This window comes from Macaca nemestrina, chromosome 16 (genome assembly GCF_043159975.1).
Source record: "Macaca nemestrina isolate mMacNem1 chromosome 16, mMacNem.hap1, whole genome shotgun sequence".
NCBI lineage: Eukaryota > Metazoa > Chordata > Mammalia > Primates > Cercopithecidae > Macaca > Macaca nemestrina.
This window is the reverse complement of record NC_092140.1, coordinates 29493613-29637791: the sequence shown is the minus strand read 5'-3', so window position 1 is coordinate 29637791 and position 144179 is coordinate 29493613. Positions and strand designations below refer to the sequence as shown.

Here is a 144179-nt window from a genome sequence, read left to right as displayed (position 1 = left end):
CATACCCAACAGAAAGATAGATGATTTCCATACTGTTATTAGTTTGACTTAATAGCTTATTATTGGTACATGATGTCATTTAGTCTTTTCAAAAACTCCAAAATCCTGCTTTGCACTTGAGGAAATAGATTTAGAAAAGTTAAACACAGTATCAATAACATATTGTTGGAGTTATAAAATATAGACTCAAAATTGGCCTCCCTCACTTGATAATAGGTTAATTTTGGGCCAATGACCTTGGGTCTTTATTCCTCAGCTGCATTATCATTAATCTGGAGATAAGAGAGGTACGTAGGGGTATTTTGTCATTTAAGTAATATGATGCATGTAAAAATCTCATGAAAATAATAATATTGACTATAATAAAATTTTTAAGGTATCTAGGAATAAATATAAAAGAGAAACTTGGACTATATTTAGAATGCTAATTTTTGTTGTAACTCTTAGCAGATTCTTTCAAGAATAGAGTTTTGTTCTGAAAAGAAGTTTTGCTAACAAAGCAAATAATGCATGCAGCCCAGGGTTTCTAACTCTAGTATCATTTTTTTCCTTTTGCCTCTTCCCCTGTAAGTTACAGCTGCTGATATTGGTTTGCAAAGATTTCAGGAAAATCCCTGTTGAATCAAACATTTTTCAGTTCTCAGGGCTGTAAAGAAGCACTGATGCCTTCCTTCTGTTTCATCCCATGCATTTATCGATAAGACACAGGTTTTATAGCTGTTGGGGATTTGTCCTACCTAACAGTATTATGAAATTTATAGAGATTGCTGCTTCACAGTAGGATCTAAGAGGAATGTGCCGGAACTCTAGAGATTCACAGGGATGCTACTTATATACCATATTTGATCCTCATAGTAAAAATGACAACTCCATAAAGACAGAAACAGCTTTTTTGGAGATGATTAATTGATAATCTCTACAGGTTATAAAAATCAAACTAAAAACCAATGTAGGTGCTGGCAGAATTTGAGCACAATATGGAATGTTTGATGGAAAAGCAAAGCAAAATTATCCAATGTAGACTTGTGATGTGTTAACAAAGTGGGAATTGTGATTGATAATTTTGCTTAATTGACACTTTTTCTATGAAAAGTAATAATGACAGATAATAGAACAGTTTTATGCTCACATGGTACATAAAAGAATTGACAAGATGCTACAGCTAAATGGTGATGAGTAGAAATTTGCGTTTGCCCTGTGTCTGGGGTTTGATTTTCTTCATCTAAAAAAATATGAGTAGATGCTGGTTATTATGCATTTACTCCCCACCTGCAACCCACATTTCATTTTCTATGTTCTTCCAACCTGTTCTTTCTCCCCAGGGAGTCTGACCTCCAGTCTGCATTACTAGAGAACCAAGTCTGCTGGTTCAGCACTGCTTCCCATTTCAGTAATTACATCCAGTTTTCCTTGGTTAGTGAAATGCTGCCTTCTGTCCTGTCTCAACACGATTATCCTCACAGATAGTAGGAAGCCCAGTTCTATTGCAGCAGCTCTCAGTGGTAACTTCAAACAACAGGTTTGGTTGCCACTTAGCTTCACAAAAATGTTCTCTTGGTTCTTGAAAGTTATTAATAGCTAAATCTACAATATCTATTGTTGTATATTATTTCCTACAGAGGAGGAACTGTGTTTCACTACTAAAGTTTTTATGAGACCAGTCTCTGCTTATTACCTTGGAGGATATAATCTGTGTGTGTGTGTGGTGGGGTGATGGTGTAGGGAGAATGCATTAGATCTGGAGAATGACCAGTGTTTTCTTGCAAAACATTTGCCCCAGATGAGCTAAAACATTTATCTGCAGTAAAAACATGCATATATGTTGAGTTTATTTTTTTATTTCTTTAGACTACAAGACTGCAGGTGTTAAAATTGTACTAGTGGACAATTGATCAAAACCACATATTATAAACATAATTCTCTATGAATAATTATAAAATATAGCAGCAAGTAAGATATTATAAATGCCTACTTAGATGAGATAAATGGGGCTTTTCCCCAATAATTTTATGTACACATCTGACTATTACATGTTTGAAAATACAGAAGTTAATTTTATACAATTATTAAAATTTATTTTAAAACATTTTTGGTAGAGTAAAACTTGAAAATGTTTTTATTCACATAAGAAAATACTTTAAAAGAAAAGAATTTCATTTTATCGATAAATTTGTAGGACTTCTTTTAAGTTTAATGCCAAAAATCACAACATGGGCATCATTTAATTTTTAAAAATATTAAAAAATATATTTTAAAAATATGATATCTCTTTTAGGTCATCCCATTTCCTGAATAAAAAAATCTGAAGCAACCTGATTTTTAAAAGAATGTATTACCAGCTCTTAGTCTCATTCACTTTCTTTCTTTTGTCTTATAGCTTCGTTTAGTTATACAGACACCAGTAGTTCAAATTGACCTTTTGTTTTGGGCTTGGGAAGTTTTACAATCTCAGGCAGTGTACCAAGAGTAAAATTTGGTTCGTATGTCAATTGGGAGATGGTGAATTTTAATGGAGCGAGCAGGAAAAAAGAATTAACATGAGTTTTCAACTCCAGGCCTAATTTTAGGCAGATTCCTTTTAGAAAATAATATATTTGAAAACTGAGGTCCTGGAAATTGATTTCCTTTGTACATAGGAAAAAAAGTCATGCATCTTGGTTTTCACTCAGCCTAGCATGAAAACTACCCATTGCTCTATTCAATCTTCGTTGGAATTTTAAATAGCCTGTGTTTGAGGAATCTAATTAATTCTCTTTTTCTCTTCAGATGTACACATACATGCCTACACATACTCACACATTAGTATGAGCCATGATTTTTTTTTCCTACATTAGTTAAACTTTTTCTTTAAAACTAGATTATAAACCAATGAAGATAATATTCGGCTATGCATTCTGTGTTATTTGTGGAGTCATGGGACTTATACACCCAGTAAATACCAAATGAATACGAACTAGGAAGAACTACTGGGGTAGAGGCAGAATACCTGGTTTGGTATCCTGGTCCTGATATTTTCATTTTGTTATACCTGGGATTGCAGGATAACTTCTCAGATCATTCCTTATTCTACTCATTTGTAAAATAGGTGTTATATAGCTGCTTTCTCAGATACTCTTTGTGAAGATTAAATAAATTAATATATCCAAAGCTCTTACAACACTGCCAGAAATCAGTGCTTAAAAAAGTTAGTTCTTATAACTATTCTTAATAAATATCATATATACCTCACCTGCAGAAAATCAGCTATAACTCTAGCAGCACAAACATTTCCAATTAGATTTGGAATCAGTTTTTACACAATTCATTATTTTAAGTCTTTCCTACTTTCAACCCAGATAAATACTAACACCTGTAGACTCTCTGAAATTTCATGGCTTTATGCTTTCATATCCAGCCCTTCTAGTAAGTGGATAGTTTGTATTATACACTCCGACTTCAGTTTACTGAAACTCTTCAACACAGTTTTCTGATACACGACCATGGTAAGTAGGACATTTCTGAAATCTCTGTGCTCCCTAAAGTAACCAAATTAAGAAATAGGTTTTTTATTTTGTTTTGTTTGAGACAGAGTTTCACTGTCGTTGCCTATGCTGGAGTGCAATGACATGATCTTGGCTCACTGCGACCTCTGCCTTTCAGGTACAAGTGATTCTCCTGTCTCAGCCTCCCAAGTAGCTCAGATTACAGGCATGCACCACCATGCGGGGCTAATTTTTTTGTATTTAGAAGAGACAGGATTTCACCATGTTAGGCTGGTTGTGAAGTGCTGACCTCAGGTGATCCACCTACCTCGGCCTCCCAAAAGTGCTGGGATTACAGGCATGTGCCACCATGCCCAGCCTAGAAATAGGTTTTTAACTGAATTTTACTATAAATCACAACAAATTTCTCTTTTGAGATAATTAGGAAGGGTTATTTTTAGTACATTTAGAGGAAATTGTTATTGAAGCTTTGATCATATATCATCAAATTAAGCTCAGGACCAAGTATTGCAGATTATATCTGTCATAACATTTGTAAAAGAATTAAATCAAACTATTCAAAATTAAATAAGTATGCATTGCCTTTGATGTGTTATAGAAATAATTATTCAGTTAAATTACTTAAGAATGATTTTGTATAAAAGCCTGTTTTATGGGGCCCTTGTAAATATAGGAATATTGGTGAGATAAAGGGTCAAAACTGATAAAGTCACTTTGAGGAATCATAACAAAACTAAATTTCCATACATATCAAGTAGGTTGTGAGAAGATGTGTATTCCACTACCCATTCCCACCAACTCACTTGATGTCATTCATCCAACCTTACTTGAAAATTTTGTACAAAGATTACATTTTTATCATCATTCCTCTTAATAGAGAAAAAGTTAAGGCAACTATTTTTTAAATAAAATATACTTCCAAGTATTTAAAATGATTCATAACATACATTTATTTTGAAAAGCAAAAATAGCAAGCTAAGCTTAGCTGTTTCCAGTACATAAATCATCATGATAGCAATAACAAGGCAGTGTGATGATGTAGAGTATCTTATGCAGCAAGTCCTGGTGTAACTCAGCATGGTATGCAGAGAGTTTGAATGGATTAATCACACCATTCTATGTCACCTTAAATGATGCATTATATTCAAAATATTATTATTGTCCAGGCCATTTCCCTTTATAAAATCCTACTCTTCTTACGATGCTGCTATAAAATCTTCACTAAATGAAATTTCAGAGGCATGATTATTTGATTAAAAGAGTTTTAAAGAGGAAAAAAAAAAACCTTGCCATTTTTTGTACAAATATAATTGCTTGTCATGCCTTTAAAAAATATAGTATGATGAGCATATTTCATTGTTTATTGGTGACTATGTGTTTTCTGCCCTTGCATCATTAAGAAAATCAATTCTTACTGAATAGCAGACTTTGGTGGAATTAAATAGCCTGTGCCAAGTCTCCCCAAATCCCCTAAAATCAGTGCAAGTTGCTTTATTTGATTGTTTTTCTCCTAAAAGAATATCCCGAAAAATGGAAAGAGTTCACCAGAGCTTTTGATTAGTTCGAATTTCTTATTGAAATCCCTATATAGGTATACACAGATTTTACATTCACATATACACTCACATTACACACATATATTCTTATTTGGTGAAGTTGCTTACAACTTCAAAATATACTTGACAGTTTATCAGTTTTGCTTATTTTTATTTTATATTTTTATCACCATTCATCAATCCTCATCACAGGTCTCCATTTCTTATATAGGTGCTTCAGAAATAAAATAAATAGCCCATGTCTGCTTACAAAAATATGTATCTAAATGGAACATGCTTTATTTTTTAAGAATCCCTCAGTCACCTCAGTAAGGGTAGATAGAAAGAACAGTCTGCCCTCTCCCACCCCAGCCCAGGAATGCCACACATCTAAGAAAGGACCTCAAAATTATGCAATCATCCATGTCTGTGTTTTTCCTCACTCTCAGGAAAATTACTACGAAAATATCTCTGTTGCCTCTTTACTGAGTAAACTTCCAATAGCCCTGTTTCTTTCCAATCAATTGTCCAAAGTGCTGTTAGAGTGGTTAGCTCAAAAGGAAAATCTGTTTATGTAATTTCCCTGCTTAAAATTGTTCTGTAACCTTTCTCTCCACTTCTCCTTCCCAAATGCACACAAAACAAATCAGTTTTATAAATGGCAGTATAGCGTAACGCAGTGTTTCTCAAACTGTGGTTTATGATTTAATATTAGCAGGTCATATTATCAATTTAGTGGGTCATGTGACCTTCAAATTCAATAAAATAAAATTAAATAGAATATGATGGAGTAGAATAGAAAATGACATAGAACACACAATTACTAAACTCATGGCAGATCCAGAGCCTTGGACAACAATACTTGGCCACAAAAAGCCACATATAGACCAAATAAAGAATGTGCTCTATCATCTGGAGATCATGGACTTAACTGGAGGCAATGATTGGATAAGACTTTGTGTCTCTTGGGGAGATGGTGAGTGTGTTCTATATGTGTGAGAAAAAGCGAAATTCATATTTAATGATGTTTCCATTTCCTATTGCTGCAGAGCAAATTGTGGCTTAAAAACAATTATTATTTGCCATAATTCTGTGGGTTGAATGGTCAGTTCTTCTATTCTCTCTGGTGTCAGTTGAAGCCACCAACTAGGTTGCATTCAGTTTGCTTCTAACGTGTTTGGGGCCTTGGTGTTGACCATAGCCTGGGGTTCTGTGTGTTCTCTGACTCTACAGTATATCGTTTTCCATGAGTTCTTTATGTGGCCTCTTTAGAAAACTAGGCTGGGCATCCTTGCAACCTCTTAAAGGATATGCAGCACGTGAATACTTCTCTCAGATTCTATTAGGTTGGTTCACAAGCAATTGTGGTTTTTGCCATTACCTGTGGTCTTGCCATTAAAAGTAATGCTAGAAACTGCAATTACTTTTGCATCAACCTAATATTAGTCAAAATAAACTTCAAGAGCAGTGTGGATGCAGAGACATAGGAGGTAATCTCCATCTCTCAATTGAAGGAGTGGCAAAAAATTATGGCAATCTTCAATCCACACAGATTTTCTATAACAGGACTTATTCTTTCTGAGAAATAAATGAGTCCTCCAAACCCATTACATTTTTACCCTGGGCACCCATGATAGACTATAAATCCATGACCCTTTGTATTTAAGTGGGATAATAACTACTTCTGACCATTGGAATGTGAGTCAGTGTTTGTCACGTGCAAGCTAAGGTAGTTAAGAAACTATGTATGCCCTTACACTATAGTCTTTCTTTGATTCTGCATTGATCAGAGGCATGCATTGAGAGACATGGAGATCCTAGGAGAAGGTTACCTACTAGACAGGAGGATCTCAGGTCAGTAATTGACTTAGAGCAGAATAGTGCATGTGAAAAACTGTTACAGAATCTAGTTGTTACCGTGTCTAGTATTACTTACTTCTTACATAAGAAAAGGTATTCTTGTGTGACACTTTTATTACAGAGACCTGTGTGAGTGGGCCTGTAGCATGTATTAAAACAATTCTAACTTACTGCATTATTAAGTGAAAATAGAACAGTACCAACTTTATAAGATTTTGTGACAATCAACTGATTTAATGCATGTGTATCAGTTAAAGTCTTAGAAAAAATATAAAACCTAACCCAAGTAAAATAATAAAGAAGTTAAAGATAAGACACTTGTTATGAAGGTATTATAAATGTTGAAGTGACAAACTGAATAATCAGGTCACACAGAGCTTGGTATAGAGGAGCCAATGTCTTCCCTAGGGCTGAAAGATGAAGGGTGGTTGTGGTCTCTGGAGCTGGAGTTGGGAAGACAGAAGGAGAAGGTTGTAGGCAGGAAATTGGAATCATGATTCTGGACCTGCTACATCAGAAGGAGATGGGGAGAAAGGCACTGACTTTACTCCACTGTTTTTCTTCAACCTCCCTCTGGAGCCTCCCATGTCAAAACCTAACTAAAAACAAGTTTGCAAAAGAATGGAATAAATTCAATTTTCAGGAGGTATCCTGCTATAATACAGAAGAGTAAGAAAGGATAGGGAACTGATCTAAAAAAAAATATTATGGTCAGCACAACATACAAAGGGTTAAAAATACAAACAAGTATTAACTAAATATGCTATTATATTTCCACACCCTTTGTTTCAACCATGTAGTGTTGATTCTTCTCAGGGTGCTTGAAAATATCACCAGCTGGTAAGGAACTCACATAGAATTCTTTACATAGCACAAAAGTAGCCAATCTCTCCCATTACACTGCAAATTCCTAGTCTTTGTCTCATTCACTGGTGTATCTGCAGGTACTGTCAGGTTACTCAGCAAACAGTCTTTCAATGAATGTTTTGTTATTGAAAACAACATAATGCATTTTGTTCAAATGAATATGAGTAATCTATTCTCTGTAACATTTCTGGCACTGACTATGTTCAGGATATCAGAACTTCCATTTAGGTCAGCCAACTGTTCTTCTCTCATTCTTTCTTGATTCCACCTAATGCAACACTTCCTTTAATTAAAATTTATAAATATGACAAACTGTTTAAATGCTTCTTTTCACTTACAAAATACTCTGACATGACGCCACTATCTGCTTTCAACCTAATTTTCCAGCTTCATGTTTTCCTTCTGTTCAAGTACACTCAGTCTGTTCAAATACATTCAACGTATGTTCAAATACATTCAACTCTTTAATGCACATACTTTCCCCTCTTATGGAATATCTTTCAGTATTGCTCTGCCAGCTAACTAGTAGCAACTACTCCTCACTCAAGGTTCAATTCAACCTTTTGACGAAGACCTTTTCTCTTTCCTCGGGAGAAATTAAGTCATATTTTTTTCATTGTAATTATTTCTGCTAGAGCTCTGTGTTGGTTACATATCTTTACTTATCAGTGGTTTTCATCCTTATCTGCACATTAAAATCACCTGGAGATTAATAATCAGAATAGGTCTATATATATCACAAAATTGAAACAGTAATTTATAACCTTCCAAAATAGAAACCACCATGCCCAGATGGATTTACTAGTAAATTCTATCAAATATTTAAGGAAGAAATTATATCAATTCCCTATAATCAATTACAGAAGACAAAAGCAAAGGGAATACTTCCTAACATTATTCTGTGAAGCCAACATCACCACAACACCAAAACCAGACAAAGACATCACAAGCAAAGAAAAATACGTTTTATGAACGGTGACATAAAAATCTTTAACAAAACACTAAATTCAATAATGTATAAAAAGAACTATATACCATGATCAAGTTTTATAAGTTTGGGTCAACAAGAAAAAAACAATATAACCCATCACATCAATAGAAAGAAAAATCATCTACTTACATCAATAGATGGAGAAAAAGCATTTGACGAAATTTAACACTTATTCCTGACAAAAGGGCTCAGTAATCTAGGAATAGAGGGAACTTCCTCAACTTGATAAAGAATGTTTACATAAAACATACAGCTAATATCACAGTTAATGGTGAGAAACTAGAAACTTTTTCACTAATATCAAGAGCAAGCCAAGGATGTTCCTTTCTTTTTTGAGACAGAGTTTCTCTCTTGTTGCCCAGGTTGGAGTGCAATGGTGCAATCTTGGCTTATTGCAACCTCTGCCTCCCAGGTTTAAGTGATTCTCCTGCCTCAGTCCCCTGCGTTGCTGGGATTACAGGCATGCACATGCCTGGCTAAATTTTTGTATTTAATGGAGACTGGGTTTCAAAATGTTGGTCAGGCTGGTCTCGAACTCCAGACCTCAGGTGATCCACCTGCCTCGGCCTCCTAAAGTGTTGGGATTACAGGCGTGAGCCACTGCATCCAGCCAGATGTTCCCTTTGCTATTCGTTTTCAGGATCACACTAAAAGTTCTAGTTACTATAATAACACAAGAATGTGGAAGAAAATAAAATCATACAGTGATGAGGAATGAACAAATAAAACTGCCTTTGCTTACAGATAATGTGATTGTGTCAAAAATCCAAAATAACAGAATTTTTAAAAAACTTATGGAAATAAGCAATTATAGTAAGGTTGTAGGATAGAAGGTTAATATACAAAAGACTGGCTGGGCAAGGTGGCTCATGCCTGTAATCCCAACTCTTTGGGAGGCCGAAGTGGGTGGATCACTTGGGGTCAGGAGTTCAAGACCAGCCTGGCCAACATGTTGAAACCTCACCTCTACTAAAAATAAAAAATAAAAAAAATTAGCTGGGTGTGGTGGCAAGCACCTGGAATCCCAGTTACTTGGGAGGCTGAGGAAGGAGAATCACTTGAACCTGGGAGGCGGAGGTTGCAGTGAGCCGAGATCGTGCTGCTGCACTGCTAGTCTGTGTCGCATTCAATGGTGTATCTCCAGGTACTGGCAGAGCAAGACTCCATCTAAAAAAAAAAAAAAAGAACAATCATTTTCCTGTAACTCAATAATGAAGAAGTAAATTTTAAAATTAAAAACACAAGAGCATTTATATTAGCATCTCCAAAATGAAACACAAGCAAAATATGTATAAGACATATATGAGAAAAATTACAAAATTCTGATGAAATAAATCAAAGAAGAACAAATAAGTGGAAAGATATTAATGTTCATAGATCATAAGACTCACTATTGTCAAGATGTCAATTTTTCCCAATATGATCAATAGATTCAATGTAATTCCAATTAAAATATCAGCAGTTATTTTGTAGATATTGAAAATCTGACCCTAAAGTTTATAAAGCAAGGCAAAAGACTCACAATAACCAACACAATATTGAAAGACAAAGTTGAGAGAGTGACACTATGTGACTCAAAACTTACTATAATGCTATAGTAATCAAGATCATGTAGTACTGGTGAAAGAATAGACACATACATTAATGGAACAGAATGAAGAACCCAAAACCAAATTCGTGTAGATAGTCAACTGATATTCAGATAGTCAAAGGAGCAATGGCAATGGCAATACAATGGAGAAAAAAATAGTCATTTCAACAAATTCTGCTGGAACAACTGGCCATTCATATACCGAAAAAGAAAAGCTAAACAAAACAAAATAAAGCAAAATAAAGAAGCTAAATACAGACCTTACACATTTCACAAAAATTAACTCAAAAAACAGATCTAAATGTAAAATATAAAACTATAAAATGGCTGGGCGCAGTGGCTCACCCCTGTAATCCCAGCACTTTGGGAGGCCAAGGCGGGCAGATCACTTGAGGTCAGGAGTTCAAGACCAACCTCACCAACATGGTGAAAACCCATCTCTACTAAAAATTTTTTAAAAAGCCGGGCATGGTGACGGGTGCCTGTAATCCCAACTACTGGGAAGGCTGAGGTAGAATTGCTAGAACTTGGGAGGCAGAGGTTGCGGTGAGCTGAGATTGTGACACTGTACTCCAGCCTAGGCAACAGAGACTCATCTCAAAAAGCAAAAGCAAAAATTAAAACAAACAAAAAAAAACTATAAAACTAGAAGGTAACTTCTGAAAAAATTTAGATGACCTTATGTTAGCAGTCACTTTTTAGATTCAATATCACAGACATGATATGTAGATATGCGATATGAAATAATTGATAAGTTGGACTTCATTAAGATTTAAAAATCTGCTCTGCAAAGACACTGTCAAGAGAATGAAAACACAAGCCACAGACGAAGAGAAAATATTTGCAAAAAGCAAGTGGGATATAAAGGACTACTAACTAAAATATTCAAGGAACTCTTTAAATGCAACTGTAAGAAAACAAATAGCTCGATTAATAAATGGACTTTAACAGATACTTCACCAATGCACATGGCAAAAAGATGCTAACATATTATCAGGGATATCCAAATTAAAACAGCAATAAGATACCACTATGCACCTATTATAATAACCAAAATCCAGAACACTGACATCAAATGCCATTGAGAATGTAAAGCAACAGGAACTCTCACTCACTGCTGATGGGAATGAAAATTGGTATTCTTTACAAAACTAAACATACTCTTACCATTTGACTCAGCAATCACAGTTTTTTTTTTAAAGGGGTTGAAAATTCATGCCATGACAAAAAGCTATATAAAGATGTTCATAGCTATTTTATGCATGATGACTAAAACTTGGAAGGAAACAAGATGTCCTTCATTAAATTAGTGGCTACATAAACTGTGGTACATTTAGACAATGGAATGTTATTCGGTGCTAAAAAATAAATGAGTTATCAATCCGTAAGAAAACATGGAGGAAACCTGAATGCATATTATTAAGTGAACGAAGCAAATCAGAAAATGCTACATATTGTATGATTCCAACTATATGACATCCTGGAAAGGGCAACTATGGAGACAGTAAAAATATCAATGTTTGCAAAAGACTAGGAGGCAGAGAAGAATGAATAGATGTAACACAGAAGATATTTAGGGTGGTAAAATACTATGTATAGTATTGCAATGGGGATTCATTTCATTACACGTTTATCCAAACCCATTGAATGTACAACACAAAAGGTGAACTCTAATGTAAACTGGACTTTAGGTGACAATGATATGCCAATGTATTTCATCAATTTTAACAAAGTACCACTGTATTGAAACTGCCTTTATAAGATTTTAAATGGCCTCAAGATTAAAATTACCATAGGAGCCTAAATTTTGGCAAGATATTTTCCTTTCTCTCTTTTTCCTACTCCATGCATGATTACTTGCACATAATCATTTCAATAAATAGTAGTCGCTAATAATAGATTATCTTCCTATTCTAGTCCCCAGGCAGGCTGCCCACAAGATTAATAAACTTGTTTTTTTCTTTTAAAGAACATTGATCCTTAGATCACGCAGCTCCCTTGGATGACTTCCAGGAGTTGAACTGGGCAAATGTGGGGTGATATGCCTGCAGCTGTAACTACGAGGAGATCTTTTCTGCTTAGCTATAGGCATAGTTAAATGATAACCCACCATTGTTTGCCAGCTTGGCTTCTGTAGTAACCAGCAGTCACAAACACTATTGTAAAACCTAACACTTGGTTTTGAGATATTTTTCAGACTTTGCCTGCAAGTGGACAAACTGACACCAACAGGACTTGTGGCCTGTGTCACCAAGCAAAGACTTGACTTGACTAATCTTATAACTCTCTCTCTTCCAGGGAATTGATTCGGCACATTAAGACAGCCTTGTCACCTCTATGATTTCATTCCAGACCAATCAGCAGCATCTATCTCCTAGCCCCATTGCCCAACAAATCATCTTTAAAATCTTAGCCTCTAAAGTCTCTGGGAGGCAGCCTTGAAAAATATCTCCCATCCTCCTTGCTGAGTTGCCTTGCGATAATTAAATTCTATCTTTAATTTAGTACCTGCTGTCTCAATGTTTGGCTTCATCTGGACAGTCAGCATGGCTCTAGTCAGGTGATAATCCTGTGGGGAGGTGTGATTTGATGATGGAGAAAGCTATGCATGTCGTAGAGGAAGGGAGTATACAAGGTGTCTCTGTACCTTTTTCTCAATTTTGCTGTGAACCTTAAACTGCTCTAAACAATTATTTTACAAAACTCACTGGGGGATTCAAAATGGCTTGAAGCATTGATCAGATTTGTACCAATTATATCAGAATCTCTGGGGTGTAATCCAGGCATTAGTAGTTGAACCTAGGCTTCAGTAATTTTAATGCCTTCCAAGTAATGTCAATGTCAAGTTTGCAGAGCACCCTACTAGACTGTGAATTACATTAGGGAAGAGATTGGGCCGCTAAAAACCATGTTATTTGTATGGGCTTCAGTACTTCTTTTTGTTTGTTTGTTTGTTTTTGAGACAAAGCCTCATGCTGTCTCCCAGGTTGGAATGCTGTGGCGCAGTCTCAGCTCACTGCAACCTCCGCCTCCCAGGTTCAAGTGATTCTCCTGCCTCAACCTCCTGAGTAGCTGGGCCTACAGGTGCATGCCACCACACCGGCTAATTTTTGTATTTTTAGTAGAGTTAGGGTTTCATTATGTTGGCCAGCCTGGTCTCAAACTCCTGACCTCATGATCTGCCCGCCTCAGCCTCCCAAAGTGCTGGGATTATGGGCAAGAGCAACTACACTCGGCCTGGGCTTCAGTACTTCTAATAGCAATTTCTAAAACATAGTAGGATATCAGAAATATTGCCTAAATAAAGTAGAGAATATATGCATTTACTCAAGTATACAATTTGTATCCTACTTCTAAAATTGAACTTAAAGACACCATGGTAATATCATTAGCTTAAATGAACTCTCTTTAATCCTGTTTTAGAAGTGGTTAAATGTGGATACACTAAAAAATAATAATCAAACAGTCTGGTTACAGTGATTGCATTCACTGATTAAGCTTAGGAAAATTCTCAATCACTCTCCTAGGAATGTATATCTAGATGAACTGTTACACTATTATAAGGGGATTTAAGTGCACTATACATACTGATATATTAAGAAGTTCATTCAAATGATTTATGAATCGTTTGCTGCCTCAGATTCACTGATTTAATATGATCTATTATGACATATCATATCCATGTTTTGTATTTATTATGTTCAATACAAGTTTTCCAGAAAATTGAAAATAATCTTCACAGACCTTTAAATTTTTTTTCTTAGTCAAATATTTCAATAAACACTTGTTTTAGAAAAATGTCTTGATGAAGCCAAGTTTATGGGTTTTTAACTTTTTCCATCTGAAATTTTGTCTATGGGTTCTTGGCCATCTTAATTGTCATTCAGTGAAAATAGGAGGAAAGAAAAATAAAGTCTTACTGGATTATTTTAAATGACTGCTTGAAACATGCATTTAGAGAAGGGAATGAAAGAAGACTGACCAAAGGAATCTCAGCCTAGGGACTTTATCAATTAAGTAGAAAGATTTTGGGGAAAAAAAACATTTTTCCAAATAGGTACTTTAACCTACAAAGACAGAAATGGTGGGGAAAAAGTTTGAGTTCATGCTTGAAGCCAATATTTCCTCCACTGATTAGATGCCAAAACCAACAAGAAGAAAAAAGTATAGTATATTATAGCAATGCACAGCAGATCTCATTCATCATTCCTCCTTTTTTTTTTTTTTTTTTTTTTTGACTGTGTTACATTCTGTCACCCAACCAGGAGTGCAAGGGCGTGATCTCGGCTCACTGTAACCTCCACTTCCTGGGTTGAAATGATTCTCCTGCCTCAGCCTCCAGAGTAGCTGGGACTACAGATGCACCACCATGCCCGGCAAATTTTTGTACTTTTAGTAGAGAGGGGGTTTCACCACGTTAGCCAGGCTGGTCTTGAACTTCTGACCTCAGGCAATCTGCCTACCTTGGCTTCCCAAAGTGCTGGGATTACAGGCATGAGCCACTGCGCTGGGTGCACCATTCCTTCTTGATCAACTAAAGAAGAGAAAGTATCAAAGGGCAAATATAGTATAAATACAAATGGTGCATTGACCTTTAAAAAAAGAGATAATAAAGGCCAACCAAACTATCATTTAAAGAGAAAGATTTTATTTTATATTTAACAAAAAATGAAAAATGTATTTCTGGAGTGACAACTAATGTTGTGGTCACTGAAAAAGTAGCAGAGCTCCTGAGAAGGCCACCTGGATATATAAGCAGTAAACTTTAAGATATATCAAACAACTTGTATTATTTCTATATTAAACCCAGAGAGAGTAAATAAAAAAATTAATAAATAACATCATTCTCAAGTGTCTAGCTAAGCGAAGCATACAGACAGGCCTATCATCCAAGTCATTGATTAGGGCATTTTCTTTTTCTTTTTAAAGACACATGCAGCATAATGTTACTAGAAAGGGATATAATTAAGAACACTTTTTAAAAGAATAATAAAAATGTTCAAATTCTGATTTTGGCAGGGTTAAGAAACAAAATTATTTGGATTCAAAGAATCATTGAACTATTAACTTGTAACTAGGAGGAATGAAAGGATGATTATTCCTGATATGATGAGGCTCTATTTACAAGGCTTTTGGTTATGAATTGAGATATGCCATTCACTTATTCAGGTCACCTCTTTTTTCAATTGATTTCTCTTGAGTTCTCAGGTAATACCTGCATTTTCCTGTGCCATTTACTTTACTCAAATCAGAAAATATGTTTTGATTAAAGTGCTATATAACTGCCCAGGCTCTGATCCAGTTTCTAGATCATTCACTTTGCTCGGTTTTTCCCTGCCATGAAAATTTAACTTTCCTTTTTTCAATGAGAAATGTCAGTGTTCTTGTTCTTCCCAAGTGTGATGTGTATAATGAGTGCCTGATTGTCCTTTTCTCTCAAGTGCCTTACACGTGATAGTGGTATAATAAACTGAAGATCTCCCTGTTCTTCCTGGAAAAATGATCTCCTTAGAACCTTATTTTATCTGTTGAAGCCAGTTCATTCTTAGTAGCCTTATCTTTGTATCAGCTTCAGCCTTCACAAATAAGAACTAAGATGCAGTAATCTGTTGCCCCATGTTATTCTGTATTTTTTCCAAAGGGCTGTTCATAGAAGACCTTTATTGGTGAGCTCAGAAAAATCAGTTACAGTGATTGATGACTCTCTATAAAATAAAGTAAAAATATCTTCAAGTTCTCTCAGAAGAAAAATACTACCCACATGAAAGATATTTGGATCTGGCCCTTCTGCTGAACCCTTTTTTGGCTCAGAAGGAACTCTCACGTCTCTCATATTCCTCAGCAGTGTCCTTTCAGAGCTTTGAGGTAATGATCTCATCAATCCTTTCTGCCTGCATCTAATCTCCAGTATTTAGAAATCTTGGAACAAACTCCAGATTTCAGTTTGCTTAATTCTCTACGTGTGTGATAATCCAGAAACACCGCTGGCAATTTCATACTTTTTAAAGGTAGGTAGGAAAGATTAAATCTATAATAGCAGCAATCAAAAATGGCATAGAAAGGCAAGATTGTGTGTGTGAACTCTAATTTACTCACAATGTTAAGATATGTGTGTATACACATATGCACATACATAGGTATGTCTGTATATTTTTACATAGTTACATAGAGTAATGAGTCATCATTATCTATTAAATAATATTTATATTTAAAAAATTTGTCGTATCATTGAAGGTACAAACCATATTGTATGAACCCAATGCCTGACTACAATCACCTTACATTCTGGTAGGAATTCTAATAAGTACAAGAAACAACTGTAGAACATGTTTGTACATTTTAACTATTAATGGAATTGCAGAATGATATATACAAAATGTTCACAGAACAAACTGAACAAATTGACATGTTTTTAAAGAGGGATTATGTCATGGAGAAATGTAATAATTTATTAAAAATGGATCAAGACTATTAAATCACAAATAAAGCATAGATTATCAAGTCAATATTCAAATCCTTAGAGTGAAATTGTAATTTATATTAATATAATTATTTTTAATTGAAGCATAAAAATTCTAATTATGTTTTGATTTTAATTTATTTAGTTCTTAGTCAAATCTACATGGTAAAAAATGAATAACCTATGCATGGTATATGTGATATTTTCTAAGTAGCCACAATATTTGAATAACTCAAGTGTCCCATTCTCCTGCAATAATAATGTAATAATAATAGTGGCTGTTCCAGGCACCAGATTTATATGATCTCATGTAATTCTCACTTGACATGTGAGAAAACTGTGATCAGTAAAGAAAACAAAATTTTCAAGTTTGCATATGTAGTAAAAATCAGTTCACACTGTTCTCTGTACAGATAAACTGTCTGCTTCCGGTGGGACACAAAATTACCAGAGAGATTTACATAGAATTAAATAGATTTACAAGGAATGTCTTTTTTGTATGCTTTTTTATTCTTTTTCTGTAAGTGTGTTAATCTTTTAATTTTTCTTATCATAAATATAATAAGCACTTCTGGTTTCATTGGTATTTCTGGTTCATACCAGAGTGAATTAATATGCCAAGTCCTTGTACTTCAATATTATATAAAGGCAACCTGAAGTATAACCAGAAAATTAACTCTGTGATTGTACTTTAAAAAGAAAATGAAAAAAAAAAAAGTAAGTAAGAAAGAATAAAGGAAAGAAAGAAAAAATAAAACAAATGGAAACCCCCAACTATTGAACTGGGTAGAAAAGAAGAAGAAGAAATGCAGAGTAGCAAAAACAAGTTAACTGCTGAGCCCGTGGTAATATCGCAACAGGCAGTTCATTTTGGATACTGGAGTTTTAATACCCTAAGAGAGACAGTGTGTGTGTGTGTGTGTGTGTGTTTGTGTGGGTGGGCTGGGAGGTAGGTGCACATGCACATGAGCACATCTGAGTATGTTTGGAGACCTGGAGTGGTGTTAAAGCTGTGAGCCGTATTCTTGTGGGGGATCTATAAATCCTCGAGAGATAGTATAAAAATGACAATTACCAGACCACAGATAAAATTAAAACTCTCATCCACAACCTCTATAGCAACCACCATAGGAAGCCAAACCATAACCTCTGCAGCAATTCACCCTAAAAGAGTAGGATTTGCCCAATAACTGCCAGCTTTTCTGATTATTGCTCATCTCTTTCCAACTCAGGACTAACCAGAAAAAGTCAAATATCTTTTTCAAACCCATCATATAGGATGCCCAGCATCTAGTTAGCTGGAGTCCAGCTTCTCCACATCAACAAAGTCCATTCAGAGCATATCCAAGCCTTTTGTTCAGTATAAAACTTTCCACTCCCCTCTCCACCTTGGAGGCTCTTCTAAATGTACTGAAAAGTACTTTCTTCCTATAGCAAGCTCTGCGTAAATAGCCTTTGCTTGATCTCATTAGGCTGGCCTTTGTTCATGTCCACACACTAAAGGCCTTGGCAGAGTCAAGTGTGAATTTGCTCTAGGTGCATGGAATTTTAGAACAGCCTGTGTGTGCGGGACTGCAAAAACTAAAAATAAAATAACTCACCTAGAAGATGAATCATTATTGTTATTATTTTAATCCTGACAAGTAGACAAAATGTCCAAAAGGGTTATCAAAGGAAACAAAATAACTAAACAAGAAAATATAGGTAATGGATTACCTTTTCTTACATTACATCAATTGTTTTGTTTCATAGTTGGACCCTGAGTTGTATAGATTTTAAAAAGAAAAATATTTGTTTGTTGTTTTAATTTGTATATTGTTAGTTCTTTAGGCATATTGGTGATCCTTAATTGTCATTTTTATACCCTAAAAAATGATTAGTGTATTTTTCCATTTCCCCTTTGCTATTGTATGGAAAGATCTCCTTTCCATCTAAATCTCTTCTGGGAGTAGGAACTTTGTGCAGGAGTTGTGTGAAGCCAGGCAGGATAGGTCCTGTTAAAACATAGGTTTCCTTTGAGATCTGTGGACACTCCAATACCTAAAAGAAAAGAGTCTTTTTCATACTTTAATATGTATCCAAGCTTTTTGTATTTTGTTGTTGTTGTTGTTTGTATATTGGGTAAGTGGATTTTGTTTGTTTGTTTGTTTATCAGTTTAGAGAAAAGATACCTGTTTTGCCCTATCTTTGCTTATAGTATGTGTTCTGCCTGGAATGGGAGAAGGATGGGAGTACAGAATGATTCCGTTGCCTAGGTTTGTAGTTTTTTTGGCTCTCGCTCTTCAGCCCTGCTTCTCACCTCAATCCTGTAGGGTCATTACCCATCCTAGCACAATGTTGCATCTATGTTCCTTGCTCTGACACATTAACCAGCTTATAGCCCGTGGAGAAACATTATATTCTAGGAGTCTCAGATTTGAAGTTGTTCACATTCTTCTTCTGTCTATGGTCTTCATGAAATTTAATGAATTTTCTAATGAATGGTGCATCAACATCACTCTTCCCATCCAGTCACTATCTTCTCAACATTATTAGAAATTTCTTTCCTTCTGCACTTTTAAATTTCATTTTAGTGCAAGATTCAGTAAATAAGAAATATATATCCTCAAAATGTGCATAATCTTCATCACAGCCAAAAATGCTTTATTATACCTGATTTTAATGCTATCCTTGTATCATAACTTAAAGAGAATTTCCCCCTCCTTTTCTGGTGTTCATGAATAAGTTTTCTCTTAGAAAATGACAAAGCAGCATTTGCACTGAACTTTTGTTTCAGTGAGGTTGAGTTCAGACTCAGTTCTGGACTCTCTCTCCTATTGCAGTAGACTAAGTAACATCTCCTTTGCCTGTTACACAGAGAAATGACAAGTGCTTGATATGACACATATTCCAATTACCCTGATTTAACTATTACCGATTATATTCTTGTGTCACATTATCACATATATATGTACCTGATATATAGGTATGACTAGTATGTATCTATAATAATTAAACATCTTTTTTAAAAAACTTTCTCCTATCTTCATGATAGGAGAAAATTTTACAACCTAGATTAAGGTTTCCTGGGAAGTGAGGCTACTCTCTTCCTACATAAAGTGGGAAATAGGGGTGCCATCTTTATTTTTCTACATTTCAGAGAGATGGCTTCCAGGTCCTTGAGAAATACAGTCCTGGTTTGTAAAACTGGCAAGAGGTTTTCTAAAGGATTTAAAAATCTAGAATCATACAAAGGATTGACAATTACAAGTTTTCTAAAGTAAATGCTTTAAGAAAACGGGGATCAGGAGCCAAGAATCAGGAAGCAACCTGTCTAAAGTTTTGTGAAGTTGAGTGAAATGTTAGGGCTGTCTTGGTCAAGTGCAATAGATTTCCAGCTAGATTTCATTAACTTTCCTCCTAGACTAGGTCAGTATTTAACAATTAAAGAAACCATTTGGTAGAAAATCCTCGAAACAAGACACCTTTCCTAATGCATTGTTTTTCTTATACCCTAGACAGTTATTTCACTTGCACCACTCACGGACTGAAGTTCACAAAACTAAATAGTATTTTCTAAAAATGGCTCATCTTTACAGGGATTCGTTTTTGTTTTGTATCAGAAAAGTGTCCTTGAAATAAACAAGACTACGTAGAGTATTTTAAGGGCTGCCACGATTCATTGCTGTTGAAAAGATCTAGTTAATTACAATGAGATATATGTTAAATATCAATCATAATCTCAAAGGTGGTGAATTACTAAACAAATATACAGGAGGAGATAATTATCACATCAAATTTTAAATATTTAGTGGAATGTTTAAGTTCACATGTGCAATATGAATTAGGTAAAGATTTAATTGGCGCAAGAGATTAATTTGTGTAGGACACAATAGGATATACATTTGACACAAAATTATTTAAGGATTTTAAATTTGAAATAGATGGTACACTTCTATGTTAGGAGATTGTGCTGGAAAGCTCTTGGTACTTTTATTTTTTTATCTGCTTGCCTTTTCACTGCTTCGGTTGATTACATAACAACACATATTTAACTAGAAATTTTAAGAGTTTGGGTGGCTATAATTCAAGGAGATTCTACCTCTGGCTGCTGTGAGTAAATAAGCAATAACTCTCATACAGGTGTGTGACATACAGTGACTGACAAATGTTTACCCTTGAGTGTATTATTGACTTTAATTATTTTAAGTGTTTTTGTAGAGTTATATAACGTAAAGTCATCAAATAAATTAACATTGTCTCAAAATAAACAAAGAAATTTTTTTTAAAATGTAAGAATGTGTTAACATGGTGAAGTAACTGATGTTTGAAGTAACCCACATCTCATCTGAAACCTGCAAGCACCCTACCCCCACTTTCCATTCCCATCTTGATACAAGTTAGAAAAATAAAACTAGAAGGAGAGATCTTCTAGAATTCATTTGCATCATCCTTTTGCCTTTAGGAGGATTTTGCGTAACCTTATCACATATATTTTCTTATCTAGAATGTGTACGTATATATAAATATTCTATTTGATTAACATTTTTACTAAAATACATATACACCAACACGTATAAAATAAAAATCAGAAACAAGTAACTGAAAGATCCAGTTTATGATCACAGCTGCATGCTAAATCTGTCATTGAATAGAGATTACATATTTTTTAATAACAATTTTAGTGGGTTGTAAGAATTATATTAGTTAATATAAAAAACAGTTTCTGAACTAAAGCGCTGTATAACTAGAAAACATAGTTTTAAAATTAAATTTACTAAACATAAATTTCTGAAATTACAATCTTTATACCAATCTCTTATGCTTGCAAATGCTATGATTATCAACTGTATGCAAACTAGGCCCTGGACTACAACAATAACATATCAATTCTTTTCAAGATTACTCTAGATTATCTTGCTAGTTACTTTCAAGTTGATTTACAGTTTATTAAAACTTAGCCACAGGGAATTTCATGATTTGTTTTATCAATGTTAAATCTTATTTTTGGACAGATTTTATATCCATGCATAGATATTCCCATAGTCACGTATAATATTTGTAGCAAATTAAAATGAGAAAATGCTAGTCAAAGAAAAGCCACATTTATGTGACCTCAGGAGGTGACTGTGAAGCACTTGTTTTTATTACTTCATGCTGAATAAATATTTAGCAATTCCTATCAGCAAATAAAATGTTTGAAGAGCAAAGGAATTCCTTAAAAAATTCCATAGATCGTTTTGGCTTCATTGCAAATATTTCACATCACAAAAATTTGTAGCTGATCCTTGTTTTGACATTAGTCTCTTAAATAATCAAATCCATAGTAAAGAAAACATGGTTATGGTTAGCAGAAGAATGACAACCCCATCTCCATGACCTAATCTCCCCGGCATATGAATGTATTATATTACATCTGCAAAGGGACATTGTAGATAAAATTCATGTAACAAATCTTAAAACAGGGAAATTAGCTTAGACTATCCTGGTGAGTCCAAAATAAGCATAAGCAAATAACCTGTGGTTACCAGCAGAAGAAAGAGCAGAAGGAAAAGATTCCAAGCTCTTTTGCTGGTGTTCAGATGAAGGGTTCACATGCAAGAAGAGAAGAAAGACCTCTCAGAGCTGAAAGCAGCCTAAAGCAGAGAGCCAGGTGGGAAACAGAGACAGATTCTGCAACTGCTAGGAACTAAATTCTTCCAACAACTGAGTAAGCTTGGGAGTGGACTCTCCTCCAAAGCCTCTAGTAGTAACTACAGCCTTGCTAACAATGGTTTTAGCCCATGAGACATCTGTTGAACTTCTAACCTCCAGAACTGCAAAATCATAAATCTGTGTTGTTCTAAGCCACTCATAGTGTGTAGGAAGTTGCTAAGGCAGTGATAAAATCTAATAAAATAGGTACATTTCACAAGGAAAGGAGTCATAGTTTTAAAATGTGCATTCTCACTTATTTATACATGTAAAAAGGGCCAGAGTTTTTTGATGAACTCTCACTTATTTATGCAATCAACAAGTTTTAATGAAAACCACTTAAGAGTCAGAGACTGCATAGTACTGTCATAACATTATTGGAATCAAGGGGATTGAAAATATACCAACTTCCTAAAATATACAGAATTAGCATATAGATTAAGTATATCATCAGAAATTTAAAGCAATAGTATTTATCTCTTCAAAACTTCAGCTTACTTTCACAGATCAATAATATAAAGAACAAGGGAGGATGAAGAGGAAAAAAAGAGAAAATTCACAGACTACCACTTTATTTGGATGTAAGAAGCATTAATTTGCTGTGCAACACTTGAGCACGTGAAATCACATTTTGTTTTCATTTAAATCAAAGAATTTGTGACTTAAATAATTGCCTGCATGGGTGGCATCATATATATTATAATTATCATAGGATCCTCTGCATTTCTGTTTTTAAAAAATTACATTTATATTTTTCAAAGAGGATCTAGGTGAACTTTTGTGGATATATTCACAGGACAAATTCCTAGATGCTGGTCTTTCCAGTTTACCATAAAAAATGTACTTGTGGAATTTTTGCAATTTTTAATTTATGGTACTTAATGACATTATTTATAAAGAAGTTTTTGTTTGCATTTATCTAATCTGTTGAAATTTATCTATTTTATCTAACTGAAATCGAATTAAAGGGATTAAATTTTAAAAACCCTACCTTCATCCCAGTTGAATTATGTTCTTCTGTTGTGTTTTGTTGTTATTTCTTTTGCTCTTCCCCCTTCCCTTCCCGCCTCCCTCAGCTTCTCATTTTCAGTACTTGGGCAAAAGTTTTCTGCAATTCAATTATTAAACTATTTACTAGTGTAAAGAGTAATAATTCATAGTTTATTCTCTTTCCAAATGTCCTTCAATTCTTGAACAATAGATGTGTTTAAAGGTAAGTACTCATAGAATGGTTGTATTTATTTTTTCTATATTCTACTCTAAAGATGTTTGCCATCTCATCTCAGTTTTAGGTTCCCTGTGCCAACACTTGTTCTTGAAATTGGGATGAATAACACTGGAATGATAATATCATAATTATTATGTTGGTCTCTGTTTCTCAAGACACCAGTGCTATATAACTTATTTTTCCAAATTTTCTTCTGACACTTTTGAATTTGCATTGTTGACATAAAGAAAAAAATAAAGATAAGCAATTCCTAAATATAGACAGTTGACTATAAATAATAACTTGGCTTTTGAAAACTTAGTCTATGAAACCTATTATCTACACCTTATTTTTTTTCAGAAAGCCAAAAACATGCAAAAAAATTTTACATTATTGGCCTTTTTCTATGGACAAGTTAAAATGAATGTTGTTGATGTTTACTCAAAGAATAGGAGTTAGGGAGTCCAAAGAATTCAGGGAAATATGGTGTCCTTAATTCTAATAAAACATATTTTTTTCTGTTGTCAGCTGTGCCCACTGCCCTTCCAGTCCACTCAGAGATTCTCCCATCCAGGTTATTTGCTGCTCAAAATTAGTTGTTACTGGACAGGGATGGTGGTAATGGTAGTCTTCTGCATAAGGGACAGCTTCTTTTTTGTCCTGAGTTATTAACTTTATATAGATATGTATATATATATTCTCTGTTTATTTAACATTTCTGGCTTTGAGAGGAAAAACATCTTTTTTTACCTTTCGAATGTCTTAAGTCTATGAAGAAAAAACAACTGAATTTATCTAATACCTAACAGGTTAAGATTCTTAAACTTAAAACTGAAGACACATATCTATTTATTCATTATGCCATGCAATCAGTAATATAGCACTTTGAATAAAATAAAAGTTTGCTAAATATAACTCATATCTAAATGCTACCAAGAAGCCTTAAACTGGCATTTGAACATAGATTCAAATAATCTTTACTGAGCATCTGTTATGAACACTACATATTGAAGAAGGTTGTCCTGAAAAACTTTATGATCTATTGGAATTTAATGGTATATAAAGTAGCTTAATAGATGATGATTTTATGATAGACATTTACATTGAGAGCTTTAGGACCATACAGGAAGGAACAAATGCAAATGATATTTATGATAAAATAAGGCTTTCTGAAGCAAATAGAGTGGCCAATAGATAAGATGTGGGGAGAAAATGTCCTAGTTTTGTTTTAGGAGCATAATGTGTGAGCTAAGAGGCAAGAACAAATCTAGGGAATTTAGGAAATTCAAATATCTCAGTACAGCAGAACTTAAGAAAAATAAAGAACCAGTTCTATCCTTTGCATATTTTAAGTGTTTCACAATCATTATGTCAGTGAAGTAGAACATTTGTGATATACTTGTTTAATGGATCACTATACCAGTTCCCTTTTAGTATTGTTGTTGTTGGTTTTTTTTTTTTTTTTTTCCACAAAAATGTTTATGGTGGATTTGGTCAATATCATCCAGACTCTACTCACAGTTCTTCCTAGTATGGCTTCGAGTACTCTGTTGCCACAAAGTGTAAAACAAAATTTGCACTTAAGCCTTGGAAGACAGAAATGAGACAGAGGCAATCCTCTCGTTACTTTAGCTTTTTCTTCTGGAAAGCAAGGATGTGAAGATGGTTTGGTCTGAAATGGTTTTCCAATGCCCCATCTCTATGCTGTGGGGTTACAAGGTGACAGGGTCAGTCAGTAGACCAGAATTTATGTTTCGTGTCCATCACTGGCTGGTGTGTGTCAAGACACACTTGTGGCTATCATAACAGTGGCCTCCTGATCATAGCTTCCCAAAGAGTAAATAGAAGATAAGCTTCTAAATGCAATAAATCCATTGGCAATTTCCTGATAACCTATTTTCTAATTGGACAGTGGTCATAGCTTTAGAAGATATGCTTCTAAATGCAATAAATCCATTGGCAATTTCCTAATAACCTATTTTCTAATTGGACAGTGGTCGTAGCTTTATGACCCTGGAAAGTTGGACATGTTCTGTGTGTCATTCTTGAAAAGCCTATTATTTTATAATTTCCTGCAGCCTTTCCAACTGTCATCTCTCTTATTAAAATATTGTACAGTTGTCTGTGTCTCCTAGACTGAACTTAGCCTAGGACATTTCTATAAACTCAAACTTAGGAAACAAAATCTTGACTAAACTGTTAGCCCACAGAAATTAAAAAAATCTTATTTAATCAAATAAGATTAAACAACAGAGACACACAATATACATTTAAAGTGGTTTTCTCTGTAGGCAATTTTGGTCTAAGCCATGAATCCGGGAGCTGGTTTGCAACAGTCAATAATCTACTTTAGTTGGTTTATTTTTGTGTTTATTTCTTAGAAAGTGGTTACAACAGACGCATACTTCACCAAACAGAAAGTACCTCTATTTTCGTATTAACACAGTATATGACACCTAAGAACCTTAAACCTCCAGAATATAAACTTAGAAATTAAACTAATTCCTTTTTGTCTACATCTGACTTGACATGGCATATTAATAGTAACAGCAAAGATACAGAAAAGGGAGATTCTACTTAAACCAACAAGAAGCTGTCAACATTTTCTTAAAACAATAGTAGATGAACTAGGCCAGTATGTCAACCATTGATACATAAAATGATACAATTTAACTATGTTGTAGCTAATATCTATAACCAAACGTACTCTAGATTATTATATTTTTTCAGACATATTCCAATACAGATATGCAGGGAATTTAAATATAGTATTCAAGTAGGAGAAGGTATGCTGATAAATTCCCTGAAGAAATATGTAGCTGAGATATAGGATAATGTTGACAATTTATGCAGATCTGTAAGAGGAAATTAACCTGCACCATGAAGCATGTAGCATCACTAATAAGGTAGAAAGTAGCCTATTTGTAATGAATGATGATGTCAGATGCCCTGTAGGCACTAAAGTGAAAGGAAGTTTTTCCTTGCAGCAGAGCCTCCCACTTTTAACTCTAAGCAAGTAAAGGCCTCTTTAGCATCAGCAAAAGCACAATATGTCAAGAAGAGAAAAGAAGCTTCCAGTTATAGCTTTCAAGAAGGAACAAGAGTGTAATAACAAGATATGATTATAATCAGTGGAAAAAGGAGCAGTTGAAAGCCTACTGTTTCAAAAATGAAAACACAAAAAAGATAGAAATAATTGACCTCTACTTTGTACTTTTGTGCATGTAAGTACAAATATTACTGTTGTTATAAGACTACCAAAGTTCCATTTACTCATTCATTCAACAAACTGATACATCTTCTGTGTGTAATGCCCTGTGTGATATAATGGAAGTAGAGACAAAGTGACCAGAATGTATAAAGAGAACTCCCTTAAGTGAAATACAGGTAACATTGGTGTCTGACATTGTAGGACCAATGTTAACTCAATAAAAATCACACAAAGATGTTTACAGACCTCAGGCTGTGAAGAAAATGTAAAATGATGCGGTAATATGGGCTAGAACCCAAGATAATTTTAACATTTAGAGTTTGTATAAAAAGAGAGAAAAGACTCAGAGAAGAACAAGGAGACTCTGTTGGTATGGGATTGAAGAGACAAGATACGTTTCCAGTATTGAGAAGTCAATAGCATCAAATAGTGCCCTTCTGTACTGTGTCATGTGTAGGCAGAATGGAAAACACTGGATTTGGCAACTTCAAAGTCACTGATGACCTTGCCAAGATTGATTATGATAGGTAAGAAATAAAAGATTTACCATCTAATGATTTCTCTTTTTACAGTCATATGTGAAGCAAACTCATCTGCTAAGATGGTGGAATAGGGGTGGAGTGACAGATATTTGAAGAAAGAAGAAGATGTAATATATTCTCAGAAGTGAGGAATTGAGTCTACCGCTAGAATAGAAGGGTGAGGGTGATCAGGCAATGTGGTAAGCCTGTTTACCTCCTGAGATAGTGAACATTAGGTAAAACTAAGGGGTTAGTGTGAATATGTAATTCAGCTGCTTGGTTACAGGCATAGAGAAAGCATTCATTATTATTATTATTATTATTATTTTGGAGACTGAGTCTCACTCCATCTCCTAGGCTGCAGTACATGTGGCAGTATCTCGACTCACTGCTTGAACCTCCGGGTTCAAGCTATTCTCCTACCCCAGCCTCCCGAGTAGCTGGAATTAAAGGCGTCCACCACCACACCAGCTAATTTTTAAAATTTTTAATAGAGACGGGGTTTCACCACGTTGGCCAGGCTGGTCTCAAATTCCTGACCTCAGGAGATCCACCCCTCAGCCTCCCAAAGTGCTGGGATTACAGGCATGAGCCACCATGCCCGGCCTAGAAACCCTATTTTTTAGTTCACTCACAGTTGGAATTTTGAAATACAAATATTATGGAGATGGGGGTGATAAGTAATTGGGTGTGGAATGAACTCAAGAATGCTTATGGAGGAGTGACTACATTGATAGACTGTAGACCTTAGGATTCTTAAAAGAAAGTGAAGCAAAGAAATGGATAATAGATGAATTATGAACAAACAGTGAGACTAGCAGACGAGTGGATGTCATGTTTCAGAAGTGGCAAAAAAGTTGTACCATGAGTACTTAAGGAAAACTAAAGGGAAAAAAATAGTTTTGAAAGCTGAGGTTCTTGCATTTTAACTGCTTAAGAGGAGAATGTTTTTGATGATGATAATTGTTCTGAAGGTGGTTATGAAAGAGGGTACGTGAAGAAGTTTTAAGGAAAATGTTATTAGAGATAAGAGAATGAAGAAACGGAAAGACTGAATGTCATCTGAAATACATATCTGTGTGGATATTGAAGTTGCCCAGAATTATAACAGCAACTCTGGTAAAAGACAACTTTGAGTCAAGAGCTGAGTTTTCACTGAATCCATGGAAGTCAGCCAGAGATTGGTTTATGATGGAAAAAAGGAAGATGAGTGAGTGGTTCACCTTGAATGGTTTGACCCTTAAAGAAACAGACTTTTTTTTTTTTTTTTAATCTTTGGAAGATAGAAGGATTTAATCATTTGAAAGTTATATTAAGGTAAAAGACAACAGCTGCTCATATACTATGGAATTCTGGTAGGACAGAAAATAAAATAAAGACCATCAGATTGAGGTGGCTACAGAGATGAATTCAGGGCACAGTCAAGTCTCTTTCAAGGCAAAGAGGTAAAATAAACATTCTGAGGAGAGTTTCAGAATGCCACAGAGTTTGCTTATTGTTGATTTGCAGCTCTCCAGAAAAACAAAGAATAACAGGTTACAATGTATAGATTAAAAACTGGTTCAGATTGGGGAGACAGAGAAAAGTTGGGACATGAGAGTTCAGGTCATAATGCATGCCTTGAGGCCTGAGGGAAACAGAAACATGCCACATCATGGGATTGGTCTTAGTCGGAACTGAAAGCTGGGTGGTCAGCTCTGGTTCTATGGGCAGTAATGATTTGCTCTGTTTTTTGTTTTTTTTGTTTTTTTTTTTTTAAACTCTGTAATGATTTCCTGTATATCCAGGAGAGGTATACACTGAAACTTCAGAGTTGGCAGTATAGAGCTCTATGGCAGAGAAAGATGCTTTTGCTGTCCTGCCACTTATTTCATTCTATCTCTCACTGTGCTTGGGTCACACATTGTCTCATCTTCTCCAGAATTTATAACTCCTTTAGAACAGTAATCAGACTTATTTATGTTTCTGCTTTGCATTTTGCTTGCCCTAGTAGAAGCATGCAAAAAAATAATTTTTCTTCTTAATTAGGTAGGAGACATAGAGATTACATGACACAAATGCTCCCTATTGATACAACTTTTCTCTATTTAAAAGAGTGACATTAATTTTAAAATCAAAGTTATTCATGTGCAGTTGACCCTTGAACAACATGGGTTTGAATAGAACAGATCCACTTATACACGGATAATTTTTAACCAAATAAGATTGAAACTGCAGTATTCGGGGGCTGTGAAATGCACACATACTGAGGACTGACTTTTCTGAACGTGGGTTCTGAAGGGCACACTGTGGGACTTGAGTAAGTGGGGATTTCTGTATCTGCGGAAGTCTTGGAACCAACCCCCCTCAGTCTTGTACAGAAGGACAACTGTAGGACACCTTAAGGAAAAACATACTTTTACAGAGATTTGTAAGATGAAGAGTACTCTCCAAGATGCGCTCTCTTTTTCATTGACTCACATGTCATGTAGCTGATTCTTTTGGCATTTACCTTCATATTCTAAGTTATTCAGTCACCTTCTGACATTCTGCCATTAGACATCATCTATTACGTTGAGATGATTTCGACTTGGAGCTAAATTTTCTAAGTCAAAAATTTAGAAATAATCAAAATGCCTGTTTCTTAGTGAAAAATATTTTTCCAGTTCTGTTTATTTTTTTAAAATATAAGCACACACACATACAGACCCCTCAAAATAACATTGATCCTAGAACACTGCAGGTTTCCATTTGAACTGAAGAATAAACAGCTTTTCATTTGTCTTGATTTAAGATGCATGGTAGTGAGATAATAGTTTGAAGCCACATGTCCATTTCAAAACTGAATTTTTACTAAATGTCATACTGTAGCTCTCCACTGTTTTTCTAGAGAAAGTATATTTGTTCCCTGAAGGAAAATACATTTATGGAAAGCTATATACTATAACTCAAGGGTAATGTTGTATGCCAGCTTTGAACCTGAAAAATCTCCATCCTGCTGCACATAACCCTTTGTAATTTAAATGCAACCGAGTGCATATAAACAGTCAAAGAAACAGATTCTTGTGCAAAAATGGTCTGATTTACTTGGTATCAAGGTTATGCATAAACAGTTACAACATTGTGTGCATGGGTAATAAAAAATACACTTGAGTTCTTAACAATCACATTTGTGGTAAGAAATGTACAACATTATGATTACAAATCAAAGAATACAATTTGTGTGTGTGTGTGTGTGCTTACACACTGATTATTTCTGAGTGATAGTATTTTCAATAACTAATGTTTTCAGTTTTAGCTCATTTAGAAATATTCATGTCTCTAATGAGTATGTAGAACTTTTACTATCGTAAATAGTACATGTGTATATTCAGATTTACTGACTGAGGAAATTTGTAGATAATTTATAGGAAACCATTCAGTAGGTTTTGGATGTTTGGACCTGACTCTCACAGGTGAGGTCAGTTTTGGAAATAAGACTTTGTAATCACTGTTGATTTATAAAGCTATAAATTGTATGAAAAGCTATAGATTGTATGAGGCACCTCAGTGGGGTCAGAATAAAATAAGAAGAAAAGACCAAGAAGATAGGCTTAAGGAATTCTACCATTTCAAAAAATGGAGAGAGAAAAGAAACTATTTAAGACACTGAGAAAAAAACAATCCAAATATAAGGGAAAGTCCAGAAAAAGTACTCCTTTCAAGAATATGGGGAAATATCAAATGCTACATAGAAGCCAATTAAATGTGGACAAAATATGTTGATTTATCATATCCGTAAGACAATTGGAAAACTGTAATAATGGAGTGGTAGAGTCAGATTCAGGATTTTAAGGTGTTGGGGAGGAAATAAGAGTAAAATGCAAAGATAATACATATAGATTATCATCTATTAAGAGGCCTCAATGTAAAGGAAAATGCAAAGATAACTTGACTTAACAGGGTGTATCCCAAGGAGAAAAAGAGCAATTGATAGGCATCTGAGAAAACAGAGATTAGTCACCTGGCATTTCTCCCAAATTAGTTAGGCACAGGAGGCTGTTAATTAAATCAGGCAAAGGATAGTTACATGTTTTAAACTGCAAAGTATGAATGTTAGAAGTTAACTTTCATGCCTTAGCAAAACAGGTACACGTGATAGTGACTGGAAGAGACCACAATTGTGGAAAATGAGAAGATAATATATAGAAATGAAAGTTTCCGTTTATCTAAGGTAGAGGTTCTCTAACTTTACAGTGTATAGGAATCATCTGAAAGACACATTAAACACAGATATTGGGTTCTAACTCAAGAGTTTTTCAATTCATTGAAATGGAGATTGGTATGATAATCTGCATTTTCAACAGGTTCCTAGATGATCATAACTGCTACTAGAGTCCACACACTGAAAACCATTGTTTTCAGGGATCAATATCAAGTACGAGCAGGTTGCTAAATTGTAATCTTATATGGTGTAATAATTCAGTCTTTGCAGGTTAATTCTCAGTTTCTTTAGGCAAAATTTCTAGATCGCTTAAATTTAACTTTTATGTCTCCCTTCAATAATTTTTTTTTTTTCTAAATAATAGCTCTCTGTCTAGAGAAAAGGTATTTAAACAATTTAAGAGGACAAAGGAGTTCCTCATCGTTTACTGGATCTATGTGATGTACTGAGGGATGTTTGTTTGTTTGTGTCTGATGTGGGCTCTTTGGTTAGAAACACTTCCAATGTGCAGCTATTCCAATCCTTGAGTATATTGCTTGCATCTTCTACTGAAATCTGTGAATAACATTACATGTGTTCAACTGTTTTGTGTTCACTATCACTTTTGTTGGGGACTATGGTGCTCTCTGCCTGATGGGCCTTATCAAAACTCACTATGGCTCTGAGACTTTTATGTTGGTTTTGCCTTGTTGTCTATTTGGACCATGGCTTCAGTTTACTAAACTCTTAACATACTTTCAATTTAGATATTTTCTGTATCACCTTCCAGGCCTCATATAACTTACAAATATCTTCCATGAAATACACACAGGAAAAAAGAATAACTTGAGCTAAATTTATGTGACAGTCCACCAAGTTTGGGATTAGGCAGAAGAAACCAAGAGTAGAGAGAGTGGACTCTGTCTGCAAGTATCCATTCCTGCCTCCCTGACCACTCCCATTTCTTCCTTGCACCAGTCTCTAAACCAGAAATGGTAGACTAAGGGATTTATACCTCCTCTCCAAATATACTCCTTGCCTTTTCTGAAAAAATTTGCTTTATATATTTTACAATGTGGTAAAAATTTAGAAAAAACATTTTATGTCAAAAAGTCTCATTTTTAAGCCTGTTGTATTGTTGTATCATTAAGATGTCATTTTTGAATATGAAGAATTTTAATCATTTCTCTCTTCAAGAATGCTAGAGTAATCGCTTCCCCTTACCAATGTTCTCTTTTCACCCCAGGGCTGAAAGATACCGTAAATTGATTAGAAGCAAATCATGTACACACAAATAGAAACATAATAGATTTACAGATATATTAACCTATAACTTCATCAAATAAATAAAGGACATAATAACTGGAAGGTACGAATATATCAGCCTTAATATATGGATATTAAGAAAATAGAATATATTAAGAAAAGTGAAGTATCTTGTTAAAACTATTAAAAACATTCACATCCAGTAGTTTTATATAAAAGAGAGGCAAAATGTAGGTGAGCTATATTACAGTATTTTAAAAAATACTTATTTTGCTACCCAAAATATTAAATTTGTGTCCAGAGCTTTATTCTATTGTATATTGTTAATGTGCCCAGCTTCTAGCAGAATCAGATGTACTCTTAAACTGTGAAATTTAATTGCGGTCCCTCACTTGTATGAAGCATTTTGAGTGTACAAGGCAATGTGTTTCTCTGGTCATCTGTTAATGTCATATTTGCAAAAGTAAGATGTTTTGTATTTTTTTTTAAACAATTGGTATGCTAGATTAAAGATGGCTTCACGTTCTGTGCTAATCTTCCCTTGGAGAGATGGAGATTAATTTTCCTCCCATTAAATCTGGGCTGGTTTAATAAATTGGTTGACCAATACAATGTAGCAGAATTGTGACATTCTGGGGCTTCCAGTGCTAAGTTATAAGAAGCTTTATGTATTTTTCCTAAGGTTTTTCGAATGCTCACTCTGCAGGAAGCCAGACACGTTCTATTATGTCCAACCTTACTGAGACCACCAAGCATGTGAAAGCTAATCTAGCTACTTGGAGAAGCCACAGGGGAAGAACTGTGGGTGATTCTTTAGCTGTCTTGGTCATACGAACCCTGATACCAGACTGTGAGTGAAGATGCCATCTTGAACATTCTAGCCCCAGTATACATCATGTGAAAAAGAACCAAGGTTCTGGTTGCATGTCCAAGCTGAGCTAGTCCAGACATCCCCAGCTATCCAAGACACTCTAGCTGAGGTCTCAAACCTCATAGAATGGAGGTGGTCTCACCCCTCTGTGCCCTACTCAAACTCATAATCCAAAGAATCATACACATTAAAATGGTATTTTATGTTCCTGAATTTAAAATTGGTTATGCATTAATAGATACATATAAATTGGAATTTTAAAAAATCTGCAAATCTAGAATGTTTTAGGTTTGATACCTTCTCCCATATTAATTGTTGAGAAAAGGGCTCAGCTTGAGCTGGATAAAAATTCTTATCACTTTCTAATTGAGAATCCTTATCTTTAAATAATTCATTGATATATTCACATTTTTAAATGGCATCACCAAGAACTTAATGATTTCTGGTCTGGCATATAAGGATTTTAGGAGTCACTACTCCAAGTTAACAAAAGTAAAAAGCTGAACAAACTGAAAAATTAACTCCTCTAAGATCTGTAAAAGAAGTAAGGTCATAGGGCAAAACGTTGTCCCCCAGACTGGGAGACAAAGAAGCAAATACAGAGAATCTCAACTTACTGGAGAAGAAACCCATGAGCAGAAACCGTCACATGAACCAACGATGGGGCTGGAGAACCAGAACTGAAATGAATTGCTGGATGCTCAGTGTGCACAAATGTGGGAGTCACATACTCCAAGGGAAATCAGTTATGATGGTAGGGTTTCCCACACGTTTAAGAAGTTCACCTCCAGGAACGTGGCCAGGTTCTCACAGTGAATATCACAGAAAAATCTTCTCGTGCTTTTGTCAGGTGGAGAGGAAATGTAGCCATTTTGAAAAGCACCAGAATATTCTGTTTCATTAAAAAGTTTGCGTAAGGAGAAACTGTTTAACCAGAGCATAACCTACTAGAGTTTTATCAGAGTCTAAATGACTTGATTAAAGGGAAATACCCAACTCTGTTTCACTCGATCCATCCTGTTTCATTTGGGGTGGGGGAGATGGAGAAGCATGTGCTAAATTGACCGTTAAGAGTTATAGGCTGCTTCCTCTCCCCCTACACCTTACCACCGTAGTACTAAAAGCCTATTTATAGATGTGTCTTTTACCTTATACATCCTGTATGGCAATCATGCAAGAATTACAAGGCACACTGAAAGGCAACAAACACAATTTGAAGAGACAAAGTGAAAATTAGAACCACACATATATATGGCAAAAATAATGTGATTAAAAACCTGGGAACTTAAAATAACTATGATTAATATCCTAAGGGTGCCAATAAATAAAACAAACAGTTTTGCAACAACAAATGGGCAATGCAATCAGAGGTGGAATTTCCTATAAAGAATAAAAAGAAAATGCTACAGATCAAAAACATTGTCACAGAAATGAAGAATACCTTTGATGATCTTACTAGCAGACCAGACACCATGAAGAAAGAATATCTGAAACTGAGGATATCAAGAGAAACCTCCAAAACTGAAAAGCAAAAAGAAAAAAGACTAAAAACACTGCACAAACTCCCGAAGAACTATGGAACAACTACAAAAAAGACACAACATGTGTAATGGAAGAAGAAAGAGAGAAAGGAATACAAGAAATATTTGAAGCAGAAAATCAAAGATTAAAAAAAAATCTCTAAAGAGATCAGATTTTTAAAAAGTACTGTATCTCTAGAGGAGCAAAGATAAAGTCACCTTCTCTTCAGAAACCATTCAAGCAAGAAGAAAGTTAAGTACAATATTTAAAGGACTAAGAGAAAAAAACACCCACTTAGAATTCTGTGTTTTGCAATATTATTCTTCTAAAGTGAAAGAGAAATAAAGACTTTCTCAGACAAACAAAAATGTCAATAGACCAGCATTTCAATAATTGTTTTAAAGTTATTAACAGAGAAGGAAGAAGATACAGGCCAGAAACTCAGATGCACATCAAGAATGAGGCATGAGAGGAGAAATAAGTAAAGATAAAATAAAACTTGTATTTTTTATTATTACTTGAACTCAGGGATAAAAAAGTTTGTTAAAAAATAATGTCAACAATGTATTTTATTATACACACTGTAAATGCACAATGTATTTTATTTACTTAAGCTTATGTATAAGTAAAATCAATGACAGCAATGACACAACGGATATAGGAGGGAGGAATTAGGATTATTTGGTTGGTATAAAGCGCTCACATTTTCTCTAAAGCAGTATAATTTTATTTGAAAGTGAACTTGGATTAATTGTAAATGTACATTGCAAACTCTAGGGCAACCACTAAAAAACAGGTTAAAAAAAGAAGTAACTGATATGCTAACAAAGGAGAGAAAATTGGATCATATAAAGTGTTCAACTATAAACACAAAAGGCAGAATGAGTGAGAGACAGAATAAGAACAAGAACAAAGGCTACAAATAGAAAAAAGAAACAAATATGATTGATATTAATCCAGCAGTGTCAGTTATCACGTTAAATACCTATGGCCTAAAAGCAGCAATAAAAAAAAAAAAAAAAAAAAAACAGAGATCATCAGAGTGGATAAAAAATGCAACTATATTTTGTCTACAAGAAACCAACTATAAAGAGACATATACATTAAAAGAAATTTGAAACATATACCATGCTAACATGAATCAAGAGAAAGTAGGAATAGCCATATTAATTTCAGATAAAGCAGACTTGAGAGCAAGAAAAGTTATGAGGAATTATACAATGCTAAAATGATCAGTTCTCCAAGACTTAACAATCCTCAAAGCTTACATACCTAATAAAAGAGTATCTAAATACATAAGTTAAAAATGGGTGAATTGCTACAAAAATTAGATTAATCCACTACTATTGTTAGAGACTTAAATGACTGTCTCTCAGAAATGGACAAATCCAGCAGGCAGAAAATCAGTAAGGACATAGATGTACTCACCAACACCATCAATCAACTGGATGTAATTGACATCTATCAATTACTTCATCCACAAATAGCAGAATACACATTCTTCTGAAGCTTACATGGGGTATTCACCAAGAGCTACCTCATTTTGGGCCATAAAACATATTAAAATTTTTTTAAAAAATAAAAATCATTATTTTGTGTTCTGCTCTGAGAACACAATGGAATTAAATTAGAAATTAATAACAGAAAGACAGTTGGAAAATCTCAAAATATTTGAAGATTAAACAACACACTTCCAAATAACACATGGGTAAAAAAAGAAATCTAAAGGTTATTTAAAATATTTTGAATTAAAGGAAAATGAAAGTACAGTATATCAAGATTTGTGAAATGCAGGGCTTAGAGAAAGATTTACAACACTGAATGAATATATCAGAAAAGTAAAAGAAACTAAAGTCAGTCATCTAAGCCTCAAACTTAGAAAACTAGAAAAACTAGAGCAAATTAAATGTAAAGAAACTGAAGAAATAATATAAAGCTAAGCAATAATCAATAAAACTGGAACAGAATTGAATGGAGAAACCAATGAAACTAAAAGCTGGCTCTTTGAAAACACCATTAAAATCAATAAGCCTTCCTTCAGGCTAAGAAAAAAAAGAGAGGACCCAAATTACTAATATCAGAAATTAAAAAGGGGAAATTACTACTTATCCCATGGAAAATAAAAGGATATTAATTGAATACTATGAGCAATGCTGTGCCCACAAATATGATGACCTATGTAAAATGAACAAATTCCTTGAAAGACGCTGTCTACCAATACTCACACAAGAAAAAACAGACAATCTGAATAGGACCATGTCTAATAAAAAATTAAATCAGTAATTAATAACATTTCAAAATAGAAAGTACTAAATCTGAATGAGTCCACTTATGAATTCTACCAAATATTTAAAGAATAAATTACATCAACTATCTACAATCTCTTTCAGAATACAGAAGCAGATAAAATACTTTCTATCTCAGTTCTATGAGGCCAGCACCACCCTAATCCCCAAACAATAAAACATAATAAAACTACAAAAAAACTCACATGAACATATATGCAAAAATCTTCAGAAAAAGTAGAAAATCAAATCCTACTCTTTCTATATAAAGAATATATAGCTGGGTGCGGTGGCTTGCACCTGTAATCCCAGTACTTTGGGAGGCTGAGGTGGGCAGATCACCTGAGGTCAGGAGTTCGAGATCAGTCTGGCCAACACGGTGAAACCTTGTCCCTACTAAAATACAAAAATTAGCCGATCGTGGTGGCAGGTGCCTGTAATCCCAGCTACTCGGGAGGCTGAGGCAAGAGAATCACTTGAACCCGGAAAGTGAACTTGCAGTGAGCCAAGACTGTGCCATTGCACTCCAGCCTAGGCAACAGAGCAAGACTGTCTCAAAAAAGAAAGAAAAGAAAAAAAATATAGAGATTTGTGAAATGCAGTACTTAGAAACTTTATAACATTTAATGGACATATAAGAAAAGAATTATATATAAAAATTATATTAAAATTACATATAAAGAATTATATATATCATATAATTATATATAATACATATGTGTGTATATGCATGTATATGTATTATACACCATGACCAAGAGAGATTTATGCCTGTCATGCAAAGCTGATTCAATAAGTAAAAATCAATTAATGTAATCCTAATGGATCAACAGGCTAAAGAAAATAAAATTTACTTGATTATGGTAATAAATGCTGAGAAGGCATTTACAAAATTCAACACCCATTCATGATAAAAAAAATTCCAGATAAAAACAGAATACAGAGGAAATTTCTCAATTTAAAAATGAATATCTACAAAAAACCTTGCAGGTAACTTTGTACTTAATGGTGAGAAACTAGAAGCTTTCCTACTAGGATCAGGAACAAAGCAAAGATGTCTCTTCTTGTATTCCTTATTAAGATTGTACTTGAAGACTTAATGTAGTAAGATAAGGAAAGAGGGAAAAGGTACAGTAATAGGGAAAGAAGAAATGATTGTGTACAAAATAAAACAAAATAGACCAAAAACAAACAAGCAAGCAACCAACCAAACAAACCTGAAACTAGTAAGTAACTATACCAAGGTTCTAGGAAACACATTTAATATACAAAATTCAATTACTTTCTTATAACCTAGTAATGAACAAGTGAATTTTGAAATTAATAGCATAATAACATTTATATTATCACCCCAAAAGGAAATATTTAGATATAAATCTAATCAATGTACATGTTATATGTGAGGAAATCGACAAAAATCTGAGGAAATGAAGGACAAGTACATGGAGAGATAATTAATACTCCTGCATTAGGAGTCTGAATATCGCCAAGATATCAGTTCTTTCCAATTTAGCCCATAGATTCAACTAAATCGGAATAAAAATTCCAGCAAGTTATGTTGTGGATATTGACAAACTGATTCTCAAATATGGAGAGGCAAAAGACCCACAATAGCAAACACAATACTGAAGAAGAACAAAGTTGGAGGACTGACGTTGTTCCACTTCAAGACTTATTTTAAAGCTATAGCAATTAATGCAAGTATGTTATTGGCAAATGAATAGGCAAATATATAAACGGAACAGAATGCAGGAGCCAGAAATAGATCTACAGTCAACTGATTTTTGACAAAGAAGCAAAGACAATGCAATGAAGAAAAGATAGTTTCCAAAGAATAGTAGTGGAACAACTGGACATTCACCTGCAAAAAATTCCAGACTAAGACCACATGCCTTTCACAAAAATTAACTCAAGATAGATCTTAGAACAAAGGTAAAACACAAAACTATGAAACTCCAGAAGAAAAGAAAAAATTCTAAATAACCTTGAGTTTGGTGATGACTTTTTACATATAACACCAAATGCACAATATGTAAAAGAAAGAACTCATAAACTAGACTTTATTTTAAAATTTTGCTCCATGAAAGACACTGTCAAAAGAACAAAAAGACAAGCCAGGGCCTGGGAGGAAACATTTTAGAAAGACATACCTTGCATAGGACTGTTATCTATTATAATGAATTAAAACTTCACAATATAGAAATGAACAACCTGATTGAAAAATGGGACAAAAACCTTAACAGACACTTCACCAAAATAGAAATACAGATAGCAAGTAAGCATGTGAAAAGATGTTCCACATCATATGTCATCAGGGAAATGCACATGAAAACAGAAGTTAGATACTACTATGCACCTATTGGAATAATGAGTATCCGGAACATAGACAACTTCAAATGCTGGAAAGGATGTGGATCTAGAGAAACGGCTATTCATTGTTGATGAGAAGGCTAAATGTTACAGCCACTTTCAAAGACAGTTTGCTATGTCTTATAAAACTTAGCATAAATTTACTATACAATCTAGCCCCTTGGTAGTAACACAAATTAGTAGCAATTTTCTGTTCACACAAAAACCTTCAGATGAATGCTTTTAGTAGCTTTATTTATAATTGCCAAACTTCGAAGCAACCAAAATGCCCTGAAAAGACACGGCAGAAACTTAAATGCATACTGTTAAGTAAAGGAAGCCAGTATAATAATGCTACATACTATATAATTCAAACTGTATGACATTCTGGGAAAAGGCAACACTCTGGAGACAGTAAAAACACCAATCATTGTCAGGGGTTAGGGTGCAGGGAGGGCTGAACAGCTGGAGGAATTTTCAAGGCAGTAACTTTATTCATTATGATACTGAAATGATAAGTACGTATTGGTATACATTTTCCAAACCCACAAGATGCAGAACATCAAAAGTGAACCTAATGTAAGCTATGGAATTTGGATGATCATGTTGTAGCAATGTAGATTAATCAATTGTACTGGTGGGGGATATTGACAATGATGAAAGCTATGCTTGTTAACTTTAGGTTAAGTTTTATAAGACACTACCAAATTGTCTTTGAAAGTGGCTATGACATTTAGCCTTCTCATCAACAAATGAATGGCAGTTTCTCTAGATCCACATCCTTCCCAGAATTTTAAGTTGTCTGTGTTCTGGATACTGATTATTCCAGTAAGTACATAGTGGTATCTAACTTTCGTTTTAATTTGCATTTCCCTGATGACATTTGATGGGGAAGAGGTATGGAAAAGCTCTCTACTTTCCATTCAATTTTGGGATGAACCATAAACCGTTCCAAAAAATTTAACTATTTTTTAAAATATATTTTAAAAATCTTAAGGTATAGGATGAATGTGGGTTGTAAAGTTGAAGAATCAATATCTCGCATTTCTAAGTATAAATACTATCAACTCTAAATAATCTAGCTGTATTAATCAAATTCGATTAAATTAAAGCTTGGCGACTATAAATAAAGCTGAAGAATACTACAGAAATGCTAAATTCCTACAAGTGTCTTATAAGAAAAGTAAATTATATTGTTGAGAAAAAATGTTAACAACTCTATTTTTTTGTTTTGTTTTGGGAGCAATGTTGGTAAAACTTTCTGTTTTAAAATATTAAAATTTTAATCACTTTTAAGATAGTTCATAAAAAATGTTCAATGTTAAATTACTTAAAACCAAATCTGCACTCCTTTCACACCCAGTAACAATGGTTTTAGAATTGTAGCTAAGCATTTAATAATATCAGTTGTGTGTCTTCATGTTACAATGAAAAATAGGCTTATGGAGAACATGAAGGGAACTTCTGGCTAATGATGAGACTGCCAGGTGGGAGAGGGTTCCCGGCAAAACTCAGCTGGCCTGAGCACTGGGGTGGAGCCTTGGAAAGTTTTCGTGGTTTCCGGTGGGCTAGGCCCCTCCTCTTCCTGTGTGGAACCTGGGATTTGAACTGGGAAGGGGGGAAGCAATCTAGCAGGATCCTGTGGGTTTGCGGAGAGTCCCTGTTTTCCCTTTTTTCTTTTTCACTCAATAAAAACTTGCTTTACTCACCCTTCAGACCATCTGTGAGCCCAGACTTTATAGGCCATGGAACAAGGACCCCATCTTTATCTGAACTAAGGAAAAATCCTGCAACATTTTTGGCGTGCAACAGGACCCCATCTTTATCTGAACTAAGGAAAAATCCTGCAACATTTTTGGCGTGCAACGTGGGGGCTCTAGAAGCGGTGAGTGAAATGCAAACGGAGAGATCTTTTTTTCCCCCTCTGGATTTTAAGCTTTTTCATCCTCAAACTTCTGAGGTTATGGGAAACCGCACCCCCACCCCTTGTCGCTTCTGGGAATCAGGCCTTTTCATGGCCTTTTTCTTTCTTCTTTAAGGACAAACCAGCAAGCAGCAGCTCCGCGCCGCCCACCACCCTCACCTCTGTGCCAGGACCTGGACGCATGGCCCAAGGGTCCCACACACAGGAGGCTGGCTGGTTCCCAGCCACATACTTCCGCAGCCTTCCCCTTCCCTGGCCAAGGTGTTTAACTCTATTGGACAGTAATTAAGGGTAAACTTTTCTCCCTGGTGGAGGAACCAGTTGCATAAGAATAAAAGGTTCTTCCCCAGGCATTTTTAAACTGTTTTTTCTTCCCCTTCTCTACCCCATCAGCAGTTAACTTTTTAAAGTTTTTTTTTTTTTTTTTCTTGTTTTGTTTTTCAGAAGACATTTTTCTAAGCCAGGCCCCCCAACTGTCTCTGTTTATATTCTCTGCAAGCTTTGGTTGTGAAAGCAAGCCTCCATCTTGCTTTCCATCCTGGAGGGCATGGTTTGTAACTGTGGTGGCATGGCTTTGTTTAGCAATCCTGCCTTAGGGAATAAGTTCCTTTCTGGTTTGATACCTGCATGTTTTCCTAGCCCTGTATCTTATAGAACCCCACCTGGGAACTGGGTTTTTTCCTGCCTGTCTGTGTCTGTGTATTGTCTGTAAAAATAGCTCTAATTAATTTGGCTTAAAGAAAGACAAGCGCTTGGATTGAATATTTTCTGAAGGGAAGATAAAAGCTGTGGTACCTTTCAGTTAATATGACTTTAATCTTTGAGAAATAAAAAGAGCCTTAAAGACTATTGGTAAAATGCAGGTATCATTACAATGTAAATAGGTGACTAAATTATATGGGCAGATGCAAGGCTTGCTAAATGTTTTCAGGTTATAGACTGCTTTCTGAGTCTTGAGAACTACTTGACTTGCCGGCTTCACAGTTGTCAAGGCCTGGGGATATATGGAACTATCCACACCCTTAATTATGCTGAAAAACGTCAAACCTTGGCTGCACTTAGCACACAATTAAAGCAACTTACCAGGTTTCACCTTAAAGTTAGAAATTGTTAGAAGTTATTATTACGACATGTAATTGAAACTACTGGAAATAAATGATGTTCAATCTTTAGGTTATATTTTTAGGAATAATGTTAATACATATTCCAAAATTGTATGGAATTTCTAAAACTCTAATGTCTAAGTATATGCTATCAATAGTAATTGAGGTTATGTTAAGTTATTGTAAATCATGGAGCTAACCAAACTTCATCAATCATGTTTCTAACTCTAACTACCCTAGATGTTTTGCTATTCATAGACAATTGTTTTTCTTGTTTTAATCCTTTTCAAAAGATGGTTTATAATTTATAGAACTGCAACAGGTGTTCTCATATACAGGCTTCCAGTAACTTTGGAGATTATAATATTGGAATAAAGCAAAACATACAGGACTCATAAAGAGCCGAATGTTCACAAATATTAAGCAAAACAAATGTTAACTAAATGGACTAAACTCAGAAAGCTGAAGCAACCTTTTTGATTTTTGCTTGGAATAATCCTGATCCATGTTTTGTTTTTCAGAGTCAAGGAAACTTATTTTGAACTATTTACAGCCTTACTCCTATGAACAAAATTTGGAGCACGTTTGCTTCTCTTTGCCTGAATCCTCTAGAATTTGGAAACTGTCTGTGAGTATTCTTAACTTATGGCAATATAGTTGTTTGCATCAGTGCAATAAGAATCCATTTTTCTTTTGCAATGGGACACAATTGGAGAAAGTGGTCATTTTACCAAGGGTGGAAGGGTATGCTTCCTTTAAGGACTCAATCTTGACTTGTAGAGCTGATAAAAGCCCCATGGGAGACTGGCCTTATACTGTCGTTTACATAGTCCCTGTATAGGGTTTTTTACCTGTGGTCAGTAAAGAATGTCACTTTCTAACAGATCCAGGAGCTCCAAATTTCTAACATGTCCTGCAGCTCCAAGTTTGTCTTAGGACCTTAAGAGGAAAGGATCACCCAACTCACAGGTACTTGAGGAGACAGATCCTTTAAAGTTCAGCTTTAAAGGCCTTATCTGAGATTTCTTGTGGTACAGACTTTCATCAAAGCCAATCCAAAAGGCCTATGTAGAAACAGTTATTCTTGCTGCACTTTATGCAAATAATCAGGCAAGTATAAAACTAAATTCTGTGTTGCAAATAACTCAGTCCTAACATAATTTGTTTTAAATGAGGACTGGAAGGAGAGAAATTATGTTTTAAAAAATTTTTATTATTATTATTATTTTTTATTATACTTTTAAGTTCTAGGGTACATGTGCATAACGTGCAGGTTTGTTACATATGTATACATGTCCCATGTTGGTGTGCTGCACCCATCAACACCCATCAACTCGTCATTTACATCAGGTATAACTCCTAATGCCATCCCTGCCCCCTCTCCCCTCCCCACAATAGGCCCCGGTGTGTGATATTCCCCTTCCCATGTCCAAGTGATCTCATTGTTCAATTCCCACCTGTGAGTGAGAACATGCGGTGTTTGGTTTTCTGTTCTTGCAATAGTTTGCTGAGAATGATGGTTTCCAGCTGCATCCATGTCCCTACAAAGGACACGAACTCATCCCTTTTTATAGCTGCATAGTATTCCATGGTGTATATGTGCTACATTTTCTTAATCCAGTCTGTCATTGATGGACACTTGGGTTGATTCCAAGTCTTTGCTATTGTGAATAGTGCTGCAATAAACAAACGTGTGCATGTGTCTTTATAGAAGCATGATTTATAATTCTTTGGGTATATACTCAGTAATGGGATGGCTGGGTCATATGGTATGAGAAATTATGTTTTAAAACTTATCATACATTTGTCACTAAATTCTAAACTCATCAGTTGTTTTTAAGTTTTTGCCTACATTTACACTAACCCTGCTTGTTCCGGTGAACCAACCAGTAATCTCTGGCTGCAGCTCAGAAAGAACAAAAGGGATGGATAATGTAGAAACCTGGATCAGTATTCTAGTCCTGAGCAATTATTCTGCAAATCGTGCCAGTTGATGGCAATAAATAGGATGCCCACCACTTGAAGGTTTCCTTTTGGGAAAGTAAGACCAAGGGAACTAACCAAAGCCAATACCATACACCCGTATTTCAGCAAGCATAACTATAGCCGTCAATTTTCTGGGTGTGTCACAAGATGACTTTTTCTCTCCTTTGTTGGAGGAGGACTCAGTTCCAGTTTCACCTTAGCATTCAGCTTATGATAAGGAGTCCATGCAGCACCCCCTGAGACACATTTTTTTCCCAAACTCAATTGCAAATTTTAGGTCAAAGCCCTAGGAAGAAAACTGGATCTCAGGGATCCAGAGGCAAAGTATAAAAGAAGTTAAAAAGCATGGTGCAGGTGAACATGGATGATCCTGCCTATCAAGCCAACTCCAAGCGTCCTGTTTCATGGATAAAGGTCACATTAGTATCCATGGCATAAATGAGGTCTAGGGAATCCCAGGCTACTGACAGCAGGGGAGATAGGGCATACATGGGTAAGAGTGGGTGATTCCAACCCCCTGGATCCCTTTGCTTCATGGGTGCAAGCTGCTTTGGCACTCATGTCAGCACCTACTAAGGTTGCTGAGACCCAGGGATACAAAGACGGAAGAAGGAAAGAGGATGCTCTTCCCTCTCTCCCTCATGTACCCCAGGTATCTGCTAAGAAGAGAAGGGAACCAGTGATGCCTTTTCCCCTCTCCTCTGTCTAGATGGGTAGCCATTCATCTTTAGTCTGTAACCCTTTCAAATGCATCCTGAACCCCTGGGACTCCTTTGAAAAAACACCTTTTTCTCCTTTCTTCTCCTTTCTCTCTTCACAGATAGGTAATTGTGTCTCTACTACAGGACACTCTCCTCAAATGCATTCTCCAAACTGGGAAGAGTTAATTTCCCAAACCTTAAACTGGTCGGCTTACGATTGGGCTCAGGGGAAGGCAACCAGAAGCCCAACATGCCAGCAAAAGGGTAGAGGTTTTTTGTTTTTGTTTCTGGTTTTTGAGATGAAGTTTTGCCCGGGTGGGGTGCAGTGGCGTGATCTTGGCTCACTGCAATCTCCACCTCCCAGGTTTAAGCTATTTTCCTGCCTTAGCCTCCTGAGTAGCTAAGATTACAGGCCTGAGACACCAGGCCTGGTTAATTTTTTGTATTTTTAGTAGAGACAGGGTTTTGCCATGTTGGCCAGATTGGTCTTGAACTCCTGACCTCAGGTGATCCACCCATTTTGGCCTACCAAAGTGCTGGGATTACAGGCATGAGCCACTACGCCCAGCCAAGGGTAAGTATTTTTTACCAGTCAGGCTTTTGGCCTCAGTCTCCCTGTGCAAACTGGTAAAAGGCCTCAACATTTTTGAGCTGTCCTTGCCTCTCCCGTTGTTTTGTTTTGATACATGTTTTCTAATAACCTGGTTTGTCTGTTCCTGCCTTCCGCTCATGAGACTCCAAATGGTCATGCAACTGGAGCCTCTGACAATGGCCCCTTCTGTTGGGGACCCTTAGATAGGCCTCTGAGGGAGCTGTGACTGCCATTTTCCCAAAACAGTGCCTCCTAAAACAGCGCCCCCTGTCAGCATGAAGCAGTTAAGATTGGTCTTTGTCCTTATCCTTATTCTAATGGCAATTAGATGTACTTCTTTAGAGTGAGGAATTAGACAGCCAGGTGGGAGGGAGTCCTGGGCAGAATCCAGCCAGGCTGCACACTCAGGTGGAGCCTTGGGAAGTTTGCGCCATTTGCAGCAGGGTGAAGCCTATCCCCTCCTCTTCCTGTGTGGAACCTGGGATTCAAAGGGCGAGACAGGAAGCACTCTAGCAGGGGATTCTGGCCTTGTAGAGAGTCCATATTTTCCCTTTTTTTCCTTCTCACCAAATAAAACCCTGCTTTACTCGCCCTTCGAACCATCTGCAAGCCTAAACTTTCATGGCCATGGGACAAGGATCCTATCTTTAGCTGACTCAAGAAAAAGTCCTGTAACAATGTTGAAGTCTATTATTTAATCTGTATGCTGGTCAAATATGTATACTCATGGTGTGTGGTTTTGTTATGCTATACCTTTGTAATTTATACACTTTATGTTATATTTAATAAAATGTTCAATAAGCAGTTCATATGACTAATTCTGCACATTTTTTATGTTAAAAAAACACAAAATGACACATGAAATCCTTATTTCCCTGCTTTATATCCCTGTTCTATCCTAGCAATACACTCCAAATGTGATTTAGTTTTTGAAATGATTGTAGTGCTTTCCACAAAGAAGACACTTTTAATTTATTTTCATCTGTTTATTTACTTATAGTACCATCAATCTAATATCTATACAATCTAATATCTATACAATCTAATATCTATCTTAACTGTCCATCAATTTGATTTACACATAATGGATGATAATGTATACATTGTAGTTGTATCTTGAGTTTTAATTATGTTTTAAAAAATATTTTGGCATTCTCTCCAGAACAAAGTCATTCTTTATAATAACTTTTCATCATATGAATGTACCAGGATTTACTTTATCAGTTTTTTGTTGATAGTCACATTGGTTGATTTCAGTTTTTGGCCATTATAAATGATAATACATCATAATTAACTTGAGTGTGTGTTTTGGGGGATGGAGGGTGTATGTGTACGTACAGAGAATTTTATGAGTATATCAGTAATCACAGTACATATAGCAGATAGTCACAGGGTATACCTTCATTTCTAGCTGTGATGGTTAAAAAGGTACCAGCATTTAAGTTTTTCTAAACATTGCAAATTTACCTCCAGAAATGTTCACAATTTACAGACCTATTAACAGTTTAAAAGACAGATATACTTAATGGCTATTGGTTTGTCAAATTAAGAGTTTTTAATAACACAGGTAAAAAATTGTTATTTATTTCCATTATTAAAATTAAATATCCAACTCTTTTGCTATTCTTAACTTTTATCTTTATCATTTAGCTATTTACATCCTTTCTCATTTTCCAAATAAGTTTGTTTGTGATGGATTTCTTATTTTTATGAGCTCTGTATTCGACTAATAAGTAAGAATCTCACTGTAGTATTTTTCGCAATTTTTAAATACCTTGATTGATTATTTTTGATAGTATTCTACATTTTTATATAGTCAGATATACCTATATTTTTTTTTTTACTTTTGGAGTGTGTTACATGTGTTGCTTAGAAAAATTCCTCAAACAAAATAAGCCAAGAGAATATTGCAGAGTTCTTTTCTGAGACTTGGATTAACTTTCCAGATTATAATTCTTCATTATTTAGGGAAAACAAACAAACAAAAAAAGAAGTGAAGTTAATAACTGTAACTTATTTTTACTCCTTGGTACTCTAAACTCTGAACTTTAAATCCTGAGACGTATATATATGATGCAACAAAATGCATGTAATACTTAACAAAATTGTTTTTATTTATTCAGGGATATTATTCAAGCTTAATCTATTAAAGGAAAAGCTGCCTCTAGGACCTATACTTAAAAGACAAATAATGAAATTGGATGACATTATTGATTCCTAATCAGATCAATAAAAAGAGGTTTCTCAAACTGGGGAAATGGGAGTGAAAAATTATTCAGGTACAAATAGTTCCTGACTTACCATAGTTTGATTTACAATTTTTCAACTTTACAATTTTGTGACAGTAACATGCATTCAGTAGAAACTGAATTTTAAGTACCCGTACAAACATTCTCTTTTCACTTTCAGCTCAGTATTCATTAAATTATTAGAGATATTTAACAATTTATTATAGAATAGGCTTTGTATTAGATGACTTTTCCCAACTGTAGGCTAATGTAAGTGTTCTGAGTATGTTTAAGGTAGGCTAGTCTAAGGTATGATGTTGGGTAGGGTAGATTTTTTTTTTTTTTTTTGAGACGGAGTTTTGATTTGTCACCTAGGCTGGAGTTCAGTGGCGTTATCATGGCTCACTGCAACCTCCACCTCCTGGGTTCATGCGATTCTCCTGCCTCAGCCTCCCAAGCAGCTGGGATTATAGGTGTACACCAGCATGCCCAGCTAATTTTTGTATTTTTAGTAGGGACGGGATTCACCATGTTGACCAGCCTGGTTTTGAACTCCTGACTTCCAGTGATCCACCCCGCCTTGGCCTCTCAAATTGCTGGGATTACAGGAGTGAGCCACTGCACCTGGCCTTGGGATAGAGTATTAAAGTGCATTTTCAATTTATGATGGATTTATTTGGATGTAATCTCATTATATAAAGTCGAGGAGAATTTGTACTTTATACAAAGAAGAAAAGTGACTCACTTTCACAGGATTAGGAAACCAATTGAGTAATGTCCAATGCATAGAACATTTTTGTGAATAAAAATAAAAGCTCTGTTGAAATATCCTATGACTGATTTCTGTCTTTGTGTGTTTTAAGAATTGTCTTAGTCTAAAATTTTGCCAAGTATTAATTAAGAACTGAATAGGAGGAAATCTCTCCTTCCCTTGAAAAAGTGTTTCCTAATAAAAAGTGGGCTAGCAAACACAGTCAACTCTCATAACATTTATTTTCTCATTTTCAACCCTAAAAATTAATCTATGAAAAATTATTTTTGTAATAAGCATTACACACATCTTATACACACAGACACAAAACCTGTTGCAAGTGTGGTTCACTCTCATGTCCTTACCAACTTAAAATGCCATCATTATGACATACTATATAGTATATGTATTTTTGGTGTTTTTTCCTGAACTCTGTCTGTTCCTTTGATTTATGTATCTTGATGATAGTAACAAATTATGTTAATTATTCTAGCTTCCAATCTTTTAGTGTGTTAAGACTATGTTTTGCCTCATTACTCTTTTTTTTAATGATTTTCCTGATTAGTCTACTATATTTATTTTCTCAGTAACCCTGTCCTGCTGTTATTTTAATTGGATTTCAGTTGAATTTATAGATTGACTTAAGAAAATTTTATATCTTTACAATTTGAGCTTTTTAAAATCTAGAACTATATTACACTTTCCATTTATTTTAATCATTTATTTGTTTCTCAGTAGGTATTGTTACTTTTCTATGCTCTTTTGTTTCTTCCTCTCTCCCATTTCCCTGTAAATATTGACATAGATGCAGATATAGATATAAATGCTTTGTTTACTACTCTAAAGAGGTTTGTTTTCTGTCATATATTTTAAGCATCTTTTTATTCCTGAAAAAGAAGATGACTCCTTTAGATTAGTTTTGTAACTTTTTATTATAGTAAATTCTTTAATTTTTAATGAGTTTTTTAGATGATTCTCATGTGTTTTTCTGATATGCAATTAAATAATCTTCCATGTTTCTTCTTTGTAGACTATATTTAAAACTAGTATTTTAACTATGTCTAAATCAATATGGTTAGCACTGCTAAAATAAATAGAATAATACTTGTTATACTGGGCAAGATTGACTTGTCTAGTTCATGAATTCAATAGGAAAGAATCTTGTGTATTTCTTTCAAGCATAAGTATACTTACATAGAATATGGTCATTAATTACTCATAGTCAAATTAATGGATATACATCCACACACATATGTCATGTTAAATATGTATCTATATTATCTATTTAACATTTAAAAAATTAAATATAAATGTTGAATTAGTCAATTTCTCTCGTCGTCAACTTGATCATTTGGTTTTATTTTTTTTTTAATTTTTTTTTATTATACTTAAAAGTTCTAGGGTACATGTGCACAACATGCAGGTTTGTTACATATATATACATGTGCCATGTTGGTGTGCTGTACCCATTAACTCATCATTTACATTAGGTATATCTCCTGGTGCTATCCCTCCCCCCTCCCCCCGCCACAATAGGACCCAGTGTGTGATGCTCCCCTCCCTGTGTCCAAGTGATCTCATTGTTCAATTCCCATCTATAAGTGAGAACATGTGGTATTTGGTTTTCTGTTCTTGCAATAGTTTGCTGAGAATGATGGTTTCCAGCTGCATCCATGTCCCTACAAAGGACATGAAATCATCCTTTTTGATGGCTGCATAGTATTCCATGGTGTATATGTGCCACATTTTCTTAATCCAGTCTGTCACTGATGGATATTTGGGTTGATTCCAAGTCTTTGCTATAGTGAATAGTGCCGCAATAAACATACATGTGCATGTGTCTTTATAGAAGCATGATTTATAATCCTTTGGGTATATACCCAGTAATGGAATGGCTGGGTGAAATGGTATTTCTAGTTCTAGATCCTTGAGGAATTGCCACACTGTTTTCCACAATGGTTGAACTAGTTTACAGTCCCACCAACAGTGTAAAAGTGTTCCTATTTCTCCACATCCTCTCCAGCACCTGTTGTTTCCTGATTTTTTAATGATCGCCATTCTAACTGGTGTGAGATGGTATCTCATTGTGGTTTTGATTTGCATTTCTCTGATGGCGAGTGACGATGAGCATTTTTTCATGTGTCTGTTGTCTGTATGAATATCTTCTTTTGAGAAGCGTCTATTCATATCCTTTGCCCACTTTTTGATGGGGTTGTTTGTTTTTTTCTTGTAAATTTGATTGAGTTCTTTATAGGTTCTGGATATTAGCCCTTTGTCAGATGGGTAGATTGCAAAAAATTTCTCCCATTCTCTAGGTTACCTGTTCACTCTGATGGTAGTTTTTTTTTGCTGTGCAGAAGCTCTTTAGTTTAATTAGATCTCATTTGTCAATTTTGGCTTTTGTTGCTGTTGCTTTTGGTGTTTTAGACATGAAGTCCTTACCCATGCCTATGTCCTGAATGGTATTCCCTGGGTTTTCTTCTAGGGTTTTTATGGTATTAGGTCTAACATTTAAGTCTCTAATCCATCTCGAATTAATTTTCGTATAAGGAGTAAGGAAAGGATGCAGTTTCAGCTTTCTACTTATGGCTAGCCAATTTTCCCAGCACCATTTATTAAATAGGGAATCCTTTCCCCATTTCTTGTTTTTGTCATGTTTGTCAAAGATCAGATGGCTGTAGATGTGTGGTATTATTTCTGAGGGCTCTGTTCTGTTCCACTGGTCTATGTCTCTGTTTTGGTACCAGTACCATGCTGTTTTGGTTACTGTAGCCTTGTAGTATAGTTTGAAGTCAGGTAGCGTGATGCCTCCAGCTTTGTTCTTTTGGCTTAGGATTGTCTTGGCAATGCCGGGTCTTTTTTGGTTCCATATGAACTTTAAAGCAGTTTTTTCCAATTCTGTGAAGAAACTCATTGGTAGCTTAATGGGGATGGCATTGCATCTATAAATTACCATGGACAGTATGGCCATTTTCACAATATTGATTCTTCCTATCCATGAACATGGTATGTTCTTCCATTTGTTTGTGTCCTCTTTTATTTCACTGAGTAGTGGTTTGTAGTTCTCCTTGAAGAGGTCCTTTACAGCCCTTGTAAGTTGGATTCCTAGGTATTTCATTCTCTTTGAAGCAATTGTGAATGGAAGTTCATTCATGATTTGGCTCTCTGTTTGTCTGTTACTGGTGTATAAGAATTCTTGTGATTTTTGCACATTGATTTTGTATCCTGAGAATTTGCTGAAGTTGCTTATCAGCTTAAGGAGATTTTGGGTTGAGACGATGGGTTTTGCTAAATATACAATCATGTCATCTGCAAAGAGGGACAATTTGACTTCTTCTTTTCCTAACTGAATACCCTTGATTTCTTTCTCTTGCCTGATTGCCCTAGCCAGAACTTCCAAACTATGTTGAATAGGAGTGGTGAGAGAGGGCATCCCTGTCTTGTGCCAGTTTTCAAAGGGAATGCTTCCAGTTTTTGCCCATTCAGTATGATATTGGCTGTGGGTTTGTCATAAATAGCTCTTATTATTTTGAGATACATTCCATCAGCACCGAATTTATTGAGAGTTTTTAACATGAAGGGCTGTTGAATTTTGTCAAAGGCCTTTTCTGCATCTATTGAGATAATCATGTGGTGTTTGTCTTTGGTTCTGTTTATATGCTGGATTACATTTACTGATTTGCATATGTTGAACCAGCCTTGCATCCCAGGGATGAAGCCCACTTGATCATGGTGGATAAGCTTTTTGATATGCTGCTAGATTCGGTATGCCAGTATTTTGTTGAGGATTTTTGCATCGATGTTCATCAGGGATATTGGTCTAAAATTTTCTTTTTTGGTTGTATCTCTGTCAGGCTTTGGTATCAGGATGACGTTGGCCTTGTAAAATGAGTTAGGGAGGATTCCCTCTTTTTCTATTGATTGGAAAAGTTTCAGAAGGAATGGTACCAAGTCCTCCTTGTACCTCTGGTAGAATTCAGCTGTGAATCTGTCTGGTCCTGGACTTTTTTTGGTTGATAGGCTATTAATTATTGCCTCAATTTCAGAGTCTGCTATTGGTCTATTCAGGGCTTCAACTTCTTCCTGGTTTAGTCTTGAGAGAGTGTAAGTGTCCAGGAAATTATCCATTTATTCTAGGTTTTCTAGTTTGTTTGCTTAGAGATGTTTATAGTATTCTCTGATGGTAGTTTGTATTTCTGTTGGGTCAGTGGTGATATCCCCTTTATCGTTTGTTATTGTGTCTATTTGATTCTTCTCTCTTTTCTTCTTTATTAATCTTGCTAGAGGTCTGTCCATTTTGTTGATCTTTCCAAAAAGCCAGCTTCTGGATTCACTGATTTTTTGGAGCGTTTTTTGTGTCTCTCTCTCCTTCAGTTCTGCTGTGATCTTTGTTATTTCTTGCCTCCTGCTAGCTTTTGAATGTGTTTGCTCTTGCTTCTCTCGTTGTTTTAATTGTGATGTTAGGGTGTCAATTTTAGATCTTTCCTGCTTTCTCTTATGGACATTTAGTGCTATAAATTTCCCTCTACACGCTGCTTTAAATGTGTCCCAGAGATTCTGGCATGTTGTATCTTTGTTCTCATTGGTTTCAAAGAACATCTTTATTTCTGCCTTCATTTCGTTATGTACCCAGTAGTCATTCAGGAGCAGGTTGTTCAGTTTCCATGTAGTTGATTGGTTTTGATTGAGTTTCTTAGTCCTGAGTTCTAGTTTAATTCCACTGTGGTCTGAGAGAAAATTTGTTATAATTTCTGTTCTTGTACATTTGCTGAGGAGTGCTTTACTTCCAACTATGTGGTCAATTTTGGAATAAGTGTGATGTGGTGCTGAGAAGGATGTATATTCTATTTATTTGGGGTGGAGAGTTCTGTAGATGTCTATTAGGTTCACTTGGTGCAGAGTTGAGTTCAATTCCTGGATATCCTTGTTAACTTTCTGTCTCGTTGATCTGTCTAATGTTGATAGTGGGGTGTTGAAGTCTCCCCTTATTATTGTATGGGAGTCTAAGTCTCTTTGTAAGTCTCTAAGGACTTGCTTTATGAATCTGGGTGCTCCTCTATTGGGTGCATATATATTTAGGATAGTTAACTATTCCTGTTGAATTGATCCCTTTACCGTTATGTAATGGCCTTCTTTGTCTCTTTTGATCTTTGATGGTTTAAAGTCTGTTTTATCTCAGACTAGGATTGCACCCCCTGCTTTTTTTTTGTTTTCCATTTGCTTGATAGGTCTTCCTCCATCCCTTTATTTTGAGCCTATGTGTGTCTCTGCATGTGAGATGGGTCTCCTGAATACAGCAAACTGATGGGTCTTGACTCTATTCAATTTGCCAGTCTGTATCTTTTAATTGGAGCATTTAGTCCATTTACACTTAAAGTTAATATTGTTATGTGTGAACTTGATCCTGTCATTATGATATTAGCTGGTCATTTTGCTTGCTAGTTGATGCAGTTTCTTCCTAGCATTGATGGACTTTACATTTCGACATGTTTTTGCAATGACTGGTACCTGTTATTCCTTTCCATGTTTAGTGCTTCCTTCAGGATCTCTTGTAGGGCAGGCCTGGTGGTGACAAAATCTCTAAGCATTTGCTTGTCTGTAATGGATTTTATTTCTCCTTCACTTATGAAACTTAGTTTGGCTGGATGTGAAATTCTGGGTTGAATATTGTTTTCTTTAAGAATGTTGAATATTGATCCCCACTCTCTTCTGGCTTGGAGAGTTTCTGCCGAGAGATCTGCTGTTAGTCTGATGCGCTTCCCTTTGTGTGTAACCCGACCTTTCTCTCTGGCTGCCATTAACATTTTTTCTTTCATTTCAACTTTGGTGAATCTGACAATTATGTATCTTGGAGTTGCTCTTCTTGAGGAGGATCTTTGTGGCGTTCTCTGTATTTCCTGAATTTGAATGTTGCCCTGCCTTACTAGGTGGGGGAAATTCTCCTGGATGATATCCTGCAGAGTGTTTTCCAGTTTGGTTCCATTTTCCCCGTCACTTTCAGGCACCCCAATCAGACATAGATTTGGTCTTTTCACATAATCCCATACTTCTTGGAAGCTTCGTTCATTTCTTTTTACTCTTTTTTCTCCACACTTCTCTTCTTGCTTCATTTCATTCATTTGATCTTCAATCGCTGATACTCTTTCTTCCAGTTAATCGAGTCGGTTACTGAAGCTTGTGCATTTGTCACATATTTCTCGTGTTATGGTTTTCATCTCTATCAGTTCTTTTAAGGTCTTCTCTGCATTGATTATTCTAGTTATCCATTCTTCCATTCGTTTTTCAAGATTTTTAGTTTCTTTGCGCTGGGTGTGTAATTCCTCCTTTAGCTCTGAGAAGTTTGATGGACTGAAGCCTTCTTCTCTCAACTCATCAAAGTCATTCTCCGTCCAGCTTTGATCCGTTGCTGGCGATGAGCTGCGTTCCTTTGGTGGGGGAGATGCGCTCTGATTTTTTGAATTTCCAGCTTTTCTGCACTGCTTTTTCCCCATCTTTGTGGTTTTATCTGCCTTTGGTCTTTGATGATGGTGACGTTCTGATGGGGTTTTGGTGTGGGTGTCCTCTCTGTTTGTTAGTTTTTCTTCTAACATTCAGGACCCTCAGCTGTAGGTCTTTTGGAGTTTGCTTGAGGTCCACTCCAGACCCCGTTTGCCTAGGTATCAGCAGCGGAGGCTGCAGAAGATAGAATATTGCTGAACAGCAAGTGTACCTGTCTGATTCTCACTCGGAAGCTTCGTCTCAGGGGTGTACCCCACCTTGTGAGGTGTGAGTTGTCGGTCTTCACCTAGTGGGGGATGTCTCCCAGTTAGGCTACTCAGAGGTCAGGGACCCACTTGAGCAGGCAGTCTGTCTGTTCTCAGATCTCAGCCTCCATGCTGGGAGATCCATTGCTCTGTTCAAAGCTATCAGACAGGGGCATTTACCTCTGCAGAGGTTTTTGCTGCTTTTTGTTTAGCTGTGCCCTGTCCCCAGAGGAGGAGTCTACAGTGGCAGGCCGGCCTCCTTGAGCTGTGGTGGGCTCCACCCAATTCGAGCTTCCTGGTTGCTTTGTTTACCCACTTAAGCCTCAGCAATGGCGGGCGCCCCTCCCCCACCCTTGCTGCTGCCTTGCAGTTAGATCTCAGACTGCTCTGCTAGCAATGAGGGAGGCTCTGTGGGCATGGGACCCTCTGGGCCAGGTGTGGGATATAATCTCCTGGTGTGCCATTTGCTAAGACCTTTTGATAAAGCTCAGTATTAGGGTGGGAGTTACCTGATTTTCCAGGTGTTGTCTGTCTGAGTTTCCCTTGGCTAGGAAAAGGAATTCCCTTCCCCCTTCCGCTTCCCAGGTGAGGTGATGCCTCTCCCTGCTTCAGCTCTGGGTGGTCAGCCTGCACCAGCTGACCAGCACCAATTGTTCGGCACTTCCCAGTGAGAAGAACCTAGTACCTCAGTTGAAAATGCAGAAATCACCTGTCTTCTGTGTCACTCACGCTGGGAGCTGGAGGCTGGAGCTCTTCCTATTCGGCCATCTTGGGTGCGCCTCTGCTGGTTTTATATTTTTAATCAACATATGTGTCCTACAGAAAACACATCCTTAATTTGTAATGAAACATTTGATTATGGCATATTATACATTTAATGTACCTCTGAATTCTATTGGTTAATATAATGTGTGTTTCTTTGCATTGATGTTCATAATGATGTTGGCCTAAGGTTTTCTCTCCTTGGATTATTTTTGCTATTTTCATTCTATATTACGAACAGTATCCTCTCACTAAGTTTTACATTACTAAAATATATAGCAATGATAAAGAGACTGAATAAAAGAGACTAATATTTTTCATCTGTATTTTCATTTTCTTATCAGTCTGCCTAAAGTTAGCCAGTTTGTCTCTATCTTCTAAATATAGTTTAGAAATATATTTAAAAATATTTGTTATTTTCAGACTTCACCTTTTTATTTCATTATGCTTTTCTCTGATCCTTATTTTTCACTTTCTTCTTTTCATAGCTTATTCTGTTGCTTGTTTATAACTTCTTGAACTTACTCTTTAGCTCATTACTTTTCAGTTTGCTTCTGATACAATGAAAGTTTCTGCTAAACACTGCTTTTGGTACATCTACCATAAAATTTGTTTTCTGGTGTTATATTCATTCTGTTATTCTCTTCCATTGGTGTCTTGTCTCAGGTTGGAAGTTAATACTTACTCTGTTAATCTCTAGAATAATTTTAAATTAATTAGTTTATTAAAGTTTACAGATGAAATTGTATGCATTGTAATATAATGTGTAACTCATCATAATTTTGTGGGGAGATCACTTTACATTCACTATTTTGGTATTTCTCAAGAATTCAAATTTAAATCGTTCTGAGAATAAAACATACTTTTGATAGTGTCAAAAACTATGGTATTACAGATTTTCCATTACTGTGTGCCTTTGATGTTGGTATCATATATATATATCATATATGTGAGTGTGTGTGTATGTGTGTAGTGTATCTCATTGTTTTATATAATTAGGCTTGGATATCTTTTTTTTTTTTGAGACAGGGTCTTACTTTTTCACCCAGGCTGGTATGCAGTAGCGTGATCATAGCTCACTGAAGCCCTGATCTCCTGGGCTCAAGCAGTCCTCCTGCCTCAGCACCACAATTAGATATCTGGCTGGCTTGAATATCTCTGTCCAAAATTTTGCACTATTCATTTTAGAATTTATTAATTCCTTTTTTTTTTTTTTCCTGAGATGGAGTCTTGCTCTGTTGCCCAAGCTGGAGTGCAGTGGTGTAATCTCGGCTCACTGCAACTTCTGCCTCCCAGGTTCAAGTGATTCTCCTGCCTCAGCCTCCCTAGTAGGTGGGATGACAGGTGACTGCTAACTATTTTTTTTTTTTGTATTTTTGGTAGAGATGGGGTTAATTTTTGTATTTTATTATTTTATTTTATTTTTTATTTTTGTAATTTAGTAGAGATGAGGTTTCACCAGGTTGGTCAGACTGGTCTTGAACTCCTGACTTCAAATTATCCACATGCCTTGGCCTCCCAAAGTACTGGGATTAAGCTTCTCAAAGTACTGGGATTAAGAATTTATTAATTCTTGGCCGTGCACGGTGGCTCATGCCTGTAATCCTAGTACTTTGGGAGGCCGGGGCTGGCAGATCATGAGGTCAGGAGATCGAGACCATTCTGGTTAACACAGTGAAACCCTGTCTCTACGAAAAAATACAAAAAATTAGCCGGGTGTGGTGGTGGGCGCCTGTAGTCCCAGCTACTCAGGAGGCTGAGGCAGGAGAATGGTGTGAACCTGGGAGGTGGAGCTTGCAGCGAGCTGAGAATTGATTAATTCTTAATTGTTTAATTTTCCCTTAAATCACCATCTTACTGGCTGGCTGCCTCAGGGTAGTATCCATTTTATATATTTTAATTGTATCCTTCAGATTACTTAGCACAATACAAGACCCAAAGTAAATTTTTGACTGATCTCTCTGTTCCTTCAAGAATATGAAAAAAAAAGGAGCTTTAGAAAATGCTTGTACAAAAAAGTCATTTGTAGATGAAACATCCTAAGTTATTGTCCAGAGTGTATGTTCTGTTTTTCTTTTTTTTCTCTCTGATTTTGAAAAACATACATTCTAAATAATGTAGTACATATGTTGTATTGTTGATGAAGGTCTCTCTGGACAACTAATTTTTGAGGAAAAAAAAGAAGACCATGATATGCCTCTCAGGCAATATTTTTAGACAGACTTTCTCAGCACTAAACATCATCTTGTTCTTTAGGCTGTGGGTGATTGATGCATTGCCGTTCCAGATATGTCAGAAGTCAAAGTAATGTTTTATTTTACTTTTATATCTAAGGTGTCATTTCTACAAATCATAAACATGCTTTGGAAAGTATAAAACCAGTTTTGTATAGCTGTTTAATGAACTGTGAACAAATCTCCGCTGTAAATTGTTTTTGTGTATGCTAGAGCTACTGTATATATATATATGCACATCAAAGCTTAGTTATCAGATATTACTAGTAATGGAATATGCATTATGTAGACCAATTTTTTATTGATTTTATTTTATTTGAGAGAGGGTCTCACTCTCCATCCCAAGTTGGAGTGCAATAGCATGAACACAGCTTACTGCAGCCTCAACCTCCAGGGCTCAAGTGATCTTTCTACCTCAGCCTCCCAAGTAGCTGGGATTACAGGCACATACCACCATGCCTGGCTTATTTTTGTATTTCTTATAGAGAGGGAGTTTCATCATGTTGCTCAGGCTGGTCTCGAACTCCTGGGCTCAAGTCATCCTCCCACCTAGGCCTACCAAAGTGCTAGGATTAAGGGCATGAACCACTGTGCCTAACTATATAAACCAATTTAGTAGAATCAACATTAGACTGGGGATCAATATCATTGTGGTAAATTACAATTTATTTATTTATTTATTTATTTTTTAATAACTACCCTGCTTTCCAGAAGATTGTTTTTCCTTCTCTATGAGGGACCAGCTTGGCCCTATGACTTGTCTACCCTGTCTTATTAGAGGGTTATACATGTCTGTCCACTTGAGTTAGGATTGCCCATGCAACTTATATTTGCCAATTAAATGTGAGTGAAAGTGATATAATGGCATTTCTGAGAGTAACTTTAAGAGCCAGTTGTGGTTACCAGTGTTTCTTCCTTGCCTTCATACATGTAGCAATTTTGAAGACAAAAGCATCGCTATCAGGCTAATTCTTAAGTGAAGGTAATATGGATCAGAATAAGAGCTGAACATTGCTGAATATTTAGCATGAGTGTGAAAAGACTTAATTCTTGTATTTCCACTACAGATCTCCAGATGTTAGTTACTGCTACAAGATCTAGCTTGTTATAACTATTGCCTTGAAATTTTAATTCTGTACATTTTGTTAAATTGATTTTAAGTTATTTTATCTTCTGGTTTCTCACAGTCATTCAAACAGCGTATTAATAACTTTTAAATGACATTTAAATTCTTTCACTTACACATTAACTTATCCATTAAAAATATTTACTATAGTCCTGTTAGGTGACTGACATTGTACATGCATTGATAATATATTAAAAAGGCAGTATCTTCATCTATCTCATAGGCATGGAGGATACAGATATTAGCTTCCTAATCTCACAATTAATTTAAAAATATTATTTGTAATTAGATTTGTATTTACAATCCAGATTAGGTTCTCGTTCTCAATTCTTCCAAAATATATTTGGAAGACCTAAACTAGACCTAAAAGATAGGAATTATTTTCTTAATAAAGCAGTATTAACCTCACTCAATAATAAACAGTCGAAAACAGAAGACAAAGAATATTAAAAACATCAGAAAAAAGTAACACAACATGTAGAAGGAATCCACTACATGTTTAGGATTAACAGCTGCTTTCTTGTCAGAAATAAATGAGTGGGGCTGAAAGAAAAATATTGTCAACAAAAAATTCTATATGTAGTAAAATTATCCTCCAAAAAAATGAAGACAAATTTCAGACATCCTGAATAACCAAAAAATAGAGATAATAGCTAGTGACCGTGGTCTAAAATCAACATACAGGAAGTCTTTTAAGGTGAAAAGAAGGGACAATACACGGTAAATCAGCGTACACCCATAAGAAGCAGCAGGAAAGGTAACTATATAGTTAAATATAAAAAGTATAAATGTAGATTTTAATACTTTTTTTTACCTACTTGATTTAAAAGACAAATATCTAATGAAGTAATTATAAGTCTGTATTAATGGGCATAAAATGTACACTGTAATGTTTGTATGACAATAAAACCAAAAATAAGTAGGATGGATGGAACTATATAGACACATAGATTTTGTGAATGATTGAAATTAAGGTGGTATAAACCAAATTATATTGTTATAAATTAAGAAGCTGATTGTAATATCCAGGTTAACCATTTAAAAAAAGCTCATAAACTATAGTAAAAAAATTAAGAAAATTAAAATAGTATATTAGAAGACAACTATTTATCAAACAAAACCATGTGAGACATAAGGAAAACAAATAGAAAAATGTCAGACTGAAACCCTATCTTACTTGTAATTACATTAAACAATTGAATATACAAAGAATAAACACTGCAATCAAAAGGCAGAGATTGGAGCAATAGATTTAACAAAATGATCAAACTGTATGCTTTCTAAAAAAGACAAGAAACACTTCAGGTTCAAAGATAACCATTTTTTTTTAATTAAAATGATGAAAAAAGTTACCATGAAAACACCAACAAAAGATGAGCTGAGCTGCCTATTCTAACATGAGACAAAATAAACTTTAAGACAAAAATTGTTACTAGAGACAAAAATAATATTTTATAATATCAATCAGAAATGTAATACATATATTATTAACAACACAGCCCCCAAATATATGAATAACTAACAAAAAGGAGAGTTAAGCAATTCAGCAATAATTGTTGGAGACTTATTGCCTCAAATCCAATAATAGATAGAAAAACTAAAAAATAAAAAAGAAAATAGAATGAAAAGCACTATAAATGAACAAGACATAAGAGACATCTATAAAACACTATGCAATAGCAGAATATGTATTATTCTTAAGTTTCCCAGGGAATATTAAACAGGATAGATCATATCTTTGCCTTTAACACAAGTCTCAATAAATTTAGAAAGACCCAAATCATGCTCAGTACATTCTCTGGTTACAATGAATGCAATTAGAAATAAGTAACAGAAAAAAAAAATTAAGGAAATTCACAAATATGCAGAAATTATATAATAAACTCCAAAATAAGCTATGAGTCAGAAAATTACAAGAAAAAATAGTAAATAATTTGAAATGAATATAAACATAACATACAAATATTTATGGGGTGCAGCTCAGCAAAAGCTCTCAGTCTCTGTGTCTCTATCTTGCTCTTTGACTCCCTTTTTATCTCTGTCTCTGTCTCTCCCTCTCTGCATATGTATATACACACACACATACACACATATTTCAGACACCACCTAACAAAATTTTGGTCAACAACAAACTGCATATATGATAGTCATTCCATAAATTTATAATACTGTACTTCTGTACTTTTACTGTACATTTTCTTGTTTAGATAAGTTTAGATACAAAATACCAATCACTGTGTTACAATTGCCTGCAGTATTCAGTACAGTAACAGGCTGCATAGGTTTCTTGTCTAGGAGCCATAGGTTATACCACATAGGCTAGGTGTGTAGAAAGACATATCACCTAGGTTTGTGGAAGTACACTCTATGTTTGCACATGGATGAAACTGTCTACTGACACATGCCTCAAAACATATCCCCATCCTTAAGTGACTCATGATTGAATAGGTACACGTGTGTGTGTAGGGGGGCTGTATTTTACATACATATATAATTTATTATATATATAATTTATATATATAAAATTTATATATATATAATAATTTATATATATATATATAAAATTTAGACTGAGTCTTGCTCTGTTCCCCAGGCTGGAGTGCAGTGGTGTCATCTCCACTCACTGCAACCTCTGCCTCCCAAGTTTAAGCAATTCTCTTGCCTCAGCCTCCCTAGTAGCTGGGATTACAGGCGCATACCACCATGCCTGATTAATTGTTGTATTTTTAGTAGAGACAGGGTTTCACCACATTGGCCAGGCTGGTCTTGAACTCCTGGCCTCAGGTGATCTGCTCACCTCAGCCTCCTGAAGTGCCCACCTCAGCCTCCCAAAGTGCTGGGATTACAGGTGTGAGCCACCGTGCTCGGCCTGTGTATGTATATTTGAATATTGAGATAGGAACTACGTGGTTGGATACAGACCTCTGGAACTCCCAGGACAAGTATGATTTGGAGAAAAACGTTTGGAAATTTGTTATGTATTAAGAGTAATTAAACTTAAAGCAATATAAGTTCTTAGAAGGAAAGAGCGTAGAGTAAAAATAAGCTTTTATACTACTTCAAAAACAGAATAAAAGAAGGTGGCACCAGTGACAAAGAGGAAAGGAGATATTAAGGAAGACAAGGGGCAGCATTTTATGTAAGTGAGTAAACAATTGGGGACAAATACTGTTGAGACGTTAAGAACAATGAAGATAAATGTGCCTATTTGATGTTGCAACAGAGATGTGACTAGTGTACTTAATAACTTCAATGGTACAAAAATTAGGCAAAAGTTATATTCTAATGAATTAATGACTCATTACGTATACTGTTTTGGAAGAAATTTGTAAATGGAAGAGAGCTAGGACTGTAGTTCTAAAAATTATTAAACCTTTTTCCAAGCTGAAAAGTGCTAACCAAGCACAAATAGAATTTCATTAGTCATGTTCATAATGGATTGAATAATCTATTCTCATATGTGCCTTGTATGAAAAATGAAGGTTTTAGACTAGACGATATTTAATCTTTGCAATTTTATAATAAAGAATTGAAAACATTGTCAATATTTTTGAAGTTACATAGTTTACTATAGTATTTAAAGTAGGATTCCTTTTAATATTTTTACCGATAAAAAGAAATATACCTGTCATCAAACCAAAATAATTAGTGATTCTTTAAACTGAAGGAACTTCATGATATAGAGTGTTGCCATATGAATATTTAAACATTTGTAGAAGGGATGATAGAGGGGAGTATATGAATATTACATTCACTTGATTAAAATTTCTCACAGTGGTATCCCACTTGAACCAAGCTGTGCAATTAACACTTCTTGCCCTCCCCCCTCCAAAAACTCGCTCTCTCATTCCATAAGAATCCAAATTTATCATAAGAATTAAGCAATCTAATTATTGCACATATGTATGAATATGTAATAAACTTAACCTCAGATTGTTAACCCTTAAGTGGAAGAAGTTATTTAAAAAATTTTTGTTACCAAATTAGTCTGAAATTGTAGAATATTTGTGACTTTCTTAAACCTCTTTTTCTCCCCAGTCTCAGGTTTGTCTTTATCAGGCAACGTGAAAACGAACTGATAAGCTATTTATCACAAAGTGTTGCCAATTTTATTTCAAAATATAAGGTAATAGCAATGTAAATATAGTCACTGATTATTACAAATACAAACTCTATGTTCAGAAAACATAGAATTTTTGGTACAATCAGTTCTACATTTAATCCATCTGCATATATATATACATAATTTCTACTATTGAAATATTCAGGTCTTTCACAATATTGCCAATGTGAAAGAATAACCTCATTATCTTAAATGGCATAGTGCTCTGAAGCCAGAGCAGAAGGATTAGCACCCCTGTTCAAAGGCCAATGCCAGAAGAGGTCTTTTCATTTTTTACAGAATTCCCAGAAGTCAAGGCAAGACAGAATTCCAGGGATGGAAAGTTTTATAACCTTGGATGTACAGTGTGTTATTTAGGTAAATATAAAAGAAAATAATTACTGAGTTCTTAAAGAACATATCATATTGTCAAGGTAAACATTTTTTTCTTAACGAATCTCCTACTCAGTTTGTTTGCGTTTTTGAAAAGTTAAAAGGCTCGAGACCATCCTGGCTAACACGGTGAAACCCCGTCTCTACTAAAAATACAAAAAATAAGGTGGACGTGGTGGCGGGCGCCTGTAGTCGCAGCTACTCAGGAGGCTGAGGCAGGAGAATGGCGTGAACCCGGGAGGCGGAGCTTGCAGTGAGCCGAGATCGCGCCACTGCACTCCAGCCTGGCGACAGAGTGAGACAATGTCTCACCAAAAAAAAAAAATAAATAAATAAAAGAAGGTAATATACATTTTTAAATTGGATCAGGGACTAGAATTATCATGTGAACAAATTGCATATTTTCAATGTTATATTGATGGCATTTTAAATTCTCATCTAGGTGTTCTACACACACACGTGCATGGGTGCACACACACACATTGTTTTGGGGGGAGAATATATATGTAGAAAAATAGTTATGCATGTATGTTCATGAGTAACCTGTCACATTCAAAAGTCTTCCCATGCTGAACAGCGTCTCTCTCCACTAACTCTGAGTTATTTATTATAATGCCCAGAATCGCTGTTGTGGTTGTCAATATTTTTGGTGAATCACTTTTACTTTATTTGGATAGATTTTACATAAATTTTAATGAAGTGATATATTTTTGAAATATTGAAAATGGGAAGGGAGACAGAGAAAGGAAAAGAGTGGGTTAGGAAAGGAGAAGGGAGAGGGGAATGGCAGAGGTAAAAGGGAAAGAGTGTACTTTTAAACTTAAATATGTGAATCATTTCTGATATTAAATTAAGAAAAACATGAAGTCATATAGATCAAAGCACAAATTCGTACAAAAGTAAACAATGAAATATATAAAAATAAAACGTACATAGCCTCAGAGTAAACTTAAAATGTTTCTGTCTGCTTTTGTCGTTGTATTACATAATTCTGAAAGTTTGGAACACATAGGGGACATTGCTCGGGATGTGGTTGCCCCAAAGACAACACACAGAGGAAAACAAATGGTTGCTTATTAATAATACCACTAGTTTCCAGACCTGTTGCCCAAAGTACAGTGATCACACACTAACTTAAAGTAAGCTCAGAAAATGACCTTTTATTTAACATAGCTTGATGCCTGGAACATTTGAATTAATTCCTATGTGAAGTTCACTATAGTCCACTTTCTCAAAAACTACATTAGCTCTATGTTGTCAGTAAGCATTGATAAATCATAAAAAATAGCCAATAGAGAAGAACATGACCTTTAAAATTTTTTAAAAAGTCAATAGTTTTCCCAAAGTGTATATGCTTATTACGTACTGCCTGCCTTCTTCCATACTAAAAATACATTTATTCAACAAATATAAAGTATTTGATAAATACAAGGTACTGTGCTCAATTCTATAAATATTGCAAAGATTTTTAAATGTGGTGTCCTACCTAAAGAAATTTACAACTAAGTATGAAAGAAAAAATAAACCAAGTAAATATCACGAAAAGCAATATATCATTATAATATAAATGGCACATAAGCAGTTCTCTAGATTTTCTGAGAAAGTGTAAATGATCTCTGAGAAAGTAGAAATGTTCTTTAAAAGTTATTTAGACTGGTCTTGAGAGATGGATTGGATCCTGAGATGGCATTACTTGATTTATTATGCCAGTGATTTAATAAAGATTTTTTTTTTTGCAATGATGTTGTGATTTTGTATAATCAATGTGTGTACCATATTCTGGCAGGTATGTGAAGTATAAACTGGAAGTGTCAAATGTGTGAAATTATTAGCTAGGTGGTTCAATGGCTAGTTTTGTTTTATCCTATTTTTAATAAATATTAATTAAATTAATAATGTTTTTTATTTATGAGAAAAGAAACAGTAGTGCCTTGCAAAGATATTCACAACTTAGGGTATATATAGTTGTTTTCTGATAGGTTATTATTGTTATTATTATTTGAATATCCCTGGATACAGATAAGTTTAGGTATTTCTGTTGAGTCTTAGGGATGAATCAGAAGACTCTTTCAACAAAGTTTTTTAGTTTTCCAATAAAAATTTTGAGTTCTTATTGTAATAAAAATACAAAATGCAAAAATACAAAATGTATTTTGTAATTACAAATAATTATTTAATAAATTATTTAATAATTTTTAAATATTTTAAAATAATTATTAAATATTTTAATAAATTATTTAATAATTATTTGTCAAAACTAGGACATTTTTACCTGCAAGGAAGAGACAATTTTGAGCACAACATATTATTGATCACTTGGATATGTATCACAATCTAATCCTTTGTAAACTCATGTCTTAATCCTCTAGGAGTTTGGGAAGTATTAGTAAAACTTGACAAAAGTATCAGTGAATGTCGGCCACTTTTGTTAACGTGGTGGACCACTCTACCACCACAGCAGCCAACTCTAACCATGACCTAGCTTTGAAGTCTTAGTATTGTTTAAATTAGTTTTGGATAGCTTTCTGTTTATTTCAATAAAAGTCCTATCTGATACAAGCAATAAATATTAATTTCAAGCCACATGGTGGTGCAGAATAAGCTATCATTAACAAAACTTGAAACATGTGGCAGAGATACATTGAAATGTAATCATTTCAAAATTTTTGATACTAAATTGAAGGAAGGTAGGGATTGCTTTCTGGATGAAGCATCATAATGTTACTTATTATTCACTTATACATTTATTGCATGACATTATGCAATTTAAAATAAAGAAAATGTTAAGGAAGAATAAAATGTTTATTAAAATGCATAGAAAGCTTCATGGCTCAACAGTAAATGGTATTTACAGTCCTAATAAAATAATCATAGAATGGTGATTTAACCAGAAATAGGAATACGCTATTAGAAAGAAGAAAGTATGACAATGAAATATACATGATTATCACTGGATATTGGTGCCTAAAATTGATTGAGGAAAACCAGTAAAATATGTTACTTTAAAATGTGAAGACAAAATAGTAAATAAATAAATAATATTGGAGAGTTTTATTTTGAAGTTAGATGAGAAAAGCATCTAAAGTTTTTCCTTATGAGAGCTTGTTTCATATGATTTTTTAAATGATGTTCAGATTTTTTTTTAAAATTGAGATTCTAGGTACAAATGGAATAGTTTAAAACTCTTAATAAAAACAAGGCATTTGTGTATATCTCTAAATATTATTCAATTCCAGTAAAGTCTTACATTCCATTTGACTATACCTTGAAAAAAACTTCTATATGGCTGTTTTAAAATTAATTAACATATTTATTAAACATTTATGCCATCCAGACTTTATAGTAGATGTAGAGCTAGAGATATAATGGAATATGTTTTCTGCAATTGACAGTTTGCATTTTTATGGATGAAAGATATAGAAATAGTTAGAATTATGTTTTAAGTGTGGTAGTAGATGTAATGATAATGCAAAAGAAGGAGTGCAGGAAAAATACATGTTCCGGGAAGCAAGAGATAAATCTTGACTCATTAGAAAAATAGTCTGGATTTTTTGGAGAACTGTAAATAGGCAGTGTGGCAGGAGGAAAGCATACTTTTGAAGGAAAATAGGAATCTGAAAGGATCATTGGAGGCAACACTATGAGGCAAAGAGAAAGTCTTTTAACTAGAAGAGTCAAATAATTATCACTTTCTGTGAGCCATAAGTGTCTATACCCTACAGCTATTTTAATTCATATTGACACATGTGAACTCCTCACTGCTCTATAACAATATTCATACACCAATTTACGTAATTCTTTGTCTATTTTGGTAATTTCAACTATCTTTATTGATGCTCCTTTAGCTACTGCTTTTCACCTTTTTGAAACTGTTGTTTTTCATGAACATTGCATTTAATTTCCCTTCAAAGCACATGATAAACCATCATTGCTTTGAATTCTAATTTGAATCTTCAGTTGGAAACATTTTATACATCCCTCATGGAGGTTTCTCTCTGTATCACACACACATACACACACATACATGCACAGAAACACACACACATACAATTTAAGATTTATTATTATTACAAACGATGTTAATTTTAAAACTATGATGAGTCTATTTGAATAAGAAAAAAAGTGTAATCTCTGTTGAGTACATCTAAGCATCCCACAGTGCTGAATCTCAATAAGCCTTGTTAACTGTATGAATAAGTATAACATATTATTCAAACTGATAGTTTATTCACAGGCTGACTAAAAGATGGTAGTGTAACTACCGCAAGGTATAGAAACAAATTTCTTTTCAAAATTTGGAATGCATTCATATTGTTTCAGAAATTAGCCATCTGCCCTATTACTGGGGCCACATTAAAATTCTTTGAGTGTTTTTTTTTTTTTTTTTTTTTGCATTACTAGTTGGTGTTTCTAATTCAGTACATCAAAATATATCTATACAACTAGATAGACAACCCAAATCATTTGAAATTTTAAAAAAATGAGAACGAACTCTTTTCCAGTTTTTGAGTCTCATCTTTGAATTCATCAATCAACTCCAAATTACATCAGCATGCTAAGATGATCAAAATATCAGCAAGCTTTTTCTCTATAATATTTTGGCTAGATTTGATTAAGAGTAACAAAGACAATAAAAGAATTGCAAAAGAAGGAAAACTAGAGATAACAATTAAATAACATGTCAATTTAAAAATGTTTATTCACAGCCCTTGCATGTAACATTTTAGGATTTACTGTGTTTACATAAAAAACTTTCACTCACATTGACATTTTATTGGTAAGGCAGAAAATATATTGCTATGCCTATGTGAAAAAATGGTGAACACAATTTTGATAAGATGTTTAAATATGAAAGTCCATATATACTCCAGCTCAATATATCTGAATATTTTTTCAATTGCCACAAAGAGTAACATATAAAACCATTCTCATGACACGAAGTCAGAAATACTTCCTGCTTTCCTAGCATATTATTATATGCAGTCATTTAAAAATAAGTATTAATATGCATATATGGAGAAAGATTGTCTTCCAAGAGCACATCCAGCATTTATTTCATAGAACACTGATGCATACAAGTAAACAAATAAGAAATAGGCAGGGTGCTGCCAATCATACTCCCATAAGTTTTAAAATATTTCTGCTAGTGGTCAGAAGCTAGTTACAATTTTGTTTATTGTGAAGTTAGTGGAAAAGATGTCTGACAGGAATAGCTGAAAAAAAGTAAAAGGAGGTGCCCTGGCAAACCACAATCCCATTTGTTAGAATCCTCTCAAGTTCATATGTACTTCAGAAAGAGTAGTAAAGTATACAGTGCATCTCATGCCAAAAATAGGATCAAATTTTCTAAAAAAGCAGAGCCAGAGCCCTACAAATTTCAATTATGCTTATTCAATTTTGAATTCTACCTTATTATTTATGATAATCAAATAATAGTATGTTCATTAAAGTATAACTTACATCCAGTAAAATGCATTAATGTTAAGGGTCTAGCTTTAGGAATATTAACATATGAATACATTCCTGTAGATACTATCCAGATGAGGTACTGGATATTACTGTTTCCCTACATCGCTCTCTCTGTTCCTTTTAGTCAATCACAGTCTTCTACTCTAGGCATCCACTATACTGATTTCTAAGAATTATAGCTTTGCTTATTCTAGAACTTTACATGAATAGTAATACTACTCAATGTGTATTTATTTATTTATTTATTTTTGAGACGGAGTCTCATTCTGTCGCCCAGGCTGGAGTGCAGTGACGTGATCTCGGCTCACTGCAGCCTCCACCTCCCAGGTTCAAGCATTTCTCCTGCCTCAGCATCCCAAGTACTGGGACTACAGGCACACGCCACCATGCCCAGCTAATTTTTGTGTTTTTATTAGAGACGGGATTTCACCATGTTGGTCAGGATGGTCTAGATCTCTTGACCTTGTGATCCGCCCGCCTCAGCCTCCCAAAGTACTGGGATTACAGGTGTGAGCCACTGTGCCCCGCCTCAATGTATATCTTTTTGTGTCTGGTTTCTGTTGTCCAATAAAATGTTTTTGAGAGTCATCCACATTTTGCCTATTTTGGAAATGTGTTCTTTTTTATTGCCAAAGAGCCTTCCACTGGATGTAATATATATCATAAGTAGTTTTTCTATTCTTGTGTTGGACACTTGGACTGTTGCCATTTTGAGTAGTTTTTCAATATGTTTTTTTTGATATTCTATCAATCTTGTTTTAAGAATAAATATATTTTTTTAAAATATGCATAATTGAACCAAAAATCTCATTAATGGAAATCTGTTGGAAAGAGACAACCATCTTCAATTCTCATCCAGGGGATGAGAGGAGACTCTCTTGATTCTAAATCTCAAGGTAGTGATTGGCATCCATATTTATCACAATAGACCAGGCACTATTAGTGGTTATAAGACACAGTTCATAGACAGAGAATGAAAGCTCCACCTGTTGAAAGGGTTGACCTTTTCCTAAAAGGAAGGTAAGGTAACACCTAGACAAAGCTGACAAGAGATGAGGTTGGTGGCCTGGTGGGAGCCTGAGTGCATGTCTGACATGGTAGGAGTATTTACACGGAAACTTGCATATGGAGCCCTCAGGATTGAAGTGTTTTATATATTTTGGGAAGACTATGCAAGATAAGTTCTCAGAAACTGGAATTGCAGCTTTTCTCTCTTCTAGATTTGAATTCTCATTTGAGGACATATTATTATTAATGTATTAGAGACAATGTGGCAAGAGAAACAGGATTTTCTGTTACATTTTCTTTAAGGAATACTCTGTTTATGTGAATTATAATTTAGATTTTACAGTGATTATTTTTGGCAATTGCAAGACATTTAACCTAGCAGGCTGTGGAAAAAAATAGTAGGACCAAATGATTTGATTGCTCTGCATGTTAAAAAAAAAAACCTTACCTCTTTGAGAGAAGAAAGGGTAGTGAAGAGTTGGGACACCAGGATTTCATAAATAAAAAGATGATGAAAATCTTTTCTTTATGAGCCCAGTCCCCCTAGTTGGGGATGATATGTTTAATTGCCAAGTTACCCTAATTAAAATTAATGAAAGTCCCTTTAATATGGTCTATTCCTTTTTGACAATTAATTTTTTTTACAAACTAGCTCTTCAAGCCACTTAAGGTTGAATTTAAAATAAGAATTTATCATCTAAATATTAGCAGTAATGGCACCATTGGTTGTGATACTCTAAAATCACAATGGCTTCTTGCTTTAACTATTTATAAAGGTCTTTTATCCTTGCGTTCATTGTGTGAACTCCCCCAATGCCAGTGATTGTAAAGATCTATAAAACAGACAGAAATAAGAATAACAGAATATCTTAGTAATGAGCTCAGTAGTATAATGTGTGATGCCACCTTCATGTCCAAATAACCTACATTATAGTTGAAATAAGCTTTAATATATTGTTAGGAATAACAATTTAAGTTCCATACACAGGGGCAAAAACAAGATTTGATTGTGGGAGAGTCTGATCAGTCTATCTAGAGTCTCTGTCACCCATTGTAGTAAATCAATATTCAGATGCACGTGAGTAAGAAATCAAGCCTGTGACTATTGAAAACAGTAAAGTGCTGGACACAGAGCCTTTTTGTCTGGCAAAGACTATGTCCTCGGCATTAAAGAACTCAAAATTCTGAGAGTAGTGCTTACTTTTGGGATCTGAGAATATTGTAACACTGTAAGCAGAAGACCCATGAAGATAGAATATTCATTTTCTAAATAGAATATCCTTTGAGAATTATGTCTCAAGAGCATCATTTTCAAGCCAATAGAAACTTATTATTGGCTTGGACTGCCAAGGAGCTTTCCAGTTACCCAGTTTCTCCTGAATGATGGAACTAAGTTGATAAACTAGAGAATTCAGGCCTCCAGAATAGAGCTAAAAGTGTTTTCTAGTGCCATCTTGGTAAAGGGCGCTAAGCCAAGAATTACACATCCACATATTTTAGGATGATTAGCAACTATTCTTTTAAGGAATTAATTTAGAGAAGAGTAATTAATTTCAGTATCAACAGTGGCACAAAGAGATTAAGAAAATTGCTCTAACTCCCAAAGCTAGTAAGTGGAGGAATGTGGTTGAATCTCTGTGTTCTTGCTTCAGATGTCTGTTTTTCCTTCACTTTCCAAATAAATGAATGCCATGAATTATTGTCACTCATGGTATGAAACAGAATTTTCTCAAGGGAGAGAAAAGCTAGCTCACAATTCCTCCAGCTGCTTAAAGGGAACCTAGATGATTTTCATCAAATACATTGTTTTCAGAGTTGGAGATTACTTTTCCAGAACAGCTTAGGAATTATCCTTGACACTTTCTCCAGGAGCACTGTATGCAGAATATCATGGGAACTTTTAAAGATGAATTAACTATATATTTTCTAGTTTTTTTGGAGATAGTGATTCAGTTTTGTGAGTTAATTCCATAAAAAGCAAGGGGACTTTTATTTCTAAAATTTTAAAGCAAATGCTAGCTAAATTATGTTATTCTCATTTTGGAAAGACTATATTGATTGGCCATAGAAATAATCTAAACATATATAAACAGAAATTAAACACATATCAATCATGATACATGTAAATATTGAAAATTTGAATAATAGGAAAAATACATTTTTATGGTTTTTGTTGGAATAGCTTAGATATGATTTACTTTGTGGGCTCATTCTCTTCTTTTTTTTTTTTTTTTGAGACGGAGTCTCGCGCTGTCACCCAGGCTGGAGTGCAGTGGCCAGATCTCAGCTCACTGCAAGCTCCGCCTCCCGGGTTCACGCCATTCTCCTGCCTCCGCCTCCCGAGTAGCTGGGACTACAGGCGTCCGCCACCTCGGCCGGCTAGTTTTTTGTAATTTTTTTTTAGTAGAGACGGGGTTTCACCGTGTTAACCAGGATGGTCTCGATCTCCTGACCTCGTGATCCGCCCGTCTCGGCCTCCCAAAGTGCTGGGATTACAGGCTTGAGCCACCGCGCCCGGCCAAGGGCTCATTCTCTTCTGAGGGAAGGAATCAGAGGTGTACAGATCTTGACGTGCATGCTTTCACTTTATATGGCCCACAGGTTGAATTCGTATACTAATATTTACAATATGCAAAGATTTATGAGTTAATAATCCCCCTTTTTTGGCTAAGAAGAAGAAATTATTTTAATATAAAACTACACTTACTGGAGTATTTACCAATTGGGAGTGAAAGATCAGATTCAAGAAACAAATACTTCCTCAAGAAAGGAAAGAAAGTTGTGGGTTATTTTGTAGCTTTTTTCCTGTGTCTTCATATAAATCCTATCTTGGGAAAGCAATGACATGCATAAGGTTGATTTGTACTTTAGAAGTGTCTCCTCATAGCATTACATAATGTATAATGCTTAACGTATAGAAGAGACTCTCATGTCAAAGGCTTTCTTCAGCCTTCTTATCTGTCTTTTTTTTTTTCCATTTTAAAGTGTACATGCGCAGCATTAACTCACAACTGTGCTTTTATTTTCATTTGCTTCTAACTATATGGAGACACTTTATTCAATTAGAATTGTGTGTTTATCTTCTTTGTAAGTTCTACTTACTCTTATCTAAAATGTTACATTACTTAAACTACATTGCCCCTGCTTGATTAAATTTTCAGTTAGGAGTTAAGTGCCATGATGTAAGAGACAATTATAAGCAGAGCCATGCTGCAAAGTACATAATTAATTAGGCCATTGAATGTATACTTTATCTCCTAAAAGAAGCGTACGCCAAGCACTAATACAGAAATGATGAAAACGTAGACTATTTGTTAAAATAGAAAAGTTACAGAGAACAAATAGGAGAGGAGTATTATTCATGTTTTAAAGCAATTTACTCGTATTGTGAGCCTCAGAAACAATTTGTATCTGATTCATACCTCCAAAAATTTGATTTTAAAAATTACTTAAAAGAACTACACATTCAGTGCTATAAATTTGAAATTGACAAGTGACAATGCTGACTAATTCTTGATGGTAAAAGAAATGATCAAATAGACTACTAAGTAAAATAAAACCTTTAGATTACTCACTGTAACTGATAAGTACTTGAGGATAAATGAGTGTTTATTACACAGGGATGTATTATTATGGAATGTCTCATTCAGAAGGGAAATTATTAAGTTACCATAACATAGCATCCATCATAAGGACAATTTTCCATGGTATTCCTAAAACAGCAAAGAGATGGGTATTACTATTGCCTATTAGGGGAAATAAGACTTGAGGAGCTTAATAAAGTGGAAAGAATCTTAGATTATAAATAAGATTTAAAAGGTGAGGAATGAGGAGGGCAGGCAAGGCAACAACGGCATCATCATGAATAATGGCACAGCAACACTAAGAGGCAGATATTTTTAGTAACACTGAGAAATCTGTTGCTTTTTTCATCAATTATAAATAAAGCTGCTATAAACATCTGTGTATAGCAGTTTTTGTGTGGACATGAGTTTTCCACTCATTTTGGTAAATACCAAGAAGTAAAATTGTTATAGTGCATGGTAAGAATATGTTTAGTCTTGTAAGAAACCACCAAACTGTCTTTCAAAACAGTTTTATCATTTTACATTCCCGCCAGCAATAAATGATAACTTCTCTAACTCCACATTCTCCCCAGCATTTGATGGTGTCTGTGTTCTGGACATTGGCCATTCTAATGAGTGTGAAGTAGTATCTCATGGTTGTTTTAATTTATATTACCCTGATGACATATGATGGTGTATGTTTTCGTGTGCTCATTTGCCATCTGAAGATCTTTTTTGGTGAGGTGTCCTTTAAGGTCTTTGTCCTATTTTTCAGTCAGGTTGTTTATTTTCTTACTGTGAAATTTTAAGTATTCTTTGTATACTTTTAATAACAATCTTTTATTTGCAATGTGATTTTCAAATATTTTCTCCTGGTCTCTGGCTTGTCTTTAAATGTTCTTGAAAGTTTTTTCACAGAGCACATTAAAAAAAATAAAGTCCATATTTCAATTATTTCTTTAATGAATCATACCTTTGGTATTACATGTAAAAAGTTATCAACCAAACTCAGGGACCTCTAGATTATCTCCTATGTTATCACTAATAATTTTTATAGTTTTGCATTTTAAATTTAGGTCTGTGATCTATTTTGAGTGAATTTCTTGTGAAAGTATGCAAGATCTATGTCTAGATTTATTTTGTTGTTGTTTGCATGTAGAAATTCTCTTGGAATCAACTAAGATGTCCTTCAGTAGGTGAATGGATAAACAAACTGTGGTACACTTAAGAAAAAGCAATCTATTCTTCATTAGAAAGAAATGTGCTGTCAACCATGAGAAAACATGGAGGATATTTAAATGCATATTGCCAAGTAAAAGAATCCAACCTAAAAAAGCCCTATGTGTTACATAATTTGAACTATATGACATTCTTCAAAAGGCCAAATATAGAGACAGTAAAAAGCCCAGTTGTTGCCTGGGGTTAGAAAGGAAACATGGATGGATAGGGGGAGCACAAAAGACTTTTAGGACGGTATAACTCTGTGTGAAACTATAGTGGTGGATAAATGTCATTATACATGTTTCTGAACTCATAAAATGTATAGTGGCAAGAGTGAACTCTAACTGAACTGTGGACTTGGGATAATAATGACATGACAGTTCAGGTTCATCAGTTGTAACAGATATACCACTTTAGTGGAGAATGTTGATAATGGAGGAAGCTACACATGTGGCACAGAGGATACATGGGAAATCACTGCTAATTTCTCTCAGTTTTGCTGTGAACTTAAACCTCTCTTGAAAATAAAGTCTATTTAGGCTGGCACCATGGCTCACTCGTGTAATCTCAGTATATTGGGAGGCCAAGGCAGGTGGATCATCTGAGGTCAGGAGTTGGAGACCAGCCTGACCAACATGGTGAAATCCCATCTCTACTAAAAATACAAAAATTAGCCAGGCGTGGTGGCAGGCACCTGTAATCCCAGCTACTTGGGAGGCTGAGACAGGAGAATCTCTCGAACCTGGGAGGCAGAGGTTGCAGTGAGCTGAGATGGTGCTATTGCACTCCAGCCTGGGCAACAGAGTGAGACTCTTCTCAAAAAAAAAAAAAAAAAAAAGTCTATTTAAAAAAATAAAAAAGGTTCATTGGGAAAGGAAGTTGATCAAGGGATCAAGGTCAAATTGTGAAGGACCTTATAGACAATGTTTAGAAGTTTGGAGTTAAGCTAGTATACTTTTCTAGATGGAAAAAAACCCAAAAAAACCCAAAAACCCAAAACCCACAAAACAAACAAAAAACTCACTTTGTTAAATGCAAAATGGAACCCTGGAATCTAAAGTTGGAGGTCATTTATTTCCTAGTAATAGCAGAAATAGATCTAACTCATTTTCGGAGATTTATTTTCTGAGATTTTTATTTACAGCCCACAATTTCAGAGACCTGTGTTAAAAGCACTTTCTTCAGAAACAGCTCAACTGAGGGCCATTTTGAGGCCGGATACATAAATATATACCTCTTTCTCTTTTTGTGTTAACAGCAGCAGGATTTTTAACCCAATTTTATATATTTTTAAGTCTGCTAGAAACAGATGTTTTTAAATAAATTGTAAGGAAAAGCTATTGCTGGTGGGGAGGGGGAATTTGCTTACTCACAGATATTTTGTCATTCCTAACTTTTCAAAGTGTGTTTGTGAGTAACTGTTATATATATGGTCCAATTCCAGGAAATATCTGACACATACATTTTTGTTCTCAGTGATAACTGAAAATAGGCTGTTTGTGACTGTTCTGGGTCATTAATTAACTCTGTCAATGCTGTGATCTAAGATAACTGGAGTATTCTGTCTATTCTTTAAGTAAAAAAAAATAGTCTTTTGTCTTTGGGACAAAGCACTACTGCACAGCTGCTAAGCACACCAGCTTCAGAAACAAATTGGGTTGTGAGATTAAGCACCAGGAGACAGGGTGTTTCAAATTTGCATGGTTAATATAAACAGCCCCAAGATCTCATCAGTGAAAGTTGGAAGGGACTTGGTGGGTGGGCTTTCTTTCCCCTGCTGGGAAAAGCAATGGTTAGCCCTTGAGGAAATAAAACAAAGCAAAACAAAAAGTTGAATCATAAAAACATAGCATGAACACAAACGGCATATTTAAGACTTAGTTTATTCTTTGATGCATGAATATTGAGATAGCATAAAATTTACCTGTAAAATCATCTTGTTATTTTAAGTCTCAAACTCTGTGGTTGTAAATATGCCTTTTTAAATTTTCAAAATGGACAAATGGTATATTCTTACCTAACTTAATGGTTTTATTTATATTTAATTTATCTCTTTTATGAAAGCTAGTTATCCTTTTCAAGAAATATACTTTTATTACAGAAACAAGAGCAACAGTCTACTCAGTCCTTGACATTAAAACAGTCACTGAGTTCTTGTTATCTTCTTTTATAATATAGCTTACATCTACTACTTCTTTCCTATTTTTGCATTTACCACCTACAGTTTAATATGTATGATGTTACATTTGTGATTCTGCAATAGCTGTAAAAATGACCTTCTTGCCTTGGCTCCCTCTGATCGTTTCTGTATGCTTTAACAATATAAATCTTTCTAATCAATGAAGGTTGAGGCCTTGAAGTATTCCTTAGGGTCGTGCCCCTGTGCCCAAGATAGTTTCTGACATAGAAGATATATTTGTCCCTTTATTATTTTCAGATGGATGATTAGATGTTACTACCCAAATTAAAATAATATTGAGCAAAATCTAAAATGCTATTCATTGTTTTGGCATTCTCATTTCAATCTAATAGAGAGACTCCCTGAGGTAATTTAAGCCAAGAGCAAAAAAAAATAAGAGCAGTCCAAGTATATTAAGTATATTCATATGTGTAATTATTAATCTTACCCAATATGCCAGCTACTGCACAATGCTCTGATAAATAAAATAAAATTCTCACATCATAATGCTCAGTGATTAATAATGTTGAGAAGTGTTGTAATTATACAGGTATTTTAGTTCATTCTCACACTGCTAATAAAGACATACTGAGACAGGGTAATTTGTAGGGGAGAGGTTTATTTGACTCACAGTTCAGCATGGCTGAGGAAGCCTCAGGAAACTGAAAATCATGGCAGAAGGGGAAGCAAACACAACCTTCTTCACATGATGGCATCAAGGAGAATGAGTGAAGGGAGGAAAAGCCCCTTAAACCATCAGATCTTGTGAGAACTGACTCACTCACTATTTTGAGAACTGCGTGGGGAAACGGCCCTTATGATCTAATCACCGCCCACAAAGTTCTGCTCCCAACACATGGGGCTTACAATTTGGATTACAATTCAAGAAGAGATTTTGGGTGGGGACACAGCCAAACCATATCAAAGGCTAGAGAAAAGGTTCTCAGAATGTAGTTCCTTTAGCAGCAGCAGTAGCATCAACTAGGGCCTTATTAGAAATCCACATTCTGGGCCCTCTCCCCAGAATTACTGAATTGGAAACTCTTAAAGAGAAAGATACCAACAATTTGTTTTTTGTAAGCCTCATAGGTGATTCTGATGCTTACTCAATTTAGTAAATCCATGGATGGATATTGTATTAGTTTGTTTTCACACTGCTATAAAGAACTTCCCCGAGACTGGGTAATTTATAAAGAAAAGAGATTTAATTGACTCACAGTTCCACATGGCTGGGGAAGCCTCAGGAAACTTATACTCATGGCAGAAGTAGAAGCAGGAACCTTCACAAGGTGGCAGGAGAGAAGGCAAAGTGCGAAGGAGGAACTTCCAAACACTTAAAAAACCATTGGATCTCATGATAACTCACTCAGTATCACAAGAACAGCATGGTGGAAACTGCCCCCATAATCCAATCAACTCCCTCCCTCAGCAGGTGGGGATTCCAGGTCACTCCCTGGAGATGTGGGGATTACAATTAGAGATGAGATTTGGGAGGGGACACAGAGCCAAGCTATATCAGATAGCAATATATAAATGCTGTTTTTGCTTATTTGCTAACACAAATGTCATGATTAAGAGTAACAACTTGGAGCTGCTGCTGCTGCTACCAGAAAGGAGATCAAAAAGTGTGACATGTCTAAGACCTAGTAGAAGTTTTTAATCCCCTGATGATAAGATCAAATTCCAATCATTTTTTCTGTAACTGTCTCTGACCACATTTTTTAAAGCTTTAGATTATGGACAAATTCAAACAAAATTAAAAGTAAAGATAGATAGTAATATTTTGACTTCTCATGTTGCTGTCACAAGGCTTTTTCAATTGTCACATAATGGGAAAACTTGTTTTATCTATACCCTTCTCCCATGAAGCAGGCCAGAAAAAATGCTCTGACCTTCTGAAGAAGGTCATGAGTCCCTCATTTGAGAGGAACCCTCCTTATATCCAGAAAAAGGGAATGTCTTTATATCTGAAGACACAAGAACACAGGAGAATCTGAACAAACAAGCCTTGCTAAACTCCCTCTAGTTTATTACTATTTGATTTTACCCTTTTTGCCCAGTCATACCTCTCTACAACTATCCATTTTTATCAACCTAACCATAAAAATATACCGGTTTCCCTTTTTTGTAGTGTCTTCATTTCTGAAGGCTACTGTGTCACGTAGAAGTTGAATTACATGAATTTGTGTGATTTTCCTTTGATTTTTATTATTATTGTCAGTTTTTTAGAGAGAGGGTCTGTCTGTTATCCAGACTATGGTGCAGTGCATGATCATACCTCACCATTGCCTTGAACTCTGAGGCTCAGGTGATCCTTCCACCTCAGCATCCTGAGTAGCTGAGATTATAGGAGTAAGCCATCTTACCTAGCCATTTTTTCTCTTGATAATCTTTCATTATAGATGCCTCAGCCACGAGTCCAGAAATGACTGAGGAATAAAGTATTCCCCCTTCATCAATAGCCAAAACAAAATAACTATATATGTATACCATATAGTATGAAGTTTCAGATATACATATTTTCTTCTAAGTAGATGAAGAAAACATTTGGACTCTGTTCCAGTCTTATCCATATTTTTTTCTTTCTTTTTTCATTCTGCTGGTCTGTTTTTGTGTCTCTCAGTGAGTCTGTGTCTCAGACATTCTAAACTGGAGTGATTATGTACTGGCTTCTGTTTTTGTTCTAATCAGCATTCATTTTACATAAGCAGCAGATATTGATTGTATTGCTAAGAACATTTTTATTTTCTTCAAGACTGTTTTCACAATCTTTGCAGCTATTTACTTCAATTTATCACCTTCATCATAATTGTATAGCACTCATTATGGTCCAGGATCTGACTTAAGCTCTTAAACTATATTAACTTATTTATTCCTCACAATAAATTTTTGAGGTTGGTTTCATTATTATTTCATTATTTATTACTATTATTGTAGAGAACTGTGTTGAAGCACATTGAAGTTATGTAATTGCCCATGACCACACAGTAGCAGTGCTGGGCCATGTTATGTTTTTTAATCTCCTTCCTCAAAGCTCAGAGTTGCTACTGTTAGCCGTAATTGTATAACCAAATGAGCTCAGACAGCCTTTATTTACAGAAATGTGTCAGAGATATTGCAGATTTAGTTCCAGACCACTGCAATAAAGTGAATAACTTAACATAGCGAGTCACACAAATTTTTTGGTTTCCCAGTGCATATAGAAAGCTTTGTTTATGTTATATCTATTAAATGAGTAACAGTATTATGTCTAAAAGTATGCAGATATTAATTTTAAAATACTATATTTTAAAAATGCTAATGAGTAACTGAGCCTTCAGCTAGCCATAATGTTTTTGCTGGTGGAAGGTCTTGCCTCCGTGTTGTGGCTGCTAACTGAAGAGTATGGTGGTTACTGAAGGTTGAAGCAGCTATTACAATTTCTTTTTTTTTTCTGTTTTTTTTTTTGTTTGTTTTCGAGACAGAGTCTCAATCTGTCACCAGGCTGGAGTGCAGTGGCGCGATCTCTACTCACTGCAACCTCCGCCTCCCAGGTTCAAGTGATTCTGCTGCCTCAGCCTCCCGAGTCGCTGGGACTACAGGCGCGCACCACCACGCCTGGCTGATTTTTGCATTTTTGGTAGAGATGGGGTTTCACCATGTTGGCCAGGATGGTCTTGATTTCTTGACCTCGTGATCCTCCTGCCTCAGCCTCCCAAAGTGCTGGGATTACAGGCATAAGCCACAGAGCCCGGCCTGCAATTTCTTAAAATGAGACAACTATGAAGTTGCCACATCAATTCACACTTCCTTTTTCAAAAGATATCGCTGTAGCATACAATGATGTTTGATAGCATTTTACATGCAGTAGAACATCTTTCAAAATTGGAGTCAATCCTCTCGAACCCTGTTGCTGCTTTATAAACTAATTTTATGTAATATACCAAATCCTTTGTTGTTATTTCAATAATGGGATAGCATCTTTGCCAGAATATTCCATCTCAAGAATCTTTGCTTATTCAAAAGAAGCAAGTCCTTATTCATTAAATTTTTGTCATGAAATTGCAGCAATTCTGTCATATTTGCAGGCTCTACTGCCAACTCTACTTATCTTGCTATTTCCACCACATCTGCAATAATTTCCTTCACTGTAGTCTTGAATCCTTCAGATTAATCTATGAGGATTGCAATGAACTTCTTCTAAACAACAGTTAATTTTAGTATTTTGACCTCCTCCTATGAATCTCAAATGTTCTTAATGGCATCTACAATGATGAATCCTTTTCAAAAGACTTTCAATTTACTTTGCCCGTATCTATCAGAGGAATCACTATCTATGGCTGCTACAGCCTTATTTGAAATGTATTTTTTTAATAATAAGGCTTGAAAATGGAAATTATGCCTTAACCCAGGGGCTGCAGAATGGATGTTGTGTAAGCAGACATGAAAACATCATTAAATTTTTGGATATCTTTATCAGAGCTCTTGAGTGACCAGGTTCATTGTCAATGAGCAGTAGTTTTTTTGAAAGTAAGCTTTTTCTTATTTTTTTTTTTTCCTGAGGTGCAGTTCTCAAAAGTGGGCTTAAAATATTCAGCAAACTATGCTGTAAACACACCTGCTATCATTCAGGCTTAGCTTATTTGTTTTATTTACAAGCACACGCAGAGTAGATTTAGCGTAATTCTTAAGGGTCCTAAAATTTTTGGAATGGCAAATGAGCATTGGCTTCAAGTTACAGTCATCAGGTGTATTAGCCCCTACTAAGAGTCAGACTGTCTTTTGAAGCTTAGAAGCCAGACATTGACTTCTTCTCTCTAGTCATGAATGTTCTAGATGACATCATCTTCCAATATAAGACTGTTTTCATCCGATTGTAAATCTAGTGTTCAGTATAACTGCCTTCATTGATGATCTTAGTTATATCTTCTAGATAACTTGCTTCAGCTTCTAATCAGTACTTGCTTCACCTTGCACTTTAATGTTATGGAGATGGCTTCTTTCCTAAACCTCATGGATCAACTTCTGCTAGTTTCAAATTTTCTTCTGCAGCTTCCTCACCTCTCTCATAGAATAAAAGAGGCTGTATGGCTCTTTTATTTAAAAGACTGTTATGGCTGGTTTGCTTTTCTATCCAGATCACTAAAACTTTCTTCGTATCTGCAATAAGGCTGTTTGCTTTTTTTCTTTTGCGTGTTCACTGTAGTAGCACTTTTAATTTTCTTCAAGCATTTTTTTTGTTTTTTTTTTTTTGGTTGAGACGGAGTCTCGCTCTGTCATCCAGGCTGGAGTGCAGTGGCCGGATCTCAACTCACTGCAAGCTCCACCTCCCGGGTTTACGGCATTCTCCTGCCTCAGCCTCCCAAGTAGCTGGGACTACAGGTGCCCGCCACCTCGTCCAGCTAGTTTTTTGTATTTTTTTAGTAGAGACGGGGTTTCGCTGTGTTAGCCATGGTGGTCTCGATCTCCTGACCTCGTGATCTGCCCGTCTCGGCCTCCCAAAGTGCTGGGATTACAGGCTTGAGCCACCGCGCCCAGCCAAGCATTTTTTCTTTGCATTTACAACTTGGATAACTGTTTGACCCAAGAGGCCCAGCTTTTGGCCTTTCAGCTTTCAACATGCCTTCTTCACTAAACTTAATCATCTCTAACTTTTGACTTAAAGTGAGAGACATGTGACTCTTCTTTTCACTTGAACACTTTAAGACTATTGTAGGGTTATTAATTGGCTTAATTTCAATATCTTTGTGTCCCACAAAACAAGTAGGCCCAAGAAGAGGGAGAGATACAGGGGAATGGCTGGCCTGTGGACCAGTCAGAACACACACATTGATTGAGTTTGCCCTGTGGTTCATGGCACCCTTAAATGATTACAATGGTAACAGCAACAATCACTGATCACAGATCATCATAACAAATATAATGGTCATGAAAAAGTTGAACATATTGTGAGAATTACCAAAATGTGACACAGACAGCAAGTGAGCACAGGCTGTTGGAAATATGGCGCTGATATAATAAATGTCCTTAATGCAAGATTGCCACAAACTTTCAATGTATAAAAAACACGTGATCTTCAAAGTCAAGCAAAGCAAAACACATAATCAAGAAGGTCTCAAATTCACTGTGCATGCGAGTCACCTACAAGTATTGCCAAAATACAGAATCTGACTGAGTCAATTTAGTTCTAGAATTAGAGACTGTGGTTCTCACCATTACACTATGTTCTCATCTTTAGTTTTTTGTTTTGTGTTGTTTGTTTGTTTTAAATTCCACTGGGGAGTCTCTCTAATTTCTTTTCCTATTATTTGAGATTCTTTTTTTTTTTAAATTGTGGATTTAATCATTCCCAAGTAACATTTGCTGTTGCCTCCATATAGTCTTAGATTAAAGAGTAAATCAACTTGTTGTGCTAAGGATTGGGTATAATGAACAGTGCTGGGGAAAGTGTTATTGAAGAGTTGGTTTTAGAACTGGATCTTGAGGGACTCATGTGATTTCAAGGGAACATTCTGAAGATGAAGTATACTAAATGCCCAAAGCAGAGGCAAAATCACAATATCATACCATATCCTGGTATATCCAGGGAGTTGTGGCAATTTTAACATAGCCAATGTACATTGACTGTTCTGCTGGGAAGAGTCCCAGAGTAACTTACTTTAAGTCACATAGATTTTGTTCAGCGGTACTTATTTTTTTCAGCCTTTATTTCTCTTTTTAAAATTCTCGCTAGAGACAGGAATATCTCCCCCATCATCTTTTCTAGAGATGTCATGGAATCTGGCTAAGAGGATTGAACCCAAAATTAAGATAGACCTTAGTGGGCGATTTGTCTTTCTCTCACTGAAAATCTGTGTGCCTTTGGGTAATTATTAACTTTACCTTGCATCATGAAGAAATTACTATCACTTAGTATTAATAAAGACTAGTGCTTTTAATTCAAGGTGATTGACACCTGATTCTAATTTTAACAAAGCAAGTAAAGTAAAGAAGACAAATCCAAACAAATTTATAGGCCAACTTATTTAGTAAGTTTTGCATTGTTTGTTTTTAACTCAACATTGCTTAATGTTATTTTTTCTTTTTTTTTTTTTTTTACATTTTTTTTAGTGCGTGCAAATTCATGGGGTACATGAGAAATTTTGTTACATGTATATACCGTGTAGTAATCAAGTGATGGTATTCAGGGGAGTCCATCACCTGAGTTCAACAAATTTTTGTTAAATATAGGCATCCTACTCTGCTATCAAACATTGACTTTATTCCTTCCATCTTATTGTGTGTTTGTACCTTTTAACGCAGTTCTCATCATCCTTCTCCCGCCTGTCCATTCATCCTTCCCAGTCTCTGTTATCTATTTTTTCACTCTCTACCTCCTCTATGTGTTCATTTTTTTTTGTTTGAGACTGAGTCTCACTCCATCGCCCAGACTGGAATGCAATGGCATGATCTCAGCTCACTGCAACCTCTGCCTCTCAGGTTCAAGTGATTCTCCCACCTTAACTTCCTAGGTAACTGGGATTATAGGCACCCACCATCATGCTCAGATAATTTTTTGTATTTTTGTAGAGACGAGATTTCACCATGTTGGCTGGGCTGGTCTTGAACTCCTGACCTCAGGTGATCCACCAGCTTCGGCCTCCCAAAATTCTGGGATTACAGACGTGAGCCACTGTGCCCTGCTATGTGTTCAATTTTTTAAACTCCCACATGTAAATGAGAAAACTTGTGTATTTGTATTTTTGTATTTTTAACCTATTGCTAATAAAATATGTTTATTATAAAAGTATACATTTTCCTACAAAATATAAAAGGTTTAAGTCATATAATCCATGACAAAACACTACAGCAAAAGGATTCATATTACCCTGTAGAATCTCCAGGGCAGTTCTGATCTGCCTCTAATTTCTACATACACTTAACATAAATTTCTCATTTTTCCCACTCCCTGGTCAACTACCATGCATCTCAAAGTCTTTAGCACAAACCATGCCACCACTGGCTATCACACAAAGTGGCCAGCAGGCAACAGTATCCTTAGAAACTCCTGTTCCAAAGTATATTTTAAAGTGAGCACTCATGTTCTGTCTCTGAAGGAAAACTGTTACAAACATTACATCAGAAAGAACTGGAAAAAGAAACTCATATTAGCAGATGTTAAGGTGATTCAAATATGTATCACAGGCTATGAGATGAGGCCATTGCAAGAACTAGAGATACCAAGTTCATCTCAGCTAATTATAATAAACCTCTTAATGTTAAACTTCACACTTACTGGCCACAATCTTATATTTTGTGCTTTTGCTCAATTTGATTATCTTTTGTTTTCTCTTAACCAGGTAAAATTTCATTGACGGTCTGATACTGTATATTTCTTTTTTCATATTCTTTGAGGTATAATGATTAATTAAACAATCAAGTGAAGAAAGTTGTTTCTGTTGATTGAAATGCTTTGTCATGATGTGAATTATTTATCTAAAAGCATTTGTGGTCCACTAAGATATTATATCCATCAGTAATAGATGTCAGGTTATGGCATGATAAGTAGTCTAAAAAGGTGACATATTATTATTGTTAATATTTTAATTCTGTGTGTAATGATAAACTTGTCAAATTCATCTATAATTAAATTAAATTTAATGTTCCTTATTCATACACTTCTGATTTCTTTTGGTATATAGTTTTGTAACTGCATGCCATAGCAATTTATGGCATGTTGTGAAGACAGTTGTAAAATATGCCTTCAGGCAGTAGCTTATGTTGGAAGAAGTTAAACTATATACTAAAAGCCTATGCATAAGAACACAATTGAAAATAGTTTTCAGAAAGTATAGTCTTTGGGAGATAATATTTTAAAATAATTTGTAAGCACAATAATGTTTCTGGAAAACATTTGTGTTTAGAGTTTTAAAATTTTGCTTCTATTCTATTACAAAAATTCAACTCTGAATTCAACAATATTTGTGTTTAAGGCTATATTTAAGTAGAAAAAATAACATAAATAGGCCAATATACCTTTATCTAAGGACATAATTAGACAAGTGTTTTGCCATGCGTATTTACAACGTAAGACAATTTAAAAGAGAGCAATATGTTAAAATATAACTTAAGTGCTATAACATATACATTTGTGAGTGTGTGTGTGTGTTTGTACATTTCTGTGAAATTAATACTATTCTAATGTGACTTGGGCTATAAATTTGCAGGTCAGTTTGATAAATTTTTTCTTATTTTTTAAAAGACATAGTTTTTTGTTGTTGTTGACAATTGTGCTTTCAGTTCTACAACCAGCATTTATTAAATGTGGATAATATAGTTTCAAATTTTACCGTCAATATACTGTGTATTTTCTCATTAGCAGATATATACTCATGATTATTATCCTAAAAATTGAATATCACCTGTGCTTGACGGTTCTAGAAAGTTTTAAACATATGAATCAATCAGAATATTTCTATCAAGGCATTGAAGAACTGAATCTGAGTCATGAGGCATACTTTTTAATCTCTCTAGCAGTCATAAGTGTGAGAATGTCAATTTAAGCTAATCTCTGCTGAGACTTTGATCTAGTCTTTCATTCTACATTTAAATAATTGTGAGTGTGTTATTTTAATTGGTTTTGATTTTTTTGGTTAAAGGATATTAATAGAACTTACAGATTTGAGGAAGCTTTGAAGCAAATATCTGACTGCTGAAGATAATACATAAAAGAGCTCTTTGTCCTTAACTGAAATAATATTTAGAATATACAAAGGTGAAGAAAGTAAAAAATACATGTCTGTTACTAAAACTGAACTAATTACAAAATACTAATCACAGAGCTCAATGTCTTTATTTTACCAAGTGAATAATTCATCAAATTCCCCAAAATCTGCCTTTATGTAGTTGCAAAGATGGAACTGTTAGCAGCAGTGAATAAATATAGGTCTGTAGCAACCTCAGTTCTTGCATCCTCAGAAGAAAGAATTCCACTGAGGGGCATAAGACAGAGTGGGAGACCGAGGCAAGTGTAGGAACAGGAGCAAAAAATTATTAAAATGGTTTAGAACAGGAACGAAAGGAAGTAAAGTACAATTGGAAGAGTGCCAAGAGAGTGACTTGAGAGATTCAAGTGCACAGCTTGACCTTTGACTTGGGGTTTATACATTGGCATGCCTCTGGGGTCTTGTTGCCTTCTTCCCCGATTCTTCCTTTGGGGCAGGCTGTCCGTATGTCCAGTGGCCTGCTAACACTTGGGAGGGGCCACATGTTTAGTGCGTTTACTGAAGTTGTAGGCATGCTCACTTGAGGCTTTCCTAGAAGGTCACATACCAGTTAAACTCTGCCATTTTGCCTGTTAGTTTGCATGCTTGAGCCCACTCACCCAGCTCCTAAGATCTTATCGGGGAGCTGCCGATCACCAGTTCCAGATTTTTTCAATCTATTGGGATACTGCCTTTCCTTGGTGTTGGCTGCGACCAATTATTATTTTAGAGAGACCATGTAACAGCTGCCTGACCATCATCACATGCTGGTCACCTGACTGTCGTGGTTGGGTGACCTAACTACCCACTGTAACAGAACCATGTCCTTACACTGTGTAGGTCTGTTTACAAGGTACCATCTATTGTATGATAACAAAATAGTCTTTAAAATCATTTTAATGAAAAATATAATGTCCCTTTATCAAATTCATTTTGAAAATTTTTCATCATTTAAATTTGAGGTGCTGTGAATAATTTATCATTTTAAAAATTTGAGCTTTATTTATTGTCTGTTTCACCAGACTAAAATGAAAGTAACAGAAACTTACAGATATTTTTCTTTCATGTTTTTTTCCACTGTGAACTCCCAAAATTTGAGTCAGGTCTCTGTTAATTTGGCAAGTTTATTTTGCCAAGACGCAGCCTCAGGAAGTCCTGAAGACATGTGCCCAAGGTGATGAAATGTATAAAACATGAACATTTATTTAAAAAAACTGTATAAAACAGCTTAGTTTTATACATTTTAGGGAGACATGACACATCAATCAATATATGTAAGAAGTACATTGGTTTGCTCTGGAAAGGCAGAGCAACTTGAAGCAAAAGTGGGAAGAACTAAGAGGGGAGAGGCTTCCAGGTCACAGGTAGGTCAGAGACAAATGGTTGCATTCTTTTAAGTTTCTGATTAGCCTTTCCAAAGGAGGCACTCAGGTATGCATCTATGTCAGTGAGCAGAGGGGTGACTTTGAATAGAATGGGAGGCAGGTTGGCCCTAAGCAGTTCCCAGCTTGACTTTTCCCTTTAGCTTAGGGACTTGGGGGCCCCAAGATTTATTTTCCTTTCACATCAACAAAAAGGCTTAAGGACCTCAGTCTAAAGGTGTTCTTACTTGAATGAATATATTATCTTTTAGTTAGAATTAGAAAAATATGTCTGCCTACCTAGTGAGGAAAATATTGCTTCTGAGATTATGTAGTTGTAATTGTACACAATTTTCACTGACACCACAAACTAACATACAGACCAAACATCAGTTGAATGTTCATGATTAGGATACAGTTAACCCACAGATGGGAACTTGTATTATATAGAGAAAGTTGACAATAGAGTAGTAGGAAGAATTTTTCCACTAAGAAGGTTTTTGACATGGGCAAGCAAGAAAAATTAACATAGCAAATACAGGAGAATTTAGTCATGTATTGTTTAATAGGCAAGATCTCAGTGTTTCTGGTTTTTCCCATGAGGCTGAAATACTGGACTAAAGTCCCATTTCCATCCTGCTGAAGTTCCTTTGTTCTCAATACTACTGAAGTTCAGTTATCAAAAGGAGCACTTCTTTTTTCCTGATTATCACATCAGAGCAACTAGGAGCTGACGTAGTAGGGCTGGTTATCCATTTGAAGAGTTTGCCCCCAGCTGAGCTCTTTTCAGTTTAATCGGAAAGGTAGAGAAGCAATTAGAAAATAGTTGCTCCAATACCAGAGATATATCCTGGAGCCAGCTGTGCTGTCGAAAAACATTTCCCATGCATGGCAATTAAAAAACGATTGGGAGCCTATTTCCAGTAAGTCACAGAAGAGGCACTATAAAGGAGGTGGGCAGGATGTGGCTTAACTGTGTCACAGGGAAGCTACAGCTGCAGGAAGTGAAAACAAAAGGGAAAAAAAATCAAGATCAGTATAAAACTCAACATCTCAGAAAGTTTTAAAAGACATTAAAGAGCAATTGATCTATATTATTGGTGAAAATTAAATCTACATTACTTCTAAGTAATAATACTCACAAATTATCTGAATTTTCATTTTTCTACTGTTTGTATTGAGAAAACAGACGTATGTTATTGTATTTATTTTTCATTCAAGCATCCCAACCCCCTGCTGAACTTTTCAATTCACTTGATACTACTTAGACCTTTGCTGAACAGAGTGGGTTGGAGTGAATGATGTGGAAATAAAAGTGAATCCTAGTGACAAAAAGGTTCATAGAGAGTTTGTAAATCTCTATTTGCCACAAATGCTATATATGAATGAAGTACATATATTAATGATATTGAATCAGACTAGATTTGCAGGGTGCCTCTCTGAATTAGTAGAAAGTCCACGATATAGGAAAATTTTAAGAGATTAGTTTTATTAACTTCAAATATTGAATCATTTATAGAAACACGAAGGAGACAGGCAAATTTTACTTTGGATTGTATTGAGGAAACAAAGAACCTCAAAATTTTAGTGATGTAAGACAATAGGAGTTTATTTCTCACTTACATGACAATACAATATGGTGTCCTGGCTGCCAGGCAGCTTCATGCAATTTACTGATTTAAGATTACATACCCTTTCAAGTTTGCTGTTCCTTAGGCTTGACAGTCTTGTACCTAGAGAAATGACAAATAGAGAATGAAGATATTCACACACTTCATAAAAGCATCATTGCTACTGATATACTGCTGGTGAAAATTAGTCATGTGTCCAGAGTTGTAGGCAAGATGGAGTGGTGATATTAGAAAATATTGTCCCTGCAGCTCACACCTGTAATCCCAGCACTTTGGGAGACCTATGTGAACAGATCACGTGAGGTCAAGAGTTTGAGACCAGCCTGGCCAACATGGTGAAACCCCGTCTTTACTAAAAATACAAAAATTAGCCGGGTGTGATGAGGCACTCCTGTGGTCCCAGCTACTCGGGAGGCTGAGGCAGGAGAATCGCTTGAACCTGGGAGACAGAGGTTTCAGTGAGCCAAGATCCCGCCACTGCACTCCAGCCTGGCAACAGAGTGAGACTCGGTCTCAAAAAAAAAAAAAAAAAAAAGAAACAAAGAAAATATTGTCCCCCAGTTGACCACTGAAAGCCCAATGAGAGCTCCAGACTATGGAGGGTAGAGCACAGATTTTGGTAGACTCCTAGGCACCAAAATCTTAGTTCCTTATGCTTTTATCTGTCACAGGTGTGTATAACAAAGTGCTTAAATAAGAAATATGTGATTATTGGCCGGGCACGGTGACTCAAGGCTGTAATCACAGCACTTTGGGAGGCCGAGATGGGCGGATCACGAGGTCAGGTGATCGAGACCATCTTGGCTAACATGGTGAAACCCCGTCTCTACTAAAAATACAAAAAACTAGCCGGGTGAGGTGGCGGGCGCCTGTAGTCCTAGCTACTCGGGAGGCTGAGGCAGGAGAATGGCATAAACCCAGGAGGCAGAGCTTGCAGTGAGCTGAGATTCGGTCACTGCACTCCAGCCTGGGTGACAGAGCAAGACTCTGTCTCAAAAAAAAAAAAAAAAAAAAGAAATATGTGATTATCAAATTCTAGGAATGTAAGAGTGTAAGAAATATGGGTTCTGTAAGAATTAATCACAGTTTTACAATTATTTTTTAATATATAAGAAAGGAAGCCAAATATCAGCATTCATACTTATGTTCAGTATCTCTTTGACAAGATCTCAATAAAAAAGGAGTAGCAACAAACAAACTAAACTGCAAGAAACATACTGAGTTAGAAAGTACACTGACTCGTAAGATTCATATTCTAGCCACCAGTTCTGCAATCAAACTAACTGTCTGACCTTGGGCAAGTCACTACACATTTCTTATTCTACCATTATATCTAACACAAGTAGGAGGGTTAAGTTAGGTAATATGTTAATCTCCATGCAGTTATAAATTTTTGAGAGTTTCTATTTCAGATTTCAGCAGAATGATTTTTATGGATCTAAAACTTCAACAGTTACTGTTTTATCACTGTAAAAGATCCTGGGAGATTCATTCATAATAATCAAAGCTGAGATTTATTATGTGATTGTGTGCCAGCCATTGTTTCAAATACTTCACTTATGTTTGTTTATTTACACTTCTCAATAGTTCTATCATGCATGTTTTATAATCTCCATTTACACACATTTATGCATGATGTATATACATTTCAATATAGGTATGTATATATGTATCTGATCTGTGAAAGGAATTTAGAGCTACTGTATCCTGCTTCCCTGAGGGATATATTCCTGAATTAGAATAGTAACTACAGTAGAAACTATGTTCTAATAAATCGGAAAATCATAGCCATCATGTGAAAATCTTTGGAAGCAAAAATCACAAAAATTCACAATATACAAAAATCACAATGACAGTGAAATGATAATGCTAAGTTTAATATAGAACATCAAATTATTTTATATGGAGTAGATAGAAAAGATCTAAGGAAGAGTGCATTAAATGATTAAACATGAAGAGATGGTATCAGTTTGTGTAAAATATCTTAATAATGGCTCTCTGATCTGGAAGATTAAAGCAATGTGATAAAATTGGAATCTCTACAATTGCAGAGGCATTAATTAGGTAAACAAGTATCTGCCTATCTAATTCTAATTCCTAGACATATAATTTGACATAGGTCAAATTTAGTTTCCCATAAGGTTTTAAAAAACTAAAACTACATAAAAGCTAAAGAGGGCTTGAATGTGTGTGTGTATGTGTGTGTGTGTGTAGTGTAATACATTTTTTGAGGTATTAGAAATATTTTTCTTTTATACATATGAAATTCATTCATTTACTACTCATTTGAAATATATTCAGAAAAGATTGCAAATTCGCAAGTGCCTGAGATTCATATCGTCGTAATAAAGCAAGTCCTGAGGCATGCTTTCATGAGTCATGAAGTATGTCATGAGACAGACTAATCCATGATAAAAAATAAGATGTGTCATAGGCAACTTTCAGTTATACATTCATCAGAAGAAGAGTTTTTGTTGTCATTTTGTTGTTGTTGTTTTACTGTTAGAATCAGAGAAATCTGCATAGGAGATGTGCCTTCTGTGTTAGTTTTGGATGACTGTGCTTAGGTAACTGTGAGAATCGTTTTGAACCAAGAGAAATTTAGAAAAGCAAAGTGACAGATCTCCTGGGAAAGTTGATGTATCCTGCTTTGTGTTTACTGAGTTTAAAGTATCAGTTGGAAATCCAGGTGATGATGCTGCTGATCAAGTAATTGGAAGTATCAATCTAAAGCTCATTAGGCAGGTTTCAGCTAGACATTAGGAAGTCATTTGCATAGCAGACAAGAAATTCTTGGGTTGCAGAGACTTTTCAAAAGAGAAATAAAGAAGTATTTGAGGATAGAGGGATAATGAATGGCAATGTGCAAGTCAAGTAAGACTCTTTAGGCTGGCATTCAGGAAGGTGGCCTATTTACCTAAAGATGTTCACTCAGTAATGTCAGATATTATCCACTTTAAGAGGCTCTTTATCTTAGGTTTGATGTAGACAAGAACGATTTTCCATTAGAATGACTGGGCCCACATTCTCGAAGAAAAACATACATATACAGTCAACCTAAATTTAGACAGCATGAGCGCATACCCAAATCCCAAATCATACCTAAAGAGAGATTCTGGTATTAATTATCTACATTTTATTTATACATATAATAGTAAAAACTTTTAGGAATGTTTAATAAAGATAATTTCTTCTATTCTAAGCTCTCCATTAATTTTTTCCTGGTGATAACATTCCAGTATCTTTGTCCTAAACAAGTTTAGTTGTGAAAAAATATAAAATTCCCAGATTTGGGGTTTGTATATGCTAAATAGTAATTAATAAGTACTTTTAAAATTATAGTATCTCTAAGATATTTTCATTACCTCCAGTATTGTCTGCAGAATGTCAACTGCTAGTTAGTTTATCCATATGAATAGATTCTGTTTCTTTTTCTGTCCCTTGAAGCATTTTGTTGTACTTTCTGTTCACTTTGTCTGCATTTTCTGTGTTACACATGAGCTGGTTTTATACTTCACGTTTTTGTTTGTGGTGTGCTATGGATTGCTTATGTTTGCTTTTTTTTTTTTTAAGTGAATAGTAATTTTCCAATTGGAATATAAACTGAAAACAGGAATATAATTAAGATAGCATAACATTTCCTGTTACATGTGTTTCGTCCCTGTGAGCACAAAGGTTTTATTTATTTAATCATTTAATACCAACTTTATTGTGAACTGACAGTATTTTTAAGAACCAGAATCATGAAAATTACTCAGAAAGGAAATAATCAGAGAAGCAGGAGTGCAGTGACCTAGAAGGCAAAGGAAGATAAATTCAAGTAATGTGAAGTAGGATGAGAACTAATAGTAGGATCTGATAATGAGATACAATTAATGACCTTTGTAAGAGAAATCTGAGAAAAACAATGAATGAGAAAAGATGGATGCAAGGTTACTTAGAGTCGGGATGTTTTTGAATCTACGTTGATTTCTAAATACATCATGAATGTTAGTTAATTTATCACACTTTGAATCTTTGCAAAAATACTTTTTGTAGCTTTTAGGTTTAGCCTTTAACTACATTCACATCTAGTTTAATTATATAAACATAATGCAAATTACAGAGGAATATATACCACCATAGTGAATAATTTGTCTTCCTAAGTAGGTAAATTTTATTTAATAACATTTTTTGCAATTATTGGAAATTTTTGCCCAGCCCTTTTGTGAATAATTATACATAAGTGATGCATAAGTTAAAAGGGCTTTATTATTTTTTCATTTATTCAAAAATATCTAAATTGTAGAGTATTTGTGCTGAGAATCTCGGATGTGTCACCACTGCTGTGGTTTCTCTTGTTTCCCTAAAGAAGACTGCATATTGAGAACTGCTATGTCATAGTCAAGAATCTGAGTTCAGGAGTATCCACAGAGAAGCTTCCAAGTCCTTCACATATCTACTTGTTCCAGGTGTTGGATATTTTCCATAAACTAATTCTATTTTGATGTGTTTTCATGTCTGGAGACCTCCATTTTCACATATAGAAAAGAAGAAATTGATGAGGGTCTTCAGTGCCTTTGTTTCTTTTATGGGACACATAGTTACTTGGTTCCATATTATCAGGTGTGTCTATCTGAATGTATCACTCGACATTCCGGGATTCAGGGAATTTCTGGATTTTTTCCATACCACATAAGCATGAAGAGGATCTTCTCATGAGGCTTCCCTCTGCCTCATGACTTTATGCTCCTGAAATTCCTGTTAATACCTCCACTGGATGATGGTGGGGACAGGGGGTGCAGAAACCTCTGCCTGAATCCCTCTGCCTTTGTATTCCTCTCCCATTCACCTATGGAAATCTAAGTCTTTCTACGCCTAGGCATTATGTTCTTCATTATTTGTAAAGTCACCATACTGTGGCAAAATGAATTTTCCACATATTATTCTTGCCATGTGACTCACACTCTTCTCATTAACGGGTGGGGCTTATGTTTCCTACTCTTCAATCTGGGTAAGGGCTTCTGTCTTCTCTGAGCAACTACAGCAGTAGGAGTGATGCTGTGATTTTCAAGGTCAGAGAATAAAACTGGTAGAGTTTCATCTGGCTTGCTGTCTCAGGGATCGTGCCTTTGGAACTCTGAGCATCCACATGAGAAATCGTGTTACGGTGATGCTAGTAAGCTGGAGAGGCTGTTTAGCTAGAGAAAGAGAATGGTGCCTGAAGGTCCTAGGCTGCTCTATCCTCTACTCTGGACTGTATAGCCTAAGCACTAGAATACGAAGGAAGGAGACTTTGGATGGCCCTAGTCAGATTGCAGTCTGACTACAATCTCATGAAAGACTCTAAGCCAGAGACCACTTGGAAAGGCTGCTCTTGAATTCATGACCGGTGTCTCTTTTATCCTGTTTCGAGCTCCTTAGTTTTGGGGTGATTTCTTATACAGCAATACATAATCAATACATCTGTATTTTTTTATATTCAGTGATGTGTTTACAATATCTGTTGCCACTATGTTTTTATCTTGTTTTTTTTTCTTTAAACTTAACAATGTCCATTAACATAAAATAGTCCTTTTCTTTTAAAAATGTTGGTGTCATGTGATATTTGAATGGATTTTGTTACTACAAGATATCTAGAAAGCTCTTCTAAATTTTCTTCTTGTAATAGTTTATCGCTTTCTTGTAGGTTATATGACACAATTAAATACTGTCTGTGTGTGTGCGTGCTTTGTGATAATCTAAGTTTATTTTTCCTACTACTTTTTAGCTAATGATAATCAACCTTCCCCCCACAGCGAATTTGAAATTTCAATGTTACCATATATTTCATTGGCTTGTTTGTGCTGTAATAACAGTCATCTGATAAATAAGAAAACATGGGAGACAAAACTCAGTTCAAATAATTGAATATATATTACATTTCCATATATTTCTATTTTTAATTTATTTTTTCTGCATTTAAGGATACTCAGTAACATATTCTTTAAATTATAAGGATCGATGGCATATTTGTACATATGACAAGGTATCAATAATCCTCCTTGCTCTTTCTCTTTTGCAAAGCATATTTTGTTACCTATCCTTGTAACTTTCTTCTTCCAAATAAACCTCAGAATAAATTTCTTCTAATCCAAAAAAGTCACGTTGTGATAGTTTAAATTTGCATCAAATACATAGGTCAACCAATAGTAGAAACGACAGTTTTAAAATAGTGCATCTTCTCATCTACAGTCACAGGAAGTTAACAGAAAAAAATACAGTGAAATAAGAGTCGGCAACTTATTAACTATCATGTCATCATTACTCTATGATATTGTCCATCACTGTTAAAGGAGTTGGTACTAAAATAGATCAAAGAAGATGAGAATTGCCATTAGTGTGATTACATTGAAGGCTACTCAGAATTTATTTCACTTGCTCTTATGTGTCTGGCTCCCACAGTAAAATAGCTTTATTTGCATGATTAGGGCTGTTAACCAAAATGTGTTGATCTAAAAATGAAATGAAAACAGTAGGTAATTTTAAATGGAAAAGATAAACAGTATTATAAATATTGTAAAATCAGACAAATCATTCAAATGTTTATTAATCAGCATTGAGATGAAATGCAGTGTGCAAAGTCCAATATAGATTAATAAATGTTCTATGATTACAGCATACGTATTTAATGCCCAATGACCTATAAATTTTTTCTTAAGTGCAATAACACATATCATCATATTGAAAATTTACGATAAGAAATAATGAGACTTGATTCTTTATTCATATAGGATCATCTGTTTTGAATGTATTATTCCAATATGTACAATGGGTGAATGCTTATCTGCTGTACGTTCAAAGTGTAGGTTAAATATCACATCCTTGTGCAGTCGTCCTAGGGCCTCTCATTTCAGGCAGAGTGTACCACCCCAATTCTGTGTGTCCAAAGCAGCTATTGCATTGCTTTGGTACCTAGGAAGTTTATCGTAGTGCTTGAGACTCCAAACACTGAAATCAGCCCTGGGCTTACCCCTTCATTCATCAGTCTCTGACTCTTCAGCTGTGAAAAAGTTGCCTAATTACTCTGAGCTCAGTATTTTGATATCCAAGCTTACTGTCACATTAGTTGCAGCAGAGGTTTTAATTAAGATGATCTTTTCAAAATATTTAGCTAAATACTTAACATATATGTAGTATCTAGGAAATAGTAGACATTAGATGGTAGCTAACAAATGGTGGTAAAATAATGATGACTGAATCATTTGTTGACAGTTTAATGACCTGGGCTTCTTAGATGATGGAATTATGTTTTAATTATTTGTACAATATTTGCTATATTGCAAATGCACAATTAAGGCTTATTAAGTGATAAAATACATGGAATTAAGAAAAATAAATAAACAGAAGAGAGATAGTTAAAGTGAGTATTCTGTACAACTTTTTTCTAGGAAAGGGAAATATGTTAACCTCTGGCATCTGGACTACATGGTGCAAATGTGTTTTCTTTCTATGATTTTCAGAGGAATAATAATTCTTGTATTGTGTAAATTTCCCCAAAGACTCAGTTCATTAAGATTATTTACCAGATAAATTATAATCTCAAAGGTATCAATTATACCCAAAAGGACTCTTGAGGATTACCATGACACCATCAGGGAAAGCAGGTATCTATATGACCCTGCTGCTAATGATTACTGTTTACAAGTGAATATCATCCCCAGAACACTTCCTCCTATTGGGGGCTAAATACAAATATTCTGACATTCCTTAACGTCAGTGATTTATTGCTCTAACTATCCTTTACTGTCCTTATGGTACAAATAAGAGTAAGGGCTCAATAAAGTTTGTGTTTGTACCTTTGGCTCATTTGGCAGATGAAAATTACATGGAATTGATAATTCTTTTTTACACTCTGGTTTGTTCCTTTTCTATACTTTCTCAGAAATACTTTCATGCTCACTTGACCTCTTATGTTTATTATATTCATGCTAAATAATGTGCCTCATGTAAATAATATACGTAAATCACTTCACTACATATAGGTAAGTCTGTTTTGGTAATAATTACTATGGTTTCTTTACTTTTCTTTCCCACAGGGATGTCTCAGTTATTAATATCCTGTGTAATGTTTTTAAACTCTTGACAAATATGAATCTTCAGGATTCACACACAAAGAATTGGAATTCCTGAAATTAAAATGTTTAAATACTTTAAGCTATTTTTATACCCTTAATTATGAATATAATAAAATTTCGATATACATGAAGTTTAAGAGTATGTACAAAGAACCATAGTCTATAGTGAATATTCATGCAGTGAAAATGCCGGTGAGCACTGCTGAGTAGTATCTAATCATGAAACATTCATACTTTTTAGCAAGGTTAATAGTACTCACAGAAATATATACCAGAGTGGCAACGTTAAGGACTTATTCAGGTAATAAAAATTTTTATTTTATATAATACTTCTCAGATAATATATATGAAACATATGTAAAAACTTATTAATATTTATTTTATTTCCAAGACTCACTGGTAGCAGCAGACACAACCATAAACACACAAGGCCAGGGCTGAAGTCAATGAAGGACCTTTTCTCTTCCATATTCTCCAATAAATATAATGATATTAATATGGATATGTAAATAAGTATTAGATATGTATCTGATACAGTACTGCCAAAATTGTTTTATACAGCCACTATTCATTTATATCAACCTTCATATTTACTATTTTCACTGCTCTTTTTTCTACATATCCTAATTTCCTTTGGGATAGTTTACTTTTGGCCTGAAAACCACCCTAAAAATACTTTTTAATATAACCTGATGGGTGATAAGTTCTCTCAAATTTGGTTGTCTAAAGATATCTAGATTACCCTAGATTACCCTTCATTTTTGAATAATATTCTTCCTCGGGAGAAAACTCTAGTTTTAACATTTTCTTTCAGCATTTTAAATACACAATTTTCATCACTGCTTTTGCTGTCATTATTTGTGATGAGAAAATATCCATAAGTCTATGTTATTGCTTTGAAGGTAAATTGTCATGTATATTTCTTGATCTTTTAAAAATTTCTATTTTTCTTCCTTCAATATTCAGTAGTTTAATCACATAACTACATGTAGCTTTCTTGCCAATCATCTTGCCAAACATTTTCAAAATTAGAACATTCAAAGTTTCCCTGTTGACTTCTTATTTTAGGTTATTTTATATTTCAGTTTTAAAATTATCATTTGGGTCTTTTAAATTATTTTCATTTTTTTCTTCCAAAAATCTGAACATTCTCTTATATCTCTGTACATTTAATATTAAAAGTTATTTAAAAATATTGTAATTTCATGTCCAGGATTACTTTTGTTTTTATTATCAATTTTTTTCGTTTCTTCTTTCTGTGTTTTAACTTCTGTATGTGCTTGATTTTTTTTTTTTATTGAATGTCAGGAGTTGTGTAACATTTGATAGCATAAATGTAATTTGAAGTTCAAGGTAAAGTTGTCTTCTGAGAAATTTTACTTTAACCTGTGGAAGTCAAATGAGGAGGCCACCAATCTGGCATTTAACTCATTTCTGGCATTAATATTACTGAATATTTGGCTTCAAGCTCTAGGAGGGCAGGTCTCCAGATGCACCCTAACTGCTAGACTATAGCTCTCTTGGGTTTTAACTCAAAGTGTGGGGAAATTATCAGCTGTTTCCTCTTGGGAGACCCTGGACTTTGTCCCTCAGCTTCTAAAAGGTTATCAACAAAATTATGCTTTTTTTTTTTTGTGCCTTCAGCCCTTCTTCAGAATAGGTGAACAACCCTAAAGAAAACTTGTTCTCAAATACGAAGCTTACTTTCCTATCTGTCCCTGATATATTTGCCTGGCAACATTTCATTATGATGTTAACTTTTTAGTAACTTCAAGCAAATTTTTAAGCACCTGAATCAGATATACTAGTTGCCTTTAGCCATGAAGTTGATCAAGTTAACTTGTTCATTCATATCAGAAACATACTTTATAAGTATAATTTATAAGATATACTTTATAAGTATATTATACTTTAAGATATACTTAAAGATAAGATATACTTTATAAGTATATTATACTTATAAGATATACTATACTTTATAAGTATAATTTATAAGATGAAACATCCCAAATTGAATTTCTACATCTATTATGAACTATAGATACTTAGAGCCAACTGTCTACTAGATCTTGCCATCTAACTGCCTAAGAAACATGCTAAATAAATATTATCCAAAAAAAATTGCTATGATCCCTCTAAAAGTTACTCCATCTACAGTCTTATCCATGTCAATTCATTGGAATTCCAAAATTTCAGTTGTATCGGAGAAGACCTTGGAGCCCTTATTGACTTTCTCATTCTCTCATACACCATATCTATTCCCCAGCAAACGTGCTAGCTCTACCTGTAGAAAAAAACTCTTGTACTTCTACTGCTACCACTTGAATTAAAATGACCGACATCTCTCTTCCATATGGCCTCTTTTCTGAGTGGTGAGGTTCAGAATATCAAAGCTGATAAACATGGATGTAGAAGCCAGAAAGTCTAAGAAAATTACCTTTAGTTTATCCATTCATTGAAATGAACAAAAATCTTGCATAACTCATAAAATGCGAATGTGTAATAAAGGAGTTAATACTTAACGTTTGTAAAATATAACATTATCATATAATAAATGCTTTGTGTTAGCAATTATTATTATAGTATATACTGCTTGTTTTTTATTTGCTGTTACTGAAGGTAATAATAAGACCTAAAATTATAAAATATTTGAATCAAAGGTTGTCATACTTTTAGCAATTAAATGATTGTTATATCCAAATGTGCACTTACATTTCTCATAACAAAGAAAATGTACTATAGTAAATATTTCCTACTTGGGAAGAATGAAAGACTCAAAATTCCCACTGTTGACTTTTTTTTTAGCTTATAAATAAAATGGCCTGTCCTTTGGCTTCCTTCCTTTACTCCCTGTGTGCCACTGTAAGAACTTATAAAAGGATCTTGGCTTCCATTCTGCTGAACATAATGGCCTAAGTTCTATGTTAATGCCTGTTGTCAAGAATGAAAAATTTTGTATTTTTTTTATCATTTTGCTCAGGCTCAGTTTAATCACCATTCATCATGCTGTCCTATCCTTCAAGCCCTCAGAAACCGACTAAAGGGAAAGCTTAGTGAAGGAATTATTTTGTGTTCACTGTTCAAGAAGCCAATTTATTAATATATTCTAATTTTAGAGAAACACTTTCATCTAAAATACAGTTATCTCTCACAATACACATCACTACAACACAGTCTATACATTATTATTAAAATATAGAGTACTTAACAGTTGGATTCCAAATCAGGAAACACTATTTTACAAGAATAATGGCACTGGAATAGTCAATGAAATAATAAATGAAATAAATTCACATTTAAAAGAAAAAAGTCTTCTAAGTAAGCAGGCTCTTTTTAAAGGAGTAGATGTATATTTTTGTTTAACTGAACATCTTAATAAGTTTAGGTCACACACAAAAAATGAGCTTGGAGCTAAAATTGTCTCTGCATTCTAGAGGGAGAAGAAAGAAGAAACATTAAAATAGCAAGTTGCTGGTACACTCATTTTTTGCATTGGAGGGTAGTAGAAAAGACTTGGAGAAATAGATTTGTAAAGTATTGGCTTTAAGTTTTCTGCTAAGTGAGTAAACTGTGTAACAGTTCCACTCTTCCTCTCAAATTCATCTTCCAATCTCTGCATCCCTTTGGCGTAGCTAGGAATGAAGATAAAATTTTTGTGAGTGGTGTGTGCAAGTACTCAGGGAAAGCTCCTGAGTTCGATGATAAGGCACACCTTCCCGCGTAAGGACCACTTGATAATTCAAACCATAAGTTAATTCTTGGAGACACAAACTTGCAGATGTTTTAACCAAGACGATAAATGTACCTCCACCACCCCTGAAGTTATTAGAAGCCTTGTGTAGGAATCACAGTCAACGAAGTCATTAAATATGAGTGTTTATGTGAAAGTCAATCATATATGGCCTGCAAATGTAAGGTTTGATTTCAGTGAATGTTTGAATCATAAATCACTTACCAAAGGAAGTTAGGATGATCAGGTTTGGAAGTTAGGATGATCAGGTTTTGTGTATTCTTTACTGCCTGTCAGATAAAATGAGGAAAAAAGGTTGGGAAATATTAGAATAGCAGGCAAATGACCTTATATGATTAAGGTAACTAGTATTTATAAACTGGAAAAATGTGTGTATGTTCATACTGGCCTTCAAACTAGAAACCAAATACCGGGCAGGGCTTACATCCTTGTCGGAGGCAGTGGGAGGTAGAAGGAACTCAGATGACAAAAAGAAGAGGCCTTTCATTTTTTGCTATTTAAAAATAAAATAATAATGCTTCTATATACTATATATTTGTCAGATATAACTGTAAATTTTGCATCCCTTGATTCCCATAATTACCATATGAGAGTGACGTTAGTATGCTGAATGTACAGAAAGGAAAATACAGCTCAGAGAGGCTAAATAACTTGATTAAGTTCAGAGAGAAAAATTATAAATCCAGTATTCTGGAGACTGCTTGAAAACTACATTTCACCAGATATATGAAAAGCTTTAAGGGAGGTGCTATCTCCTTGTGGAAAAAATTTAATCTAGAATACATTCATCTTTAAGGAGGAGAAAAAAATATAAGGCTATATTTTTATTTTAAACTTCTATCTTGTGCCAAGTGTTGCTGAGTGCTTTACATAAATCATTTCATTTCATATTCCCAGAAAGCCTATGAGGTAGGTATTAATATCTTCATTTATAGAAAAGATAATCTGGTTCCTGCAAAAGACTGAGCAACTTGAAGCTAGAATTTAATCATTCCAGGTCTGCTTAATTCTAAGCCCTGTACTTTAAACACTCTGTGTACAGCCTTCCTCTTATTATCTAGATAAGAATTAAGGTGTACAACTTGGAACCAGAGGGCAGATACATTTACTAGAATATTTAAAAATTGTTTGATATTGAACATTCCCATCACATTTATTTCCCTATGATTTTGAAAAATAAAATCTGCTGAATTAGCTATTACCTGATTGTTATATCCTGAGCTAGCTCCATTCTTGGGATTCCAGAAATTAGTTTTTGCAACCTTTTCTAGGCTAATTCTCCACTTTTCATTCTAACTCTCACCAAAGGTAGGTTAATTCCAACATCATTACATGTTCTCTATAGTTAAAAATTCTAATATATGTGCAATTAGAGATAGAATCACTCTGTTACAGTTTTCTTTTGCATGCTTTACCAAAGGATACTTGCCCTCCCCCCCAAAAAAAAAGGATTTTTTTTTGTGTGTATGTGTATGTGTTTGTCAGTAATATAATGACAAAAAGCCATTTCAATATGGTTTTTGAAATAGAAAAATTATTATGTTAAGCACTGACAAAATAATTTTGGATACAACAGTCATTTCTAACTACAGCTTCTCCACATTTGTTAGTAAGTTACGTAACTTTGAGGCCACACCTTTTCGGAAGTATGAAAACCTAAAAATTACTCAAATTGAACTGTATTACAATGCATAAACTCAATGTTCTGTCTTAGGAAATAGAGCCAAGGATACTCTATGGGATGTTAATTTGTTTGTTTTGAGATTTAATAAACATGTCCATATATTTTATTACTACATTTCAAAAGATCTAATCATTTTCCTGTTATGATCACTCTAATAATTGAAACCATTGACACACACACAGCTTGCTATCTATGTTAACTTTGCTATTTTTATGTCTTTATTAATATGTTTTTCCTTTTCACACACTTTTATCATCAATATTACTATTCTCAAAGACTTAGCAATGAAGATAAAAGTTACAAATAACTTTACTGTTAATTCTGGAAATTTCCTTAAAAAATTATTTAAATGTTCATCAAACTGTTCAACTTGAATAGATGGCACCCAATGGTTATTTTCTTCTAAAGATTATTTAAACCCTCTCTTAAATCCTAGCCTCAGTTGAGGTATAAACCTATATATATATAAATAAATATGTGCATATATATGTGAGTATATATATATCTCATATATACTCATATATGATAGATTTATTCTTCCCTTATTGCAGTTATCTTGATAATTATTTATTCTTCCTATATCACAGTTGTGTACATACACACATATATATGTTGATATATTTATTTTTCCCCATTGCAGTTATCTAGATAATTATTATTATTATTTTTTTTTTGAGACGGAGTCTCGCTCTGCCGCCCAGGCTGGAGTGCAGTGGCCGGATCTCAGCTCACTGCAAGCTCCGCCTCCCGGGTTCCTGCCATTCTTCTGCCTCAGCCTCCCGAGTAGCTGGGACTACAGGCGCCCGCCACCTCGCCCGGCTAGTTTTTTGTATTTTTCTTAGTAGAGACGGGGTTTCACCGTGTTAGCCAGGATGGCCTCGATCTCCTGACCTCGTGATCCGCCCGTCTCAGCCTCCCAAAGTGCTGGGATTACAGGCTTGAGCCACCGCGCCCGGCTTCTAGATAATTATTTATTCTTCCCATATTGCAGTTATCTAGATAATTATTTTTTCATTGATACAAAGATCCTGAATTGTTAGACCAGAAGTAGAGTATCATTTACTTTCTTTCTATTCTTTTCTTTTCTTAATTTCTAATATGACCTTTATTTGGGAATGATTTAAAAATAAAGAAAAAAGATGACCCTTATTGAAGCCTTAGCTAACTGTACATTAACCACCTCAACAGGAGTGCTTGTTCAGAGAACCATTCTAGTAGAACTGAATCAAGCATAAAAACCATCGTCTGGCATTAACAAAGCTAGCTACTACTGAGCATTGACCGCTGATAAGTTTGAAGACAATTATTCTCTTGATTATTTTTTAGATAATTCTGGAGGGTTTTTTGATGACAAGATAACTTCTAGTGTAACAATACTAGAAGCTGAATTTAAACAAAGGGAGAAAGAATAAGTGAAAATTTGAAGAAAATTATCAATCTTTAATTAAAATTTTGTTTCATAAATCTTTATTATTTTATGTTTTCCAGGTTATGTTTTTATTTATTTTGTGGATTAGATTTATATTGTTTGGTGATTTTAAGTATAAAATTAAAATAGATTTCTGGTCACTGACTTTCTGATTATATTTTCCATTAAATCCTTCATTTAAAAAGATTCTGAATAACTTTCCAATTTTACTGTGTATGACTTTGTTGTTGTATAGGTCTGTCTTATAATAATTAATAGTCTTACAAACAAAATATCTCTCACCTAATGTTATTTAAATAATTGTATCTGGTAAAATACCATTCTTAATTTCTAATTTCATACACGTTGTCAAAAATGGTGTTGCGACCTCAGAGAAATGTGGATCCAACATTTACAACTTAAAATGGTTTCTTAAAAATTGAAGAAGTTCATAAAGGTCAAAAATAATTCTGAAAGAACCATTTTGCTGTGGAAAGAAGTAAATACATATTTTTTTTCTGAGCGTAAAGTTTTAACTCAGCCCTGTTCAAACTATGGTGAGTGATTAATACAAAAATTTTGGCCTAAATGCTGCATTGATTTGTATTTATTAAGCATTTAAAAAATGCAGTTTTGCTTCATAAGGTACTTATAGGGGAAACAATTTTATCTTTATCTTTTCAAGATATTTTTTCTTATGGCTGGGTCTGAGAATTAAATAAACATAGGATAGATCAGCTAGAAAAAAATACAAATTTATTTAATAAAAGTTATGTGTGGCATGGGAGCCTTATGAAAAAATGTAGAGCCAAAGACCCAGAGTTGAACACTTATATACTGAATTAGACAAGAAGTAAATTGTGAAAAGGCAAAAAAATAAAAATAAAAATAAAAAGCTTTGGCTAAGGTGGTTATTTGGGTGTAGAAGTGCCTGGGAAGATAAGGAGTAATTAAACAAAGTTTATTTATACAGATTCCCCCAGCCTTACATTTCCATCTTTGATGGTGAGAATGATGCTTTCCTTTTGGAACAGAGAGGAAATCTGTTACATGGAAATTTTGTCTGCAGCTTTTAAGAAACAGAAGGAAGGTCAGAATGATAATCTTGTACCTGCTGTTTTTCAAGTACTTTTACTTAAAATAGTCAAAATGCCACAGTGGCATATTTTGAGGTGGCATGACCCTAACTCCTTCAGTTCCCACTATGTCTGCAGTGTGCAGATGCAGTGTGCATCTGCCTTCAAGGTGCTTCCAGTTTTACTAGAGCCAAATGTTACTCCTATGATGTGGTTGGAGATTGGCACAAGGGTATGTAGGAAAGTCCTTAATTTTGTACACTCAAATGTCAAGGTGCTTTTTCTGCATAGAACATACTACCACCAAATGAGGAGATTAATAAGGGTAAAGGGAGAGGTGAGTCATATGGGGTACAAGCAATAAAACATCATCTAAGAAGAAATGACATTTCTACTAAATCAATGCTAAAAAGAAATTACAGAAAACATCATTTCTGTAATACTAGGAACTTGCAGAATCACAAAAACAGAAGCCTGTCAGGCACTTACTGGCCATGTTATCCTGAATAACTTGTTCAGCAGTACTGAGTCTGTTAAATTTTCTCATCTGTAAAGTTACAATAATCATACCTCCGACCTAAGATTGCTCTGAGAATTGAATACCAAGTGCCCAGCGTAGAACACAGCACATCATCAGTGCTCAATACAGGCAGCCCATGCCCTTTTAGTGTATTAGCTGTAAATAACATTTTACCATGTTTACCTGCCTTGGTAGATACACTGAGTTGTAAGATTGAAGAGATGGTGTGCATTTAAAATGAAGCAGAGGGAGAGCTGCTTTATCACATGAAAATAAGAAAAAATAGACTATGGTCGTTTACACATGTAAATACTATAACTTATCTCATTAAAAATTGAAATACAGCATAGGTTTTCGAGTTTCAAATGTTTTACACCGTTACATAGTAATATAGAGCTATCTTTACCTCTCAGAGGTAATGGGCTATGAAGTAAAGACATCAGCTTTTATATGATTTCTCATCTGGACTGAATTAATTTAATGCAAATTGATGAATAGCTTTAGGTTGTTTTAGTAAAAATCATATTATAGGAGCCTTTGTTCCATTCAATTATAAAGGCATTTTCTATTTTGCTCTGAGGGAGTGATGTACTTCTGACAGGTATTAAAAAGAATTCCACTGAATTTTTAAATATAAATTGGTGCAGAAAACTTAGTATCTTCTTATATAAATGAAAATGACCATCTTACTTTTTTTTACTTTTCCAGTACAATAAGGTAAATCTTACATGTAGGATTTACATGTGCTTTTGTGCTAATAAAAGGTACAGAAGAACGAAGGTATCTATAAACTAGATACAAGTCTTGGCAAATCAAACGATTAAGAATATTTGTTATTGGCCTGGAGCGATGGCTCACTCCTGTAATCCCAACACTTTGGGAGGCCAAGGTAGGCGGATCACCTGAGGTCAGGAGTTTGAGACCAGCCTGGCCAACATGGTGAAACCCCTTCTCTACTAAAAAAAAATACAAAAATTGGGTGGGCGTGGTGGTACACACCTGTAGTCCCAGCTACTTGGGAAGCTGAGGCAGGAGAACTGCTTGAACCCTGGAGGCAGAGGTTGAAGTGAGCCACTGCACTTCAGCCTGGGTGATAGAGCAAGACTCTGTGTCTCAAAAAAAAAAAATTTGTTATCAATTTTCATTTGTCAGCTGCTATTGTTTAAACTAGGGTCTTCTTTTTTTAATGCAGTCAGTACTGATAATCTTTGATAAAAGTGTTCTTATGATCATATGGAATTTTAAAATGTATTTTATCTGACATCATTTTCATTAATATTTAAACATAAAATAAACCCAAGTCTTACTTACATTTATTAAATATCTCTATTTCCAATGAACTAAAATCAGGACCCTAATGGATATAATGGAAGGAGTTCTCTAGTTAGGCCCATTAACCCAATTTTAGTTGATATCTAAATAAATAAATGAGTCTTTAATATAATGATATATCAATGCTATCGATTTTTTAAAAATGCTATTGAATATAAGACAGTTCATAATCCTCTGTCTCAGAAAATGAGTAATGTTGCCTCACGAAATATCATTTTCAATCTTCATTAAGAAACACATCAGTGAGCAAAATAATTCAAAGAAATCTTAATGAGGTTTAACTCTCAAAATTAAATAAATTTATATTTTCTTCTAGAAATTGAATTTGTGACCACCTTATCTTTGGTGTAAAATATTAGTTTATGAATAAATTCACCTAAAATGACAATCAAGGGCATTATAATTCATTATAACATGATTTTCTTTTTCAGATAGTGTCTTCATTTATTTCTTTGATAAGGAAGATTATACTTAAAAAAATTTTTTTTCAAAATGTTGTAACTGCCTACTCAAAGAATTTTTTGGGTAGGGAAGCTACTCTGTATGGTAGTATAGTGATGGATACATATCATTTTACATTTGTTGAAACCCATAGAATACACCAATAGTGAACCATATGTACTATGGACTCTGGGTGATAATGATGTGTCAGTAGGTTCATCAGTTGTACACAAAGCTACTGCTCTGCTGGGGGATGTTAATAATGAGGAAGTATATGCACGTGAAGAAACAAGGAGTATAAATAACCTCTCTGTATCCTCTGCTCAGTTTTACTGTGAACCTAATATTGCCAAAAACAAGTCTTTTTATTTTTTTCAACTCACACATTTATCTTAAGGACTGTTGTAATCTACATCAACTCTTATATAGTAGTTTCAGAATATAATGGCTTTTTAAATTATAAAGCTAATAATGTTAGTCATTAACCTTTGTACGTCTCACACATATAAAAGGTACTACTTATATTTTTCTTATGATGCTCTCATATTTCAGACATGCTGCAAATTGGTGCATTGTTCTTAGGAAATTGGCAAGATGTCAAATCACATTGAATAACAATGCACAAGAAATTATAAACAATAAATTTCTATCATTATTTACATTCAAGTTGTCTTTGTGAATTATTCTTTAAATATAACATTACCTTGATATGAGCTCCATGTGTTTCCGTAAAGTATGGTTCAAGACAGACACTAAGTAAAAATCACAATGTGATGACTGGTAGGACAGACACAATTACCAAGTTCCTGGGCAGAATGAGATTGAAACCAATTCTGCTGGGGCACTGAGCGCAGGGCACAATGACTTCAATAAAGTCTAACTTATTCCAACTTGCAATTATTACCATTGTTAATCAAAACATGATCTTACGGTTTGAAAGCCACATTACACTGTTGCCTTTTTTGACCTGACTATAATCTTTCATGAGAAGTATATGCATGAAACCAAACCCCTGGGACAAGTTGTATTTTGAAGTAGAAAGAATTGGTTTTGATGTATGATCTCATTGAATGATTTAAACTGTCTGCTCAGAGAGATCTTTGAAAAAGTTAAGGATTGATAAATGCTCTTTTTATTTATTTATTCATTTATTTTTTTTATTATTATACTTTAAGTTCTAGGGTACATGTGCATAACGTGCAGGTTTGTTACATATGTATACTTGTGCCATGTTAGTATGCTGCACCCATCAACTCGTCAGCACCCATCAACTCGTCATTTACATCAGGTATAAGTCCCAATGCAATCCCTCCCTCCTCCCCCCTCCCCATGATAGGCCCCGGTGTGTGATATTCCCCTTCCTGAGTCCAAGTGATCTCATTGTTCAGTTCTCACCTATAAGTGAGAACATGCAGTGTTTGGTTTTCTGTTCTTGCAATAGTTTGCTGAGAATGATGGTTTCCGGCTGATGTCCCTACAAAGGACACAAACTCATCCTTTTTTATGGCTGCATAGTATTCCATGGTGTATATGTGCCACATTTTCTTAATCCAGTCTGTTGCTGATGGACATTTGGGTTGATTCCAAGTCTTTGCTATTGTGAATAGTGCTGTAATGAACGTATGTGTGCATGTGTCTTTATAGCAGAATGATTTATAATCCTTTGGGTATATACCCAGTAATGGGATGGCTGGGTCATATGGTACTTCTAGTTCTAGATCCTTGAGGAATCGCCATACTGTTTTCCATAATGGTTGAACTAGTTTACAATCCACCAACAGTGCAAAAGTGTTCCTATTTCTCCACATCCTCTCCAGCAGCTGTTGTTTCCTGACTTTTTAATGATTGCCATTCTAACTGGTGTGAGATGGTATCTCGTTGTGGTTTTGATTTGCATTTCTCTGATGGCGAGTGATGATGAGCATTTTTTCATGTGTCTGTTGGCTGTATGCATGTCTTCTTTTGTCTGTTCATATCCCTTGCCCACTTTTTGATGGGGTTGTTTATTTTTTGTAAATTTGATTGAGTTCTTTGTAGGTTCTGGATATTAGCCCTTTGTCAGATGAGTAGATTGCAAAAATTTTCTCCCATTCTGTAGGTTGCCTGTTCACTCTGATGGTAGTTTCTTTTGCTGTGCAGAAGCTCTTTAGTTTAATTAGATCCCATTTGTCAACTCTGGCTTTTTTTCTCTTTGAAGCAATTGTGAATGGAAGTTCATTCATGATTTGGCTCTCTGTCTGTTACTGGTGCATAAGAATGCTTGTGATTTTTGCACTTTGATTTTGTATCCTGAGACTTTGCTGAAGTTGCTTATCAGCTTAAGGAGATTTTGGGCTGAGATGATGGCGTTTTCTAAATATACAATCATGTCATCTGCAAAGAGGGACAATTTGACTTCTTCTTTTCCTAACTGAATACCCTTGATTTCTTTCTCTTGCCTGATTGCCCTAGCCAGAACTTCCAGCACTATGTTGAATAGGAGTGGTGAGAGAGGGCATCCCTATCTTGTGCCAGTTTTCAAAGGGAATGCTTCCAGTTTTTGCCGATTCAGTATGATATTGGCTGTGGGTTTGTCATAAATAGCTCTTATTTTGAGATACGTTCCATCAATACCGAATTTATTGAGAGTTTTTAGCATGAAGGGCTGTGGAATTTTGTCAAAGGCCTTTTCTGCATCTATTGAGATAATCATGTGGTTTTTGTCTTTGGTTCTGTTTATATACGTTTATTGATTTGCATATGTTGAACCAGCCTTGCATCACAGGGATGAAGCCCACTTGATCATGGTGGATAAGCTTTTTGATGTGCTGCTGGATTCGGTTTGCCAATATTTTGTTGAGGATTTTTGCATCAATGTTCATCATGGATATTGGTCTAAAATTCTCTTTTTTTTTGTTGTGTCTCTGCCAGGCTTTGGAATCAGGATGATGTTGGTCTCATAAAATGAGTTAGGGAGGATTCCGTCTTTTTCTATTGTTTGGAATAGTTTCAGTAGGAATAGTACCAGCTCCTCCTTGTGCTTCTGGTAGAATTCAGCTGTGAATCCATCTGGTCCTGGACTTTTTTTGATTGGTAGGCTATTAATTATTGCCTCAACTTCAGAGTCTGCTATTGGTCTATTCAGGGATTCAACTTCTTCCTGGTTTAGTCTTGGGAGAGTGTAAGTGTCCAGGAAATTATCCATTTCTTCTAGATTTTCTAGTTTATTTGCGAAGAGGTGTTTATAGTATTCTCTGATTGTAGTTTGTATTTCTGTGGGGTCGGTGGTGATATCCCCTTTATCCTTTTTTATTGCATCTATTTGATTCTTCTCTCTTTTCTTCTTTATTAGTCTTGCTAGCGGTCTATCAATTTTGTTGATCTTTTCAAAAAACCAGCTCCTGGATTCATTGATTTTTTTTGGAAGGTTTTTTGTGTCTGTATCTCCTTCAGTTCTGCTCTGATCTTAGTTATTTCTTGCCTTCTGCTAGCTTTTGAATGTGTTTGCTCTTGCTTCTCTAGTTCTTTTAATTGTGATGTTAGAGTGTCAATTTTAGATCTTTCCTGCTTTCTCTTGTGGGCATTTAGTGCTATAAATTTCCCCCTACACACTGCTTTAAATGTGTCCCAGAGATTCTGGTATGTTGTATCTTTGTTCTCATTGGTTTCAAAGAACATCTTTATTTCTGCCTTCATTTCGTTATGTACCCAGTAGTCATTCAGGAGCAGGTTGTTCAGTTTCCATGTAGTGGGGCAGTTTTGATTGAGTTTCTTAGTCCTGAGTTCTAGTTTGATTGCACTGTGGTCTGAGAGACAGTTTGTTATAATTTCTGTTCTTGTACATTTGCTGAGCAGTGCTTTACTTCCAATTATGTGGTCAATTTTGGAATAAGTGCGATGTGGTGCTGAGAAGAATGTATATTCTATTGATTTGAGATGGAGAGTTCTGTAGATGTCTATTAGGTTCACTTGGTGCAGAGATGAGTTCAATTCCTGGATATCCTTGTTAACTTTCTGTCTCGTTGATCTGTCTAATTTTGACAGTGGGGTGTTGAAGTCTCCCCTTATTATTGTATGGGAGTCTAAGTCTCTTTGTAAGTCTCTAAGGACTTGCTTTATGAATCTGGGTGCTCTTATATTGGGTGCATATATATTTAGGATAGTTAGCTCTTCCTGTTGAATTGATCCCTTTACCATTATGTAATGGCCTTCTTTGTCTCTTGATTTTGATGGTTTAAAGTCTGTTTTATCAGAGACTAGGATTGCAACCTCTGCTTTTTTTTGTTCTCCATTTGCTTTGTAGGTCTTCCTCCATCCCTTTATTTTGAGCCTATGTGTGTCTCTGCATGTGAGATGGGTCTCCTGAATACAGCAAACTGATGGGTCTTGACTCTTTATCCAGTTTGCCAGTCTACGTCTTTAATTGGAGCATTTAGTCCATTTACATTTAAGGTTAATATTGTTATGTGTGAACTTGATCCTGTCATTATGATATTAATTGGTTATTTTGCTCCTTAGTTGATGCAGTTTCTTCCTAGCCTCGATGGTCTTTACATTTTGGCATGTTTTTGCAATGGCTGGTACCTGTTGTTCCTTTCCATGTTTAGTGCTTCCTTCAGGGTCTCTTGTAGGGCAGGCCTGGTGATGACAAAATCTGTAAGCATTTGCTTATTGGTAAAGGATTTTATTTCTCCTTCACTTATGAAACTTAGTTTGGCTGGATATGAAATTCTGGGTTTAAAATTCTTTTCTTTAAGAATGTTGAATATTGGCCCCCACTCTCTTCTGGCTTGTAGTGTTTCTGCCGAGAGATCTGCTGTTAGTCTGATGGGCTTCCCTTTGTGGATAACCCGACCTTTCTCTCTGGCTGCCCTTAACAGTTTTTCCTTCATTTCAACTTTGGTGAATCTGACAATTATGTATCTTGGAGTTGCTCTTCTCGAGGAGTATCTTTGTGGCGTTCTCTGCATTTCCTGAATTTGAATGTTGGCCTGCCTTACTAGGTTGGGGAAGTTCTCCTGGATGATATCCTGAGGAGTGTTTTCCAACTTGGTTCCATTTTCCCCCTCACTTCAGGCACCCCAATCAGACGTAGATTTGGTCTTTTCACATAATCCCATACTTCTTGAAGGCTTTGTTCATTTCTTTTTCCTCTTTTTTCTTTCGACTTCTCTTCTCACTTCATTTCATTCATTTGATCCTCAATTGCTGATACTCTTTCTTCCAGTTGATTGAGTCAGTTACTGAGGCTTGTGATTTGTCACATATTTCTTGTGTCATGGTTTTATCTCTATCAGTTCGTTTATGGCCTTCTCTGCATTGATTATTTTAGTTATCCATTCTTCCATTCTTTTTTCAAGATTTTTAATTTCTTTGTACTGGGCACGTAATTCCTCCTTTAGCTCTGAGAAGTTTGATGGACTGAAGCTTTCTTCTCTCAACTGGTCAAAGTCATTCTCCATGAAGCTTTGATCAGGTGGTGGCGATGAGCTGCGTTCCTTTGAAGGGGGAGATGTGCTCTGATTTTTTGAATTTCCAGCTTTTGTGCCCTGCTTTTTCCCCATCTTTGTGGTTTTATCTGCCTCTGGTCTTTGATGATGGTGACGTACTGTTGGGGTTTTGGTGTGGGTGTCCTTCCTGTTTGTTAGTTTTCCTTCTAACAGTCAGGACCCTCAGCTGTAGGTCTCTTGGAGATTGCTTGAGGTCCACTCTAGACCCTGTTTGCCTGGGTATCAGCAGCAGGGGCTGCAGAAGATAAAATATTGCTGAACACCGAGTGTACCTGTCTGATTCTTGTTTTGAAGCTTCATCTCAGGGGTGTACCCTGCCGTGTGAGGTATGGGGTGTCGGTCTGCCTCTAGTGGGTGATGTCTTCCAGTTAGGCTACTCAGAGGTCAGGGACCCACTTGAGCAGGGAGTCTGTCCGTTCTCAGATCTCAACCTCCATGTTGGGAGATCCACTGCTCTCTTCAAAGCTGTCAGACAGGGTGGTTTGCGTCTGCAGAGGTTTCTGCTGCTGTTTTTGTTTGTTTGTTTAGCTGTGCCCTGTTCCCAGAGGTGAAGTCTACTGAGACAGGCAGGCCTCCTTGAGCTGCTGTGGGCTACACCCAGTTCGATCTTCCCAGCGACTTTGTTTACCTACTTAAGCCTCAGCAATGGCGGGCGCCCCTCCCCCAGCCTCGCTGCTGCCTTGCAGTTAGATCTCAGACTGCTGTGCCAGCAATGAGGGAGGCTCCCCAGGCGTGGGACCCTCCCGGCCAGGTGTGGGATATAATCTCCTGGTGTGCCTTTGCTAAGATCCTTGGTACAGCACAGTATTGAGGTGGGAGTTACCTGATTTTCCAGGTGTTGTCTCAGTTCCCCAGCTAGGAAAAGGGATTCCCTTCCCCATTGAGCTTCCCAGGTGAGGCGATGCCTTGCCCTGCTTCAGCTCTCGCTGGTCGGGCTGAAGCAGCTGACCAGCACTGATTGTCTGGCACTCCCTAGTGAGAAGAACCCGGTACCTCAGTTGAAAATGCAGAAATCACCCATCTTGGGTGTGTCGCTGGCGCTGGGAGCTGGAGACTGGAGCTGTTCCTATTCAGGCATATTGCTCCGCCCAGCTGACAAATGCTTTTTCTATAACAGAAGAAAATCAACATTCATTGCTAAACCATATTCTTTTTCTAATATTTTTTGGTTATACTTTAAGTTCTAAGGCACATGTGCACAATGTGCAAGTTTGTTACATATGTATACATGTGCCATGTTGGTGTGCTGTACCCATTAACTCGTCATTTACATTAGGTATATCTCCTAATGGTATCCCTCCTCCCTCCCCCTGCCCCACAACAGGCCCAGATGTGTGACGTTCCCCTTCCTGTCTCCAAGTGTTCTCATTGTTCGATTCTCACCTATGAGTGAGAACATGCAGGGTTTGGTATTTTGTCCTTGCAATAGTTTGCTGAGAATGATGGTGTCCAGCTTCATCCATGTCCCTACAAAGGACATGAACTCATCCTTTTTTATGACTGCATAGTATTCCATGGTGTGTATGTGCCATGTTTTCTTTTCTTTTTTCTTTTATTATTATTATACTTTAAGTTCTAGGGTACATGTGCACAACGTACAGGTTTGTTACATGTGTATACTCGTGCCATGTTGGTGTGTTGCACTCATCAACTCCTCAGCACCCATCAACTTGTCATTTACATCAGGTATAACTCCCAATGCCATCCCCCCTCCCTATAATAGGCCCCGATGTGTGATGTTCCCCTTCCTGAGTCAGGTCAACACGTATACAAACGTTCATAACGGTTTTATGGTAAAGGCCCAACACAGAAAACAATCCAAATGCCCCTCAACAGGCAAATGAATAAGCAAATTATGGCATTTACACACAATGGAATGACAGAGATCAAAGGAATAAACTATTGATACAGACAACAGTATGGGCACATTTCAAAGTAATTATGCTAGGTGGAAAAAAAAAAGCTTATGCCTTTTTAAAATCATACATCCTCTCCTGGAATGCTGGTATGTCTATGCTAAGAACTAAGATTCTTCTTGGAGAATTGAAATAAATAGTCAAAGCATGGGTTGGAAATAAAGATAAATGCAATTTGTAAGACAATATTAGATACTAAGAATGTGGCAATGGCATAACCATTATTGTATAAGTTTACATTGTGAGTTTACATTCTAATGAGTGCAAAAATCTATGAAATAAGAACTAGTTTCTCTTCTATTTGGTATTATTTTCTGTGTAGATGTGTTTGTTTAGTGAGATACATTGTTGCATGCTTTTTAAAATGCTCCCATCCACATAACTTCATTGTAATAGAAATTCAATTTGAATACAAAATACTTGTGGAGTATACTTCATAGCATCCTCTATAGTCCTGGCTTCAAAATCATCTAGAGATCTTATTAAAAAGTAATTTCCCTGGTGTACTCAATGCCTTCTGAAAACCAACACCTCCAGGCATAGAGTTCAGGAATCTGTATTTTTAACAATAATCTCTGATGATTTTAACCCACTAAAGTGCAAACACCACTCTACTGCATTAGTGAATTTATCTTTACTGACCCATGTACTATACTACTAAATCCATTCATACTTATGCATGCATTTAAGGAACCATCTTCTCATGAAATCTTCCCTCAGCATCCCAGTGACTACAAATTCTACACACACATTTCCAGTGAAATTCTAAAAGGCTTATTACTGAATTGATATAACATATGCTTAAGAACTGAGAATGGAACTGAATGTGGATATCCTGGCTTCCCCACTCTCTGGCAAATGGCCTTAGACTTTTGCTCAGCTTCTTCATTTGCAAATGTTTATAAAAATAGAATTCATTTCATTATGCTATTATCATGATTACTTGAGTTAATGCAGTATGAAAGTTTTGGAACAATCACTGGCAAAAGTTTTAGAATCATCCATTAAGTGTTGCTATTATTACTTTTATACCCATTCATTTTCATACCTCATTATAATATTAATACAATTATGACTGTATCTCTTGACTCTCAAATGATAGAGTAAGTATTTTTAAGGCAATACCTTCCACTTACTTTCTATATTAATAAAGCTTAGTATAAACAAATCATGTAGCAGATAAACTCCTAACATGGATAATAATCCTTGGATGGCGCTTTTTCTATGGATTCCCTATTGACTTGTTTTCTGCACAAGTATTTTGGCATTAAATATGCATCTGAAGCAGAGATATAGGAATTGTTTACAAGCAGCTCCCATATATTCAAACCTCAAATTAGGAACATGCATATCATCAAGCTTGTCATTATTTTCTTCCAATTTCCTTGTCAATTGACTTCCATGTGATATGACAGCACATAACATCCTCAGCTTTATTTTCAGGGTGTGATCTGTATCCTGAAACCATTCAATACAACCCATAGAACACAGCTCAGTGCCTTGACAGAAGAGATGTTTAGTAAAGTTTTGAAATAAATTTAAAAAACTTTTCCTAAAACCTTAATTGAAACCTCCCCAGAAAGTATCCATCAGGGTACATAGGTAGGACATGTAATAAAATGGTAAAATTGCAACAACTTTGAATGAAATGATTTTTTAGTAAATTATGATGTTCTAATTTCTCTTTTTAATTTTTGAAATTTTTGAATCTTTTTATTGATGCATGATATTTTACATATTTATGGACTACAAGTAAGTGTTTGTTACATAGAATGTATGATGATTAAGTTAGGAAATTTGGAAGATCCATCACATTGAGCATTTCTCATTTAAATGTTTTGTGAACAATTTGTCTTTTCCAGCAACTCTGAAATGTACAACACATTGTTGCTAACTATAGTCACCCCACTCTGCTATCAAAAATCAAACTTATAACTTCTATCTAATTGTATGCTTATACCCATTTACCTCTCTTCTCCTGCTATCTCATCCTCCTTGTCCTCTGATATCCATCATTTCACTCTCTATTCTATCTTTATGAGATCAATTATTTTAGCTCCTGAATATGAGTGAGAACCTGCAATATCTGTCTTTGTGTGCCTGTCTTACTTCACTTAACAAATGACCTCTAGCTCCTACAATGTTGCTGCAAATGTCATGTTTGCTTTCTCTTTTGTGGCCAAATAGTATTCCATTATATACAAACCACATTTTCAAAAATTCATTTGTTCATTCATGGACATTTAGGTTGATTTCATATATTTGCTATTGCAAATAGTGTTGCAATAAAATGTGAGTGCAGGTATCCCTTTGATCCACCGATATCTATTCATTTGCAAAAATACACTGTTTGTTGTTGTTGCTGTTGTTGTTGTTGCTGTTGTTGTTGTTGTTGTTGTGGGGACCTCCATACTGGTTCTCATAATGGCTATATGAAGTTACATTGCTGTATCCTTGCCAGCATCTGTGATTTTTTAAATCTTCTTAGTAATAACTATTCTAACTATGCAGCCATAAAAAAGAATGAGTTCATGTCCTTTGGAGGGACGTGGATGAAACTGGAAGCTATCATTCTCAGCAAACGAACACAGGAACAGAAAACCAAACACTGCATTTTCTTAGGCGTAAGTGGGAGTTGAACAATGAGAACACATGGACACTGGGAGGGGAACATCACACACTGGGACCTGTCGGGAGTTGGGAGGGAAAGGGGAAGGAGAGCATTAGGACAAATACCTAATGCATGCAGGACTTAAAACCTAGATGACGGCTTGATAGGTGCAGCAAACCTATGGGGAGTGCTACACACTTTTAAATAACCAGATCTCATGAGAACTCATTCACTATCATGAGAAGAAGAAAGGGGAAGTCTGCCCCCATGAGTCAATCACTTCCCACCAGGCCCCTCCCCAACACAATTCAACATGAGATTTGGGTGAGGAAACAGAGCCAAACCATATCAGAGACTTTGATTCTTGCTTTGATCTTTTACTTACTATTGTTCTGTTCAGTTTTTGTATTTGTTCTGATTCAAACTTGGTAGGTTGCATGTGTCCAGAAATTTATCTATTTCGTATAGGTTTTCCAGTTCCTTAGTGTAGAGTTGTTCATAAAAATCATTGATAATCTTTCGCATTTCTATGTCAATTGTAATATTAATATATTCTTTTTCATTTTGGTGTTGTTTATTGGATCTCCTTTTGTTTTTTCTTGCTTAGCTTAGCAAGTGGTTTATTGATATTGCTTATCTTTTCAAGAAATCATTTTTTGGTTGGTCTTTTCTATTGTTTTTTGGTCTCTAGTTTGTTTAGTTCTGCTCTGATTTTTATTCATTTCTTCTACTGATCTTGGGTTTGATTTGTTGGTGCTTTTCCAGTTCTTTAAGATGCATTACTAGATTATTTATTTAAAATCTTTCTAATTTTCTGGTGTAGGCACTTGTTGCTATAAAATTCCCTCTTAGCAGTGTTTTTACTGTATCTCCTAGATTTTAGCACGTTATATTTTAATTTTTATTTATTACAAGAAATATTTAAAATTTCGTTCTTTATTTCTCCCTTGATCCAATGGTCATTGAGGACCACATTGTTTAATTTCCACATTGTGTATATATAGTTTCCAAAGTTCCTCTTGTTATCAATTTCTTTTTTTTTTTTTTTTTCGTGACTGAGTCTTGCTCTGTGGCCCAGGCTGGAGTGCAGTGGTGTGATCTCGGCTCACTGCAACCTCCGCCTCCAGGTTCAAGCAATTCTCCTGCCTCAGCCTCCTGAGTATCTGGGACTGTAGGCCTGCCACTACGCCTGACTAGTTTGTTGTATTTTTAGTAGAGACAGGGTTTCACTGTGTTAGCCAGGATGGTCTAGATCTCCTGACCTCGTGATCCGCCCACCGTGGCCTCCCAAAGTGCTGGAATTACAGGCGTGAGCTACCTTGCCCGGCTTCTTGTTATAAATTTCTAGATTTATTCTGTTGTGGCCTGAGAAGATACTTGATATAGTTTTGATTTTTAAAAATTTGTTAAGAACTTTTTTGTGTTCTAACATATGGTCTATCTTGGAGAGAGTTTCATGTACTGATGAGGAAAATGTGTTTTATGTATCTGTTGGATGAAATATTCTGTAAATATGTTAGATTCATTTGTTCTACAGTGTACATTATATCTGATGTTTGTCGATTTTCTGTCTAGGTGATCTAATGCTAGAAGTGTGTTGTTGAAGTCCCCAGCTTTTATTGTGTCTATTTTTCCTTTAGGATTACTAATATTGCTTTATATATCTAAGTGCACCAGTGTTGTGTGAGAATATAATTGCTATATCTTCTTGCTAAATTGATTCCTTTATTATTTTATAATGACCTTCTTTGACTCTTTTTACAGTGTTTTACTTAAGTCTATTTTATCTAAGTATAGCTACTCCTGCTTGATTTTGGTTTTAATTAGAATGGAATGCCTTTTTAATCTGTGATATTTAAAAAAAATCAATCTCAATCATGTCTGCATGTAGCTCAGTGGCTTAGACTGTGGGTGTTTGTGGAGTCATTGGCCTAGTTCAGTGAGCTTGGGGGCCACCAGGTAGGCCATTTCTCAGGCCCTAGGGTGATAACTGTCAGGTGAGGTAGCTCTGCTGGCTGTGAGTGCTTTGACAGTGTTGTCAGGTGCTTTGACAAAGGTGGCAAGCACTAGAGAAGCCAGTCCTTGTTTTTTTCTTTTGTTTTGTTTTGTTTTGTTTTGGTGGGGGTGGGGGACGGTGCAAACAGTATCTGCAATTAAAATAAATTAAATGTTTATTTTTATATTTTGCATGTTAACAAAATCTACTTGAGAAAAATTGATACTAATTTTAAAAGAAATAAAAATAGTTAAGTTACCGCTATAATAGTTTTCCCCATTTTTTATAACTTCTAGGAGCAAAATTGTCTCATATGTATTAGAATAACAACTTGATCACACAGTTCATTCTTTATATACCTTTTATTACTTTCTAAGTACATTGAATTTTTTTTAAAAGCTTGATTCTCTTGTTACATCTTAAGAAAATAATTTTTTTAGTGAGATCATTCTCTATGGTAAAATTTTTAGACACAAATGGATTTTGCATTGTTTATATTTTACTGAGCAATTTATTTCTTAATTTATTTCTTCTTATTTTCTGGCTACTGCATAAAAGAATATTTCAGAACTTCTCACATGTATGGAGATGAGGATGATCAGTTTTTCAGCAGATGTTTGCAGTTTACTTTTACAAGGTCACAGGTAATTGTACCAAAATATTATACAATCGTAACCTTCAATCTGCTCGTATTGCCAAAAATTTTGAATGAGTTTTGCGACTTGATTGTAAATTCCAGGCAGTTTAAGATGAACCTGAGGGATATTATCAAAAGCTACAAGACTTTTACATGACAGTATTTTTCCACTATAATAAAGCACCAAATGAAGCTTATCACAAAGAAAAACAAAATTGCTTCTAAACTTTGAAAATTTATGTAAAAAATTGATCCTCCATCTAAACATAAAAAATTTGGAGTAAATCTGTTTTATGTTTTTACATGGTTTCCTTCAAATCTATGTACGACAAGCAATTCTTTTGTATATTTTTGGGAAAACTAATTTGTTTTGCACAAAGTTGTCTTTTGTTACATAGGACTCACTGTATATATTCCATGTAAGTATTAAATCTTAATGTCAATAACTATGTTAAGTTCACTGTGATATAATTACCTATTATATTTAACTTAGCCTATTATGTAGAGTTTTGCACTGAAATAATTATTCATAAATAACACAATGTGACATGTTGGTGTTGTGATATTTATCTCAATTTTAATTTTACTTGAAAGAATTGTTTTTCTTCTTTTCTTTTTACTTTATTTTATTTTTTTTGAGACAGTGTCTTGCTCTTGTCACCCAGGCTGGAGTGCAGTGACACGATCTTGGCTCACTGCAACATCCACCTCCCGGGCTCAAGTGATTCTCCTGCTTCAGCCTCCTGAATAGCTGGGATTACAGGCGCATGCCACTATGCCTGGATAATTTTTGTATTTTTAGTAGAGACCGGGTTTCACCGTGTTGGTCAGGCTGGTCTCCAACTCCTGACCTCGTGATCCACCTGCCTCGACCTCCCAAAGTGCTGGGATTACAGGCGTGAGTCACCATGCCCGGCCGAAAGAATTTTTGACTAAAACATATCATCAACTTCTTAGCTTAAAAATGCAAAAAAGAAAAATAACAAAAATAGTGAAAATAATAAGAATAAAATATAATTATGACCAAAACACGGCATATTGTGTGAAGTTATTTGTTTTTGCTCTTTCCTGCATTAACACTAAGTTGGTCATAAAGGAATAAGAATGTCAAGGAAAATGGATGTATAGATGATACAAGCTGAGAAGCAGAAACTAAGCTTTAAAAGGTGAAAAGTGGATGAACATCGGTTTAGATAGTATCCTCAAAGAGAAAACTGGCATCTGCCCGTGGAATCATAAAGCTGATTTGTTTCAAGTGCAATAGGCAAATCCAGAATTGGAGAAAGGAGGAATTTCTTTAAATGAGAGTAAGGTATGGGACTAAAAATGTAAGAATATTAAAAAATATGAATAAGAAGAAGTTAAAACTCAATTTGCAGTTCGCATCAGGGAAACCAGTTGATTACATCTCTCTACAAAGTGAACAGAAAATTTAATCTATGAAAAAATTAACCAAAGGTTGTCCAGATATGGGATTACCAGAAAATGATCTCACACTAAAAGCAAGAGCAATAAGAATAACTTAAATTACTGAAAAAAATAGTGACAAACTATGTAGATAAGCTCCAAGACCAAGAACACAGGGACATTCTCCTCTCATCCTCCCTAAATCAGGAGAATGAGATACTCTTCTCTGAATAAACTACATAATCCCAAACAAAAGATGTCCTGTGCTGTTTGGGGGTTATTTCCATAAAAAGGATGGATTGCTATCCAATCTCTCACTTGAAACAGAGATCCCGTGCTGTTAAAATGTCTTACTCTTTTTTATTATACATATTTATGGGGTACAATGTGATGTTTTGATACATGTATATACTGTAAAATAAGAGCTGAATAGACATTTCTCAAAATAGATATTTATATAGCCAACAGGTACATTGACAGACTCTTAAATATGATAGCAAATTGTGATCCACACTTTGAAGAAAGACTTTTGCATCAACGAGAGAAAACAAAACCAAGAAACTTAAAAAAGGAATTTAAAGAAATAGGTGATGCCGAGATTAGATGGAAATTTAAGTCAATATAGCTGATGTTGTCAGAAATACCACAAAGTTTATTAAGTCCATAAAATGAGAACGTGTTTTAAAAGGCATGTTTCTTAAATAAGAAATGCACTTGGAAATAAAAAAAAAATTGAATGACAGAATACTCATTTTAGGTAAAATTGAAGATTGCTCTAGTGAGTAGAACAAAAAGACAAAGTGATTAAAAAGTAACAAAAAATACATGAGAAACTTATAGGCTAAATCTAAGTTGAATGCCCAAACGTTCAGAAAGAGAAAACTGAAAAAGGAATAACTGGACTAGTAATTAGATGAATGAAACAATGTGATTTCAGAACTAAAAGCAAAAGCATTTTCTAATTCACATAGTATAGCTGTTTTTTATGACATGTAATGAGAGTTCTCACATGAAGCACATCAATTTAAAATTTCAGAACACTAGGATTACCCAGATAACTCTGCTCAAAATGTTCTCCCATGCTCTCTGTGTCACCCATTGCAGGATCGAATAAAAAAACTTACTTCAGGCCAGGTACGGTGGCTCATGCCTGTAATCCAGCACTTTGGGAGGCCGAGGTGGTGGATCACTTGAGGTCAGGAGTTTGAGACCAGCCTGGTCAACATGGCAAAACCCCGTCTCTACTAAAAATACAAAAAATTAGCCAGGAGCGGTGGCAGGGGCCTGTAATCTCAGCTACTTGGCAGGCTGAGGCAGGAGAATTGATTGAACCCGGGAGGCGGAGGTTGCAGTGAGCTGAGATCATGCCGTTGCACTCCAGCCTCATGACAAAGGGAGACTCTGTCTCAAAAAACAAACAAAAAATCTTACTTCATATCTGCCAACATTTTGGACACTAGCAATATAGACTGCCTAAGAGCACAGGCAGAGTCTCAAGTGTCTTTGATTAGCTCTTTCTAAGAAACCATCCAGATAATTTCAATCGTGTCCCATTTTCTTAGCTGGTATCTAGAGCAATTCACAACCTCCCAGGTTATCTGTCAGCATTTAGGTTCATCTACGAAATGTTCAGTGTATCCCCCAATATGAATACAGTGTGCACCCCTTCCTAACTCCTGTCAACACAAACTCTTCTTTGATGTTCATGTGAACTCAAAAATCTGTCATCAACAAAATCCATTAAATATTCATCTTTTTTTTCAGAACTTTCCTAACTAATGCAAAAGCCTGGATGACAGTTGAAGATACTGTGTTCTCTCCCTTTTCATCTGTGTACTGCAGAGGTGAACTAGGTCCTTCACTAAACTTTCATTACCACTTTTATGTCACTGTTTTATCTTCCTCCCTAGAAAAGCAAAGAATTTTTGAAGCACCTGTTACTACCCTAGATGCTTCTCCTTGACCACATGCTTCCTACTATTCCTCACTAATGACATTTTTTTTTCCCTTTTTTTAATTTACCTTTTTTTTTGATTCCTTTATTTCTTTTTTTGTTTGTTTGTTTTAATTTTAAATTTACTTTAAGTTCTGGGATACATTTGCCAGAACATGTGGTGTTTGGTTTTCTGTTCCTGTGTTAGTTTGCTGAGAATGATGGTCTCCAGCTTCATCCATGTCCCTGAACATGACATGATTTCATTCGTTTTTATCACTGCGTAGTATTCCATGGTATATATGTGCCACATTTTCTTTGTCCAGTCTGTCATTAATGGGCATTTGGGTTCTAAGTCTTTGCTATTGTAAATATTGCTACAATAAATATACGTGTGCGTGTGTCTTTGTAGTAGAATGATTTATAATCCAAGTAATTATATATTTTAATAGCCAAGTTGCTGTCTTTTATCCTCTAATGTTCTTGTTATTTTTATTGGTTTAAATATTTCCATGCTCTACATTTTGAATGGTCTAACCTGCCACTCCACTTCAGTCATCTACTCCTAAATCTCTGGTCTCTGTCATTGTTGATAGCCATGTCACTTCTAAATCCTCTATTTTAACATGTTAAACTTGGTATATAAAAAAAGAAAGCTGAAAGTTAATTTTAAACCTTCCTTCAATTATGTGAAGAGTTATTTCCCAGAATGTAGTAACTAATCTTTTGAAATATTAACGGAATTGCTTAGGCGTAATTTTGGAAAGACCCTTAGGAGTTGGGTAATCTATAACAACAATGAAAATGTGGATTTCATCTCTGGATATTTTCAACATAGATTTTACTTACTTTAATGCACATAATTCTTTCTATTTACTGACGGCTTATTTTCTAAGAAAATATAAATTAGATATGCTATCGTTAAGATAAAGATAGGATCATCATTGCTGTTGAAGCTTAAGATAAAGAAATAATAATGAGAATATAAAACATTCTATGCTTGAACAAATTATATATATTGGCAACAAGTTTGAAAATCTGTAACAAAGAGAGATATAATGTTTTAGTTCATTACAAAGGACTTTCTTCATCTTCTCTAGCTACAAACATTAAGTGACCTAGAGTTAAAAATATATAAATCTTAATAAAATCATTTTAAAAGAAGAATATCTGTTGTGCTAAGACACTGAATGTATTCCAAAAATTGTTTCCATTAAATTATCAAATTTTGTAGCCTCCTTTGCGTTACTCTCTGCATGCTTAAGCCTTGGCTTTCATGTTAATTTAACATTTATTCATTAAATTTAGAAACACAATTAAGTGTTATACTGAAAGTAAGTACTTAAGGCTTTATTCTGATGAGTGTTTTGCTTATATTTTCACTTTATGAAAACAGTGGTTGGAAGCTGAAATACCATTTCCGTATAACTATAGCAACCTACACATTGTTTTAATAAAAATGCCAATATAAAGCTTTACCAAGCATCAAAAATGTTCTCAAGGAAAACATCTTTCTATTATATATTTGAATTTATGGCCTGCAGAGCTAAGATAACAGGTTTTGGCCATTTAAGAAGTTGATATAAATGGCTCTGTAAACTCCATATTATTTCTTCATTACTTGCTATGATATTGTGTGAGGACATCACTTATCACGTTGTAAGTTTTAATATGATATCTTAGGTTAAAATGAAAGCGTTAGTCAACAGTTTGTATGGATTTTTATTGCTTTCAATGAGTTTTGGCTTTACATCAATGTAGCACCAAAATAGCCTTATTTTATTAAATCAACATGCCAAAGATAAAATACAAAAATAAGCTTTCGTATAGATTTGCCCTTCCATTAAATGAATATCCTTTATCTTATAAAGGGAGATAATTATATCATAACAATGATAGTAAATATCCAAATTTAACTTTACAAGGCTTAAATTAAATCTGCAGTTGGACATGATGTACTGTTAGATGTTGCAGTAGAGAATGGCTCAAATTCTATTACTTCTTTTAAATAAATAATACTTTCTGTCTGATAGTTAATTTTGTAGTGTCATTTCCAATAGCATTGGACAACAAGTACATATATATAATGGTGACATAATTTACTTAAGTAGTTTAAATATGCTTTCACAAAACATGTAGTTTTTCTATAAGTGAAAACAGGCATTACTGAGAATGATTTGAGGCATAATTTTTCTGAAGACACATTGGTTTGCTATTTGGAAATTGGTGCTCATGTTGGCTCAAAGAGCAATCACGTCTTTGAATAGGGCCCTAACAAAGTTGACATTTATGATAAAGCAAAGAGCGTATTTATCCATCTTCATAATCAAGTGTAAGCTAAGAGTTGATGGGTGTGCCATATGCATGCATAAATGATGCTTTCATCCGTTGCATCTGTTCATATTAATAATGATAATTCTTAAACAGTGATTTTCATCTTAAAGAGTGTTACAAATGCCAACTAATTAATCCCTTAAGTGTTTAATTGCATATGGATAATTAAACACACTTTTTGCCATCAATGCTTATAGAGCAAACATTAAAAAGAGAAATCATACTAAGCCTCATTTTCTAACCAATGGATAAAGGATGTGTCTTTCATACATTTTGGTAGAAGCAGCGCATATAGGACTTTTGTTTCTAAAAATACCATTTGCAGAAAAAGCAATTTGATTATATTAATACGTGTTATGTAATTATTTCTATTTTTGAAAATTATAAACCACATTAGTATATTAAAGCTGTTGAGATGTGTATATAAATTGTTTATTATGTGAAACACAGAACGTTGGAAACTTACTTGGTTGTTGAATCTCTGTTTTATAAGACCCAGTCATACGCCTTGGACTAAGTCTTGTTTAGAAATCTTTTGGAGTTGATGCAGTTTGTTTTATGTATGATACATCTCAAGCAGGTGGAAGACTATTCGAGCCAATGTTCTTCTTTCTAATTTGGCCATGTGGCCTTCTGTATTCATAGCTTTTTCATGTGTTCTTACTTCCAAGTGGTTCTGAATATTATTTCAGATTAAATATGAGTAAACCATTATAATATCAAAACACAGCAAAAATTGATTTCCTACTGTCACTGATCTATCAGTAATGATTCACTAGTAAATACTAAATCTTCTAATACCAGTGTTTCTAAATGAAGACACTTTCTGCATTTTTTAGTGGGAAATTTCTTTATTGTGAAGGATTGTATTCCATACACCAGGGAGTTTAACATTTTTGACCCTGTTCTCAACTTCTTCCTCACTTTCACATTTGATTGTATCCTGACAGTTATTTTATATTTATTAATATGTTTTGTGTTCCCAATGTGTCTATGTTTGTAAGGCTTGTGTATGACTTTTGTTTTAGGAAATTTTGTGTTTTTGCCTGAATGTAATAACAAAAAGGAAATTACTACTACTCCATGAAAATGCATTATATCGTCTTCCTCTCTTAAGAACAGTTTATGTAAATCGTCTTAAAACAGTTTATGGGAATTAAGTTTGTTAAATATTCAAACTTACCAATGGCCTAGAGGTACCTTGAGAAGAAATCTCATGGTTATTTGTACAGTTGGTGAACATAATATTTATTCATCAAATACTGAATTAACATTACTTAGTTTTTGGATATTTTCTGGAGAACTGAGGATATAGCTGTGATTTTCATGAGATCAATGCCCAAAGGTATATGTAAATAAATGCCATGACTAGAAAAACTACTGCAAAACAAGGAACTTCTATCAGAAATTCTGTTTTCCCTAAGATAATCAACATTGTAGTTTTTCTTTATTTTAAACTTGTCTAGACTGTTGAATTAATGTATACACACTATAGAATGGAAAACAAAAACTTCAAATTGATAAATGTGCATAGTAATGAAGATCTCGGCATGATTTTTAAAATTCCACAGATATTAGCAAAATCTATATTGTCATTTATGCAACTAAACTGAGGCTGTAGTTTTTGGAGATAAAGTTTAGTAACACCTCATGGGAACATAATGAATAATTTTAATTAATTAGTAGATGGTCAAGATGGAAAACGTATAGAAGTCTTAGTGTAGGAATTGCGGCTTAGTGAGGGTTGATACTGCCTTCCATCAGATATATTTAAAGCTTTTTCATGCACTTCTTCTTGTCCTACCAATGTTTGTTAAGATTGACACTAAGGATAGTCTGGGAGTGTGTATTTGTTGGGATGGTTGTTTGTTTATCTATATTTATCAATGATAAAATTCTTAAATCTGTAGCTGTGCCCTTGAATAACATCAGTACCAAATAAGTTCATGATGAATGAATTATCTATATTGTTAATGACCTTTTAGAAAATTATGGGTGTTTTTGCCTAAATGTAATAACAAAGGAGAAGTGACTACTACTCCACGGAAATACATTATATCACCTTTCTCTTTTAAGGACAGTTTATGGAAATTAAATTTGTTAAATATTCAAATTTATCAATGGCCCAGAGGTACCTTTAGAAGAAATTTTCAATGAGATGATCATAATTATTGGTGTCATGACAACAGGTCAATGAAATTGCTATTTTGAGAGCAAAGCCAGACTGTGAGAAGTCTGTGACAGTAAAACACATGAAGGAATCACTAGTCTCATGATAGCTCATTCAGGAAAGTAGTTAATGGTGCAAAGACCAGAGTTTTGAGAGGAAAGCTTATCTGTACTCTACGCTGTATATTACCTAATGTATGTGCTATTGTATTAATCTGCTTTGTGGTAAAGATATTCAACATTTTGGGAGACATTAACAAACCCAGGGTTTGAGATATGAAGCAAGAATATAAGGCATCAGTTAAAATGTGGGTAGAAACGTGATCTGAACATATGGAGTATTTTTTTTAATAAAAATATTTTAGGAAGATATAACACAGGAGAAGTTTTCTTAAGTGGAAGATCATGACACAACAATGTGGTGAATATTATTGGGAAAGGAGGGGAGTTACAGCTATTTGGTCCAGGAAGTCTCAGAAAATATAGCCCATTTATATCTGGTATTTTATCATTATAGCAGGCCTGATGCAACTATCTATTCAATCTTCTCATCAGTAAATTTGTAAATTGACTTATAATAATAAATTTCATAGAACTGTTGTAAAGGTTAATTGGAATAGTATATGTAAACACTTTTAAAGAATAAGTACTATACTAAATGTCTACTTTTAAAAGTTTCTGTTTCTAATATTTTTATGTGCAATTATAGGATACAATTTGAGAGGACGTTTTTCTGTCCAAAAGGTCTATTTCTTTTTCTACAAATCTTCTGCAGATGATGAAAACCCCAACATTGTTGACCAATTTCTTTGTGTTAAAGAACTCTTATTGAAACTAACATTGCCCATTTAGAGTTATAAGGTATAAACTTATTAACTATTACTTTAGTATAAAGACCTTTCTTAAATCTTTTCTATTGAGGTTTGAGACAATAATAAAAGAAAGTAATGCAAATCGTAGTACAATATTTTGGAAAATGTTGGTGACATGTTGTCACTGGGCAGGCGGGATAAGACTATGAAAAGACAAATAATTATAAGAAAAACCTAAATTGTTTTAAAATTTCCAACAGTGAAAATTAAGAAATTATTCCCCCATATGATATATATTGGAAATAGAAGTAGCAATGTTCCAAGATTAAACAGATTTTTGTTTCTTTATATACATTTTTCTCTTACTTAAGCTTGAAGCAAAAAAAGGATCAAATTTAAGAAAAGGAACTATGCATTTTGTGTTGCAAATAAGCTTAATCAAGGTAATATTCTCTCAAATATGCAAAGAATTCTTAATAAAAAGAGTTTACTTAAGCTTAAATAACATATGTACTAACAATTTTACCTCTGTGTTTTATAATTAGACATAAACTACTTGCATATAAGTCAACTTTATTTACAAAACTAAAATTGGTAAACATTTCACTTTAGAATGCACCACTCTCAGATTCTGCTGGTCTTGCTTTTGAGTTTGTAAATGTTATATATTGAAGCTTTAGCACAATGAGAAAATCTTGACATCAATGGCATTTTGTTGTCAACTTAGTAGGGTATAAGTCAGGATGAAATAAAATTAGCATCCTGAAATCTATAAAAGGTGATTTGTTTAGTAAAAGCAAAGATTAGAGCCTTTATATAATTATTTGCATATTATAATACCCACAACAAGTTACCTAGAAATGGCACAAAATTTTATTGTGATATAAATTATAGGTAAAAATATTATTATATAATAATACTCAAATTGTAAGTTATCAGGAATTTTAAAATTAGATGATATATAGATTCTCTACATCCTAACTTGAGTAATAAAATTGTCCATAAAAATTTTGTTCTTTGCTTATCCTCTGGGAAATTACAACCTTCAGGAAAATAAAAACTTTCTCTATTTGAATTGTTTGCAGATTCCCACCATTCTGCTAATTACTCAACCTTGTCCCACACTCTGACATTTTGTCAATTTTACTGAAATAATTGTTATGTATGTTATTGAAATTTAGTTCTGAAAGTCTAATCTGATAAAAGTTTACATAACTTTTGATTGCAAATCAGGTTTTTGAGTAAGAGGCAGACTGGAAAACTAAGTAGCTAAGTAGTTAAAAGTAGCTAAACTAAGCAGCGAAAACTAAGTAGCTAAAAATGAAGGTTTCTCAAACCTTCATTCTTTTTTTTTTTTTTTTTTTGAGACGGAGTCTCACTCTGTCACCCAGGCTGGAGTGCAGTGGCGCGATCTCGGCTCACTGCAAGCTCCGCCTCCCGGGTTCACGCCATTCTCCCGCCTCAGCCTCCAAGTAGCTGGGACTACAGGCGCCCGCCACCGCGCCCGGCTAGTTTTTTGTATTTTTAGTAGAGACAGGGTTTCACCATGTTAGCCAGGATGGTCTCGATCTCCTGACCTCGTGATCCACCCGCCTCGGCCTCCCAAAGTGCTGGGATTACAGGCTTGAGCCACCGCGCCCGGCCCTCAAACCTTCATTCTTAAATTAGTTCCTTAACATAGGAAACAGGAAAAGTAATAGTAATTGCCTGCTTGAGCATCTCTCACAATATGCAGTTTATTAGTGTCATTAATAAACTGTGAAAATACAACTTTTCTGTGAAGAGTTACTTCATATGTCATTCTAAAAATGGATATATACAGAATGTCAATTAAAGCCGTTGACGCAGATATTTATTAGCTTTTTGCCAAAACCTCTAAATTTATTAGGTATAAATTTTTAAATAATAAAGTTAATTTTTAGAATAAACTGTTATATTGTTAAACTTTTTATTATTGCATATATAAAAGTAAAGCTGAACGAATAATTATCTTGTGATTTGATTTATGTAGCTTTATATAAATGTGGTTATATATATGCATAGTAAAAGAGAGCAGAAATATGCATAATTAAAAATCCCCATTTTTGTACTTGATATGTTATTTCTTTCCTAAATTTGTATGGATTAGAGGTTGAAGTGGATTGATCAGGGATTCTATTAGAGAGATAGGGTTTTATGCATTGTTCCTTTTCAGGCTTGTTATTGAGAGTGAGGATAAACATAAGAGTCAGGTGTTCCTATTATTACTCAAAGTGCAGGGTTCCCTGTAAAATGAATTAACAACGAGACAAGGACTTCAGTCCAACATAGGCCTACAAATCTTTCTTACTTGAATTGGAGACAAATAGGGGCTTACCTTAATTTTCCATCATTCTCAACTGAAAATGGGAAAGTACGAACAGTGGGAAAGGAGAACTTCACATGCCCTCAAAGGCCAGTCCTGCCTGAACTTCTCACCTCAAGCAGAATGAAAGGTCAAGGTACCTTCATCATATCTGAGCACAGACAGACCAGTACCAGCAGAGATCCTAAATGGAGACTGCTTACTGCTTTCATATGCAATATTTCTGCTCCCAAATTCAATGACATATTACGCAACAGATGCTGGGTCCACAGAATAGGCCAACTACAATTCTTCCCAAAGGAAGCACTGGGTACCAGAAAGTAAATAGAGCTGAAACACCCTTTAGAACTAGGAATAACAGCATGAATCTCTTAAGACTATATTTGTTATTTTTTCATTTTATTTTAAATTAAAAACTGACACCAAATGAAATGTGGAAGCATGTAAATAGTTTCTGAGGATTTTTTTTTTTTTTTAATAAAACAGTGAAAACAACATATGGTCAACAATGTTTTAAATAGCTTAATAAGAAAAGACCATATTCAGCTTAAAGAGCATGTAATAACCAAGTACTTATATTTAGTGCAGAGTTTAATTGTGGTCAAATTTAAATTGCTATACTTAAACTGTATTATTTCACAGCCCATTCGGTTATCATGTAAAAGCACCACACATCAGCTCAGGTAAACATAGTAGAGGTAAAATTAAGAGATGATTTTTAAAAATGAGGACAGACAACTGCAAGTCTGTTCATCAAAATGCATCGGAGGTTTTCTCTGACAGTATCAGATAAAGGAAGCTTTGCAATCAAGACCTGGCAAACAAGAACAACATAACAAACTGTGCTGATGTGTGATACTACAATGGCGGGACCCAGCAGAAACGAACACAGTGAACAAAATGTGCTGATGTGTAATACTGCAATGGCGGGACCCAGCAGAAACGAACACAGTGAACAAACTGTGCTGATGTGTGATACTACAATGGCGGGACCCAGCAGAAACGAACACAGGGTTCTTCCCAGAGGATAAAAGGCTTAACCTTTTATGCTATGCAATCCTGTAAAAAGAAACGTAGGAGGTAAGGCTACCATTTCTACACAGAGACGGAGAAAAGAGATTTTCTTGGGAAATTCACACACTTTTCAGGCAAAGAAACTTTGGAATCAGAAGGCACTAATGTTGAATCCTTTTTCTACCAAATTACAGTTGCTTTGTTGCTGTGTTGCTTTGGACAAGTTGCCAAAATATGTTTAAAATTCATAAGGCAACTTGAAACACATGGGTTAGTTATAGTATTCTCAAAGACTGATGTTATTTTTCATTAGCTGAGTGATATTGAATACATTAATCCCAGGCCTTAACTTCCTCATATTAAAATTGTGATAATGAATATTCACCATACAGCAAGTATATCTGATAAAATCTTCCAAGGATATTGTGAACATAAAATTTGATAATATATGTAAAGTATCCACATTTTTGCCTGCTTTAACAAATGTTAGTTAATCTCTGTCCCTGTTAATTATATCCTCCTCTAAGACAAAAATTTGAGAAAATACTAAATGACTCTTTTGTGGTGATTATGTCATAAATCAAAACAAAACAAAAAACCCAATTATTGGCACATATTGCTGATGGGAGTGTAAATTTTTATAATTAGGAAAACAATATAGCAATTCCATTCTACGTGTATACCCAAGATAAATAAAAACGTGTTCACACAAAATCTTGTATTAATACATAATTATTCACAGCAGTGCTATGCATAATATCTCAATCTGTAAACAACTCAAATACTCATCAAGTGATAAATGGATATACAAAAGAGGTATACATCTATATAAGAGAATATTATTTATCCTTGAAAAAGAGTGAAGTATTGACATACGCTATACCATGGGTGAATCTTGAAAACATACCATGTAAAAGAAGTGAGACACAAAAGGCAATATATTATATATGATTCTTTTTTTTATTAAATGTCCAACATAGACAAATAGACAAAACATTAGTTTGTGGTTGTATTAGGCTGTTCTTGTATTGCTGTACCTCAGACTGAGTAATTTATAAGAAAAAACATTTAATTGGTTCACTGTGCAAGCGTTACAGGAAGCATAACGTCAGCATCTACTTGTAGGGAGGGCTCAGGGAGCTTCCAGTCATGGCAGAGTATGAAGGGGGAGTAGGTGTCTCACATGGAGGGAGCAGGAGTGAGAGAGAGAGAATGGGGAGGTGCTAAGCACTTGAAAATGACCAGATCTCATGAGAACTTATTCACTGTGCCTAGGACAGCACCAAGGGTATGGCATTGAATCATTCACAAGAAATTTGCGCCTATGATCTAACCACCTCCATCCAGACCCCACCTCCAACATTCGGGGTTAGATTTCAACATGAAATTCAGGGCAGGGACACACATTGAAACTGTGCCAGTGGTTATCAGGACTTTGTCAGGAGGAGATACAGGGAGTGATTGCTAATAGGTATGGGGTTTCCTTTGGAATAATGAACTACTCTGGAATTAATGGTGATGATTGCAAAATCTTGTGAACAGTATAAAAAATCATTGATTTGAACCTATTAAAAGGGTCAATTACCCTTATTTGTGACCATATTCTACAGAAATAAAGCTACCAGCAAATAAATTAAAAAGGCTTATATCCAAGTATTTGTCATGGCAAGCAACATAAATAACCATCTACAAGGAATGTTTGAATATAGTCTGATGAAATGATAACAAAAGTGTTAATGTGCTTACCATGTACCTGATAGTGGATTAAACACTTTGCATATATTGTATATTTGTTACTCATATCAACATTTTGTAGATACCATTATTTTTTATTCTATAGATGAGGAAATTAAAGCATAGGAAGACAGCAATGTGCTTAAGGTCGTGGCATTGTTTGTATTCAGGAACTGAAATGATAATACCTATATCATAGGGTGGTTTTGATTATTAAATGAGATAATACATGAAAAGTGCTTAGAACAGATTAGAAAGTCATAGGCCTATGTGATGTTCAATTTTATCAGTCATCTTTGCTAGATGCCATGGTGCCCAGTCATTTGGTCAAATATTATTCCATTTGTTTCTGTGAAGTTAATTTTTACATGAGATTAACACTTAAATTAGTAGACTTCGAATATAGCAGATTGCTCTCCATTATATGGATGGGGCTTATTAAATTAGTTGAAGGACTTAAGGGAAATAAAAAAAAAATGGACTTTTCAGGAGGTAGAGGTAATTCTGCCAGCAGACTCAAATAGCGACTCTTCCCTGGGTTTTCAGTTGGCCAGCCTACTTTGCAGATTTTAGACTTATGAACCTCCTCCATAATCATATGAGTCTACTCCTTAACATTGATCTCTCTTCCACCTTCTCTGTGTGTGTGTGTATAATTATATATAATACATAATAATATAATATATAATACATGACATATATACATACGTATATATACATATGTCCATATATATATATATGTAAGATATATATACAGAAATATATACTCTGTTGGTTCTGTTGCTCTGGAAAACCATGATGAAAACGCCCTAATTAGGTTTCTTTTTAATCAAGAAGAAAAAATGTAAATTGGCAAACATTTTTATAATAACATTTTGTAATAAGAAATTTGATGTTTATACATATATCTGTTTCTTATTCATAGAAAAAAATGTAGAAAGATGAATATAAAGTGGAATAATGAAAAATTACATTCAGGCATTGTATTTTGTACACATCTGTATGACCTAATTTGATGCAATAAGCATATAAAGCTTTTGTAGTTTGAAAGGAAAAGTCTTTAAAATATTTAAACATTTAAAAAAATATTTAAAAAAATATTTAAAAACCAACAAAGTAAACAATAAGGACAACAAAGCATCAGAAAAACCTATGTTATATGAATTTGGAGGCACAATTACATACAGTGGAGTCATAACTGACAGTAAATTGCCAGGAAAGGAAGGGTTTAGCTGTGTCATGTTCCAAACAGGCTAAACATAGAGAATCAGTGGGAAAAAAAAATCACTCTAAATTCGGAGATTAGTAGGTTTTTTCCCCTAAGGTTTCTAAATACTGTCCTGATTTTGTAAGTTATTTACATACCTTAGAAATTCCTACTGTTTACGACTCTGTCTAAACAGAAACATAGCCAGATGCCTACTTGAACTGCCTATGTGAGATAATTCAACATCCTACAAATTTTTCTCCAATTAATGGTTTGGTTATTAGTTTAGCTGACATAAAACATGTATTTGGCTGAGATTTAACCAAACTCTGTGAAACGCCCTCCTAATAAACTGTGTAATATTTCTAAGAAATAAAACAAATTCGTCCTTTAGGTTTTGAAGGTCTACATTTTTTTCCTTTAGCCCATATCTGAAAACTAATTCCTGGTGAAAAGTCATACTAAAAGTCATATAGCAAATTGATAGCAAAGCCACAAATAGAATCTAGTAATTCTTATTTTCATGTCCAGACTGTAATCATTGAACCAGATGAGTTGCCACTTTCTCTGACTGATCACCCTTAGCATTTAATCCTTCTTCCAAGATTCCCATTTATAGAGGTGACATAATTCAGAATTTCTGCATGGGTCACACGACAGACAAAGGCATGTGTGGGATTAATTTGCTGAGGATGACAAAAATTACAAAACTGAAATGGTTTGGGATAATAAACCCAAAATATGTTTGATATTTCAGAATGGAAAACTGCTCCCCAAAATAACAAAGATGTGCAGTGTGTCATTGCAATAATACCTTGGTCTCACTCTATCAAATGCACACAGGGGCTTGAAAATAAATGTAAGGAATGATTTACCAGAGATGCTGATGCATAAAGACATATTCAAACTTGAGAGAACACATTTCTATCAGCTTCAGTGCCAACATCCTCAAAGCTGCAAGGCTAAACATTCCACATCCTGAAATTAGCATCTTAAGCTTCATGAAATAGTGTAGACAGTGCAATAGCCAGGATACTGTGGTGCACAGCTGCCACTGGGGATTCCAGGGTGTTATGTATATTCTAAAGGGCATGGATATTGGGGATGCAGCTGCTTCTCCCCTTGATTGAAGAATAGCTGTTGCTTCTTATTGCTTCTTATCCACAAGCCCAGGACCTCATATATTTTTCCTCAGCTTAACAAGGGGGAGCAGTGTAACATGCTGGTAAAGAGCAACATGTTTCAAATTGAATGATAATTTTTTACGGGTAATTGAGGTGAGTAAAAATAGAAGCAGATTCGTTTAGCTTTTTTATTTTCTTGAATTTTTCTTCTTCATTCATGCTTCTCATTTAATAACTCAGAAAATTAAAACACTTTTCTCAATATTCACAGTAAAACAACCATGTCTGATTAAATCTCTGATGCATTGAAGTTAGAAGAGATCCAATATCAAATCTAGATTAACCAGCTTCTTACTTATTTTTAGATAGAGCTTCATCGTGTTGTGTGTTTGGAGGTATGTGGATGTGTGCTTTCCTTTAGTCTCTACTAGGATCTTGTCTAGAAGCTGAAACTTCGGTAAGGCAATAGGAACTCTTAAGTGCAGGTACCTCTCATAGAAATTGGAGTAGCCCACTTGGATACGTATCTTCTGAGAACTGATTGTTACCTTTCAGATGGCCTCACTCTTGTAACAGACCTGTACAAAAGACACTTTGGAATCAGTCTTTGCAGTCTGCCTTGTGAAAGCGATGTTGTTTACCTGCTTTGTCTAAAGTGGGTAGCATAATCATACGTGTAGTAGAACCCATGCTGTCCGTAGTTATTAATAATATCTGAAAGTTCTCTATTATAAACACCTTAAAAATTAAATAATCATTGAAATCACTTTGAGAAACTTACATATATAGAGACATCTATAACCAAATATAGAAATTATTTAAATCATTTTTTTTTCAAATATTCTATAAATTTCCACTCAAGGATTTCCTGAAACTCAGCCAAATACATCATTCTATCTTTGAGAAAAGTCTCTGAGACTATCTTAATTAATCATTTCCTTTTTCTGAATCCTAGCTCTGCATCATATGAAGCTACCTGTAGAAGTCTCATGCTGTTTCAAATACCATGTTTCTGCATTTAAATGGCCATTTACATATTTGTTTATTTTGATTTGTTTTAGTTTTCATTCCTTGAACACTGTGTTTCAGGTCCTACTGTCCATCCTTTACATGTGATATCTAACAAGATTGTGTCCTAAGAGAGCATACCTTCTTCTAGAGTTTGAAGGGAGAAATCAAGAGTTCTGTTATAAGCACAATCCATTTGTGATGCTGTTACCTACCAAAGCCATGTGGCAAACTGGACAGTTTGATAAATGAATTTCAAGTTCAAGAAAATGGTTAGTTCTGACAAATAAACATCAGAGTCAATCTGTGGAGTTTCTAAAATTATAGGTAGAAAGCACAGGGGCCAGCAAAGGGGATGACATTGGGAGGCAAGAGTGTAATGCTGTCCCTTACACCAAGTGAAGTAAGTATTATAGGAAGAAAGGAGTCATTAGTAATGTCAAATACTGCTGAGAGTCTAATCAGTTGAGGGCTTAGAATTTGCCACTGGCTTTGGCTTAGTGAAGTTGTTATGAACTTGGTAAGGACAATTTCTTTGGAGAAGTAGAAATGAAAACCTAATTATTGTGAATGAAGGAATGCATCAAACAAGAACACGAAAAACTGTATAGGCAAATATTTCAGTTTTGCAATAAAGGGAAGAAAGAAATGGAAAGATAAGTGAAAATCTTGTGAGCAATAGTTTTACTATTTTTTGAAAAATTGTTGAATGGCATTATAAAGAATAGCAAAAATGGGTATGATAAATTTTCTGCTCTCAGAGAACTTTGTACATATGCAATATCATTTGTATCATTTATATCAATGTCACATAAAAAAGATGATTAGTTTCACTAGACCTTAATTTGAAATTTTGCTTTTGTTGGTCCTCTACAATTTTTGGTTATCTTCTATTATTTTGCAGGCAATGTGGAAAATGAAGAAAAGCAACCAACTCTGAAACTTCGAACAGTATGTTATATTTAAAATCTATTTTTATTTTAAAACAAATCATTCACTTACATACAGGGTTGTAATTGTATTTGTATAGTAACACATGTCCTATAGTTCTTCAAAGTGACATGTACTCCCTTCTATCACCCATTATGGTTGTGAGGTATGATAGTGTCTTGATATTATATTGTAGTTTTCTACTGCAGAAAAAAATCCTCAGGAAATAAATAAAGGAGGCTGCAACCCTTAAGATTTACTAGACATATGAAAAGAATAATGCAGTGGAAATTATGCATGTAAATGGCCTTCCTTTAATTTATTTCCATAAAAGTATTTCTTTATAATTTGTTTTATTTCTTTATAATGATGCTGCTATTGCTTTTAAACAGAAATATAAAGCCCTTCATAATTTTGTTCACACAATTTTTACATATGTTTTCTCTATATTATTTCATGTAAATTTATCAGTATGGATGCCTCATTAGTAACATATATTTGTACTCATAAAATAGTGAAGTACAAACTTTAAATCTTTAACATCACCCTATCTCCAATCTACCAGAGCAACAAAGAAAAATGTGCTGCCTTCCTTGTGATAATAGTAACATTGATCATTGTATCTTTCAGATAAGACCTTAGCTTTCTTTGACAAGTTCATTCCTGAAGTATTTTTTTCTATAAAGTTAATAATTACTTTTTATAGACTTCCACATAGTATTTCAAGGCAAAGCATCCACTAAGTTATATTAGATATAAATTTGCCACTGTATGTTTTCTGACTGATTTCTCAGAAACCTTGAACTTGCCATGCAAGAAAGATTTTTCACTCCACTAATCCTTCAAGCATTTTTTTTTTTTTTGGCAACTTTCTGTGATTTTATATTGGATGAAGAAAGCATAACCCCTGGATTAATAATATAATTACCACTTAGGAACTTGTTAGACACACAAATTGTTTTGTTTCACTGCAGACATAATGAATCAGAATTAGGGGAGGGGCTTAGAAATGTGTAGTTTAAAAAGCCTTCAGATCATTCTGATGTTAGCTAAATTTTGAGATCCTTTGCACAAGGAGAAACCATAATTACATTGACTTTCTGTTTTAATTATTTAAAAGCTGTTTTCAGATAGTTGAATAGCGCTAAGATGCACTTTGCCTCTATTTCTGTATGCAACTTTTATAGCTTATCTCAGTTGAGAAATTGTTTCAAGGTTATATAGAGGTTAAAGTAATTAAATGTGTCAATCTATTTACCTTTATGTAAATTCAAATTGTAATTTCTTCTGTTGATATTTTTGACTTTGTAAATTTAGACACGGTACCTTTATTTTTCCCTTTTTATCGTATATTCATATTGCAGATTTTCCTTTTATTTAATTTAAAAGATTTTTGTAATGATACAGTGATTTGAATGATACAGTGAAATTTTGCTGCTTTTTTGACTTTTGCTCAACTATTTTCTTTGTCATCCACCGAACACTGGAGAGGATCTCCCCACTCAAAGCCTAACTAAAAGTTCTATGATCTTCCTTCTTGTAAGTTTATGAAGTTTATATACTAATCATGGATGTATGAGGAACTTCAGAGTTCAAATGCAAGGCCATATCTGTCATCCTTTTGGGTGCAAGTCTCACAGCATGCTTAAAAATTTTACTCTGAGGACACTGGTGGGCAAAAAAATATGGTTTGGCACCTATCTAATGACAGGTAACAAAAATGGAAGAAAAAAACTTTTTCTTAAATTACAGAGGCCTTTCTTTAAAAATAAGGTTGCTGTAAACAGAGTTTAGTCTTTGCCTATCCAGTACTTCAATAAGAGAGTACTAATTACTTGCTGATGTTTAGAGCGGAGAAGGAAACTTGGTGATGACAGGACTGAAAACCTTGTGCAGGTGAGTAAGCTTAATGCACTAGTCAAGAGATATTACCAAAACGAAGCATCACAAAGGAGAAGTTAAATATAATATTAGTAAAATTCATAGACAGTAATGTGGTTGAGAAAACTTGTATGTGACCAAATGAGAAACATCCTCTGGCAGTTTGCAGAAATAATTTGGACATATTTTCTGAAATTCCTTTTATAGAAACTGAGTGATTACTAAGGAAAAAATCATTTCAAATAAAACAGTCTCATTTTTATGCCCAGACTGATATGGTCCACATAGAGGACATTTATGTAAATGTACAAATAGCCTCCAGACATCGTTCAACTGGAGTGAGATTGTATTGTATCGTATCGTATCGTATCATATCGTATTGCATCGTATCATATCGTATCGCATTGTCTCCTGGACAATACTGGACGACTTTCTCTGATAACAGTTGATACAGTATGGATGTGTCCCCACTCAAATCTAATGTTGAATTGTAATCCCCGGTATTGGAGGTGGGGATAGGTGAGAGTTGACCAGATCAGGAGAGTGGCCTTCTCATGAGTGTTTTAGCAACATCTTGATACTGTCTTCACAATAGTGAGTTGTCACGAGATCTGGTTATTTAAAAGTGTGTAGCAACTCTCTTCTCTCTCTCTCTTTTTCCTGCTTTCACCATGTGATGTACTTGCTCCTTCTTTGCCTCTCACCATGAGTAAAAGCTTCCTGAGGTCTCCTCGGGAAGATACTGGTGCTGTGCTTTCTGCACAGTCAGCAGAATCGTGAGCCAACTAAACCTCTTTTCTTTAAAAATTACCCAGTCTGTTATTTCTTTATAGCAATGTGAGAATGGACTAATACAACAATGATGTAACTAAACTGAAATGCAATTTTTGAAGAATTGTCCAGCTATGGCTTAATAGTTTGTCTTCCTATATTAAATGTAGTATGTTCTCATTATTGCTTTTCAATTATCTGCCTCTTCTTGTTTTCCCTTTTTGTTTTCAAAGTGTAATAATATCTCCATTTATCATTTTTTTGTATTTGATATCAAATTATCTATTTAGCGAGGCAGATATTTGGAGCTTAGCTCATGACCTTGGATTTCCACCTTGGAAACAGGTGAGAGTACCTGTTTCCAACAATTAAGTGTTTAAGAGAAACAAATGCCTCAAGAAGGATATTAAGATTCAAATATGGAATATCAGACTTTTCTTTTAAAGCAGGGGTAACTGAGGAAGCTATGAGATTAAAATTAAGGATCTGAAAGCCTCAATGACTACAGCAGATTAAAGGAAGGGTTGTGATATTGGAAAAGATGTGCAGGAAAGTGGTCTGTGTAAATTCCAGAAACAGGAGCCTTTTGACTCTAAAGAGCTATTAAGTGTTTCTTCCTAACAGTAACATTGAAGGAGACCTCAAATGTGAGAAAACAGATATCTTCTAAGCCTTCTTATTAGTAGTTTGCTAAATTTTAGAATCAAAACTCCTTTTTTGTATACTTATTTTGTGAGAATTTTCATCATAGCACTCAGATAGACATTTTATATCTTAACTTTAGTTACACATATTTAATGCAATAAGATTTGTTAAGTGAAAATATGTAAATAGTGTAATGATAGTATTATAGAAAGTTGTCCTGTGTCTTTAAATTAGGTCATATATTTTCAGAGTATCTAATACCCAACACTATACGTATAGCAGAATTTTTACAGATGCTTTCTCTCTCTCTCTCTATATATATATATATATAAAATAAGTGTGTGTGTGTATGTGTGTGTGTATATATATATATATATAAAAGTAGGCACCTCTCTTCTCTCTCTCCCTTTTTCCTGCTTTTGCCATGTGATGTACTTGCTCCTTCTTTGCCTCTCACCATGAGTAAAAGCTCCATGAGGTCTCTTCAGGAAGATACTGGTGCTGTGCTTTCTGTACAGCCAGCAGAACCGTGAGCCGACTAAACCTCTTTTCTTTAAAAATTACCCAGTCTGTTATTTCTTTATAGCAGTGTGAGAATGGACTAATACAACAATTATATAACTAAACTGAAATACATATAATATATAATTATATATATAATATATATTATATATATGTAAAAGTAGGCAGATTCAGAAGAAAAGTCAAAATATCTACATAGAAGATCTCTGAATAAGCAAAACCCTTCCTAGTGAGAAAACAGCAATCATGGTATTTCACATATATATATATATGTGTGTGTATATATATATGTGTGTATATATGTGTGTGTGTGTGTGTGTGTATATATATATATATACCACATCTTGTAACTGTCATAAACCACATCAGCATGAGACAAGAGTGCTATGTTTTGGATATGTTTGGATATTTCAAAGACTTTACTGAAACCTGGTGCCTCCTGGAAACTGCAGCCTCATATGCTTGCTTTACATACTTGTACTTTGTTGATAATTGTAATAATATGTGTGCTAAAATGCCTTCCTTCTCTTTCCGTACTTCATGATTTGGTGCCAGGTAAAGTGTATTTCGTAAAATGAATAATGAAAATATGCCTACCAAGGACAACAGTGTCATTGAAATAATATAGTAAGTACAAATTATATTTTACTCTGTTTATTTTGTATGTCAAAGAGTAATTATGTGAGATGTTTAATTGTAATTCCAAATAACAAAGCCATATATCCATAAGTCA

General features: G+C 34.8%; 1 long non-coding RNA gene across 1 annotated transcript; it reads left to right on the top strand.

Moving 5' to 3' along the window:
- The first annotated feature begins 41286 nt into the window (after positions 1 to 41286).
- Positions 41287 to 139791, top strand: LOC139359207 (uncharacterized). Its single transcript, XR_011615117.1, has 3 exons — positions 41287 to 41737; positions 43401 to 43507; positions 139602 to 139791. It is a non-coding gene; the product is annotated as an uncharacterized lncRNA (long non-coding RNA).
- Positions 139792 to 144179: the final 4388 nt, after the last annotated feature.